Consider the following 143,848-nt stretch of genomic DNA (forward strand, 5'->3'; position numbering starts at 1 on the left):
CGGGCCTGCTCGCTCTTCTCGAAAACATAGATCGCAACATAGAAAATGCGCTCTGTTTTGATTTGGCGCAAATAACGAGAAAAGCTGCACACCATAAAAGAAATGGCGGACATGACCAAGACCCGCCACATGGGTCTAGTGGTTATGGTGCTCGACTGCTGACTAGTGATGCAGAACTATCGTTAAATTGACTATCAATAGCATCGATAGTTTTTTTAACTATCGATAGTGTAAATAAACAATCGATAGTTCTGCTATGGACAAACTATCGATAGTGCAATTGGTAATACCATCGTTAATTTTACTAGTGATATTGCTGCCACGCGTGTTTATTGCTTTGTCTTGACGTGTTCAGGTTTCACCCACAAAGACTGTTAGCAACGTTTGACGCAAACCGCGCCGTAATTTTTGAGAAGCTTCACGATTGTTTGAGATCATTATGTTAAGATTACGCGCCGGACGCGAATAGTCAAGTTTGTTCGAGAGCTTGCGCGAGCATTAGCGATAACGCTGGAAGGTTTGATCACTGATGTAGAAAAGACGACGCGTTCCACCGATGATCAGATTACTCGACGGACGACGACTGTTCTCGCCGCTATCAGTGCGCAGCGTGCACCGCTTGTACTTTGAATTTTGATTTTCTGGGCACAAGTGCGCCCAAATAAAGAGCTGAGTGTTTCCCAGACTTGTTGCAGCATTCTTCACCGTCACAACCACTTGTAATAATAATAATAATAATAATATCTGGGGTTTGGCGTCCCAAAACCACGATATGATTATGAGAGACGCCGTAGTGGAGGGCTCCGGAAATTTCGACCACCTGGGGTTCTTTAACGTGCACCTAAATCTAAGTACACGGGCCTCGAACATTTTCGCCTCCATCGAAAATGCAGCCGCCGAGGCCGAGATTCGATCCCGCGACCTTCGGGTCAGCAGTCAAGTGCCACGACCACTAGACCACCGTGGCGGGGCCACAACCACTTGTCAATACTGTCCATACTGGAGTGAATAATGATGCTGTTGCTAGCCGGCCATATTGCCAAAATATTGGGATAACCTACTATCAGCTTCGCTTATTTTATGAGCAATTTTTGGCGAGAAAAATAAATTATTTCCGCAGAGAAAACGGCGGGATATATCCATCAATAAATTGGTATCCGAAAGCAACCACTTACAACTTACTATTAACAAACATAGTTCTTGATATTTTTTTTTATTTTGAAATCATAAAAAGCAATAAATTTTCAAGCCGCGATGTCCTACCACATGTAACGGCTTCCTTTCCGCTACAGCTGAACAGTTTCACTTTATGATCATGTGTCATTAAAGCACGCTGGTGAAGAACACAAACATGTCAACTTTCTTGCCCTTCGGCCTGCTTCTCCGGCTCCACTGTGTGCCACGCGTGCGGGAACAAAGTTTATTCTGCAATTAGTTCGGGCTGTTGATTTTATACTATCGATAGTACCATCAATTGTTTTACTATCGATAGCGCTATCGATAGTATTTTTTACCATCGATAGTTCTATAGTGACTCAGCTATCGATAGTATCGATAGTACCATCGATAGTTCTGCATCACTACTGCTGACCCGAAGGCCGTAGAATCGAATCCCGGCCGCGGTGGCCGCGTTTCGATGGAGGCGAAATGCTAGAGGCCCGTGTACTTAGATTCAGATGCAAGTTACAGAACACCAGATGGCCAAAATTTACGGAGCCCTCCACTACGGCGACCCTCATAATCATATCGTGGTTTTGGGACGTAAAACCCGAACAATTATTATATTATTGGTGTGTGTACGTGTATAGGATGTGTGCTGCTGTGATTCTGCGCTTGCGCTCGGCTTCTTGGGCGAGAAGTGCTGAGTCTTGCCAGAGTATTCTCGTCTTGCCTAGCTTGGCACATGCGCTCCGCAATTTCTCTGAACGAAAATTATCCAGCGCATAATGAATAAGCGCTCTTGTTGATGCCTTCATCTCTGTGTCCTCGTTCTTTGCGCTTTTTTCATTTCACCAGCTCGCCCAACAATCCATTCTTCTAAGTTATCCAACACATACGTGGCATGGTGGTCTTCCTCCTATACTTCTAGTGCTGCTGCGGCCATTTTGTTCATGCAAAGGGGGGGGGGGGGTGATGTAAAGAAACGCGAACAGCGCGGTGCTCTGTTTTCATCGAGCTCTGAAGTCCGTGACAATAAAAAAGATGCTAGAGTGGTCCTTGATTGTATCATGGACGATTCTAGTGGATTTTTCTTACCATACAGGCTAGAACTTCTTGAAGAGAAATGCGAAGCAGCAGAGCGCGTAGATACCGCAGTGTTCGGGTTTCTTTCCATCGCGACAGTACGTGTTGTGGTAACAATGACGTTTACGTATGCGCATGTTAATGAAGGCAACTTGATATATACAGTCACGTAGTCTTGTGTTTCACGTTCCACATTCACGTTCCACGTGCAGTCGTCTCTGTCGCTGTCTTGTACGTTTTCATTGTGTTTTCCCTTGCACGTGTCTGGTCCCAGATTTCTTTTGTCACTTATCGGTCCCCACTTGTAAACAGGCTCCTATTCCCGAGTGCTTAAGAACTGCTAATCGCTAAAGCAGCTTAGTTTCTTTGTTTTTCTTATATATTCGTCGCTTTTCTGTCGACAGTCCTGCAAACGAAGATCGCCTCACTTGTTAATCATTAAGCTGTTCTTGTGAAACAGGACAAGACAAACGAAAAAAAAAAAAGAACACACACTCACGGAGGCGGCTATTTTACCGTCCCAGCTGAACAAACAGGTCTAAAATAGTAAGTCAGTGGACACCGTTTTTCTGCCCCACAAAATCTTGAGCACAGATGGACCCGCCACGGTGGTGTTGTGGTCATGGTGCTCGACTGCTGACCTGCAGGTCGCGGGATCGAATCCCGGCCGCGGCGGCCGCATTTTCGATGGAGGCGAAAGTGATTTAGGCCCGTGTACGTTAGGTGCACGTTCAAGAACACCAGATGGTCAAAATTTCCAGAGCCCTCCACTACGGCGTCTCTCATAATAAAATCGTGGTTTCCGGACGTTAAACCCAACAGTTATTAATTATCCTCAGCACACGTGCGCGTTCGTTAACAAGACTTAATAGGGAGTCATGTCATTGTAGGCGCTTTTGGATTGTTTTCACGTGCGGCACGTGTTCAACCAAACTTCGTACGGCGTTATCTGTTGATTACGCTCGTGTATTCTCGGCGTTACATGGGTGAGTAATAGTCTCCAAAGCAATTTCACCCTATTCGATTGGTGTGACACTGCGTGGGCGGCTAAATTTACCGCTAAGCAGATTACATAGCGCAGAAAAGAACACCGAAGAATAAGACGATAGGACGAGCGCTAACTTTCAACAAAACTTTATTGCAGATTGTGTGCATATATAAGTACAATATATGAAACTGCAAAAAAAAAAAGAAGGAAAAGGACAGGCTGCAGAAAAGAGAAAGAGTAGTGTCACGCGTGAAGTGCGCCAATTAACAATTCAAGTTCCTTCTTTGATAATGTTATTGATGGTTTTGGGACGTTAAACCCAAAATATTAAAATTAATGTTATTGACAGCATGCTCACACATTCATCACCTGCGCGCACTATTTCAAGCGCTTCGTTTATCTCCCTGGTTAAACTGTTCCCAAGGTGATACAAGACAGTGGTCTGTTGGAAAAGCGGATGACAACGTGGAAACACGCCACAACGCCACATTTTTTTTAAGATGGGCTATTAGTTGTCCGTCTACTGCCACATTGCGAAATTCGTTGTTGTGCTCTTGCAGCCATACATTCAAACACCAGTCTGTCTGCCCTGTGGTGTTTACCACACGAAAGTGGTATCTGGTACACTATACCCGTTCTGCAAGAAACGTAAGCTGAGGGGTGCCCAACTGAATGCTCGGGTCTCCGCGTTTTAGAGGGGCTAAATTTATACCGCTGCGTCTTTTGCCTACCTCTCGTTACCGCAGTCGTTATTCACAAAAATACCAACAGGCTTTCCTCTATCTCGCAAGGCTGTACTTGCGCCCGGTGCTCACGCCTAGTTGAATTTCAGAACAGTAGTTGGTGGGCTCCTCGGTGACGATGTGGTGTCTCGTTGGACTCTGTTGCACGTTCATCACCTGCGCCTCTTTACACTGCCCTGCATTCTGCAACCGGTTTCACTCGTCTTCTGGCCGCACTAAAGAACAAAAAGCTGAATATAGTCTGGCAAAAAAATGAAGCCGTTTCCAGCAAGGCAATAGTACACCTTCCTTGCAAAGAGTGTTGCAAGGAGAGTGAGATCGACTACCAACTCAACCCACTTCCATCGTGTTCAAGCAAAGGAAGCTTATATTGGGTTGTTTCAAAATGTAATGTCACTTGGACTCCACCAGCAACGTTTGTAGACATGTTATTTGTAGTAGTATATCTCTAGTATATTGTCATTATTGCTTAATATATTGTCAAGTGTAGCATGCAAGCAGGGCTTAAAGTCAGGGGGGGGGGCGGTTCCCCCTCCATTTTTTAAGGAGAGGCCCGGCCCCCCCTCGGCAGTCCGATGGTGGCACTGCGGCACCCAGTTGACAAGTGCTGGAGTTGAATTTTCTGGCAGTAGTGCTTTGTGCGGGGAAATTATACTCTGCAATTTTCTGAATAATGATTTAATCACGAATGTTTTGTTGACGGGGTGTCAGCAAAACAGAAGCAAACAGGTATCGTTGTACTGCTGAATGCAATTCACTGAGACACTGAACACCACGGGCAACGCCTCCTAAAACCACGGGTCACCACTCTGTTCGACAGAGCGTCTTGGCACAGCATACTGTTTCACGAGGCACCTGAGTGTGAAGCTACCTGCTCGTGAATCAGTAATGGTTCACCTTGGTCTATTTAGTTTGCCACTCAATTTTCATTCTTTTAGTTGTGCATCACAAGTCTGTAATAGCAAAAACGCATGTATTTTGCCTACTTTATTAGGCAAGTGGTAGTGAAAATAAAAGATAGCATTGTCGTGCGTGAGGCTCTGAATCCAGTGAGTCAACTAATGTTGCTTATTTTGAGCTCACATATCTTAAGGCCTTTACATCCCGAGTTATCTTTGAAAAATCGTTTTCAAAATAATTTCATTTAATGCTTGATTGGATTGACACGTCGAATAAATGCCCGAAATACATTCGGAATAATATATGTTTCTGTATAGCATTCATAGGCATTTCTTCAGTTGGCTTCACTGCATTGTGATCATCGCAAACACCTCTCTTAACGCTTAATCTATAGCATATACATATACAGTGAAATCTCGTTGATACAATTTTGCATATTACGTTTTTCAGCCTAATACATTGTTTTTATTCCCGGCCAACATCCCTTGGAAATAATGCATTTTCATGCGTTAATTACATCCCGGTCGCCGCGGCTGCATATTCGATGGAGGCGAGAATGCTAGATGCCTAGGTACTTAGATTTAGGTGCACGTTAAAGAACACCAGGTGGACTAAATTTCTGGAGCCCTTCACTACGGGGTCTCTCATAATCATATCGTGGTTTTGGGACGTTAAACCCCAGATATTATTATTATTATTATTATTATTATTATTATTATTATTATTATTATTATTATTATTATTATTATTATTATTATTATTATTATTATTATGCGTTAATTACGATCACATTTTTGCCCAAAATTGGATAATACGACCGCGAAAGTGGATCTTGACCGATATATATAGAAATCCTGCGTTTTTCTTCGGTATGCCAGCTCACACCGCGTTCCAACAACCCACGATCTGCTCGTCAGAGCCGCTAAGGCCACAGCAGCATCGGTTTTGCGGCGAAAAGATCGCTGCGAGGCGATCTTTTCTGCGGTATATATATATATATATATATATATAATATATATATATATATATATATATATATATATATATATATATATATATATATATATATATATATATATACTCGCACTCTCACGGAGATGAGATGCTCTCCATGTATGTCTCATCTGACCACCATGACTGGGACCTGGCGCTACCTCACGTGACCTTCGCTTACAATTCATCGCGTCATGATACCGCCGGTTACTCACCTTTTTATATGCTCTATGGCCGTGATCCGACGTTACCACTGGACACCCTACTTCCGGCTACTACATCTCCGCCGAGCGAATACGCACGGGATGCTATCGCTCGTGCCGACCACGCGCGTCAGATAGCCCGCTCTAGGCTGTCGGCTTCACAAGCAGCCCAGAAGACTCTCTACGACAGCAGGCATGTCGACGTTCGTTTCTCGCCTGGTTCCCTGGTTCTCCTGTGGTGCCCGATTCGTCGTGTTGGCCTGTCCGAGAAGTTGTTATCCCGCTACATGGGTCCGTACCGTATCGTCCGCCAGGTAACGGACGTCACCTACGAGATCGTTCCCGTTTCCGAGACTAGCCCGCCTGCAAACACGCCCAGTGACGTAGTGCACGTCAGTTGGCTAAAACAATACCGCCCTCCTTCTGAAGAACATGGTTAAAGCTCACCGAGACGGCGCTTTTACCGCCGGGGGTAATGCTACGTAGCTAACCCATCAAGAGCCAGACATTCTGCGTACAGAAGACGACAAAGAGGACTGGCCTGGCTGCCTGCTGTGGGTGCTGTCCTCCATCTTGCTCGATGCTGTGCACATCAGTGTAAATACACTTGTAAATAGTCACGCCTCGTGTCATTTTCCGTAACAATATACATATATATATATATATATATATATATATATATATATATATATATATATATATATATATATATATATATATATATATATATATATAATGTGTGTGTGTGTGTGTGTGTGTGTGCGTGCGTGCGTGCGTGCGTGCGTGCGTGCGTGCGTGTGTATTGCCGCTTTATGAGGGCCCCCCCTCCAAAGAAGGGAGACTTTAAGCCCTGCATGCAAGAGACAAAGAAAATCATTCCTCCATTGTTTCTATAGGCGTAACCCGCCGTGGTGGTCTAGTGGTTATGGCGCCTGACTGCTCACCCGAAGGTGAGCTGTCGCGGGATCGAATCCTGGTCGCGGCGGCCGCATTTCGACGAAGGCAAAATGGTAGAGGCCCTTGTACTTAGATTTAAGTGCACGTAAGAATAACCGTATAATGTTTACCACGGTATGGAAAACATCGTCGACGAAGGCAAAGCGTTAGATGGAATGACGAAATTAAGAAGTTCGCAAGGATAAAATGGAATCAGCTGGCACAGGATAGGGGAAACTGGAAAACATGTCCTGCATTGTCCTGCATTGGACCAAAGCAGGCTGATAATTATTATGAAAGAACCCCAGGTGGTTGCAATTTCCGGAGCCCTCCACTACGTCGTCCCTCAAAATGATATCGTCCTTTTGGGACTAAAACCTCGCGAGTTATTATTAGTTTCTAAACTTAAGAAAGCGCCATGCACTCATCTCTCGTAATGCTAACTTTGCGTCGGCCTTATCTCTTTGAATTCCAGAAGACCAGGGACGTGTACCAGACCCGTGGGAACTCCGGAAGATGGTGTAGTCGGCAAATTCTGTTCAGGCAAGCGGCGTGATGCCCAGGGGAAATAATAGCTTTAGCATAGCCTTAAGCGCTTGTTGTTAAGCGAATACGTATAGTGTGCGCGGTCGACAAAGCGCCATCGGTGATGCAGCTTCTCAGGAACTTTTCGCATGATACTGAAGTGAAAGCGGGCCCGCGGTACAGTATCTGTTTATCATGAACAGTATCTTCGACCGGCTTCGTCGTCTCGTTATGCAGATGAAAGCAGGGTCTTTGAACGGAAGGTTATGGTAATAAGAGATTAGGAAACGTCTCAACCATAGCTGATGCTGTGGAGAGTCGTTCTTTAACGTGAGCGCAGAACACTTCACGAGCGTCCTTTTTTCTTCTTTTTTTTTTTTGTTTTGGTGAAACACAAAGGAAACTTTTCTTGGTGTATGTGCTACGTCAGCAAGCTTGTGCAACGCTCTCAGCATAAAGTGGAGGGCAGCGAAATGAGGGAAGCTTTAGGCTCGAGATCCCACGCCCCTCAGTCAGAAAATGATACTTAACCTACAAAAACAGTTCCAAACCGCGTTTCAGCCTTCAGTGCTTGTTACCGGCTGTCTTTTGCTTGCGCTTTAAACGCAGATGTGCTCCAGTTCAATAACCGGTTGAACGCGGCGCTGATGCGCGAGCTACGTGGATCGCTTCGATCGAAAGGGCACTTACGACGTCGACGCTTTTGATCCTGAAAGATAATTGGCGGCGTTAAATGCAAATGAACTTATAAAGGTTCAGTCTTTCTTTCATCTTGTTGGGAAGTTTAGGAAGATGAGAACGCTGCGACACGCTGCTTTCCGCTTGGGATCTCGTGTTCCTGTTTTATTGAGGTTTTATCCAAACTGAACTCCCTTCGACCTCGCCTGAGTTGAACACAGTATTGACCGCGCAATCTAAATCGACTGAGAAGAAAAGGAAGAAGACGTAGTTCGCCTTCGATTTCAGCCACAGTTAAAAGGTGGACAAGAACAAGATTGGTCTTAGGCGAAGGCGTAAGGGACTTTTTAATCATTTCAATTTCCTTTGTTGTCATCATCCTCGCCTTTCTCTCTTTGTTCCACTTTTCCCTTAGCCCTATGCGTGGCTTGGGCATGGTGTAGTTCAAGACGACCTCTCAGCTTCTTTATATATAATTTAATTTATTAATGCGAAAGCCTAATATGCCTCACTAAACACGAAATTTGAACGCCGGCGTCGGCGTCTCGCGTCCTGCGGCGTCGGGGACGAGTGGTGCAAAAAGTAGTCATGACGTGATGACGTCACCATATGACGTCATCATGACGTCGAATATCGCAAAAAATTTGTGTCGTCATCATGACGTCACAAACTCTGGCGTGATTTCATGTGACGTAACGCCACATAATGCCATTGTAGCGCCCTCCTTTGGGCGGCGAACAAAACCGGAGAGCGCGCGACCTTCAAGAGAATAAAAACGGCGTTTCGCAGTAGCACGTGAAGCCACGGCTCGTGTTCCTGCTGGCGGCGATTCTGGCTCAGCCGTCTCGTTCCTTCGTTCCTATGGTATAAGCCTACACCGTCATCACATGACATCGTAGCTTGGTCAAACGTGGGCTGATAGCGGATCCAGTGCACAACCAGGTGAGGTGTCTCCGATGCTGGAAGCAATGTGAAACCACGCTATAGGTGCACAAACGTGGCTTGCTCGCGCTGCCAGGAACTGGACGAATTGACACAGAAAAAGACACATACAGGGTGAAGCGCTTATTCAAACCAACTAACCTCCATAGCAGCTTTACTTAGGTGCACAAAGCTTTCGGAGGGTGGCGGTGTAGGATAAATACATCTAGGGAGCCTACATCACCGGCCGTTCATGTAGGCTCCCTAATACACCGACTGAGAAGAAAAACATGGCGGCTTTCGCCTTCGAGTCGTCTTAGGTGAATGCACAAGGGACCCTGGTATTTTTTTTCTCATCAAATAAGTTATGCCTCTCTCATAATCATATCGTGGTCTCAGGAGGTTAAACCCCAACAATTATTATCAAATAAATTTGTCTTTCTTTATTCGCAGTTATAACAGCAAAACTATCTTCTGTTACTCCGAATCCAATGTCTGAGTTGTCTACGATCTTTTTCTTTCCTGGCGCCGTTTCTCCACATGTTATATTTATCAAAGTTTATACTCTCGTTGGCGCACGCAACCCATGGCTCCTCCTTACGTTCTGCAAATGCCCTTGGTCTTGCTTCTCGAACCACACGTGCCGCAAATCGTGGGAGGAGGCTTCAAAAGTGCCTGCTGATGCAACAAAAACAGCGCCCCGACGCTTCAGGCGGTCACGTTATGGTAGGCGGCTGGTCGTTGCAACCAAAGGTTACTGCAATGTTTATTTTTTTACTGTGGTACTCGTATTCAAAATTTCTGAAGGGCTTTTCGTACGTGAGCCAACGCCTCTTCTTTTTATGCATCTCAGCATTGCGTACACTGGCAACCCAAATGTATATACACTCGTGGCCATTGAAGCTTTCGAAGTATACACTTCCTCAGAGCCTGTCGCAATACGTCCCAATGTTTACTTTGCATTTACACTTGGCGCTTTCGCGAAACCTGCTACACCTATATCCCGAAGGGGACTATCTACACTTAACCAAAGCGCTTTGTCTTCGTCTGCCGCCTCACAGGAATATCTGGCCGTATGCACGCTACTAGGCTCAGAAAAAAAAAAAAAAAGCATAGAAACGCGTCTGAGCCGTCAAGCATTGCACAACTGTTAGCCACCTCGCGCATGGATTCCTTCCGTAATCTTTTTCTCTCTCGCTTTTTCCTTGCATCTGACGCCAGGATTTGATGTCTTTCTTGAATGCAAGAAGCGGGAAACCGAAGAAAAATAAGCTTTTCGTTTTCTCACGCTTCTTTGCAAATTCCTGCATACACCCACGCTGCCGTTTTATTCTGACTTGCACGACGCACACGCGTGGTTCTTTATATCGACCGAGTGAAGTAAATCCTTTCGCAAATCACGTGTGATGGCACAATGCGCATTAAAAAAATAAAAAATAAAGGCTTGCGCTATAATCGCGCTCGCTCGCAGTTATGTTTTGTTCAATCACAAAATATTACAAACGTGAGCCCACGGCATACTTTCCAATCATAGAGCGAACTCACAGCAACACCTATATTGTCACGTGGTCGTGACGCTGGAGAAGGCGGCAAGAAGACTGGGAAATACGAAACTCCTTATTTGAGCGAACTTGTGCCCGTAAAATGAAAGCTCACAGTACAAGGGATACACGCTGTGCACTGAAAGCGGCGAGAACAGTCGTCGGCCGTCGAGTAATCTGATCTGCGGTTAGGCGCGTCGCCATTTATACATGCGGCATCGAACATTCGAGTCTTATCGCCGGGTTCGCGACCCAGACGCGTTCTGCAGGACCCAATAAAGTTATTTTCCTTCCTTCCTTCCTTATTTATCGCTGGTGGCCGCACTAGTTCCAGAATAAACTCAATAAACTCAACTGTTAGCGTGTAGGCACTCGAGCCTATCAGACGATTCTAAAATAATCTGGAAGGTTCCCAGACATTCAGGCGCAGTTTGCGAAAGGCAGTGGTTATACGTGTAACGGTCCGGTTACATAAAAATACAAAAAGGAGCGCGCGCGGCAATATGCCTAATGCCCCCCCCCCCCCCCCCCAACACATTAGCTCGCCTAAATTTAAGGACCCTTCCGTTGCCTTCCGCACCCTAGACACTACATGACGTATACATCCGCAGAGCGTTGCGACTATGCGGATGTATACGTCATGTATCAGATCAGGTGTCAGATCAGGCGGCCTGCCGGAAACTGCCAGATCTCGGAGGCCACGACGCTTTAATATTGCCGCGCCAGGAGAGGAAGATATGTTGCTTTGACCTATAGCCGTACACCGGATGCAGTCGCAACATCGGACAAGCTTCTCTGCCCAGCACTCTTAGAAAAAAATATAGTAAACGCATGCATTTACTAGTTTCGAGCGTATTTTACTACCTTAGCGGCATCCCTTTACTATAGGCAGCAGCTAGCAGAGCTAGCAAATTTTGCCGTTACTGACGAGGGAGCCTTTCTTAGTGCCTTTAACTAGGTCACTACTAAGATAGCTATGTTGCCAGATGCTTCGTAGGTGCCGTAGTATGCCGTAATTGTGATACAATGAAACCTCGGTGATACGATCACAGCTGATACGAATTTCGGGGTGATACGAATTTTTCGTTCGTCCCGGCCAAGGCCCATTGGCCCGCATTGTAATGGAGTACGGTTGTTGCGAACCGATTTTCACCCAGCGACGCTTGATACGAACATACGCTACCGCCCAGGTTCGAAGAGGTGCTGTCCGCGCTGTCGCGAAAGACGCGCCAAGCACGTGCGAGAGCGGGAACGCAAGCGTGGGCATTCGCGCTGCACCGCCAAATCGTCAGATTCACGGTGTAAGATAAACATTTTTCTTACGCTCAGAATAAACCTTCAGAGACGCTTCACGGCCTCCGAGATTGTGTGCGCGAATCTTTGAGGCTCTTATGTGCCTCCGTGTGCCTTCGCGTTTAGATTACAGAGGACATTAGCACCGTGCTTTTTTTCTAACGCGTCGACGCGGGCTGCTGTCGTTGTACTGTGTTTACACGTGCCTGCCTCGTGCATCAGACATCCTATGAAAGGTGGACGAGGACCGAAAGAAGGCGAGGATGGTCTTGGCGAAGGAGTCAGGCCTCACAACGTCAACATGCGTGACTGTCGAGGTCGCACTTGTGCGGGCACGGCCGTAAATCTCCCAAAAAACATCCCCAACACCTCCACGATAACAAAATCATAACACAGGACCGTGGTTCTGTAATATTGTGGCCTTGATAGATCGCGTCAAAGTGCTTTGTTTGTTACTTTCGCTGCAGTACTCCGGTGTCATGCGAAAGAGCATACTAACCTTTGAAAGGGGCTACTGCTGTCGCGGGTCACAACGCACCTGGTTCATTAAATAAATACGCGCGTACGGGCCGTATATTTATGAGTGCTGGTATGATTGCCGACATCTAAAAACTTAAATGATAATCATTCAGGGTTCTTCCTGACGTTGCTGCGGCCCTGAAAAACAATAAATGAAAATGTACGCCAGCTTTCTTTTGTCGCATGCTAACTTTCCATGCTTTCTGGTGATACGAATTTCGGATGATACGTATATTTTTGGTGGTCCCGTGAGATTCGTATCACCGAGGTTTCACTGTAGTCTTATGCAAAATTTAGACAAAACTTCAATTTTTTAGATTATGAAGGAATAACAATTTCGTGCTACGTGATGACATACATATGCGCAAACAGTGGGATACAACATACTGGCTAAAAATCATCGATTATTTCTCTAAATTATATGACTGCTAACCGGTACAGTGTGTGATATGTCAAAGTAGGCACATGAATAGCCGTTAAGCTGCTGTAAGAATAAATATCATGTAAGTAAAAGTCTTTATATTCTGTGTGTGCTTGAATGTATGTTCTCGTTTGTGGTACGTTCATGCCTCTAGGTACGTTGCCGTGAAGTGTAGTTACCATGGTGATTACTTGAAGTAATTAACAGTTATTAATTTGTGTAAAAGAATAATGCCGTGTCATTTCGTTTTTGTTTTTCTTTTGTTTTTTGTTTTTCATTTTGCCTTATATATGCTTTTGCAGTAGAATCAACTTGATATGGCAATGTACACGCGCACATAAACAAAATAAGTGTAAACCTCTAGTTGGGTCATTGTATTCCACTAGAATTGATACGGTTACTACGTTGCTATAGTGCGGTTACTAACAATTTAGTAACGGACTGACTATTCGAGTTAGTACTATCCACTTACTAACCGGGTAGCGAATTTCACTAGCCTGCATTTTACTACCTTCACTTACTAAGAGGTTAGTGCTTTCTGTGACAAGTAAACGGTTAGTATTTATTTAGTGAATATGTCGAGAGTGGGAACAAGTCTTCAAACGCTAACCCGTCGTGGTGGTCTAGTGGTTATGGCGCTCGACTGCTGACCCCGGCCGCGGCGGCCGCGTTTCGATAGAAGCACAAAGAGGTCCGTGTACTTATATTTAGGCGCACGTTAAGAACCTCAGGTGGTCGAATTTCCGGAGTCCTCCACTAGTGTCTCTCATAATGATATCGTGGTTTTGGGATGAAAAACCCCAGCAATTATTATTATTAAGTCTTCAAACGCTACGTTCAACATACATGGACGTTTAACATAGTCTCGTTACCTGCCGCTTGGTAGAACGCACGGTGAATGTTGCTTAATCTTGCCGCGAAGACGCGTCAGGCAACGTAAAGGAGTTTTGTGCAGAAAGGCCGAGCTTGATGACGGAATATGAAAGTGTTGCACCAAACTAGATCTGATGAAGTGGAAGACAAAGGCTGGTTTCAGGCGACGGGCATCCCGACGACAGCCTTGATGAGCGGAAAAGACGGGCCTCCGCATGTTCCTGCGTAGTCGTCGCACTCTGGATCCCAGAAGGCGACGCAGTCGGTCTTGGCCTCTCTGCAGAGCGAAGCGGCGAACTCGTTTGCATTGGACGGCTCCAGGAAGGAGACAGTGTCACCGAGGGCGGTCACCCCGACGGTCGCCTGTCCGCGGCTGCGTTCCGAAAACAACGCGTCACTAGACTGTGTGCTTAAATTCGGGAGCCATGAGTAACGTTTAGTTTCAGTACAACCACTGTATCGCTCTTGCCTATAGGCATGCCGTAGCACGCTATAGAATATACCTTTATTGGTTCCTTAATTACCAAATTTAAATGAAGCTGAGGCTTGTTGAGCAAACACATCTACCAGAAAGTGCCTCGCTATAGCTATGGCAAGCATGCGACGCATTTTTTTTTACTAAATTAGACAGCTGTCATTGCGATAGCAATTATACGGACACTTCATCGGCGTCGCCACGTGGTCATTCATATAAAGAAAGTTCATCACGAACGAGCGGTCCGTATGCCTTATATTATTGAACATGAGATGATGGCGCCGGGTTGTCAAGACCTAAATTTTGGAGTGCTTCAAGGCAATTGCTTCAGTTCGTACCGCTTTGGCACGGCTGAGATAGCTAGGTTACGCAAGCGCTGTTCGTTCATGTACGTGTTGGCGTGAGCCTCAACAGAGTATCAGTTGTAAGTCCAGCGCTTGTCCTGTCTGGCTGTTCTTCTTCATTGCCTTCGTTTTCAAATCACTAGTTTCCTCTGTCATTCTTTTATTTTAGTTATACTTTCCGCTGCAGGAATATTTTTATAAAGTACCATGTAACAATTCGCCCAACAAGCCACCCTTATGAAGCCATACTAAAATAGGAGAGCGCGCGTCTCTTTCTCAACATCGGGCGTGTATGCACGTGACTGTCCACGCATCCGAGCACATATGTAACCCTTGCGTTGATTTGGAACAGTCTGCTGCTATAGTGGCAAAGTGAGCTTTCAGGCTTCGTGCCTTTCGGTGCGTCTTCGAGGTCACGTGATATCATTTTTGAAGAAGCAGCCCAGTTGAAATAGTGAAGTAAGTGGCAGCACGAAACGTCCGCTTTTGAACAAGCTCACTGTCCTGCCGGCGGTCCTTATCACGCCTTCCATCATTGACGCAACAAGTGCTCACGCTCGTTAAGTGAGGCCTGTTTAGTTTTGCCTGTGCGCGCGTAGCACCATGCCTTTGAGTAACAACATGTTTGTTGTTATTTACATGACCTAAAGGACTGCGAAGCTCACTTTGGGCAATCGTTTTGATACTTTTCTATCGCTATCAATAGTGTGCCTTTCGGGCGAAACTAACTTTTGGAGTGTAATGGCGACTATAGATACATACCTGTTAGAATCAGTTGCTTTTTTTTTATTATTATTAAAGCTGTGCCCCTTCGTCGTGATGGTGGAAAACAAGGTCAAATAAATTAATCAGAAAGTTAGCGCCAATAAACGCCTTTCTCTCGCGTGATGGTGTTCAGTCAACTGACTTCGTCCGGTGAAATTACAAGATGCGAGAAAGCGAGTGCACTGGGTACCACGACAGGCGGGTTTCCTCAAGAATGTTATTCCGTACGTCTAAGATGGCTTAATTACCACTATAGAGAGACGGGAAAAGGAGCGGGATAGAAAAGGTAGAGAGGTTATACCGAATAACAGAGCTCCCGTTAAGTGTCTAAAACGAGAATGGTGCAGATATTAGAGGGAGATAAGCATGACAGCACCAGTGTGCAATTTACGGTTTTATTTGAGATTTTAGTTTGAGGTCCACTTCTCGATTAGGCCATTCGAAATACGTGGAGAAGCTCATGTGCGGATGTTGCGTATCGTGTTTTTGATTATTTGCATATTGTTTTACACCCTTTCCATCGCACACACCGCCTTCTGTTGACATTGTTTTCCAAGTCAAACATGCGTGTGCCTTAATGGGCTTTCGCGCAAGTGCTCTTCGCGTCCAGGAGAATTGGTTATTTCTTTAGTTTTGATTTTACCTTGTCAGGGGGAACCATATATATAAAGCTTCATGCATAGCGATTTTTATGTCTGTAACTTCCCAGTTTATGAAAATAGAGCCTTTTTTGCGTTTGCGTACGTATGAGTGTGCATGTCTCTGCATTTTTTGTGGATTCAATTGCTAAAAATTTGTCACGTGGCGCGAATTGCCACGTTTATTCACCTGTAAACGTCGGTGATGTTCATGTTGCACGTGCTGCCGTAGGGAATATCGATCGCCGTCTCGGACCCGTTTACAGCCACAGCGGCCACACGAAACGCATGACAGACCCGGTCACCGTAGTTTTTGCTGAGGCGCCCCACAGCCGCGTGCCGTGAGAGTGTCTCGGTGCTATGGTATCCGCCTTGCTTCGGGTCCGGCGCAGACCACGACTGTGGCGCCACCAGCAGCGCACGGTCACCCAGAATGTCGAGGAGGCTGAAAGAGGTTTAGTTTGGTTTTGTTCGTGTGGTTAACGTCCCAAAGCGACTCATACTATGAGATACGCCGTAGTGAAGGGCCACGGGTAATTTCCACAACCTGGAGTTCCTTTAACATGCACTGAGATCGCAAATTACACGGGCCTCCATCGAAATGAGACAGCCGAGGCTGGCGGGGATCGAACCCGCGTCTTTCGGACCAGCAGCCGAGCACCGTTACCACTATAAGCCACCGCGGCAGCTGAGTCCGAAAGCGCCGCGGGAAATGCGTGATAAGCGGTGTCGGTAACTTCTCTCACAGTGACCGCTCTACGTTGCGGAAATCGTAGCTTGCGTCTGGAGCAGGTCATTAAATACCAATGCGAGTACTTTATGTCTGCAACTTTGGCAAACTAAGGGCTATACGTGGTGCTGCAAATGCAGCATACCCGTGAGGCAGCAAGCTGAATATTGCACTCAGTGCATTCTGGCAAAAGTCATCCACTTTGCACTGTTTACTCCTATATCTAATGTACATCTCCTGAGAGGCATTCGTCTGCGGCATTATTTTGATTCTCTGTATTTCTCTTTCTCTCTTTCTCTTTTATTTATTTATTTATTTATTTATTTATTTATTTATTTATTTATTTATTTATTTATTTATTTATTTATTTGCGAACGGCAGACATCTGGAAGGACTTACACTCTAACATGCTACACGAACATAATTACTTTAATTAACATAATTACGATAAGACGATTATCTGTATTAATACAATCAGTTGTGACTAATAAACACGTATAAAAAAAGTTATATGGCAAATAGCTGCTCCTGATGTCGAGACCTAATTATTGCAGAGAATATAACGCTGTGAGAATGTCTATTTCGTTCCGAGAAGTATTGTGGCTGATTCACAAAAGGCAAAGTAAAAAAGAGACATCAAAAATGCTGCCTAAAAACAGAAAACAAAAAGACAGGCTAGCACAGCAGCATTGTGCCCCAACGCCGAATCTTGCTGAAAAAAAAGAAAAAGTGCTTAGCTTCAAAGTATTGCAGTGATGACCGCTTATAGTGCTTATAGTCCCTCATAATCATATCGTGGTTTTGGGACGTTAAACGCCAAGTTATATTATAGCGCCTATAACGTAAGTGCTCGTTTTCTGCGCCCGCTATCCTGTAAAGGGTGCACCTCCGCACACGTTTCTATATTGAGGTGAAGCAGCTCTTACCTTACAAACGGCGCTTTGAGTTTTCTTTGCGCATAGTCAGAGCCGTTTAAAGTGATCCAGATGATCTGCTTAGCTTATGAAGTTGCCGAATGCGTCATGAGAAGCGGTAAATCTTTCCTTCGTGGCGTCCGTTCAATGTTTCATGGTTTTACTCAGGATTGCATTCAGTTCCTCAGCCACAACTTATCGCGTTTGTGTGCAAAGTGAGATAGCATTCACTTACAGCTGCCTGCGCTACGACAATCGCTAATATAAACAGCTTTCCTTCGACACTCTTATATTAGCCACGAGAATAAGAAACCCCCGGAACTGACGTACTGAAAACACTTCGCATAACAAGCACCAAGTGATGACGCCTATTAGCCATAGAATGAGCGTATCTGAAAACGTTCTCGACAGCTCACTGATTCGGCGAAACGCGTCAGGAGTCCCGGCAAAAGTAACTTGTGAAAACAACGTCAAATATACCTTAATAACCATCTGCAGGTCAAAAAAAAGCGTTCGTCGCCCATACGCGCTTTCAGGCGATAGCTTCTATCGTTTCAACTAAGCTCCTTTAGAGAGCAAATGAAGAATAAAGAAGGCAGAATTGCAGTGGGCATCCGCAGTCGCAAAATATTGCTTGCTTCTTGGGCATTCGGAAACAAAAAGGTGGTTAGACGCCCGACTACATCTTCCTAACAGGAATGCGCTGCACTCGCAAACCATGTCGTTCTCTCTTTGCAATATCGAGTGTGAAACGGTCTAAGGTGCTGCATAATGAAGTTTACGTTGAGCTTTCGAGGGCCTCTTCTGTAAAGCTTACCACGGGCGCATCCAAGGTAAATTGCATTTCGAGATTAAATTCACGTTTGAAATATTGAAGACCATTCAGAACAATCGCGCCGAACGACACGCTTGTAAACACGAAAAGGTTGCCGCTACGGCACACATTTTTACTGATGGCAGCTTAGCATGAAACGCGGCTTCATATACATGTGCTATATATTTCACTTGCAAAATAGAACAGCACGAAGGACGAGACGGAAGACACAAAAACCACAGCACTCGTCTTGTGGTTTTTGTGTCTTCTGTCCCGTCCTTCGTGCTGTTCTATTTTGCAAATGTCGCACCAACTTGCCCAGACAACGTCTCTGCTATATATTTCACGCTAACACGCAACTTGAATTTAAATTAAGACGAGAGCAGCTTAGCTGGCGATGCCGACATCGAGGATTTATAAAAGGCCGTAGCCGCAACCGTAACGAAAGAAACTGCCGCCCCTTTAAATATTTATCAGAGTTCTTAAAACAGTAGTGCTGACTACCAGTTCTCTTTTTTAAGCGGCTTGCTTCGTAAGATTTGTGAGAAGCGGGAAGCTTTAGATTACCGAAACGTATACGTGTTACATCGCAGTGTTATCGATGTAACCGGTATGGCCATATGAATAGCACAGCGCTGCTTGAGTAAACATTGTCGATTTGTGTTAAACAAAAAATCTTATAGGAGAAGCCTTTTTCTGTTTGTCCACGCTTCTCGCCACAAAATGAAAGGTCTGAAATGCTTTCCTAAGCATTACGTTGTTAACAATAGCCTCTCCTCAGCGGACAAGCGCAACGTAGTCGCTCAGTGAACGAAAGGGAATTTTTTTCGCTGCGCTCGTTTCTTGCTTATATACAACCGATTGAATCCAACATATAATTAGGCCTAGGAAAGCATAAGCAAGGAAAGCATAGAGAACATCAATTGTTGTCTTAACTGAAGTGTATATAGTAATTAAAACGGAACTTGATATAAATTCCACGGTGGCCGCATACCACAATTCGAACGATTAATTTGCGGATTCTGCTGGATTAATGTGGTTGTACTCGCTCAATGTAATAGGAGTTCCGAGTCTGTGGCTGAGCAAGTCACAGGTTGGCATGTATTGGGACGCAGCTTTCGACCGTCCAAGATTTGATTCTGAAAGCCCGCCATGTTCGCTCAGTGGCATAGGTTTAGCGCCACATAGCTTGAGGATGTGAGTTCGACCCCTGGCGACGGCGGATGCATACCGATGGGGCCGAAATGCAAAACCACTCAAGATTTAGGTGCATGTTAAAGAACATCAGGTGATTATATTAATTCCGGAGTCCTCCACTACGCCCTGCCACGGTGGTCTAGTGGTTATGGCGCTCGGCTGCTGGCCCGAAGGTCGCAGGATCGAATCCCGGCCGCGGCGGCTATATCTTCGATGGAGGCGAAAATGTTTGAGACCCGTGTACTTAGATTTAGGTGCACGTTAAAGAACCCCAGGTGGTCGAAATTTCCGGAGCCCACCAATACGGCGTCTCTCATAATCATATCGTGGTTTTGGGACGTTAAACCCCAGGTATTATTATTAGTCCTCCACTACGGTGTGTCTCATAATCACATCGGGGTTTTTGCACGTAATAGCCCAGAATTAGTTTTTTTTTTTAATTTTGTTCTGAACGAAGTATGGCCTTGTGTATGTGGTCACAATAACCCACCAAGCGTATACACATCTCATTCTTGTGAGGTAACTCATAGATACATAGGATCACATGCGCAATTTTTATTTAACGTTCTTCCTTTAAGGGACACTATAGAGAAAAACGATTTTTCTTGGATTAGTAAATTACAATTTCACAATACTGAAAGCGCCACTGTTACCACGAGAAGACGCCTGGTAAGCGAGCAAATGCACAAAAGGAAAATGCATGTGTGGCGTCACCACCTTCGAAGTTCCCGCACCAGCTCGCCGTGAAGTCATAGGTTTTGACGGCGTCCGCTAGGGCCTACGTAATCGCCTGTTGCTAAAGAGTACTTGCGGTGTGCTCCAAGGGACACAAAGTCGTAACGTAGCAAGTTCCAGGAAATCTCATTGAACCAATGTGACCAAGATATCCAAAAAGACCTCGAAATTCCTGACGCCACACTGACGTTTATGGGCTGAAGTTACGGCGCGAAATTCAAACAAGCAACTTTGACCTTCACTTGTTATCTTAATAGCTGACCTATGATGGAGAAATTAATTACAATAGAGTTCTGAAAGAAACATTTATCTGTCTAAACTGTGTTATTTATTCACTTTAGTGTCCCTTTAAAGTATAGTGTTGCGTATACCTCGTAATGCACTCGTTTGCGTGCAGAAATGTGAAAATGTGCACTTTTACGGAATGTTGCATTGCTGATACCATGCATCAAAGTAACGTTTGTAACTAATGGTTGCAAGCATTCAGAAAGAAGCGAAGCACTGCGCCAGTGACCTGGGGAAGTCGAACGCCGCGGCCACGTCGCTGTCGCCATCGACGACCAAACCCAAACGCAGCGAGTGAGGCTTGAGCTGGACCCGAAGGACGTCGGCGAGTCGCGTGATGGCCGCCTTGTACCGCGCCCGCGGTCTCTTCCAGTGCAGATACACGCGAGAGAAAAGCGACGACGACGACGAGGACTTGGTCCCGCTTTCGTCCAGGTTCCGACTGACGAGTGCCAACCGCTCTACCAGTCGCTGCACGCTATCTGTGTCGAGCAGCAGCGCTAGGAAGTATGGGTCTTCCACTGAGGAGCCTGCGAGCGGGTAGTCGACAATGTTCAATGCGTTTGCGTTATGAGGAGCAAAGCGGACAAGGTATGCGCGTTTGTGTAAAGCCGACCAATCGCTTGTGGTTGTCCTATCACATACGTTTACTAGCATAACACCACCACTATCGGGTACCGCACTCAAGGCGCGTTCACACTGAGACATTCGGCGGCCAGAGCGCGCGGAATCCGCTTCGGCGGCAGCGAGATCCGCCGGAAAAGCCCATTCCGCGTCGATCGGTCCTGGACCGATTTTTGCGGCAGCTGCCGCCGGATTCCTTCACCGCGAACCAATCGGAAAGCGAGTCGAACATTCGAAAAATGGCGGCGCGCTTGTGATATCGCAGTCGTCGAAGCCCGCAGCAACAGCGAAGTCTTTCCTAATGATCCTGTAGCTCTCGACAACTGCCAAGTGTTGTCGCGATTAGCATCTTTGCAATACATCATCTCGATCTCGCAAAACGGGTAGCATTACCTCGGCTCGGCCAAGCTTCTCGCGTCTTGCAAATCAGGACGAACCAACCACAAGTGCTTGCGTCGTTTCTTTTGTTCGGCGAATGCATGTTTATCCTCGTCAGACATCGCCAGAAAGTTGCTTTGCAGCAGGCCCAGCAGTTCGACGACCCTGCTCCTGTTTATGCGCTTCGCCATAACGAAACGCGTTCACAACGCCGAGCGCGTCGATGCCAGCGTTCCTTCGCGCGAAGGGACGATGACAACTAGACGCCCTAGTTTCGGCGGTGCGGTTGCTAAGCGGTGTGAACAATGTGGAATTTCGGCGGCGCGCGAATTCCGGTCGCTGTGGCCGGCGGATTCCCAATCGACTTAGACGAAGAAGCAGAAGAAAGGGAAGAAGAACATGTTCGCCTTCGTGTGGTTATGTGAATGCGTAAGGGACCATGGGATTTTGTTTGTTTGTTCGTTTGTTTCGTTCGTGCGTTCGTTCGTTCGTTCGTTCGTTTGTTTGTTTGTTTGTTTGTTTGTTTGTTTGTTTGTTTGTTTGCTTGCTTGCTTGCTTGCTTGCTTGCTTGCTTGCTTGTTTGTTTGTTTGTTTGTTTGTTTGTTTGTTTGTTTGTTTGTTTGTTTGTTTGTTTGTTTGTTCGTTCGTTCGTTCGTTCGTTCGTTCGTTCGTTCGTTCGTTCGTTCGCTCGCTCGCTCGCTCGCTCGCTCGTTCGTTCGTTCGTTCGTTCGTTCGTTCGTTCGTTCGTTCGTTCGTTCGTTCGTTCGTTCGTTCGTTCGTTTGTTCGTTTGTTTGTTTGTTTGTTTGTTTGTTTGTTTGTTTGTTTGTTTGTTTGTTTGTTTGTTTGTTTGTTTGTTCGTTTGTTCGTTCGTTTGTTTGTTCGTTCGTTCGTTCGTTCGTTCGTTCGTTTGTTTGTTTGTTGTTTGTTTGTTTGTTTGTTTGTTTGTTTGTTTGTTTGTTTGTTTGTTTGTTTGTTTGTTTGTTTGTTTGTTTGTTTGTTTGTTTGTTTGTTTGTCGTGGGAAGTGTTTTCGGCTAGTTTTCCTGCCGTGATGTAGGCGTGCAGTACGCTCATTTGGACGTTCGAAGAGAAGTTTCTCCATAAACCACGGTGAAGCGTGCACTTACCGCCGACAATGACGGAGACGGAAAATGGCGTCCCTCCCATGGCGGTGCCGAGCTGCGACAAAGTGTCGAGAACAGCTTGGTCTCCCTGTGATGGCACTACGCTGAGACAGCAGTACGCCACGTAGTGGCAGTACGCGTACGGGAAGCTCCGTACGTTCAGGCCCGCCTGCCCTACGCGCTCTCGATACACGCATACGAACCTGCACAGAGATCATGACGAGTACATACCCGGTTTGCTGTTGGCGAACAAGGCTAGTGCGCTACTCTTCATGTACGGGTGCTGTCGTATCGCACGTATTGCAACTTGACTGGGAATTCCTCGTACGAGCGCAGCTATTCAGTGTGGATATAAGCCGAATGGCAAGCTGTCAAAGTTCGCAGTATAGGCCGTATATAGCAGGGGAGATAATTGTAAAATATGGAGATACAGATTTTGATTAAGGAAGAAAAAACAACAACAACGAGATATAGGCGTAATGCTAGACTGCGCTAAGTACAGTCTAAAAACTTGACCATATCATATACTCGCGAGGTCGCGTTCGTCGTGTTCGCTAGGCGATGCCAAGCGACGCCAGGCGAGGATAAAGACCTACCTGGCCGTTAACGCCACTATTCTAATGGCCTTGTGAAAGAATAGTGTATTCGCTGCCTAGTAGGCTCCTTTCGCTCTAAATGTATCCCGTGTGGTCTTAAGGCCTGACCACACGTACGCGTTGCAGAGAGAGGGCGGGCAGCTGCACGAAGCTCCGCGCCCTCTATTTCCATGGAGAGAAGGCGCGCATATGGAGAGGGCAAACCACGCGCTGGCACGCTGCAACGCGCGCGTGTGGTCAGGCCTTTAATTTCTTTGATTCGCAATCGTCAAAATGAAGTAACTGTGACTGCTGGGAAATATAGCCCGCTTCGTCACGTTCAGCAGCTGCATAAGATCGTGGCCGCTTAGCCACAGCAGCGCTTGGCTGTTGAACAGCTGTCACCTCGTACTGGCCGGTACGACGGGCGGATCGGGCACCCTGTACTTTTCAGCGGCCTGGCGACGTTCAAGCGCCTCTTCACTCGGCGGCGTCGAGTGCTGCGTTGCTGTCTCCGCTTCCGCTGCCGCCGCCTGTTGCCTGTGAACGGCTGCTACGAGCAGTGCCACGGCGAGTAGGCAGAAGGTTCCCACTGCTAGCGTGTTGCAGAGCACGACGACGCGCGTGGACTGCAGGAGCTCCGTAGGAGAAGGACAGGTCACCGCGGCAGACCTCGACGGCTTATTGATAAACTTGGAGCTTGCACCGTGGCTGGAACCGGCCTCGTCATCGCTGGACGACATGTTATTGTCGTCAGACGCCATCGTCCATTGTGGTTGACTGGTTATTCGTTGCGCTGACAGCGATTCTCTTAAGACCAAGTGAAATGGCACGAGCTATTGCGTGATTGATGATGAAGATGATCCGTTTCTTGATGGCGTTCACCCACTAAGGGGGATGGGCCAAAAAAGGGGCGGCAGGATGCTTGCGATAAAGATCTATCAAGCTGGAGAAGCTGGGAATTTAAATTTTAAATTAATATAAAATGTAGAAGAAATGAAAATGCTAAAAGAGCAAGCGATCAGGCTATCGGATGGAATTTATGAAAGAGATATTAACAAGCGTGGTGGTAATGACCCGGATATGAAGCTATGTAATTAATCGGTTTAGGCAAAAACGCCGAGGACGCTTCAGCTTCACCTTCAAGGGTGGAACGCGACAGCGCGTTCACATCGTCTTCTCAAGGTTGCCACGCTTTGCTTCGTGGACACCTCAACCGCGCCACGAGGAACGTCTGTGCGCGTAACATTGGCTGTTTTACTCTCCTAGAATGCCTACTCCTGCGTAGTGCCCACTGCGCAATTCACAGGGTGTGACGTCTGGTGTGATTCTACCAGGCCCGTAGCGGGGGGGGGGGGGGGGGGGGGATTGTGCCTAGGGGCCCGGGCCCCCCTCCCCGCCCCCCGAAATTTTGGTGAAGTAGGTGTTTTTACCAAAAATAAATAATAAAACTATGTGTTTTTCTCAAAAAGTCAAGGTTTTCTGCAAGTGCCCCCCCCCCCCCCCGAAAAAAATTCCTGGCTACGGGCCTGGATTCTACGCTCCAGCCACGCAGTGTTGCATTTTCTAACGAGACTTGTCGCATTGTAATTGACGCCATTATAGGGTTCTTTTTCCGAAAAAGCTCTAAGTACTCGCGTGGCTCTGTGATAGAACCCCGGTAAGACTCTGCACAGCCTCAGTTGTGTCACTGTCCTCAGAAAAGGGTCATCTGTATCACGGAGGAAAAGAAAACGATTGACGAGTTGACGTGTGTACATGTGAGCTAAACCAAGCCACCCATCTCGTACTTTCTTGAAAATATTCGTGCAACTTGATTTTTCCCAGACAGGGCTCCAAATGAAGACCGCAGATTGTCCGTGTATTTTTTGCACGTTTATTCTACTGCAATGTAACACTTGCATTACGTACCATAGCTTGCTTACTAGAAACAAGTCGCACGTTGTGGCCCGCGCGAATACTGACTTACCCCAACCCTTCCATTTCTCTGTCTTATCTCGTAACACCCCTGTTTCTTTTTTTCCAGTATGACTCACTGTCGCTGTAGTTCTTCAGCGGTATTCCTAAATACTTTGCTGGCATTTCTCGCCACCTAACGTTCATAAAATACCTTGGTGTGACGTCCCATTCCCCATGCCAGAAACCAAGACATTTATCCCAATTTACGGCGCTACCGCTTACTTGACAGAAACTTTTCACGGCATTGACGACATGCATTATGCTGTCACAACTGGTACAGAACACTGCGATGTCATCAGCGTAAGCAAGAAGCTAACCTCGGCCTTATGTAAATTAAATCTGCGTATCGAGGTGTTCTTAATTACGCTTAAACAGAATGCCAGCTGATGGTGTATCATTGTACTGTTCCCTGATTTACGATTAGTGTGTGAAAATACTGTGAGGCAATAAAGAAAAAAAAATGACTCTGTGGCAGAACATCTGACTGAAACGCAGAAGGCCTGGGTTCGAACCCATGATTTTTATTATTTGCATCAATCGCTATTTGTCGCTAACAACCACCGACATTGACGCCGAAATTTCTGCAAAATGAGCTCTGACTTCCGGGATGTTTTCTTCGCCGTCTTCGTCGCCTAGGTGTGCAGCATTTTCTGTATTAACATGACCTAGATATAGGTGTTTCTTTTTATGAAAATAAACATAGGGAGGTAGGCTACATTAGAGCCGGCTATCCCATCAACATGACAGTAGTATTGAAGATAAACACCAAAACAAGGAAAACTAGAATGAATAAAATAATAAGAAAAGGGATCTAGGTGGTGTTGGTTGTACCTCCCTCTCTCTCCGTCACTATTTGCAAATCCAAATACTCGACATTGCCAGTTGCGCACGACCAAGCATAAAATAAGCCAAAATGCAATGGCTTTACCCCTGTCAAAGTGGACAAAAAAAAAAAAGAAAGATCTGTTACGTTACGTAGAACATGCTGTGTCGGTCAGTGGACCAGTCTTTTACGCCTAAACGGCTTTCATTCGCTCTCGAATATCACTCAAGCATGACATGCGACAATGGGCATTGCTTGATGCAATGTACCTATATTGAAACTATGTGTTGTGACTAAATCTTAAATAGAATTGATCACATTTTGTGATGTAATATAGGCACCATCTGAGAGCGGCCATTCAAGCATGCGCAAGAGTGCTTCGTTAGTTCTGTCATCGCTACAGTCAACGTGTTGTGTTACTAGAGTGCTTAGTTGGGCCGGTTGGTACATGTTAATAGAAAACGACAAACAGCGCGAACCACAGGACAGCAGAACAGAGACGGACCAAGCGCTGACTTACAATCAAAGCTTTATTCCGTACAAGGGAGCATATATACGCACATGGATCATGAAAAGATGAGGGGGAGAGGACAACAGTGACAAAGATATCTGTTAACAATTCTATGTAGTGAAGTGAAAAATAAAAACGCCATCATCAACGTGAAAGGTACGCAAGTTCCTTGGTGAGGAGCGCTATCGAAGGCACACTCACGCACATATAAACTTCATAACCTTTTTTGTCGACACAATAGGCTTCATATATTTCACGTGCTCGTTGGTCACCATAACGCCTTAGTATTTTGAGCAACTATGACACGAAAACCACATATGGAGCTGTGCGCGGCTAGGTGGCTGCCAGCAGAACCCTTCATTAAATTGCAGTGTTCTCTAAGGCTGTCATTTACACACCCGCGAGTTTGGCCGATGTAGCAACGACCGCATGAGAGGGAGATTTCATAGACTTCACTTTGGCAGCGTTCAACAAACTTTTTTGCGTGTTTCTTATCACACGTACGAGGCCCTGTGTTTTCTCTGTTCACCTTATTGCACATACCAGAGAACTTATTTTTCGCTGAAAAAACAACACTATAATGCTTGCTTTTTGTGCTACCATTTTTATACAATGTGACACCCTGTGCAAATACGGAATGACCGCTGTTCTTGAAGGTGAAATCTTCTCTTGACGATCTTTCCGTTTTTTTTGGCTGTTTTAAGTGTTCTAAAAGACCTTCGTCTATTGAAGAGGCTACCCGAACAATTTAATGTCTTCAATGGCTCGAAAATGCTTTTTTCCATCGAGGTTTTGATAAAGTGCACCTCATAATGTGCAATACAACGACAAATACCTCTAAATTAATTAATTAATTAATTAAATAGTTAATTAATTAATAATTAATCTTATTTAGCAAACGATACAGGAAATGGTCCTCGTGAGAAAAGCTACAATGCAGCGAATACCTGGAACACTGTTCGTTCACTATGCTAAAAATGTTTTATTTGCTCTGGAACTACTTGATTCAGACTCAAAAATTACTCTCTGCACACGCATAGTCAGAAACGACTCAAAAATTGGTTGCTATGGCACGTTGACATAAACGTGCTGCCATAAGAGTCATACGCCGCATATTTTAGCTTTTCAAATTTAGCGCGCGTTATGATGGCTTCGTAAAGCGCTACACAAGGTCGCATCACGGCCAATCCAATCCAAACCATCGTGCGAAAATGGCCGGTGCTCGGGCTGCTGCAAAATTTGGTAGCCACCTGAAAGAGCTACGATTGCACCTCTGTCAGAAATCTGCTGAAAGTGCTGGTGTTAGGTAAAACTTTGTTTTTCTGCCTACCTCGCTTTATAGCCGTTCGTTGCAACATCATTAGCGAAAGCGTAGATTGCATTGAAGTGTGCTGCCGTGTTTTCTACTGATCGTCGTATTCCCGTTTGCCGTTATCGCTTTGATCGGCATTTAGTTAAAGAAGAAAAAGCTATGTCCGAGAAGTTAGGTAACTTTGATACGTGCGTGTCCTGTAAATGTCTCGCACACGGAGACATAATATTGCCAGCTGTCAAGGACAGGCACAAGGTTGATCAGGGAGCGTTAGTTTCCCTACATGTTAATTATAATCCACCTCCGCATACCTTTTCCTGTCGATTTTACGGTTAAGCATTGCTGCTTTTTTGTCTGTTCAGGGAGTTTGTAATGAAGCACTACCGCAGCGTAAAGAACAGCAACCCAACCCTGCCAATCCTCATACGTGAATGCAGCGGCGTGCAACCGAAAATTTACGCCCGATACGGTAAGCCGGGATATATTCTTACTCTACAGCATTGTGCTTAAGATATTCGCATTGTGGTCTCGCTTTACTTTATTCAGATGGAACTGCCCCTGCACCATCCAATTGGTTCGTCAGGTTTCGGTTACGCGAGTTCGCCGTTCAATATTCATTTTTGTGTGTGGGTGTTATTTCTTGAGTTGTTACAGTTTTGTGACTCTGTATAAAATAGTATTTTGTAGGATAAAGGTGCAGCACACCCGACACAGGACATGAGGAAACACGGAACAGACATACACTTTGCACTAACCTTCAATGACTGATTAATTGCAGGATCACAGCATACATATAGCCTTCACTCGACTATATTACAGCCTGTGCCCAAAGCATCCTGATAACATCCATGACGTATGTTGGGACTCATGTGATCAGTGACCACGTGATGCCAAAAAATTGCAACTCTTTTTCAGTTAATGATGTGACTGGTTTGCTAATAAGACCTCTGTCACTGCAAAGACAACAGTAGGTGCACTTCTTGCAGTGAACTGCAAGAAAATTATCAAGCTGCTCTTTCTTAAAGGGACTGACAACTAATGTTTATGGTACCTGTTTTCTTTATTGCAACGGAAAGCTTACTGCTTGGAGTGTCTAATCACGGAATGGCAATACGGAAAATGCAGTGAAACATTAAAATTGGAATTTTTCGATCTCCAGCAACTATAAAGTTCTACACACAACACATGCTGCAAACAGTGTGAGGTGAGCGCTACACTGCTTCATGTTTATGCACTGTGGTTTGCTGCACACATGTACACTCTGCGCACATGCCCCCACTGCGACTCGACATGTTCCACTAGTTGCCACAAAAGCAGCGCCACTTCTCAGCGTCAAGCCCTCTTACCTCATAAGCAGCACAGGATAGAGTGGGCAAGAATATAATGCACGTACTCTAATTTTGAGAATTGTAGTGCGCATAAAGGCAGACTGCGTACAGCAAATGGAACGAATCATAGTGCAGCATCAAGGTTTTCTGCCCAGGCTGTGTGACATACTGGTTTTTTGCGACTTTTAAAAATGCAATTTAAAAATATAACCCAGCTCATATTGTGAAAACGATGCTTGAATTTGTCACTATAATTAATGGTAATTTCATTTCCACCAGGACCTAATCACACGCCCTGGCCAATTGTCGGTCCCTTTAAAATTTTGATGTTCGTGTAGTCTGTCAAATGCTACATGGGGCTAACTGCCCCATCTTTGGAATCCTGCAAACGACACCAGTCAAGCACTCACTAAACTTACTGCAGTGTTTCTTTTCACACATCAATTCTTTGTGTTCTGGTCTGGTCTTACTGCAAAGGCCATTTGATTTGTTAGGGGCTGATAATTGTTGATAAAAGTGTAGATGAAGCGACCAGGCTCATCACTGAAGTTCATCACATAGCCATCTATGATGATGCCTGTGTCAGCAAACCATCCATATCATTAACTGAAAAGGAGCTGCAATTTTTCATCATCACGTGATTGTTTATCACATGAGCCCAGACACATTTTGTGAATGTTACCAGGACGCTTTGAGCATGTGTTGTATTATTGCCAAGTGAAGGCTACATGTATGCTGTGATCCTGAAATAAAAAATTTGCTCTTGAAAGTTAGTGCCACGTGTGTGTCCGTTTCGTATTTCCTTGTCTCGGGTGCGCTACACCTTCATTCTATATAATGCTATACTAACAAGCCCAACGTGCAACTGGCATGTAGTAAATGAATTTTTTATGAACATTTAGTTTATTCTAATAAGTTGCTGAGTCATTAGCATATGATACTATCTTATGTGTGTTCTGCTTTCAGAATTTGGAAAAGAGAGCCACGCTTCACTCTCTGGGCTCTCAGCCGATCAAGTCATGACTACGATAGAGCAGATGGCACAGAAGACTGCATAAGTGGGTCACCAGTTGGTTCTTGTAGATTGTGTTGTAATGCCATAAACATTAGCATCAGACACACTGCCTATTACAACTGCTTTATTCATTGAAAATAAAAATGTATAGAATGCCAGGAGCACAGTTTTGGTGGTTCTGTGGGATAACACTGTGAGCAGTTTTTCACAGGATACTTGCTGCACGTCGGCTAGCTTGCGACCACGATTTGCACGTAGCTTCATCTGTTGACAGAATTAGCAGTGTGTTGCTTCTCGACCACTTGTTAGTTTCAGTGTGGCAAGCAAAGCTAGCGACAGCACTCGTACGTGAGCAAACGAAATTGCGTACCACAACAATTGCCACTTGAGCAAATTTCTTTACACAAATGTTCCACAAAACGTTTCATCATTTACCACAGTTACTTTTTATTTGGTTACTTCACCTTGCAATTGACTATCCCCAAATCACAGGGCACACCACAACACTGGAAGCAGCTGTTAAAAAAAAAAAGCTCTCCCCTGGCACTAGAAACCTTTAGAACTTTAACATCACCACAAAACCATAGCAAAACAGAATGCAACATTCTTGACACAATTGATCGGTGTACATACTATGATGACTCAGCCATGGCATTTTGAAGGTTTAATAACTGACCATGAAAACAAAGAAAAAGACATGTACACACTAATAAATTCTAGAGAACCATAAACCTCATTGCCAACCATGCGGGAAATGAAATGTACTCAAAGGCATTGTGAAATATGCAGATTACACAATGTTCTTGAAGTACAAAAGTGCAAAAAAAAAAAAAAATAACGATGGTCACACACTAGAAACACTGTGCTTTATGCAGAAGTAAATGCTTGTATTTCAGTTTCAAAACAACTTTTACTAAACCCAGATGGATAATAAAGCCCTTGGCAACGAAAATTAGTTTGGAACCCCACACTAAAACATGTGCACTGTTGCTTTCAGACACTAAATGATGACAATATACAAACCTTTCATTCTGCACTCTCTATGCTAGACAAAAAGCCTTCAGGCTGCCTAGCAGCAAAGCCAACTACAGTATATGTGCAGGGTTTGCAAAGATTTACAATGAATATGCCATTTCGCAGCTGACATTACAATGCTAATGTACAGACCTGCATTTACCAAGCGAAATAAGCACATGTACAGGAGACCTCTTTGCCCATGTTTCACTGTTTTGCATTGTAGTAAGAACCGGGTTACTAGGTACAATAGCACTTCTTCGCATACAGGTTAGTGCGATTTGGAAAACATAATTGTGGGCCACTAAAATGACGGATGCAAGGGAGAAACGCACAGAGCACAAGTGTGTGTGGTTTCTATGAGCACTGGAAGCGTGTTTTTCTTCATGCCATATTTATCACCTATCTGATTTCTGCTGGGACACTTATCTAAACATTCTGAAGAATCTCATTTTTTACTTTGACAGACACCGGCATGTAGTTACCACACAATATGCTTGAGTGGACAAAGCGGACTACTGAACATGGGTGGCGAATGACATGAAAAACACGGGAACAAATGGCTTTGTGGGTGGAGGGAGCATTGGCCAAGAAAAGGTAAAGCAGCCTTATGCCTAATGGGAAGCAGCAACTTTGCTTGCAGACCATCTTGTGTTTTCTAGCCTTCAGTAATTGCTGCGCACACAAGGGGATGCCAATGCAACTACATTTCACCAAATCAGAATGCTTCTGCATTCAAATTCAACAAGCTTTTCTTAATTAGCAATGCATAGTTGCTTGCTAGATCTTTCCAGTAAATTTGTATGAAGCAAGTCCTTTTAACCGACATTAAATGAATAGAAGTTGACTGTACCAAGCTTAATTCTTACCCTGAATGCATGAAACATTACATGAAATGCTTTAGTGCTTGACAAGTCTTCAACTTTTCTAACTACAAACCCTGCTAGAGACCCTGAAGTCTTGAATTAAGAAGAGGTGCTTAGTGGCTGCTTCAAATGAATCACACTTTGCCCGTACCTATTTTGCAATATACTTTTAACACCAGTCATTATTATACACATTAAGCCATTGCCATGAAAGGAATAGCTCACCAAAGTTATCCACTTCATACATTTCTTGATGCTTTTATGAATGGCGTCGTCAGAGCACATAGTTAAAAGTACACTCCCAGCAAATTTACTCTGTGCTCATCCGCCCAAAAATTCACACATATACACACACTTTGCCTCATTCATAACATATTGTGAACTATAAGCAAATGTCAGTACACCAGAGAGATGCTAGTAAATTCATATAGTAGATGTTTTTTAACTTTATTTTACTTTTTTTTTCAGAAGTCTACTATCATTCTAGCGTTTATTCAGCAGCATAAGACCCTTTATAGTTTCGCAGCCTAACCGTAACATGGATGATATCACCATAATACACTGAAGAAATAAAACAGTCACTTGCCTTATTCAAAACAAGATAAACATATACCGACGTTTCGGGGCTGCTACAGGTCCCTTGTTCACCTACATACAGATTTCGTAGTGTTTTTCATATTAAAGTTTGGCAATGTTGCTGGACTGAGTGTTTTCCATTGCAATGTTGTTACTCATTGTTACTAAACAGTTAACTAGGCCCATGCAACTGCTACCAAAATCTATTAGATATCTTTGGTAGTTGCTGCAGGAACTTAAATGGGTACTGACACAAAAATTTTGGCCTCGTGTTTTTTTGCTGCAGTGTGTTGCTGCGGGCCTGTTAGTCTTAACACGGCACATCGTTTGCTGCAGCACGTGACAGATAATTAATTACAGGCTCTTCATAACCGACCAGTGTGAGTTTCAGTTTCCAAAATGACAAGCCTCCGGGTGCAACTATCACCACCTAACGGGTGCAGCACTCGAGCACGTCAGCACACAGAACTGTGATGCACTTCCATGCAGTTCGCGAGCGACCACCGAGAAGTAGGCTGCTGGAGCGACCGCGGCAAAAAAACATGGCGGCTATGACGTCATCATGACTTATTGCAGCGTGGTCACGTGAAGGAAGTTGGGGGTCCCCGAGGGTCCCCTTTGAGGGTGTCAGTAGCGCGAGGATGTCGAACACTCACACAAACTTCAAAATTCATTTAAAATAACTTCCAATCTACATTCGCTGTTGGTATTTTGCAGATGATATACACATGTTCACCGGAATCGATCCCGCAGGCTATCTCGGCCGCGAAATATTGTGTCAGTACCCCTTTAATGAGGCAGTGTTAGCTACCTTTCTTTATTATCTTTCTTTTTTCATTCTTTCTGAAACGCAAGGCGCGGTTTGACAGATTGACCTACACTTTAAAAAAAATGTTGCATCTCTTGGGGCGTCTTTTTATACCACAACCATAATCACCACACCACGTGTCCAGTACCTTCAGGTCACAAATAGTGTGAAATAGCATCCTTCACAGCAAACTGGCAAGCGCGCAGTTTTTAAGAAAAGCAAAAAGAGTCCTCAATGGATACAAACTGTTTTTAGAGCGTACTAGGAAACTACAATTCCAAAGGTGTGTTCTACCAGCCTAGGCTATCTTCTTTTATCATTAAAGTACTCTTAAAGAAAGAACAGCTCACGAAATCAACATATAGTGTGTTGATTTCAACTCTACTATAGAGTTGTAGTCGTCATATGCACAGAATCGTGAAGGCCGTGGATAGTTGTTTTTCAGAAACGCAAACCCTTGTGACATTTATTTCTTTGTGCCTTGCCATTTCACAGAAAATGTTATCTCGACTTGTCTCGTCCTTTCTCTCGTAACAAAATGTATCGGAGATGGTTGGCTCTGGCATGCACCTAAATGTACCTGACAACTCTCAAAGTAATCACACAAGAGTTTACAACCAGTTGCATACGAGAACGGAAATCTGGGCGAGTTTGTCTCGTGTTTATGTTGCTTTCTTGTGTCCCCATAATTTCTGCGCTACCTGCTCTATGATGAACCAGTTGCAGCTTTCACGTCTTGTTCTCAAAAAAATCATGAATACAAAAGCGCACCCGCAAGACATGCCTACAAAATAGATGAATGAGTAAGAGTACACACAACCATTAGTAATACCATATCTCTGCATTCATTCCTAGCATTGTGCACAGATTTCTTTTATTGTGCACAATGCTATGTCCCTGGGGTTGCACTAAAACAAGCTGTACAGCCTAGAAAGTGACATGCAGACCTTTCAACTCTTAAAACTAACATACTCATCTGTTACTTTGAATAATACCAAAATCTGTACTATGTTGCTTCTAATCCGCTTCCAGCAAGATAAGGCAAAGTACAAGAGTAAAAAGATTTTACTTGAAGCAAAGTTACTCCACTTGCACGCATTACATGATTTTTGCTGAACCATGTGCAACATTCAATGAAAAGCCCCCAATGTGGAGAAAATCATAAGAGAAAAATGCACTCTAAATAATGTTGCCATTCTCCTATGTACTTCTGTGGGCATGTTCTCGTGCCTACTGCTAACCTCCAACTCTACGCTACGGTTATAGTAGTCAGTTCTTCGCATATTTTTTATAACTTAGCTTGTCAAGAAAGCAAAAATCTATGCATGCACTCATGTAGGTGGTACATAATACTGACGTTATGTTTGATAAAATGACATACGAATCAATATGACCACAGACTTGTGACGTGCCGCTATGCTCTTCCTTTTATGAAAAAAAAAAAGAAGAAATTGTGCAGACACAAAAATGAAGTGTGCTGAATTGCGTCAAAATATACTGCAGCACAGTGAACTTGTAGATTCAAGCTACAATATATGTCTGCAACGAAGAATAATTCAACGTTGACGGCAGTTACCGAAGTTCCAAATGAGTGCCTCTTTCATGGAACAAAGTTTGCCTGAAGATGCACCTTCTTTTTTTGATACCACGCACACTCAGATTTCTTGTAAATGCTCCACACACGTGCAATTACTGTCTTCACGTTGCAATTCTCACGAGGCAAAAATTACTGCCTGCGTGACGTATATATGTCTGCCTCTAGAGCAGACCTCAAATCGGATGCAAAGCAACTCTTTATACAAGCCGACACTGAGACAAGCAGGCGGAAGTTCCAACTTCAACGTCACCGGCGTAACGCCCTTCTGTACATGGAAGCCAGGGCACAAGCGGCAGAGCTAACCAACTGTGCGTCAGAAATGCCACCAAGCACGGCTCTCCACTCCGACTGTGGCACAACGAGACGAGGGCTCGCCACTTCCCCAACAGTGACCGCTAGGCCACACCAACGAAGCGGGTAGTCTGCTGGTGTCCTGTCCTGTATCTCCGCAATGAACTCTGCTGGTACAGGCGTTGGTTGGCCGAATGTATGCAGGAACACCCCGCTGGAGTCATCCTTTAGTACGAGGCAGTGCATGTCAAACCAGCTGCAAATGAAGCAAAAGGCAGATACATAAGCCTCAATGTACTTCACTTGAGCAATGGAATGCAACAGGGAAGTTTTAAGCTTTTACACACAAGAGCAATTATTCAAGAGTGCGATGTCATACTGCTAGGCATCTGTTCACTAGAGGTAGCACCAACTGGGCACATGAGGCAAAACTACAGCAATATAACATGAACTGGTATTTCTAGAAAAGAAACTGTGCATGTTAGTTTGGCCTAAACAGTGCAGCCAGATATGGTGCAGATATAATTGCAGCCACATATGGTGTCAATAGGTTGTACAAGTGCTCAGGCTACGAAATGAGTCACCAATTCAGCTACAGTATAGTAAAACCAAAGCTCCAGCTTTCGCATTCACAATTTTCAAGATTCATGAGATCAAGCTGCGAATGTATGGTAACATTCAAGAACTGAAACTGGCACTCATTGTAGGTAAAGTTTGATCATTCAATTTATTTTACGTTTGTGTTTTAGTGTGAGCACTGTGCATCTGGAAGCTGGAACCACTTGGGAGATAGAGCAAAAGTGTGTGAAGAGACCTAGCATGTGTTTTGTTCTGTGGCCCTCCGTGATTCATTCATCATTCCAAACAGAAAAAAGTAGAGCTGTGTGAATAGCAAAATTTTGGGTGCGAAGCGAATTCTAATAATAAAGATTGAGTGCGAATCGAATCGAATAATTTTCGAATATTTCTCAAACATTTTTCGAATACTTCGAAGTGAAATTACAGAAAAAGTTGCAGAGAATCTCTAAGTATGTTTCCATAAGATAGCAACATGAAAGTATTTCTTTTTGCTAGGCTGATAAAGCGCTGGCGGGGTGGTGTTTCATAGTTGTCTTATCAAGAATGAGGCAATGTAGAGGCCGAATCGTATTTATGTACATGATTTAGTGCAACCAAAGTGTTGCCGACAACACTTTACACGTGATAGGCAAAGATGCCATTTTCTCAGCCTCTCCTCCTCTTTCAACTTCTGTGGAAGCCCAACTGATGTGGCGGACAAGGGTGTGCTCTCTTCAAGTCCGGAGTTCCAAATCTGCCTCGTAGACGTTGATGTATTAGAACTTCTGAAATTTTGGATGCTAAAAAGCTTCGGCGTCCGATTTTTCGGACTTCCTGCCCAAATTTCAGGTCCAAAATAGCATTAATTGAGCCCCCACCTCTGCCACATCTTTCATCTCCATGTTGGAACCAGCGTTTTCTTGAGTTAATACATTTGCGACCGTAGCGGAGCTTGAAAAGCAGCTTTGCCGCAATACGGGGGTGTGATGAGGTGAAGCGTATTGAAAATCTAGGGACCACTTCCAATCAGACGTTGACTGTCTCTAGGCCAAGTTCGACCGTAACGGAGCTTGGAAGGCAGCTTTGCCGCAATACGGGGGTGTGATGAGGTGAAGCATACTGAAAATTGGCGACCACTTCCAATCGGACGTTGACTGTCTTTTGGCCAAGTTCGACCGTAACGGTGCTTGAAAGGTAGCTTTGCCGCAATACGGGGGTGTGATGAGGTGAGGAATATTGAAAAATCAAGGGACCACTTTCAATCGGACGTTGTGTCTTGGCTAAGTTCGACCGTAACGGAGCTGGAAAGGCAGCTTTGCCGCAATACGAGAATGTAATGAGGTGATGCATATTGAAAATCTGAAGGGGTCAATAGTGAAATTCCAGTGCGAATTGAGTCGAATAGCAAACACTATTAGAAAAATATTAGAAATTTCGAATATTCGCACACCCCTAGAAAAAAGTAAAGGTAAGGATTGTGTGCCTACGTACACTCTTCATTATACTTGCAGTATATGTATGCAAGTAAGTTACTTCACATGTGAGTAAGTGCTGTAGCCAATGAAGTGCGCTGTTGTCACAGCAGATAATGATATCAGTATGCTACACATACCTATCTGGTGTAAGTTCTACAATGAAGCTCTCAACAGCCAAGATTGGTAGGGCGGCGGGCACACGGCCTCTCATCTGGAGTGATGTGATCTTGTCTTCGGCTGCTTTCAGGCCAGCCGCAAATCCAACAGGCTGGGGTGCCATGTTGGATGGGGGCATGGTAACACCTGTAACTGTAGCCCTTCCAAAAACCTTTTGGAATGCCTCGCGGACAGGGCCAATGATGCGGAGGTCATCGTGGGAGGCAACAAGAATGTCAATGTCACCACCAGAATCTGTTGTCAAAGGAAAAATGTTGAAGACGAAACACAGTAAAGCAACATGGATGAACTCCAGAAGAAACTTAGTTACAGCACTAACATGCAATAGAAGACTTGGCACGCTTCCCTTAATAAAGTAAGAAACTGAAGCAATGCATTCCCACTTTGTTCAATTTTTTTTTGTACATCAGCTTTGATAGCTTGTTCTCGATACCCGTATTGCAAACACAGTCAAAATTTTCCCATTTTGCACAGCACAGCAGCTCTTTATATGTCCCTCACACATTACATGTAGAGAGTCAAATTACAGTGACATTTCACAACACTTTTTGTTGCCATGACGAGAATTTTGTTTTCATGTGTCAGCAACATCTCTCACCTTAACAGTTGGCAACCATAATATAATAATAATTGTTGGGGTTTAACATCCCAAAACCACAATATGATTATGAGAGACGCTGTAGTGGAGGGCTCTGGAAATTTTGACCGCCAGAGGTTCTTTAACGTGCACCTAAATCTAAGTACACCGGCCTCAAACATTTTTGCCTCCATCGAAAACGCGGCCGCGGCGGCCGGGATTCGATCCCGCAACCTGCAGGTCAGCAGTCCAGCACTATAACCACTAGACCACCGTGGCGGGTCAGCTGGCAACCAGTGCCCATATAAACATGCCACTATAGGACTCTGCAAGACATATTGGAAGGGCAAAAGGTGCACTTTACAGAGTTTGGGAAAAAATGTAGAAACAAACTACAATTGTACATCTGAGATCTCTGAAACGGCACTGAATTTCCTGTCAAGGTTAACAAGCATGTAACCCCCTTTCTTAGCTATCGATGATGCCCGCAGGAAATGCCTATAAGACAGGGGTCTTAAACTAACCTCAGCTAGCGGGCCACAGTTAAGAAATTCAGTCCCAGAAAGGCTGGGACAGTAACGACAGTAGGGGGGGGGGGGGGAGATGGTGAACAAAATGTCACCTAACGTTGCCATTTGAAAGAACGCCTTTCCCATATTCCATATGTGGGTCATTTCTAGAGGGAATTTGACGTCAGGTTTCGAAATACATATCGATACTGATTTCTATAATGACTAAAATCTGGATGCCAATTCTGAAATATAGAGTTTTCGTTCCACAGTGATGCTTCAACTCACAGTGACCGCATGAGGCGCCTCACAAAAAAAAAATGCTTGAGACCAGACCTGCCTCTACAGTTTAACCGAACAAAGTGCTATTAATTGCAATGGCGAGAAAATAAGGCGAGTACTATTTAGCAAAATCACAAAACTTTATTCCGTGTGAAGCCGTGGGCCGCATGTTTGAAGCCCCTGCTATAAGAGATAATAAGATGTTAAATACTGCCACTCACAGATGAATTCTTTCATTCCTGGGTCTAATGTGGTGATCACCGAGTCAACCGAGTTCTGAAATGAATAAAAGTTTTAAGTTTATGATCACGGGTGCTTATTCTTGACACTAATGTTCCCATAATAAAGTTCTAGAAGTTACATGCATTCAACATTATAAAAAGCAATGAGGACAGCGCCCGTCCTCGTTCTTTGCCCTCTGTATGTTTCCTTAAGCACTGTGTATTAAAATCAATTCTTACCAATGAGCTTGCCTCAACACCCTCTTAAATCATAACATCAACAGGTTGGTTTTTTAGGTATTACAGTAGACTCCGCAAACGGAACTCTCTTAAAGGGGCCCTGCAACACTTTTCCAAGTAATCCTGAAATGATCTCTCTATCGGAGTTTATTGCCTTACTAATCGACTGCTGCAAAAAATTTTGGAGTCTTCAAGTACGAGTGGAGTTGCAGGGATGTGTCACACGCTCTAAGACCTTTCCCTCTCCTTTCGTACCAGCAAGCACACTGAAAGCTAGATGGGGGAGGGGGGAATGAAAGGGAGCGCTTTCTTTTCTTGTTTTATTTGAACACATGCTCGGCCAACATATAAGCGTTGCACGCACCTCACTCGCCGCGTCGCGGCACGCCGTGGCGGCCGCAGTAACTGTGCAGCTCACTATGTTCAAATCAGTCGATGGCCGTGTCTTTTGGGTATGTGACACAGTTTATTTGGGTATGTGGCATCATTTGTCAAGAGAAGAGCAAGCGATTTCTAGCCGACATTTAACTTTAATTGTAAGTTCCCTGCTGCGTGCTGCACTATGATGTTTGGCCCACGTGCTCACAGAAGCCTCGACTACTAACTGGCAGCATTTTCTGACCATGTTCAAAAAGTGTTGCAGGGCCCCTTTAATTGAGTGAAATTGCTGCTTAAATGGAATAACTGCCTCTAATATGATTGGTTTCAATCCTGCACCCCTGTTCATCTCTCGGTAAATGTTACTCTTGTTAAATGAAACCCACTTTCCTGGTCCGTTCAGTTTCGTTTAATGAGATAATACTATGTTATAGAACTATGACATATTCGCCTGTAATTGTGACCAAGAATATTATGTCTTAATAAAAATCATTATTGTTACCGCTCTTAGCTTCACCGTTTAAACTCCTTTCATAAAGCAATGAACATTCACGGTTGTAGTGGTCATGCTTTGCTTCTTTGCAATGCGTTTCCATATTACTGTAATCCCAAGTATATAAATCATACAGTTAAACCTTCATATAACAAAGTCAGTAAAATCACCAATTTACATTGTTATATCGAACCGCTGTTAAATTGAAATTTGACTTGTGTAAGTTGCAGTCTCTAAAGAATTATTTTTACGCAAAAAGTTTCACAAGAATGTTCGAATAATATGGCAGTATGAAGGAAACTAAATTCAACAACGTTAAAAAACGATCGGTTTTGTTGAACCTGAGTTTCAGTGACCACAATTTGATACTGCACCGGCGAATTCCTCTTCACAGCACTCATATGTTACACAAAAAGCCGAAAGAAATGCGAGTCCAACGCACTGTGGTAATAGTATGAGCTAAGCGAAGCTATCGCACCTATTCTGCTGCTGTGAATTGTCATCAAAACCTTGGGTGTGGTACAGTGATGCTACGTTGATGGTATCAGGTTCAACAAATTGGACCACTTGCTCTCTTCTCTGGTAAACGCACAACATCAGGAACCATTGCACGCCAAAGAAGCAAAAGCTGATACCAGTAGAACCCCGCTGTTACGTTCCTCACTGCTGCGTTTTCCCGGCTGTTACGTCGTTTTCCGCCGGTCCCGGCATAGCTCCCATAGGATACAATGTATTGGGAACCCCGCTGTTACGTCGTAACTGTCGGTAAGACTTTGGTCTGGGCGAGTTGGTTCATAGCAATGGGAAGGCACAGCGCAACTGAGACAATGGACAAGAACACACAACTACATACGCCCGTTTGTGTTGTGTGTTCTTGTCCATTGTCTCAGTTGCGCTGTGCCTTCCCATTGTAACTGTCGGACCGTTCCCGTATGATACGTCGCGAAGTGCGCCCGGAGCCGACCGAGTGACTACCAAAGAGAGCGGCCATGGTGCATTTTCACGCAGCTTGGCCTCGTTTGACCGTAACATTAGCCGCATGAGAGGCGCAAGCAACAGGATCTTTCAATTGATGCAAACAAAAGCATGGCCTTCGAGATTCAAATTGCGAAGATGGCGTCTATGACGTAACTGCTCACGAAAGCAAGGCCTTCGAGATTGGCATTTACTATTGACAAAAGCATAGCCTCTGAGATTTGCATTGCACAAACATGGTGTGTATGACGTAATTGCTTGCGAAAGCAAGGCCTTCGAGATTGGCATTCACTTCTGCCATCGCGTTGGCGTAGACCACGGAGTAAGATAAGAGAGGAGCGCCGACTCCGCCGCCGCTCCACGCATTCACTCGGGACAAACCGTGCAACGCGGAACGCGGCGGTCTAACTCATTCCTTTGCTCTCCCCCTCCGCTCCTCTTCGCGCTTTCGCACATGCTTTCTCCTCTCCCGGCGCTGATCACAACGCGTAGCGCCATCTGTCGAGGCGCATAGAAATCATTCAACACCTGCGCTCATGAGCGCATGCGCCAATTGGAGGAGGACGGCGGCGGCGGCGGCGGCGGCGGCAGGGAACGGCGTGCGCGGAGCGTGTCGTCTGCTAGAAACCCGTTCGCTCGGCATTCTCAATATGACAAAAAAACAAAAAGAAAAAAAAACGCGCATATATGCGTACTGATACAAAAATATGAAATAAAAACATCGTTCCGCTTTTTATACACATATGCGAAACATTGTAACATATCTTCAGTGAAAGCAGACGAAAAATTATGCTGAACAAAAACGGCAGAGCAGAAGTACACTTGTTTTCCACGTCTGGACGTCTCGCGGTAACGTTGGTTGGACGTTTTCGTGTCACGGTGTCTTTGTACTTGTGTGTGAAGAGATGGAGCAACTGGACAGGAGGAAATGAAGTGTTTTGTTCCTGGCTGCAAGTCTGGTTACGGCAAAGGGCGAGAGAAGATTCCGCTCTTCGCGGCCCCATCTAATCCGCAGCTACTGGATCAGTGGCGTCAAAAAGTTCCTGTAAGTAAGCGACCCCTTAAATCCAAGGACAAAATATGTGCTCGACACTTCGAGAAGCACCTCATTTTTGATAGGTACTTCAGCGAACACAAAGGAAATGTCCTACTAGACGTAAAGAAAGTGCCTCGACTTCGAAAGGGAGCTATTCCTTCAATTTTTGAGGGAATCACGGCTAAAGTCAATGATGCTGACTATCAGGAGGAACCAGCCGACACCGGTGCCGAAGGGCGAGAGGACATCGCTTTGCCTACAACCGCATACAGCGCGGGCGCCTTTCTTTGTCCAGATAATGAAAATTCTCGGCGTTGCCTTCGAGAGGACTCCGTCGGTTGGTCGCCTGACAGGGATCTGCTAAGCAAAGGGAGCAGTTTGAGTGCGCCTACCAAGGAAGAATGTGCCCCAGAAAGCGGCGCTAGCAGCTCCACTGCTATGAGCGACAACAAGGACTCTCTGTGCCCAGATCGACGCTCACTTTTGCAAGAGCTCATTCAACACCCAGAAAGAGTCAAGCTTCCCGCTTCATGGGGCTACCACAAGGTACGAAAAATTTCAATACCGAAGAGTTGTCGGGCGCTGCTAATCAAAATAAATAAATAAATAAATAAATAAATAAATAAATAAATAAATAAATAAATAAATGAACACGCGAACTATGCCCTACTAGCCCCCCCTTTCGCCCTCTGATTCTGTTCATAATTTAATCAACAGTTGTGTGCAGTACCCAACGCGATAACTACGTATCCACCGCTGCATGCACGGGGAGATATTATCGTGTTAGCTCGCAGTTTGATGTAAGACAACGAATGAGATTATGTCGGCTGGCACTTCACAGAGAACGATAATGTCATGAATAATTTTCCTAAGCCGAGCGGTTTTCTCTTTAATTAAGGCTAATCTTGCATATAGTTGGTAGCCTAGCTGAGGGCAACAAAGTTGCAGGTATTTCCGAAAAACATGTAGAAGACGCGAATATCTGGTAGGATCACTAATACGTTCGGTTGATAACACTGCTGCGAGAAACTGCCGAAACAAATTTAAGCTTATCTGCTGCGCACGCTACGGAGACAAATACCGTTATTTATTCGTGTAATTACTGCTTGTGTGCTTATTTATTCGTGTGCTTACTGGTCATTGAAAAATAATTATCTGCTGCTTCTTGTCTCTTTCATTGTAGGTGGAAGTGTTTCATGGAGCCCGCATTGTGTACAGCACAATCGCAGTCGTAAGCGAAGGCAAGATTCCTGCTGTAACGAAGTGCATCTATGTCTCGGAAGGCTCTCATGAGGAACCATTTCAGGCAGTCATACTAAATTGCACCTTGAATAACGTTATCGACCTTGGCGGAGAACCGAATACCATGGAAGACTTTGAGCGAATGGTAGATACTCTACACAAGACAAAGATATGCAAGGGTGGTCCCTCAAAAGAAAAGTATCCAGGTGTGAAGCCTCAGTGTGCCTACATCGACTGTTTAGGTGTGTGGAGGCACAAAAAGTGCGCCGTGTACAATACTGACCAGTGTACGGAGTGCAAAAGGCTTGCGGGCACGTTGCGTTGCCACGCGATGCGCCAACGAAACAGAATGGACGCTTCCGGGACGGCAGCAGTGCAGCCTACGATAAGGAATCCCAAGTTTGATGTCTTGCGCCGACGGCAAAGGCTGCTGTACAAGAAAGTCTGGTCATCTCGCCGACGGCTGAGAGAGCTAAAAAATGAACTAAAAGTGTATCAAGAACGAATGAGCAATATAGGCGAGGAAGAACTCGAGTCACTTCTACAGCGACTTCCTGAAGGTCAACGCATTGTCGTCGAGGAGTGCATAAAACTGGACACGTGCATTTCGTCAAAAGGCCGCCGCTATTCGGACACGTTTTTGACGATGTGTCTATTACTGCACATTAGAAGTCCCGCTGCATACGAGTTTCTAAGGCGCAACGACCTGATGCCTCTTCCCGCCGTGTCTACTGTGAGAAAATACATATCGCTCGTAAGACCGGATTGTGGATTCGACAGAAAGTTTTTTGAAGCCTTCAAGAAGAAATTGTTGAACAAGAAGGACCGTCAAAGACATGGAATACTTGTATTTGATGAAATGCAGGTGAGCTCATCCTCAACTTCGCCTGCCTGCAAAGAACGAGATGGGTGTCAAGCCTGTAGTTTGTCACAGCTGTAGAAATCTGAGACATAATACCGCCAATGAAAGCACTCGAGAACGTACTTGTAGTTTTTAATTGAAGGGTAGAAATGATAAGCTAATGGGAATGGAACGTGGAGAAAATAGGAACTTTCCGTGGACGGCCGAACGATATAGCGAGGCTAATGTATTTTGTGCGCTTTTTTTTAAAGGGAGATTTGTGTTGGGGGGGGGGGGGGGCGGAAGTGGGCTTCCATCGAAATGCGGCCGTCGCGGAGCGGGTATCGAACCTGCTATCTTGATATCAGCAACGCAATGACCCAGCGTTTAGGCCGTGTTCATAGGCGTGCGCAGGGGGGGGCAAAGGGGGCGAGAAGGGGGGGCGCAAAGTCAGCCCTATACATTGTAGGGGGGGCGATAGGGGGGGCGCAAAGGCAGCCGCATACATTGACATAATAGGGAGGGCGGGCGCTGCGACGAACCTTCGCCCCCCCTGAAGGGCAACCCTGCGCACGCTTATGGCCGTGTTGATAGTACAGAATGCGGCTCATAGCGCAAGCTAAGACACGGACAAAGACAGACGTGACGACGTGACACACGCAAGTCTTATGTATGTGTCACGCCGGTCACGCCGATTTTCGTCCCTCTTGTGCTGTAAGCAACGCAGTGCCATAAACCGTGGTCGTAAAAACTAAGCTAAACTGGCAGTTGGAAGGCAAGGATGGAGAGCAGGCGGTTAGCTGATCCGCATCTACGCAAATACGCACACTCACTGAAATACAAAGCGTCATGGTTTCGTTATTAATCCAACAGAAAGCCTATCAGTTATGCTTCACGCGACGACATTTATCTACTTTACGCCCCACAACAAACCACGCGATGTGTTCTATTCCTTCCAGGTGCGGCAAGGCAGAGATGTAAACGCGAGGACGTTCTCCTACCTTGGTCAAGTGCAACACGACGACACCAGTGAACCTCCACTGGCCGACCATGCTTTGGTGTTCATGTTTGTGCCGTTTGCAGACAGTTACACACAGCCTGTCGGTCTTTTTGCGTCTAGAGGGCCAACCAAGGGTACGTGCTCATCGTGGCTGGTACAGCAGAAAATATCACGAGACCTCTTGAACGACTATAGCGAGGCCAAGAATTAGCTGGGAACATTTTGCAGAAGAAAGGAACAACAGTGCTTTAAAATAGGAAACAGCATGCTACAGGACGGGCCAGAGTAGGGACTAGTTGGTTGTGCATATTTGACACTTGACAGCGCGTCGCAAGTGTCAACTACAGGATGGGATAGGGGGGGGCAAAGGGGGCTGAAATTGGGGTATCAAAACCTCAACCTCAACTTTCAGCACAGGCTGAAATTGGGGTATCAAAACCCCAACCCGTAGGCCCAAAGCTTCTTATGAAGTATTTCCTACGCTTCGAGACCGATAGATTCTATTTTGACATGCCAGAGCAAACGAGTCATTTTTTCTAACAGTAGCTGCACCAAACTTGCCAAGCTTGGCAGCACACGTATATGACCGAAAAACGTGAGCCTCTTCATTACCCAGAAAATACGTACCGCAAAGTACTGCGGAAGCGCCCAGTTTCGCAGAAGCGCCCAGTAATAACATAACCGAATTTTCAGAATTCTGGAAGTAATATGTTAAGCACCCACCCATCCGAACTGAAATCATCGGCCGAAATATTTGGTGCCATTGCGAACGTTACGGGACAGCTAGGAGCAATGACGGGAACGTTCGATAACCTGTGGGGGAAAGGGAAAGATCGATGGGGTGGAAATGATGTCTAATGTCAATGAACAATCCTTGAATGAAAATTCAGAGGTAGCAGGTTTTTCTTGGTAAAGTGTGCAGGCCGACTTACAGCCCATGGTCTGTTGAAGTAGCGCGAATATCAGCGACGAATGCTTTGACCTCCTATTTTTTACCGACTCAGAAGAGTCGTTCGCTAGGTCCAGTGACGATGCATTAGGCGTTAGAGTACCCGATCATTTACACTTTCAAAATAAACATGCTCCCTTTGATTCCATGGCTGCCGTGTAGCACTTCCTTGAAGCATTTCGATGGCCGCCACCTTGTTTTCTTTTTGATGCCTCGACCAGACAAGCGCTCATATCTATTCATTAACGCAATTTTCAGCGAAAGTAGGAAGGGCGCTTCCACGGTACATTACTGTAGGCAAGAAAAAGAGATGTGGACGCGAAACTTTATTTTAAGAAGGTTCCAATATTGTAAAAAAAAAACACTGCGACAATAATTTCATTTTCAAAAGATAAAAATAGGTGATCACAAACGGTGGTGATTACAAGTGGGTGATCAGTTGCAAGCGTGGCAAAAGAAGCCTCAATAAATAGGAATTTCTGTTGCAAGTTGTTCAGATATTTTTGGATGATTCCCCAAGACTAATAGCATAATTTCTTTTCACACTGCTTTCAACCTAAAAATAATCGCAAAATTTTTAAGTACTTATCGATTACGCTGCTGCACGCTGCGCGATCTGCTCGCCGCCGACTTTTGTTTAAGGTTGTTTAAGGTATACTAAAATGGAGTAACATTGACCGTGGTGCGATGTTTCCTTCTCCATTCATTTTCAGCCGACATGGTTGGTTGGCTCTTATGTTTTCTCTGTGCTAATCACACGCACGCGGCATTAAGGTTTGGTCGCTTACATGCATTTAGCCGAGCACTAAATAGAAAATCCTTGTGTCCCGTGCATTGTGGGTACGTTAAAGAAACGCAGGTGGTCGAAACTAGTCTGCAGTACCCTACTGGGCGTGCCTCATAATCATAGTGGTTCTGGCTCGTGAAACCCTGAGATATATATTTTTTTGTTTTTGTACTTTCAGGTATTGAGCTTGCAAGGCTGCTGCTGGAAGCCATCACTCTGCTGGAACAGGCTGGTGCAGCAGTTGACGGCGTCGTCTGTGATGGCGCGAGCACGAATCGCTCGCTTTGGCACTACCTCGGTGTCTCTGGCAAGATGGACAATCCCAAATGCTCCTTTCAGCACCCTCTTGAAGAAGAAAGAAGCATCTTTGTTTTTTCCGATGCTCCCCATTTGCTAAAATGCATTCGCAATAGGCTGTTTAAAAAAAAGAGTCTTGAAAGCAGGGGGCGAGCTCATACGATGGAACGATTACGTTGCCCTTTACAGCTTCGACAACAAAGGCCCAGGATTACTAAAAGTTTGCCCCAAGATCACATGGTCACACGTAAACCCAAGCCAGACAGAAAAAATGAGGGTCAAATATGCTGCACAAGTTTTCAGCAACTCTGTTGCGGACGGCTTGAGATACTTGCAGGAAAAAGAAGTGCAAGGATTTCAGCAGTGTGATGGCACCATCCGCTTCACAAAACTGGCAAATGACATGTTTGATGTCTTAAACAGAAAGCTTCCTTACGAGGGTGTTCGCTTGGGGAGTCAAGATTTTGCTGTATTGGAAGGAGTTTTACATTTTTTGGACTCGTGGGAAAAAGAAGTTGCCGACGGAAAAATATCCAAAGATATGTTTCTCACAAAAAGCACGAGCGAGGGTCTCAGAGTAACTCTACACTCAACAATTGGCCTGTGCAGGTATTTATTATCTGAATGCGGCTTTTCCTATGTTTTGACAAACAAATTTAATCAGGACCCGTTAGAACGATTTTTTGGAACCATTCGCCAAGCGGGAGTGCAAAATGATCATCCAACGATGCCAACATTCCTTCAGTTATATCGCCTCCTGTCTGTCCAAAAGTTAATAAAACCCCCAAAATACGGCAACTGCGAAATCACCGAAGGTGAAGAGAAGCCCTGCTTAACTGTGGAAGACATCAAATCGATTTTCGCCTCCAGTGAAACGTCAGAGGCCAAGATCGGTAATCTGACAGCTAAACTGGACGGACTAATCAAAACAGACCTGTGGGAATGTGAGGACATTTTTCCACAGGCAGAGGACGATCCCGCCATAATCGACTGCATAATATACTTTGTCGCTGGATATGTGGCCCGAAAATTTCGCCAAAAGTCTGACTGTGAGACGTGCAGGGACGCACTTGGTTCAACTTTGCAGCCCATTAAAGAAGACATTTCCAGTCTGACTGCCACCAAAACACGCGGCCGATTAATATATCCAAACATGCATCTGTACAGACTGTTGCACGCGGCCGAGAGCTACTTTTCATGTAATGCAAAGTCGACTAATGTCTACGAGGCAACGATTGACCATGTGCTGGGAACACACAGTCTCAGCTTCCCTTGTGAAGCTCACAAGGAAGAGATTATAGCAGGAATTCTGCAATACTATGTTCTCATGAGAATGAGGCAATTTTGCTCGCAAGAGAGCCGAGCGGCGCGGAAAGCGTCGAGAGAAAAAAAGAAGCAAGCGAATCATCTTCGCACTTGATGAACGCTAAGGAAAGAAGTGACAAAGGCCACCTCTTCATTAAAAGCTTCTTTTCGCTCTAATTACATTCCAGTCCCATTTTCTGGTTTTTCTTTCCCTGTTAGTTTATGTACTAACAAGCCATGTTTGTCAGTGCACTTAAAATTTTTCCTATGTTACTTTAAGTAACACGTTCTTGCCATGTTACCTTATGTACTAAGTTTATGTATGTTAATGTTACCTTATGTAGTAAGTTTATGTATATTATGTTTGTGTGCGTTGTAGTATCATTTTATACTTCTGTGTGGTGCACGTTAAACATGTCAGGCAATGGGCCTGTTTCGAATAAATAAAATAAAACAATACAAAGGGTTATTTCTTCTCATAATGTCAATCCACAAACTGCAAAAGCTATGCGCTCTACAGAAAAGAATTGGTAGCAGGCGTGCAGCATGCGCGGAGCAGACGACAACACGGATAGGCATGCAGACCCGCGAACGCGGTCAAGCACGCTTCCGCGCCGTTGCTATGGCAACGACAGGCGGAGTCCCCGCCCGTGGCTCTGCTCGAGGACGGCGTCTCTCCTACGCCGCTTTTCTCCATTCGTAGCGCCATCTGGCAAACACGCCGCGAAGCCTCAAGCGGCGTTGCAAAATGTGTCCCTTCCAGACGAGCGGAGTCGGCGCTCCTGTCTATCTTACTCCGTGGCGTAGACTCATCATCATCGTTATTTGTCGGAGAACGGGAGGAGTTCGAGCTGGTTGGAGCTCGCATGGTCGTGCGTGCGGTTCGCGGTCGGACTCGCCGCGCCGGTCGTGATTGCGTGTGCTTAGTTCTTTCATGCCTACAGCTGTTGGTGTTAAAAAAATCACATACGTTGATTACATTTCTGTGGATAAGGCCGTCCTAAGCTCCGCGTTTCTATCCATCGACTAGATCGCGGCTGAGTTCGCCAATTTTCGTGCTGCTCGTAAGAATTGAAATAAAATTCTGTACCACTAAATATTTTGCCGTTTTTCCTGTTTTTCGGCTCTTACGTTTCCCGTCTCTTACGTTTATTTCCTACGGTCCCTTCAAAAACGTATCAGCGGGGTTCTACTGTATCTAAAATCCCATGAAAACAAAGCAACAACCTGAATTACAGCCCCTCCTTTTATGGCGGCCACATTTCCTGCTTCGCAAGTCGAGCAAGACCCGTTACAGCATCACGAATTTTGTTTGCCACTATGCTCAACTAAAGTCTCGTATGTTGGCTTTATTCACATAATTACTTTTACAGAGCTGACAGCGGTGCAGCTGGAAATAGCAAGCAGTTTCAGAAAATATTGGTCTGCTGCTTAAAATTTTCTGCAGCAGTGCCCTTATCGAAAAAAAAAAGAAAAAAAAGAACTTTAATTTGGTTTTGCTCGTAATTTATTTTATTCTTGTTCGATTATTTTTGTTTCACTGGGAATTTATTTTATTCATTCAAGTTGGATTTCTCAGCATTTCAGGTTCAATTTATAAGCATCTATAACCAACCAAAGAAAGCATACACAGGTGAAAGCTCATACAAATTAAATACTAAACAACCCACCTTAGCTTTCTCTGCGACCTTATTCAGGAAATCATTGCCCTTAAACCAACCCCACATGCCACTATTGCCAGATGGTGACTGTGGAAGGTTCTGGTCGTAGTCCGTAGGTAGGGAGACTGAAAAGGACTGATCTCCTGAACCACTGCACAAATAAAAAGAGCAACGATTTTTTTGCGTATCATTCTACATCCAATTTCTCTTAAAAACTTACACAGGAATGCCAATAATGCAGAGCTTTTTTTTTAAATTATGTCATCCCTTTCATCTTCTCATCCAAGTCTTGTTTACACATGTACACTCCACACATTGACTAGGTAACTAGTCAAAACACACTAGCAAATCATGTAACACAATAACACAATGACAGAGATCGCGAAGCATGTCGGCAGTACCTCAACACTTTTGATTAATTGTGAAGAAGCCTATATAGTAATTTAAACCATGCCATGTGCTCAATCATTTCTATTCCCCAACTTCACAATCACTATTCTGGTTTGAAATGACCTCCTATCAAGAGCTTCACCAGACTGCCATTTCTTGGCAGACATCAAAGAAGCCAGCATGGCTTAAGCATTCACTGCAGCTGTACAGTTATAGAATAACCCGTCCAACAACCGATACATGGGGTCATAGCAACAGGTCTTTCCATGCAAACTTCTCCACTATTTGTTATACAGGGCAGCTGTAATCTCTACACATTTCGTTGCAGCAATGGGTGAAGTTGCTTTGAAATGAAACTATGTGCATTGATCAGTATACTTTCATTTCAACTATATGTAGTTTGTGTGACATCAATGTAATTTTGTCATGTGCATGTAGGTCAGTTTAAATCACTTTTAATGACCACACCTGTAGCAACATGATATGGTAGTCTTAAGTAATTGCACATTGGGGAAATCTAGCTAAATAATGAATTCGAGTCAACGCTATGAAGAGAGCAAGGACAGGCCTCTGTATGAAGAGAGGGCGCTCGAGGAAGTGGGAACTTTGTGCTGTGCTTTTGAATTCTATGCGCTGCACATGAATACAAAATTTCGCTGAGCTGTTCATAGCAAAGCTTGCTGTTCACACAATGTGTTTTTTCACCAAACCCGAGGGGTGGTTCCGGACGCCCTTAAGTCTCAACTCTGTCTGATCAGAAAAAAAAACACCACCACAGCTGTTATCATCATGGCAAACAAGCACTTACGGGTATGCAGGGTAGGAATGGCTAGGTTGGCTTGTGTAATACCTGAAACAAGACGCAGGCATGCTAGCGGACAAGAAACAAGCACGGCATCAGTGCACATGCTATGCAGTTAGCCAGCCACAAGGTAGAGAGACGTGGTAAGAAACATAATACGGTAAAAGCTCATTAATTAGAACTCAGTTAATTTAAACTTACAGTTAATTCGAACTGACGCTCTGGTCCAGGCACAGCCCTGTGTATTTCTATGCGGGAAAACTCCCGATAATTCGAACACATTGGTATCCACAATGGTTAATTCGAACTGTGAGCCCCCTGACTTTCATTGCTCCTCACAGAAGTCGGCCCAGAATGATCACAATGTTTTGCAAAACCAAACCAAACCAAACCAAATTTACTAGAGATGCAAAAACAACAAAACAGCAGCCTTTCTTCACAGATGAGAATTTGGACGCTGCACAGGAGCTCTTGGGCAAGCTGCAAACGATGCTCATGGAGTCGCGACAGAAGAAGCACAAGCAAATTCAAATTACCAATTGCTTTTAATTTTGATTGCGTTAACTCAGCTACGTAAATAAACATGTTTTGGAGCATAATTAGTGCCATATATTTTGACATTAAGGCTCACTTCTCACATGTATGCATGTCGCTGCTTGTTTCTGGCGTATCACTGTCTGATCAATGAATCCTGCTTGCTGTTAGAGCTCCATGAACTTAATTTACGAAATCACCTGCCACAAACATGTAGTATCACCTAATTCGTGACAACGAGTCCAGGGGTGGCTTCTTTGGGTTCTGCCCGTGCAACGTGGCGCGATATCCTATCATTCTAGCCCTCACCCACTAATTCGAACTCCGCTTAATTCAAGCAATTTTATAGTCCCCTTCAAGTTTGAATTAACGAGCTTTTACTGTATTTACTTACACCAAAGCATGCAATTTTGACAAAAAATGTATGAAATGTTCCGATTTCACAAACCAAAAACATCCATTTCATAAAGGCATGCATTGTTAATTAATGAAAATAGGTTAAAAAGCGAGAAAAATTTTTCATATGCACTGTCTGATTATAAAGTCATGCAATTGTCACATTAGTTTAATACATAGTCAACTGAAGCAAAGGATAGCTGCCAAGAACATACATTGCAGAGCTGCTCAAAAAAGAAAAAACACGGACGAAGAAAGGCAAGTGCACAGAACGGGCACAGAACGAAGAAACAAAAGTACACAGGACGGGCGCAATTTTGCACCTGTGCTGTGCACTTGCCTTTCTTCCTTCATTTTTCTTTTTTTATGCAGCCCTGCTATATGTGTTCAAGAATGCACCCACTAGCCCAAACAAGAGCTTTAGCTGTGAAGAATTATGCATCCATGCAACATCAGACAACACAAGATGCAAGGGAAAATGAATTACTCCACTAGTTAGAGAGAATGATACAACTTAAAAAAATTTGGAAGTAGGCTAAATCAGCCCAAATTGCTGTGAGCAGTATCAAAACTCTTGTAAATGACCACATTTCATAATCGTCACAGAAGTTTTTAAAGTGAACTATACAGAGCACGAAAAAAAAAAAAAAAGACAGCAAGCTAAAAGGGAAGATGAAGTACTTTATAAAAAAATGACTTCGGAGTGTGTGATGACAGTTTGATCCCTGCTGAATTAAAAAACCGATGTGAGAGTTCTAAAAAATGAACGCAAACAGCATTTTTTGGCAAAAAAACAGCAGCCGCAGCCGCAGGGCTTTTTGAGATGCTGGGCGAACGCAGTGACGTCATCTTTGGTATGCCGCGTCATCTGCAACAGCAGCACTGTTGAAGCGTGGCCTCCGCAATTAGCTCTGGCAACGGCACCCAGCCGGAGCGAGTCATGGGGGCCATGGTTGAAGATACGAGAGATGCTAGTTATGACAGATGTTGTAATCCAGCTGCAGAACTTTCAGCTTCTCTGTACTTGCTTAAGTCCCCGGTACATAAACAGCGCTCAGGCCGTTCGGATCAGTGAGCGGCAGGAACCTTCCTTGGCAGTATAGCACAGCTCTGCCAAAGGAGCCAAAGATGACGTCTGTTTCCGTGTCCACGCTTTTGGCGCGCTCACATGGGCAGAGCAAGACAATCTTTTCTTTTGTGCATTGCGAAGTTCCTGCTGCAACTACCGCGAAAAAATTTATGACATCATTGACAACAATGTCGGTCCTTATTAACCACAAAGTTTTACCTAATTTTAAAACCACTTCAGCTTCCCTTTAAGCGACTCCTTTGGCTCTGAACTCATTTAATGTGACAGCATCATTTTCCGTCTACCTTATCGGCATTATTATTTGTTTTGCTTTTTGTTTTCCCAGGAGTATATAGTATGTGCCACAAAGGTCAGTATAGTCAAATGCCTTTATAGCGAAGTGCTTGGGACCTTCAATATACTTCGTCACATATGTGGCTTCGTTGTAAAGGTCACACACCTTAACGCTCACAGCGTAGCCACGATGTAACGAATTCCAAGTTACACAGCTCATATTTTTATACAAGCATTCGCTGAGGAGGTATTCGACTGTATCATGACAGTGTGTGCAGACAAAGCATAGCCAGCACTTACACTCAGAGCATGTCAAAGCAGGTAGGAAGACCGAACAGAGCCAAACAAACTTTAGCTTACTGTTGTGGTGGCAGTGGTGGTGGTTGTGATTGGTGCTGTGCTCCCACTGGTGGTGGCTGATAGACAGACTGCATGGGTGGTGGAAACTGAGATGCATAAGATCCAGCCACTGGGGCTGTCACTGCTGCTGTTGCACCCTGTTGTGGATGCATGCCAGCTGAGGAATAGGCACTTGACACCTGGGTGTGCTGGAACGGTGATGGCCGCAGAGGTGCCTGACTCTGGGTCAACGTCTGAGGGGGCATTGCCGGTTGGAAAGACGTCGGCACCGTCGTCACCACTGGTGGGCTCGACGGGGCTGCTTTCTGCTGTGTCTTCTCTGCGCTTCCCGCTGTCTGCTGTGTCTTCTCCACACTTCCTGCTGCATTGTCATCTGGATGGCACGACAGTGAAAAAAGTGCATGCCCACTTCAGTTGCTGTGTGTTGCATACAACATGACATAAAAACTCTGATTAGTCTTCCACTTCAAATGTTTTTTTCATTTGTACAAATCACGGGAGAAAAAGGGCGTTGGCGGATAGACAAACATATGGGTAGTAGCTGTTAATCCGGCCTATATGTATTTTGTTGCAGGTTGTCCTTTCATTGATCTTGTTCATTGTAATGATGTAGAACAAGCAAATTTGACGTAAAAACATGAAGTGCTTGAAGAATTGATGAATTAGTAGTTTTGTTCATGCACTTGAACTATTATTCAAGTGTGGCTATACAGTCTTATAGTTCTACGGTTTTCTTGATGATGAACATGCAATAAAATAAATTAGGACCAAGTTTTCTACCAAGCGAGGTTAACTGCAAGTAGAAGGGGCTACATTCCAGCACCCATCATACTGTGGGGCAAACTTCAGGCGTATTCGAATGAAAATAGTGCACTGTTTTTCACCAAGCAGTGAAACCTTTTTCTTTTTCAGACAGAGCACATCATGCCCTCTACTAGCTGCTATAAATAATAATTACTTCCTCAGCTCTACTAGCAGCTCTACCACTAAGGTAAAATGGGCATGTTTATTATCCGTCTGTTTCTACGTGTGCCCCTGTATTTCATAGCACTACTTAGGATCCTAGCAACTTTTTTTTTTCTTTTGTACCCTTCTGTGCTGTTTGTTCTTGTTCTTCTAATGTGCATAGAAACACAAATATATTAGGCATATAATGCCTCCTCCTCCTATGTTTTACTTTACAATTATTCATATTTAAAGCCTTTCAGAGCTTCCAACACTGTTCAAATGTTGTGCTCCAGCGGTAGTGAGAGTTAAACAGCCACTGCAACCAGCGTGCGAAAAACAATGTTTTTGACCGGAACGAAAACGTAACCAAAACTTTATCTATTATTTCGTTCCGGAATGAAACTGAAATTTTTAAAATGGTTTTTCGGTTTATGAGAAAGCTTAAAAATCCAGCACAAGTGAGGTCATGCAACGTGAGCAATTATGCATATCTCAGGGTACGCTATTAGCGTGCACCTCAGGGAGGAATTCGAAAGCAAAGATATGTTGAAATTGTTCGAAAAACGAGAACAGTGGCAACCATAGATGTTTATTTAGCGCAAGTGGACTTTTGTGCGCCTGTCACGCAGGCCAGCATGGAGAGGGCATCGTCTGTGCTGAAGTTTGTTACAGCGAAAGCTGTTATGAGATCACAGCAGCCGATTTTGGTGCCATAGTTGTCAGCCATCACCGACAAGTATGGTTTTGAATACTATGACTTTGAAGGGTATACTGGTTTGTGCTAGGTGGTAGGAATTCGTGGTACAGTTACTTCCGCTCCTCTGAAGAACGTGTTTTACCCCTGTCCCACTTTCTTAAGAGAAGTCCAAGTAACCATATCACAAATCCAATGTTTTTATGATTTGCTAAAACTGCTAAACTGCTAAAACGTTATGAACCATTATGGAAAATTTTTTTTTGTTCCGGAATGGAACGGAACTTTTTGCGGTGGAACGGAACTAAAACCGAAACTAAAAACATTTCGTTCCGACATCCTGACTGCAGCACACCCATTGTGGAGGTAAAGCTGTTCTGTTTAGTTTGATGCATCTATTTAGTCAACCAACACAGTCTAATAGGACATGTTAACTAGCGAAAAAGACGTGGACGAGAAGAAGGAATACAGGACAACGCTAGATTCCTTCTTCTCGTCCACGTCTTTTTCGCTAGTTAACATGTCCTATTATTCACGTTACCAACTAGCCCAACTTTCCGCCTTAAATGCAACACAGTCTCCAGCACTTCACAGCATGCAATGCCTCGCCTTGTTGGGGCACTAGTCTGTGGCGCATAACTGCAGAATTTTAACACATTACCACCTCAAGACAGCAGACCGGCACAACCTCGTGTGATGCTTTTTCTTTCTTTTTTTCAGAATAATGTATTACAGTTTTTTCTTTAGTTGTGAAATATAACGTTGTGGCAACAGCACTAATTAAATATGTTGAAATTTAGCGCACACATGTTAAGCTATCTAGGAGTACACCCAGTCATGTGCACATCATAAAATGACATTATATTTTTGCTTGTGATGTCAGCTCCAGTTTAGCACCAGATCGAGTAAAAGTTATTCAACATAAGCTGATAACCTAATTTTTCACTATCAATATTGCCTACATGTGATCCATTTGGACTTCGTGAATGCACACAGGTTCTACGTTCCTTTAAACATATGCTTTCTTACGTCGTGAACATATGCTCCGACTTGATAGTAGCGAGTATCAACCACTGCCTTACCTGTTTGTATCTCCAGCAAGCAAGCATGAAAGTAAACTAGCACCAATACAGCCACATTCAATACTTGATCCCACCTATTTAAATTTCGCACGCGACGAATGTCTTCCGTACGAAGAGGTTCGTACGCTTCTTTCCTTTCTCTTTTTTTCCCGCTTTAGTATTTAGATCAGATAGGGAATGGGGGCAATAGACCTCGCATTCCTTTCGCAAGGCGTTGTACACATATGTCATGCCTCTGATATGTGCAGAAAAGCCAGGTGCCACTCTTCAACGTGTCTCTAAATACACAAGAGAAAACGAAAGCAGAAAATGGCCAAGGGCGCTGAAAACCCGCGGCCATACCTGGCTTCGGCTCAGTGCTGTCAGAGTGCACTGAAGCGTCTTTGACGGCGACGAATTCGAACGTCGAATCCCCGTTAGCATCGTCTGCCGCTTCTTCCATCATGGTGACTGCAAATATAAAGGGGCGATTTCAATGTCCGCTTTCCAGCAGCTGCGGAAACCAACGCGGCCCACTTTGATGTTGGCAGCGCGCTTTCGGAACGGCGACTAGCGCATGGTCAAGCAAACCTTGAAGTTGGAAACAGAGAGGCGAAGTTGTGGTCTGAGATTACTCATTAGTCTTACAACGTACTCGCGACACTCGCGATACATAAATGCGAAAGCACAGATGTCGCCAACGTAAATAAGTGCGCAGGCGATCACCGACGGCAGTGCACGCTCGATTGCCGTCGAAGATAGCTACCTCCGATCACCGACGAGAGCGCGTTGCGTTAAAAGAGTACTTACTAGGGCTGATATTTTCAGCTCAGATCGCTCTGAAAGCTCGATCCGAAGGTAACTTGTTTTCGCAGCTGAAAAACGCACGAAGTTTACGGACGTCGAAAACGAAATCAGCAGCCACGTCTAAACCAGTGTTGTTACCTGCCCAACCCCTTTTGGGTCAGGTACAGGTAATATTTGTAGCAACAAATTAATATTTCATCCACTTGGCAACGGTTACTTAATTTATCTGATATTACAACTACTGTCGTTCTTTAAATGCATATTGTTTTATATATTCATCGCATTATGAAACCGTAGATGCCGCAAAAGCTGTTAAAAAGTAAAGTATTGCCACCTCCAGCAATTTTTATACATACATTCATCTCCGTGAGAGGACACCTCGCGCGTTATGTGTCTCGCCGGCAAGTTTTCTATCTTTCTTCCCTTCCTCTATGGTCGGTACAATTCCTTTAAAACAAAGAGTATATGAGTCAGCTATGGAAATAATTTAGTTCGGGACATCATGCATACAACTTCATTACTAGAAACAGCGTGAAGAAACGACGAGATACTGGGATACACGGAGAAATTCTGAGATACAAAGAACATACCGGACCAAGCGCACCATCCTTCGACCACAGCGGCCGTTGCGCGATCGGCGTGATGCTCGCGGCGAGCGCCTTCTCCATCGACCACAGCCGTAAGGTAAGTAGCGGCGGCGCACTATTCTTATTTTACGGCATAGTTGATGTTGATGTTCCTCAGAAATGGCCGCTTCAGCCTGCGGAAGCATGATTCGCTCTGGCAGTGTCGTTTCTCGCAAGTTATGCCCCGTCTACGCTACCCAAGTGCGAACTTCAGTTTACGACAAAAATCATGTAGAGCCGTTCGTTGACAAGAAGAAACTGAAGGAACTGGAGGCATCGGGGGAGGTGGAAGACTACAGGTTCGTGCCTGTCAAGGCTGCGCCGAGCCATGTGTCGACCTCTCTATTTTACGACGCTACTCTGGACAAGTTCATAAATATGTTGATGCGCAAAGGTGAAAAGGCACTCGCGAGGGAGAACATTGAACTTGGACTGTTCAACGTGAAGCGCATCCAACTTACCAAGTACAACCGCGCCACTGATGACGAAACGAAAAGAAAGGTCGAATGCAACCCTCTGACTATCCTGCACAAGGCCCTAGAAAACTGCCGCCCAGTATTGGAACTGAGCCCGATCAAGCGTGGTGGCATCACCTATCAGGTACCTGTGCCCATGACAGAAAACCGGGCTCGTTTTCTTTCGATGAAGTGGATGATCGATGCTGTTAACGACAAAGACCCGAAAGTGGCGTTCTCCGATCAGCTCGCCAAAGAGTTGCTGGATGCGTACAACAACCAGGGACGGGTCGTCAAGAAGAAGCACGAGCTACACAAGCAGTGTGAAGCAAACAAGGCTTATGCCCATTATAGATGGTCGTAGACCTAAATGAAACCTTCAGTGTGCGCGCGTAGTTGTACAGAAAATAAATAAATTTCGGTATCCCGCCGTTGCACTTTACTTTCGCACGGTCGCTCGCTCGTCCAGAGTGAGGCCATAGTAGCCATAGCGACCGTCGCGAAATACTGGCGTCTACAAATAAGCAAAAAAAAAAAAATTGCGCAGTTTCTTCCAATGATTTACGCATCCAAGCCAACCGCGTGCCACGCAAATCTGCAGTGAAAATGAATCAGCTAAATGGTGGCCTAGAAAAGGGTCATGGACAACAAATCATTCGCGCTCTGCTGCTTTTCCTCCATCGTCCACGACTGCTGACAACGTGTCGCCGATTTGGCGCTCGGCAGCGAGCGCGTCATGATAAGCTCGACCCCGTTTCTTAACATCCGCTTATTGAGCGCTTTTCGACTTTGTGCCTTGTGCCCTCGGTTCTTTACGCGTAGTGCGCAAGAACCAGCGACAAAGGGCCCAGTGCGCATGTATACTCAGTCGCCGCCGGCCCTGCAGCGGTTGGAGCAAGGGAGCTGTGGACTGCTGTGGAGCGCTCTCCTCTCCCAGTATCCGCCGCCACACCAGCCACACCGCCACTTGTTGAGCAGCCGGCAAGCGCAACACATTACTGATCCGCTTCGTGCGTCGCACGGACAGCGAGCACGGACACGCAGTCTTCGTCGCTGAAGCGCGTACAAACGGTCACGCAATGCTCAAGCTCGTCGCCACCAAATTGCCCGGCGCGCACACGAAATGGGCGAGCATTATTCCACGTCCCCGCCGAACCGAGTTCCGCCGATCGTGGATGAGCGCTGCGAGCAAGGAGGATTTCGACCTCATCCGCTGTCAGTCAACGGTGTTGCCGGTAAGTGTATACAAAACACGTGCGGCCAACCCCCGTGTTTTTTTTTTTATCCAGTCAATGAGTTCACTGTTTTACGTCGCTCTACAATTTCCAGAGTAAGGAACATGTCCTGTCGGAGTTTAGAAGAGCCTCCTTGAAGCTACTCGGGGCATATTCGAGAGCGCTCATGGTGCAATAGAAGGTCTAATATTTGCTGAAAAACCCGAATAGTTCGGAGGAAGAAAGCGTTCAACTCGCCGCCGGCCTTGGCGATGTGTGAGACCGGATTGTTGGTTTCATTATTACGTCGGTTGCGGAAAAGTGACAATTATCTCCGACGCCAGTGGCTCCGCTTTTTCCTCTACTGACGTTTGTCCTTTCTTGCTTTGCTAGTGATGCAAGCACTTGCCTCGTTCGTCTCGTAGAAGTGTATAGTTCTGAAGGGAGGCGTGTACGGGAGGGAGTGCGCATGTGTTTCATTCATTCCTATGCTAGAGATGAGGTGGCTTTTCGAAGAGTTAGCGAATACGTTATATTGAAAAAAAAAAAAATTGTCACATCTTTATTTTTAACTATTTGACACAATCTATCTGGGAACCGCCACCTTCTATTTATTCCTCCTCCATTCACATAGTGGTCCTGCAAAAAGGTTTTGTTAACATTGTTTTCAGCATGTGTCAGGCTCAACAATTTGTTGAACAATTTGTGGATGGCTGGGAGGAGTGATGTGCATAGCAGATATATACCTAAAATAGCACGCTGCACAGCAAATTATACTAAATTAGCAGCAGAGCTTATTGTAGCACATAGTACAAATATCAACTTCCCTGCAAGTCTTTCTCTTCCATGGTCTGCGATGCAAGCTTCTTTTGTGTATTCAGCCTTGCTACAATGAAGTAATGCATATTTGTTATCATTTTTAATCACTGGAATCTCTCATTTTTATCTGAAATCTCGCTTCTTTTTCCTGCTCTTTTTTGCATAGTATTTGCAAAAAATTTCGCTTCATTGACTTTGGACTCTCTTAATGCATAATCCAGTTGGCATCATTGCACTATGCTTCTTTCTTTTCCCTTTTCTGTTTTCCATGCGTGTGCATCAGAGGCAGTGCCAGGGTAGGGTAGAGGTTCAGGGGTATTGGCTGCCACCTCTCCCTTTTGAAATACTTACCTGCTTTTCCTTGAAGTGCCAGAGTGTTTGCCCCTCTGAATGACACCTGTTATTGTAGCTGCCTTTCCGTGAGAAAAATTGTGGCATTGCTCCTGATGTGGGTGTGCGAAATAATTGAAACGAGGTATATAGAGCATGTATGTTCCTGGAATACACGTGCATGTCACTATGTAGCTCTGACAGCAGCAAGTCCATTCTTTAGTGCTGTGGGTTCCACCCACAGCACAGCATTTTCCGCGAAGCCTGTCAGTTCGCTGTCAGAAAAAAATGCACGCATGACAAAGCCCCTAACGCGTAATTTTCCAGCTGGTCTTATGATCTGTTGTTGTTCTGTGTGGCCTCAGGTCTCCAATGCATGTAGACTGTCTATTAGGTATACAGACTTGTGTTTAGTCTACTAGCATGCTCACCTGTGACAGTTGGGTAAAAAGCATGACTGGTCTACATGATGGTCAAACATTGTGGTGACAAAACACAGTTAGAGCAACAGATCATGTTGTTCTGCCACTCTTGGTGACTGCGGTCGTTGTTTACCTATCGCATAGTTGTGCATTATGCACTAGCCAGCCCAAATGCTACCACCCAGATAATACTAATGTGTATAAGAATCTTGAATTCAGTATTGAAGTTTTACTTTGTGTGTGTGAAAGCTCGATTCCTATGAGACGTTGATTTGAAGCCTTCCTTCAACTCTTCTATTGTTTTCGTTGTCATAAATATTTAAAATGGGATAAAAAGGATCACAATACAACGAACAGTTTCAGTTATTTCATTGCCATTTTGTGAACACGGTGTGGGCAAATAATCATCCTACTTTGTTTTCCATAATTTTGATGGAGGTGAACGGATAAAAGCTGCTCCTGAGGAGCCAGCTTGACTGAGGCAAATAAAAAGTGTGCTTCAATGTGTGCCCCATACTCTCCTGTGTGTTGTGCCTCTTAGGGCAGTGCTGGTTCTTACTTTTTAATGCTAGCTATCACTTGCTGAATGGTACAAGTTCTTTAAATGAGCAGAAAAAAACAATGCTGACTAACAACCAAATGTTTATTCTTCCTGGCAGTAATACATACCTTTCCTGCCAAACAAAAAAAGACAGAACAAAAGCACGTGTGAGAACGACGTTCATTCAGTTATTCCAAAGGAAGTATCACTGCTATGCAAGGGATTTCTTCCCCACTCTTCACTCCACGTGCTACTGTAATGTCTTTCTTGTTGGGCGGAAAGACTACAGATCACTGCCTGGTAGAATAAATGCTTAATTTTTATGTAGTCGACTGTGTTTCCTGTTACTTGTTCACATACTGTACATTTCGCTCTTTCTGATGCTCTAGTCATGAATAAAAGGGCCTAAATAAAAACTCCTCAAGGTCTCCAGACGAAAAAGGTTTCATTTCCAGCTGGATTATTGAACCAGAAATCTTTCCAGCTGGAAAGACTTGCGGTTCGATAATTTGGCTCGAAGTGGATAGATATCTAGCTGGAACTTCATTAGTTACCGTCTGGAATACGGTCATATTCCAGCTCGATGTTAATCTACTTCGAGCTGAATTATAGTGGTATATAGCTTAATTATTGAATCAGAAATCTTTCCAGCTGGACAGGTTGAATAATCCAGCTGTAAATGGAACTTTTTTCATCTGGGTCTTGATTGCAAAAGGTGTTGTATTCATTCATGTTGGTCTGATGATCTCACCTGCTTATATATTTGCTTTTTTTTTAAAGGGTCCTGAAAGGATAAGAGTTGGCAATGTTTGCAACGTGCCAGAAACAGCGGTGACAACTGTGTATGAAGCCCTTTTAAGTGGACAACGCATGAACAGTATGTAATCTGCTGTTGTTTTTGAGCCACATGTAATTATTGGTTTGTTGTGGTTATGACAAAATTTGGCAAATGTCTATAATACCTCTGCGGCTCTACTTATGTTAACAATATGCATGCTAGCAGTATCTCTAAATTGATTCACTTGCTTTAAAACCTAAGAATATTATTCAGTTACGTAATACCTTTTATTCAAAAACGTAAGACTTCACTTTTCTTGCTAGAGGCTGAAATGAACAGACGTAATGTTGCTAAAGCGGGTTGAAGGACATATATTATATTCAGATAAAAAGTGGAATGAATCTGCGTGAAAAAAGTAAGGGAGCACAGCATGAAAGCATGTCATGTAATAATTGAATCTGCATAAAGCTGGCTGGCATGTGGATGGCCAGCGAACGTCGAGCTCTTGCGTCACTCTTTAGTCCATGCAATTTCCATTAATACCTGCTCTCTACTGCCTTATGCAGATGTTTGTGCATAAAAGAGACAAGCATTGCACTACACTCAAACCTCATTATAACAGTTGCATCTGCCACGAAAATAACTTCGTTATATCCGAAAATTCGTTATAAACCTTCATTTGTAACACTGTCTATGACAAGACTATTCTTCATTTACTTCATTATAACCGATAAGTTGTTATATCACTGTTTGTTATATTGAGGCTTGAGTGTATTGTTAATTAAAATACCTACCATAGTGGCTCAGTAAGTTATCTATGGTGTTTCACTACCAAGCTTCAGGCAACTGATTTGGTCTCGGCTGCTACGACCGTGTCAGGATGGGTGCATAGTGCAGAAGTGTTTCTGTGGCATTTCTTGGGTGCATGTTAAGGAACCTGCAGGTTGGAAAAATTTACCTGGAGTGCTTCACTATGCCAGTGCTAGAACATCACTGTATGGCTTGAAAACCAGAGCATCAAATACCAGTTTAGCAGTTCCTCAAAATGCCCATTGTGTTATACACATTTGCAGATTCTTTCAAACCTCGTTATCAGTGTTCCTTTTTTTTGTTGTTGTTGGCGACCACTTTTGAAGCAAAATGTTGCGACTCGGCTTATGCCGACGGCTCGCACACAACCTTTGCGCTTTACATGTCTACCCACTGGAAACATAAAAAGCCTGTTGTAAAAGAGTGCACCACTTCATTTATATGCACCAGTGCTCTTATCTAAAAATTAATGTACTGCAACCTAAAAAATATATCCACATTCACACTTAAGACAATGCATCTAGAACTTTAGGTGCCTCATGCTTTTGAGAACTCGGCATGATTTTGTGCAGCATGTAGGTAATTGTTACTGTAGGCATAAAAGCTATTCAGTGAATTCAACGGTAGTGTCACAAAGAACAGTACTTCAATGTGCCTTTTTTTTCTGCCTGCATAAGAAAACATTAGAAAGTGCTCAATGGTGTACCAAAGATAGTTGTCCCTTCACTTGCATAAGAATAATTTTTTGTTTCTTACCATAAGCCACCGCAAACATTTTGTGTACACACATATGTACAGAAGAATGCATGTTGGTGCAATCAAAAGGAAGCTAAGAGTTCTTAAAGCTCCTCAATTAAACCTTTGTCCGGTATGATAGACATAGCCACAAAGCTGTTTTACCTGGTACTTATCTATACAACCTGTGTAAACATACCACCGATACATTTGCATCCATTTGGCAAATTAAATTGTATACATTTTGTTCTGCATGGGCAGCACAAACAATGTGACAGAACAAGTGTGTACAGCATGTCTACATATGTATATTGAGGGCCAGTGGACCATATATGTGCCAGATTTCCTTGAGTACAATAGCTGAAGCATAAAGCTTGGTCAGCCCTCCGATTTCCTATGACACATGGTTTTTCACTTTTTAATGCGTAACTGTGGGCCGCACATGTTCATGCAGTTGGCACCAATATTGTGGGTACTCATTTCAGATGTGCAGCTTAGTTTTCACACACATGCGTTCCATTCGCTTTTTATTTTCCTTCGATCAGTCTTATGAAGACCTTTTTTTTTTCAAGTACAACTTTATCTAATGTTAGGCACCATAACTTTTTCCTAATATGAAATGTACAAATATACTAATATAAAATACTAATATACAAATAAGCTAACATGAAATGTAAACTATACAGTGCAATGCAACTGTTTATTTCAGAGTTCCCTTAAAGGCACTCTTGCAAGGGTGTTGCATAAAGTGAAAGGATAGTGAACTAAGCACACTGATTGCTAACACAGGGAAATAATGGCCTATTAGCCAGACTGAGTATTTAGAAAATTAATTCTAAAATATAAATTACACTATCAACATACGCAGTTGTTTACTAGGCGTACCTATACTGCCTGCACATATTACGAGAGTAGCAAGAGCTTGTGTCATATAATGCTGTCTTTACTCCATTTGTGCTACTGTCATCTAGTTGCAAAAAAAAATGCTGTATGTTTCATTGCAGGTCTACCTTACAGTGCACATATGTCCGAATATTCTACAAAAATTTGTCTTTTGATAATTGGAACCTTATTTGAATACCACCTTTAATGACAATTAGATCAGAAGTGATCCATAATGGCTACCACAAGTGCACATTAGCTACATTTCACATGATATACTGTCTATTGGCACTCTCCATGGGCTCGTACAAATTGGAGGGAAGCAGCGCGAAAGATGAAAGACCAGGCAGAGAAGGACACATACAACAGCGCTGTTGTATGTGTCCTTCTCTGCCTGGTCTTTCATCTTTCACGCTGTTTCCCTCCAGTGTCATACCAACTCGCCCAAGCAACCACTTTAGCTTGTACAAATCATGGGACTGCAGCTGCTACAGTATTGTCTACCCAACATATTAAAAAATCCATAGAGATGACAAATTATTTGTAGTGTTGCAAAATTTTGTTTTAAATATCTTTGAATGGTTGCTTTTTATGTAAATGTGGCATATCGAATGTTCTTTGATCAATAGTTATGACTCACAATGTAAAATCGTGCGACTTTTTTAAACTGTTTATCATCTGCCCGTTGCTGCCTTTGTATCAAGGGTGTTATGGGTCAAGCCAGGCTGCAAGCGTGCAGGTTTTCCCCACTATACTCACCAGGAAAAGTAGGCTGTCATGTACAGATGTGGTAAAACTAAACAAAATTGAAAACCTCTGAAACAAATTCACTAATCATGACTCAAAACACTTGTGGCAAGGAGAAACCAATACAGATGTCTCTTCTTTAGTGTCTCGGACTAGTCTACTGATTCGGTGAAAAAGTTAGCGGAATAAAACATATTCATTAAATTCATACATCTGCTATTTTTCCGTTTCTTTTTCTTAACAAATTAGAAGTTGAAAGGTCAAAAATCACTCTGCGATCTCAAAAGCACTTCCCTGACAATTGTTTGCAGAAGTTGAGAGAGCAAGATTGCTGAGCCACCCACTTAAGAAAGGCAATTGGATTGCGCAGTTTGTGATCAGTAAACAACCTGTGGCTGATGTGCATGTGTTCGGCATCACGAGGGTTATTCATTTTCTACCGCAATTTATCTCTGACGTAATGCGGTTCCATGAACTTCAAATGGGAGGCTTTACTTGTGTGCACAGCATATCTGTGCAGCCTTGGCAGTGATTTATCCCATATCCGGTTGCATCCTGAGTCTTATCTACAACTGCACAAAACACTCCAACCTCACTGCTGCTTTCGGTGCTCAGTTTCACAATTGCTCTATCTTGAGCCTACTTGCATCCGGTTACATCCGGATGCCCCTTTACCCAAAAGAAAAAAGTAATTTATCTGCAATGTTTTTAGACAATTTGTTGCCAAGGGCTCATGTATATCCAATGTCAGACCTTGGTACTCTCCAAGTTCAAACGGACTGCTTTAATACAGTTCTTTTGCTTGCTTAGTTATTTATTTCTATGAATACAATCATCCCTCACTACTGGCCACGTAGATGAAAAGGGCAAGGGTGTAAGGTCAGAATTGTGAGCCAATTAACTCATGCGTAAGCACAGAAGTACTCTGGAAGGATGTTTCGTGGATGTTTAGGTGAAGTCAACAGGGATGTTGTAAGCATAACACAGCTATGATTGATTCTGCTCACTGTGCTGCAATGTGTGCATCAGCAATGGAAGAAAACAACTGCTCAGCCACTGCATTGCTGTTGGGCTCATGGTTCACAAACAGTCAACAAAAGAGCTCTTTAATAGTGTCTTGAAAGAACAATTGTCTTTTAAGCCTTTCTTATTGCTTGTTGTCGTTTTTTCTAATTTCTTCAATATTGCTATAGAGAGCAAAAGCAAGTCTAGTGATGCAGATGTAACATTTACAATATGCTGTGCCTTTTAGATGCAGTCATGGTGCGCTATTTTATTTGTAATTTAAGATTAATTTTGCTCTGCGCGTTCATGACTGGATTGCATGTCTGTGTAAAAAAAAAACTGTCGATGGTCGATTTCCTTTTTACCTAGGACAACTGAGAAAATCTGTGTCTGCAGTGTAATCGGCGTATTGCAAAAGACTGACGGAAGATGGGAGTGGTAACAGCGAGCGATTACCTGTTGTTGACCTAGTTGACAAATAGTCGCTTATTGCTCATTTTCATCTTACTGATTTTGAGCTTCTGAGCTGGCAATCCCTGCTGTGGTGCTAGTTGATGCATAGCTACGAAACATACTTTAGCCACAAAACATCACACAGACCAAAGAATGCCCAGAAAAACGCCATTGTTCTTGTTTTCATTCCATGAACTAGGCAAATATGAGAGCATGACTTGGCAAAATTCCCACAAGCAGTACTCGCAGTGTGATGGCTTCAACTGGCAGAAGTTTAGGAGAGGATTGAAGAGATGAAAAATTCTTGAATGTGGGGTGGTGCTGGAGCCAGCGTTTCAACAAGCGGACTTGTCTTCTGCAAGGCTGTTGCAGTCTTGAAGAAGACAAGTCCGATTGTCGAAACACTGGCTCCTGCGACACCTTGTGTTCAAGAGTTTGACTCGTAGTTAAGATTGTTGCCTTCAGCATGTTTCTACCTTTACAGAATGCCCTTGCAAACCTTTAACCTTTAAAGCAGACTCCTCCAAAGTGAAACACTTCTGAAGATGCTCCAAATGTGGTAAACAAACGTGCCTTTACATGGCAGAAAAGCCTGTGTGTGAATAGCTAAGTCCAACAAACTTGACTGCACTAAGCACCAACATCCTTTCAGGTGTACATGTATAATTCAGAAAAATGACTCTTGATATGTGAGCTATCTATTCACATGTCCTAGCATATGCTGCCATCAGGCAAACTTCCAGCTGTTTAGTCTCCAATGCTAGTCTATTTTACAATTTGCATTGTTGCTTTTGGCTGTCAATGCACCAATATGAGTGAGCTGTCATTGCTCACCTAGGATTGTTGTTTGCTCCATTGCAGTCCTTGTGAATATAGTAACAACATTTAGTTCAGATTAAAGAGCTTGAATCAGCATGAAATGCACGACACCGCACATAGCATGTTATCTTTAAGTGACGACAACATTTTATAAATCTTTTATACAAAGTGCACTAAAAAACAAGCACTGTGACACACATCTAAAAGGAATAGCCATTTAATTTCAATAAATAGAGCTTTTGATTTTAGTTTTGCAGGATACCATTATTATGTCATTAAAATGGTCAACAAGACTGTAGAGGAAGAGAACAAAGAAAAAAAAGATGACTGAAAGCGCACAGCTGTAGTTAGGTCAATGTACAGGACGAATTATAGGACAGGGTGAAAGAAAAGAACTTGGCCAAGAAAACAGCTGATAGTGTCAATGCACCGCAGTAAAAAAATACTTGTGTGCTACCCATGTGACGATGTATCAATGAAAAAGAAGAAACTGTGTACTATAGTGTGACTGCAAAAACAAAACTGGGCACAGCTGGGACTTGTTTCATGTCGTAAAGCAGCAGTGCAAACCACTGGGAATGTTATTGCACAGCTGGAAGGGAGAAAAAATGCAGCTGCGGACGAACTGATATTCTGCGTGGCCCTATGAGGACTCGGAGACAGTAACAGCAACAAAGCCTAATTGCGAAAAAGGATGTCACTAGAATTTTCGGGCAAGAGTTTATTGTTGTACTAGTTCATTTCATGTGGGGACACCACAAAAAATAATAATAATAAGTTAGCCTGTTCTTGTGAATTATGCCTCTGCAATAGCAGAACCTTGAAGAAAAAAAGCCTTGACAAGTATGGAAAAAATAACACAGAAATGGGAGATGTGACACCACAGCTGCCACGAATTTTCCACACTTAACTCACCACGACCACAACGTAAATTTTGATGGCACGCATTCGGGTCTAGTTAATTGTTTGCTGATGAAGAAGGGCTGCTTTGCATTTTATAGAAAGACAACTGCCCAACTTAGCAAGTTTCAAGACCTTCTCTTGCCTGAATGGAAGGAAAGGTGTCGAAATCGGGGAAGTTGCATTGACGTGCAAGGTTTAAAATTCTGGCTGGGAAATCTCAGAAATGAAAAATCAAAGTGTAGCTTTCATTTTATCTAAAAAAATCAAGTTTTGAAAAGAAATCTGAATTTGGGAAGAACGTTTTGCCACTTTAAATTGATGCACTATTTTTCTTAAGTGTCCTTAAACAGGGTAGGTCTTTTCCATGGTTTCCCATGTAAACATGTCCTGTGTTGCTTACACACTAGATCCCTGCTTTCTTCTTAATGTCGCCACTCCTGTGCCACCCATAACAACCTTTTTATTTCTTACCTCGGCGCCTATGCTGCTTCCCTTAGCAAATCATAGTTCCCTGTTCTCTATGTTAAGTCTCATTGGCATTCTTAATCCATTTGAGAGGAGGATGGCACCATCCTCCTCTCAAAATTTTTTCAAGCCTGTCATTTAATCTCTTGCTGCACAATTCTTGACATAGCTTCACGTTTGTTATTCTCCCTGCTGTCATGAGTGAGTCATTCATGTTGAGCTGCTGAGCACAATGTCGCAGCTTTGATACCCAGCCAGCGCAGTCGCTCCAAAGGGATTAAAATGCAAAAAACTCCAGCGTAATGTGCTTTGGGTACTGGTTAAATACAAGGTCAAAATTATTCTCTTGCTTACCATCATGTTTCTCATAGCCCATGCTATAATTTCGACATGTTAGACATTACAATTTATTTTGTATTAAGCTTTCCACATTGATGGAATTTGCTGATTGTATGATGTGCTTTCAGTGAAAAGCCAGTTTTTAAAATACACTTTGACTGGGGTTAGGAATATTTCAGCAAAACCTATCTCACAATTATTGTCCATAGTAATGTGGTTTGCAGGTAAGGCAATGTAGCCACTCACTATGTAATAACGGCCTGGGAAATGCAAAAGTTATGTTTTTCCACTAGTGCCATGCTACATGACATGCTGTTTGACAGCTCAGGCTATTAGAACTTAGAACAAGCATATGGAAGTTCTTGGACAACTTTTATTGCCTTCTAGAAGAGCAATTGCTTCACATTTATCTGCCCACCCTTCTCTTGATTCATTGTTTTCATAATCTTATCTAAAGGCTTTATACAAGCCCGAAGTAATATTTTCTGGTGAGAAAGGAATTGTCAAATGCTTGCAATTTCCATGATAAAACTAGTTTAATTTAAAGCACATAATAAGGGATGGAGCCATCGACACTTGTACTAGTATTTGATTTTTCTTTTTTTCTGATGAGTGCTTTTGTCTTCATAAGAATGACTTGGTATATAATGCCAAAAAATGTCCTCTGTATATCTTATCTTCTGGGTCAACATTGTGAGATGTGTGGGTCAATATTGCAAGACGTGCACAAAGCACTTCTCACTATCGTGTCTCAAGTCAACAGTTTGATATAGTGCACTATGGTGCACACGATTTGTATTATTCTCTCATTCTTTTTGATAAAACTCCCCATTGTTAACAGTGCAACCTTGCATAATAAATGAACTGAGCATATGGACTTTGTATTCACGGCATTGACATTATCACTTTTCTAGAAAACAAGAAGGCCTGTGGCTACTGGAGCAAAGACCTGAAAGAGCTTCACTGGATAAGCTATGATGAGGTTTGTAACAGAATACGTTTATAACTGGTGTAGAAGCTTTCTGCGAAAAGGACCATTTGAATACTTGCTCTGACATGACACTTCATTTTATACTAGCACCGTTGATCATTTAAGCCATGCCACGGTAGAAAAGATTACGGTAACATGTTAACACCCTACTTGACTGCGTATTAAGCACTTACTATGGCCATTACTGTACACTAGGGATCCTAAAACTGTTTCGATAATTTTGTACAAACCCAGAGAGCCAGTGGCGTAGGTCCTTCAGATCATTAGCAGGCCAGTTTGAGCACTCTGCATAATTTATTATAAGGTCTTAAATGCATGCATCCCTACAGATTTCAGAGGTACTACAGATCTGAGGTACCCTCATGCTGAGTTTCAACTGGCCCTTGCCCTAGCAATGTTACTAGGGTGAACAATGTCTCCGAGGCAAACAGTCCGATTGGCTCCCCCATTGACATCAGAGGCAAATATAGAATCGCAATTTACTACTAAACCCCAGAACCTCCAATGGACAGCGAGCATCAGCTGCTTTAGTTACGTGCTGCATGTCGACATTAGCTGTGCAACCAGTGTTGCTCTAGAGGTTTCTTTCCTCTAACACCATGAATTGCCCTTGCTGTGTTATGAACTGTGAAGCTAGAGATTGGCAATACGTCGAGCTGCAACATACTGTGCTTGTGCAAAGGCAACCAATGTGTGCGGTGGAGTGGCTGCAGTGCAACTGCACAGTGAGCACTGGAAGAGAGAATTTAAGCATTCTAGACCTGCCAGCAGCTGGGTTTCTCGGAAGAACCTGGTGGTGCAGAGTTTAAACAGACACGCACATACATGGAGCATGCATGGCTTCTGCACCTTTTCATGTGTCAACAGATGATCGCAGGAGGCAGAACTGAGCATGTACTGCTCTAACATGAGGAGAAAAACCACTGCTGAGTAGGAGAGTAACATTTAATAGCCCGCAGCTTCCTTAATACAGAGTGCTTCACTTAAATTATGGTGGAAATGATTTGATTATGTTGTAGCCTAAGTGCTTACATAATTCTTAAAAAAGCGTTTCAGGGACCACGTAATGCAATTTTCATAAATGTGTTTTTCTGTTCACAATATGTATATTACATCTATAGTATACCGTATATACTCATGGAAGGGCCGCCTCTATGTAAGGGCCGCACCCTCAACTTGGGAGCCGATTTGCTCGGTCCGCACCCTCAACTTGAGCACCCTCAACTTGCTCGGTCCAGGATCAAAATTCAAGATGGCGACTGGAGAGCCGCTAAAAATAAAAAATGCCCATCCATGTTTCTGATGAAATGCTTTAGTTATTTACTGGTTTCATTCCCCCTTGTCACTGTCAAACCATTGAAGAAGCGACCGGTTTGACCAATATAGGACCGGCCACATGACAACAGAATTTCATAAACATTACATACGCATTCAGTTTACTCATTCTTGTGGTTCTTTTTACACAAGCAATGCTTGTCTTGCAAAAAAGGTGGCCGCAGGGGAGGAGGGGTAGGGGGGGGGGGGCGCTTGCTTGGTCACTGGCGCCTATTTCAGATCTCCCGAAAGAGGGAGTGGGGGGCTTGCTCGGCATTTTACAGTAGGCCTGACTCGTGTAAGAGCCGCACTCCTTCGAAATTGCGGGAAATAAGTGCGGCCTTTACATGAGTGTTCTGCAAGTAGCTGTTGTTTGATAGATTAAAAGCTTCTGTGGCAGGTCAGGCCTCACAAAACAAGCTGCACACTCCTTTGAATTCCCAATCAAGTTATACAAAGCATGTCACTGTGGTGTGCGTCCCCCCCATATAGGTAACAGACCAACAGTCATGTTCTGGACCTTGTGCATAAGTATGCTGCATATGCGTTAGAGGTCACTTTGTCTCCTGTGGGGTAACACTGCCATTGTTATCGATGTCATATTTTCCTTTGTTTTCTTCAATGTCACAGCAGAAATGGCTGTTTCATAAATGTCTAGGAAGATGACAGCTGTGTGTGTGTGTGTGTGTGTGTGTGTGTGTGTGTGTGTGTGTGTGTGTGTGTGTGTGTGCGTGCGTGCGTGCGTGCGTGTGTGTGTGTTAGACACTAACATCGAGGGACCACTGATTTCATATTTTCGTCTGCGTTTTTAATTCATTTAATTCAATCTAAGACGTTCAGACCATGAACACTGCACAAGAATAACTTACGTCAATTTGATGTGGGTACAAACAATGGAAACTTCTCACTTACCTTGCCAATAAAGGCTTGCTTCACTTAATTTTATGCAGCATAGGTACAGGAAGCAGAGGGTATGGAGCACCATCACCCCTGGCTAGAAAACAGAGAAACCTTTTGTGTCTAAGAAGGTATTGCAGGAGTGTAGGAAGGCATAAAAAAAAATGTCACTGCATTTTCATTACATTAACAAGTTCTTATTGTTGAAATAGGGGTCTCTGTAGCTGCTTGTTCATATTTGGTATGTACATGTTCTCCGTACTTGGCAGTTGCACTTGCCAAAAAATTTTGTCAAGCTTTGATGTGTTAATATAAGGGAACCTGTAGTTCCTTTGGGAGCGAATAGCAGAAAGACTGTATGATCGCTTCAGCTGCGATTTTTGCTGTGATCAAGCCATCGCATTACATAATGCAAACGTTGAAAGGCTTTCTAAAAGGAAATAGAACTCTAAATCTATTGTCCTTGCATTTGGTGTTCACTCTAAATCATTTTCTTTAATACCTCTGACATTTGCTTTCATCTGCTGAGTGCAGCTCCTGGAAAAATGCCAAATGTTCGGGTCTGGACTGCTGGCCCTCGGGCAAGTACCTCGTGAGAGCACCGTCATGATCAACTGTAAGACTGGCCTTGAGGTGAGTACACGACGTGTTGGCATGCGTGCGTGTGTGTGCGCGTGCATGCACGTGTGTGTGCATTCATAATCCTGGAAAAGCATGTGTAGTGTCACTTCAGATGGTGACTGCTGAGGGACAAGCATTTGTTTACCATTCAGTGGAAGTAATTGCCCACGCTTTATCAAGGACAGGTTTTTTTTATGTTGTTCCTTGAACTGATATTGTGGTGTTAGTGTAGCAGATTTGAGCCTTACTATTATTTGGTGTCATTTGCCATTATAGTGGCCCGGCAGCTGTGACATTGTATACCTGAGCACGAGGTCACATAAATTCTTGGCAGCAGCAGCCACATGCTAACAGTGGCAGAATGAAAATATTTTAATGAATGGTACTTTAAGGTTAATGTGTTAATGTTAATTACGTAAAATTGGTAAATGTTAAAGTGCCAGTGATAATTACATAAAATTAAAGGGTCTCTTCAGCACTTTTCGTATGAAAAGAAATGTTTCCTATCTGTGCACAATGCTCATGTAAACACATGAGCCGAATATTATTGCACTTCATGCAGCAGTGAATTGAGTTTTCTGTCAAAAAGAGTAGAAAAAGATATCTTGGTCTCTCCTTCACAATTTAGGCTGTGACTACCTAGAAAGCGGGAGCTAGCAGGCTCAACAAGTAGTGACTGATTTCATGATTGTGAAAACATTCTCAATATGTAATAATATTATTGCTAATTCCAAGCTGAACAAATATTTCATTTTTGCTCTTTCAGCTGCAATTGATGGGTGGCTGCTTAATGCATTGCTTTCTCCTGCAATCACGTGAGGCAGCACCTGGAATGCTACATGCGGACTCTTTCAAACACTATGTGCCTCACAGTCACTTGTCACACTGAGTCTGCTACAACAGTACTCTCCAGTGTGTATTGTTGTCCCATCAAGCTGCTCTACTCGCCATCATCAGTCATATTTTACACGAACAGATTTATCCTAGCTTTTTTTCATCACACTGTAATCGAATGAAAAAATTTGTTATTGCCTTTCACCGCACTTACTTTGAAACATTATTAACTTTGTTTATATTTGCTTTGTTTACCGTTTTACCTACCATGCTTAAACCTGTTTGCAGCATTGAATAAAGAAAAGATCTTGTAGTTAAGTATTTATGGGGCTTGTATTTGTGCAGTACGTCATCTCAAACTACTCCCTGAACCACTACTCCATGGTTTCATGTCCTGTCACAGCCAACGCCGATCTTGAGGCCACATCATTTGTTCTCCAACAAGGTTCGTTGCTGTACAGATAACCAAGCTCATAAGATGCTCATCCTACCATGGAATATAAATTTTCTCAAGATTTAGACATCGCTTATGGTGGTCTCCCTTGTTCACCTTGTTAAATGCTGATCGAAAACTGCAGGAACCTGCATATTGTTAGGAAATGTATCTCATAACTTCATTTCGACTACCGTAAAATGCCGAGCAAGCGCCCCCCCTTCGGTGAAAGATAATCCGACCAGATTTGGAGGGGGGGCGCTTGCTCGGTCCCGGACCGAAATTCAAGATGGCGGCGGAGAGCCGCTAAAAATTTTTAAAAAAATGCCCATCCATGTTTCTAATGAAATGCTTTATTTATTTATTGTTTTTATTCCCCCTCGTCACTGTCAAACCATTGAAGCAGCGGCCGGTTTAACCAATATACAACTGGCCACATGACAACGGAATTTCACAAACAACGTTAGATACGCATTCAGTGTACTCATTCTTGTGGTTCTTTTTACACAAGCGATGCTCATCTTGAAACAAAATGTGGCCGAAGGGGGGAAGAGTGGGAGGGGGGGGGGCGCTTGCTCGGTCACTGGCGCCTATTTCAGATCTCCCGAGAAAGGGAGGGGGGGTGCTTGCTCGGGTGGGGGCGCTTGCTCGGCATTTTACAGTATGCCGGCTCTGATATGGTTGAAACCCAAAATCTTTGAACAAATCTGTGGTATGACATCACCTTACAAAACTTAGGCATTATTGCAAAAGAGCAAAAACAACGAAGTTTGGTTCAAAAAATGAAAGGGATTATGTAGCTTACATTCCATAACAGCCAGTAAACTTCAGACCTAACAATTCACTTGGTAAACTGAGCAATGCTTGGCAGTTCATACTGGCATTCACGGAAGGTGGAAAACATAAAGGTGATTATGTGTCCTCGCAGCTGCCTGCAATTTTGCATATAGTGGTGTTTCTAATTTGTGTGGGAATGCTTACATTTCAACTCTCAGTTCAGGGTTCCACCTTAATTTATAAATTTAAGAGCTACTGATAGTAGCCCTGCTAATGCTTTCAAGGCTATATTTGCCTGGTTTAAAGCTGAACCTTAAAGGGGCCCTGCAACACTTTTCCAAGTAACCATTGAATGGCTTTACTAAAGCAGTTAATTGCCTCACGAATCAACCGCTGCAAAAATTTTTAGAATCCGTCAAGTACGAGCAGAGTTAGAGATTTGTTGTACGCTGTAATTGCTTTCTCTTCTCTCATCCCAACGAGCGTGCTGGAAGCTAAGCAGGGAGAGATGGCAGGGGCACAAGAAGTTTCATCACGCACTCGTCATGACCTTAAGCATGTTTTCTTTCTCTTTTTCTTTGAATGCGCAGCTTACTTTCAGTATGATTGCAAGTGCTCATGCGGGGCACATGCCGGCCTCCTGTGGCAGCCGCGGTAACTATGAAGCATGCGATGCTCAAATCAGCCAGTGGCCGTGAATTTCATTATATGGGTGGTCATTTGGGTATATGGTATCATTTGTCGAGAGAAGAGGGAACGGTTTCTAGCTGAATTTGAGAATGGAATTGCTAATTCCAGGCTGTGTGCTGCGCTATCATGTTTGGCTCACGTGTTAACAAGAGCCTCGACTACCGATCGGCAGCGTTTTCTGACCATGTTGAGTAACTGTTGCAGGCCATTTTTAAGTCCTAGGCACATTCGGGAGGTGCATAATTGATTTCAGCGAGAAGAAATATACCAGTAATGCTGTCACAGGGGATACTTTCAATCGTGATCAAGCCTGATCTTGATCAAATTTTTCTATGGAATTGGTTCATTAGCACAAGCTGCAGAAGAGAGCTAATCACAATTTAGAAATTCAATTCAGATTGCACCTGATCTAATTGAAAACACCACATGCGACCACAGTATCGCTCCCCACCTATGCTATCCTGCAGATTTAACCAAGGAATTGTCACATTATGTTGTGGGTATGAAACTTCTGTACTGCGCCTAAGTTTAAGCTTAAATTTTCTAAGCTTCTGTACTGAGTATGCGGTGTCATGTGAAATGAGTTGAAACTTCTAAGATATATTTTAATGTTTTATCTCCTTGACCACAGAATCCTTCATCTTGCTGTCTGCTTTCATCATGCACTAGTGTTAATTTAATTCACTGTACAAGCTACTTAACATGTTTCAGTGGCGCCTTGAGCCATGAGCAATGGTTAGTTCATATAGTTCACTACTATTGCTAAGTGGAACGTTATATTTTAGTACATATTATCTCAGAACACTTCATGTTATGCTTTTTTTCTTCTTCTTTCTTGCTGATTATTTTTACTGTATTGACCATTTATTTTTGTCGTGAAGTTTACAGCACGTTTGCTTTTTTTCTTTTTGTTATGATCATTACTTGCAGTGGAGAGCTCCGTATTTATATGCGACTCTGTGGACAAAGTACAATACTTCATCAGCAAAAAAAAGGAATTTCCAGCTCTAAAAACTATTGTATGTGCTGACGACATTTCGCGGGACATTACCGCTGCATGTCGCAGCAAGGGAGTGGAGCTGGTGCTGTGGAGTGATTGTCTGGTAAGAAGACATTATAGATTATCATCCATAAGAAATGTTGTGTATAAGAAGACATTATAGATTATCATCTATAAGAAATGTTGTGTATCAGGGGCGTAGCCAAGGGCGGGTTTGAGGGGGTTCAACTCCCCCCCCCCCCCCCCCCCCCCAAGAAAATTTTTAATTTCGCTTGTGTACATATACACGCAAACATACAAACGCACGTGCGAACATACATAAAGTATCGTTGAACCCCCCCCCCCCCCCCCCCCAAAAAAAAAAAAATTTCTGGCTACACTGCTGTTGTGTATCATGTCATAAGAATTTAAGATGCGTCATTTCATCTCGTGCATCTGTTTACTGGCAAGCTTGTCACACTGGCACACAGTTACATTCAACCCATAGCCATGTGTTCTAGATGCACAGTCGCACTCAGTATGACTTGCAACACGGGAGCGCGTGGCCTCACGAGTTTAATCATTGCGCAAGGCTTCAGCTTGCTTCATTTCTATAACTTAATGTTATTTTCTTATTTGGGGACATCCCCCAGTGAGAGAACAGCGTTTAGTTGTTAAAATAAGGGCTAGTAGAAGGAATGCGAAATCTTTAAACTCAAGAGGTCATGCGCTCCTGTGTTGCAAGTCATATTGAGCGCGACTGTACGTATCTACATAATCACAAGGTGTATGTAATCCGTTATGGTGAAAACAAACAATAGCAAGAGCTCCCCCCCCCCCTTTTTTTTTAAACAGGGAGCTTGCTGTCCGCAACTTACTATATCACTTCATGATTGTTTGCTTTAAAATGTTCGATATTTCTAGTTTGTTACTGCTTTTGTTCCAAACTGATTACAGTTACCTTTTGTTATATTGAGTAGTACCCCATCCACTTTAAGCACGATCATTGGCTAGTCAAGGCATTGGATGACCGCATTACAAAATTGAGCAAGTGTTGTACATATTTCACTGTACCTTGTGCTCATCTATGTTGAGTATTAAGTTTTTGAGATGTTTACTGGCTGTCAAATGCTTTGATGTACTGTTATTATGTTGCATATGAAAAATAATTTCTGGACATGCCATTGTTCCTCGTGAGATGTTTTACTTATAATTGTTTCATTTTGCTTGCAGAAACTTGGTTCAAAATCTGTCCAGGACCCCATTGTAAGAATTTCTTTATGCATGGTTTCAAAAACGTAGATTGTTGCATGTGTACCACTTGGCACTGAAAAAAACACATCTATGGTAAGCTGCGGGAATTAAGGACCTTCAAACATAAATTCTAGCATTTAACAAACATTAACTGTAACTGAACCTGAAGCAGCTTTTTTTTTTCTGTTCTATGTTGACATGTTGTACAGAGTTGTGTTAAAGCTTCTCTGCCCCAACTGAATTAATCTGGGCTTCTGCATTCAAGTCCAAATGCAGATGTGTTCAGCAAGTTGGTTACCTTGAGTTTCTGCACACTTGTGTTTAGTATGATGATGACCATTGAAGAGAAGCCACAGAACAAATTCCACTACTTTGTGCTTAAAAGGCAGTCCACTCATTCAAATTTCAACCTACTACATAATGCTGTGTCTAGCTTATATCAAACTTCTAGTGAAAAGGACATCAGGTAGCCTTCCAGACTTGGTACCTACAGATATTTAATGCAGCACTCTAGAGGTTGTGAAAGCGAATATTCTATGGCTATATCCCCATCATCCCTGAATGTAGACACATGTAACGCTAGTCCCCATAGTAAATAAACTTGTTCAGGCTGTGACTTCGCATCATTATGAAGGGTGAAAGGCTATTGTGTAAATGGGGTCTTCTACATAATATATTTTTAAAACATTACATAGTTACGGTTTCTTTTGACAGAAATATTTCAGATGTTCTTACAAATTTCATTAGTATGTGTTATAATTTTATTTCTATCTTTCAACCAGCCACCAACGCAAGACATGCTTTATGGACTTCTCTATACAAGTGGAACAACAGGTAACAGTTTATGTTTAATAATTATTTTCCACATTTTAGTAGCTGTAATAGAACAAGCATCAGTGGTCATTGTTGTCCTGTCCTTTTGCAGACTGCAGCGGCATAAAATATTTGATGTACTCTCACACTTTGTTTTAATTAGCAGCTATATCACTGTGTTTTAATTTTTATGCTCATCTATAGTAGGGTTCAGCATTTTAGTTTAAACAGAAGGGAAAAAGATGTGTGGCTCTCTTTAAATAAAACAAAAGTGCTCACTTTTTTTGTTATATGTGCTTGCTTTGCTTACGGCTGCCACTGCTGTGAATGAACTGGGCAAGTTCATTGATAGCAGTGCAAGGTCATTGCTACCTCATATTTTTTTTTGCATTATTCGGTAAACATACCCACATAATACTACATGTAAAATATCATTAGTATTCATTACACCTATATTCAAGTACCAAATGGATTCATTCCTAATTTCCACATTGTCACGTCACTGTATGACATTACCCTTCAAGGTAGCCACAGTGGCCGCATTGTTGTGGGGACTGGACATGCACATTGGAGAATCCCAGGTGGCGAAAATTAATACAGCATCCCCTACTATAACGTGCCTCATGATTATATTGTGGCTTTGGCAGGTAAAATTCCAGAGTTTTTGGTACCCTTGCCAGACTAATTCTCAGAACTTTGAATGTAACAGTGAACAACATGATGTGCAGGTATATAGCTTGGTTCAGTACTGTTAAAATTATAAACCAGTTATTTGTGCAAACACACACACAGTAAAAAAAAAAAGAAATGGGAAGTTCAACAGAAACATTGTTCACTGAGAAGAGCCAGCAAATGCTAATCTGAAAAAGTATATATATTCACTGCAGAGAAAAAAAGTGATTTTGAGGTAAAAATAACCTTATAAAACTACACCACATCTTTCGGTAAGTAAAAACTAAACATGCTAAAGCCTTTCATTTCATTTAGCACCAGTCAATATTAACAAACATTCTGCTTGGATCAAGATCAAAGTACAAAATCTTCAAAAGTTGTGAATTATTAGAGCCATTGTTGCACTGCCACCCTGAAATATGTCTTCTCTTCGACAACCTCTATTTCATGGTTAGAGGATCTTGATTTAATTGTGTTGAAACAAAGCTTAATAAGCTAAATAACACATTGGGGTGCAAATCTTGGTGCAAGTTCGTGATAGACAGTTTAATAACAGTGCAATAAGCACAGACAAGGTAGATGGGAAAGACAGACGAAGTACTGGCTTTCAAGTTTCATTTGTTGTAGAAGTGGAAGAAAACGTAAGGAAAATCGTGTTACATGAAAAAAAATTATATATATATATATATATATATATATATATATATATATATATATATATATATATATATATATATATATATATATGAGAATGTACATCAATGTCAGTCATGTGAGTAGGCTCATGAGAACTGAAGATTGTAAGGTTAAGTGCATTACAGAACCTGGTGGACTAAAAATGTAACTTGTCAGAAATATTTCAGTTCCTGCCCTGTGTGCTGCCTGACCTGGTATCTAGATCCTAATTTTTAGGTAGTTTATATTTTGAGTATATATATATATAATCATTTGAGTATATATATATATAATCACAACTTCCTCATATTTTCTTGCATTTCTGTGATCAACATCAGTTGAAAGTCTACTCTTCGTGTACCGCCTTTCTAGTCTCCCATCTGATTTTTGTGTTGCATGTGAAAATTCTGATCCTGGGAATGTCAAATTTACGAAAACTGCGTGTTGTCTCCTGTCTTGCTTCCATGTCCTGTTTTCTTTCTTGTTTCATGGAAAGCCTAGCTTGCTAATCTTGCTGTCATTTGACATTGTGTTTTAATCTGTTTCTTTCTTTTTTTAGGAATGCCCAAGGGAGTGCCTGTCACACACAAGAGACTCGTGAAGACAGCCAATTCCATCAACCATCTGGCAGGGGTGAGGGTCACGCCATGATGCCTTTATTTGTCAAAGATATTGTTGTCAGCCTGTAAGTTACAGTATAGGTCAAGGGAAAGGTATACCCCTTTCCTCCCTTTTCGTTTTTTTTTTTCTTTTTAGCCAACATCGGATGCAAATGGTGCAAAACATAGCTGCACTAGTTCCCCCTACTGTACTGCTCTTTACTACTATTTATAAATAGCAAGTACTTTGCTTTAACTATTAAGTGGAAATAGCACTTTTGGGGGACATTCTGGGGAAATCTGTCACTTTTTTTCATTCATCTATTTTGATTAAACTTGCTGAGTTTATGTATATTTGTGTGCAGATTTCAAATATGAAGTTATTGTTCAGCACAATGTGCAGTTTTTAAAATGGCAAACATTTCATGTGTTTTTTTAGAACAAGAGTTTACCTAAACAAATAGTTACACGGTAAATCAGCATATCACAATAATCTGGTATGAGAACTGTATGCAAGAAAACAAGAATGCTTGTTCTGAATCCAATTGAACAAAAGTTGTGGTGTGTTAAACATTCGCGAGTGAGCCTATACCTAGCTGGAATTTCGGTCACTAATGTTCAACGTACCCTAACTTCTCTTCAATTGAATTTAGAACATCAGTTTCCTTCATGTGTCGCTTCTACATCTGTCCGAGCGACACGCTGCCATATAATTTCGTGAATGAATGAAGAGGCACACAATTGAACGTTGCTTGCATGTTCCCTGCTTTCATTAGGGCAACTGTGCATACTTTAGCATATACGTGCTCCTCTTTTTTTAACAGCCAATGAGGGCAGAGCCAGGCCATGTCTGTTTCTGCTACCTGCCGACAGGCCACATTTATGAGCACATCTATGAGGTAAGGTCAAAACGCACTCTCGCATGCTTTTGCTGAATAAAAAATGAGAGAAGTACCAATTTACTAAAGGGTACTTAACTTGATTGTATCAATGAAGACAGCGGTGACCCTAACCTAAATTTGTTAAGCATTTGCAGTACATGGCATGAGAAGCCATTTTATTGCAAATAAGTTTAAAGGGGTCATGAAGCACCCCTTGGGCTGATTGAAAAAACACATCCTGCGGAAAGCTGACACGGCTATGAACTGCTCTGCCAAATATTACGGTCGTGCGCGCCGCGTAATGGCCACAAGCGGAGCGCGAAGTTGCCGTTTCCCCAGGCACCCTCTTTTCAAACAGAGGCCGGTTCTCACTCTCGTCGGTGGGCGGGGCGTCTGTCCGCTGTACGTCGCAAGAGACATAGCATGCTTATTGGCCGATAGCCGACGTAAATCGAGAGCGGCGTTCGGATCAGATGCGCTTCTTGCCGCGGGGTGCCGCCACTTGCCGGCACCGCACTCCTCAGTACACGGTAGCCGCACTCGCACAAGCGAATCACAGCGGGAGAGCGATCGCGTTTCATGACGCGCGCTGGCGTAACTTGTTTCCCCCATGCCATCCCTCCCTGTCTAGCTTCCAGTGCGCTCGTCGGCACGAGAAAAGAGAGAAAGCGCTGGGAGCGTGCGCCAAACCCCCGTAACTCCGCTGATTCTTGACGGATTCGAGAAATTTTTGCGGCAATCGATTCGGGAGGCAGTACACTCCGATACTGAGGCCATTAGATCATTACTTGGAAAAGTGGTTCATGACCCCTTTAAAATCACTGTATTTTACACATCTGAATAGGCAAGTAGAAAGGATATTTCAAGTTTTTTCACAACATATCTGAAACCTTCTGTAATAAAATAGGAATATGACAGATAATTTACGGTGCTTCAAACTAAAGTTAGAAATCGCAACTTTGCATAGAGTGGTCCAACAATATCTAAAGATTTTATACATTGTTTATGGAATATATTGCAGTTTATACAGCAGGCTCCAAAGTGCCCTAATTCTAGCATTAGCATGCTACAGCTTTGATCTTCGACATAAGGTATGCAAAGTTCAGTGAGGACTTCAATGGCTGCCTTGAAACTTGTACAATACTTACGTACTGAAATGCGACAAATTTTTTTTAGTATAACGACTGCTATTAGCAATTGCTTGCGACAGCTGCGTCATGTCACTGCAAATCTGGCCACTAAAGGTAATCGTGGCTCTGATGTAAGTGTTAGTCAATACTACGCTGATATTACACAAACTGTGGATGCTGGGAACGAAAGCACATGCATTACTTAGCCCTAAATTTTCTCATCTCAATTCACGAGTACTTTACTTGCCCGGATTTCACTGAAGGGACTGAGACCAATTATCAAACATGTGTTTTATACAGTTAAAAACTTACCAGCGAGTCCCCATTTGTACTGTGGTAATGCGCAAAACACTGGAAAATTTTTCATCAAAGCAGTTCAACCTTCAGAGAGAATAGTCGTATGCTGGGAACATGTTAGAAAGAGTGGTAGATAAATATGGTATATGCTGCCATTGGTACACAGCCCAGCGTCTACATTTTGCCTCGTGATGAACATCAAATAAAGTGAAAATGCCGATGTGCGATGTGATATAAAATCTGCTATTTTAGACAAGTACTATGTACCAAATAAGATCTGGCTTTTTACTGTAGTCTTAGTGCATCCATGTTGTACTAATGCTTGTCCACAAGCTTGTGCAGCATACCATTTTTTTTTACTCTTTTTACTCATTTCTTATTGCAGTAGACAATTTGCAAAAATCTGCAAGACTGCTTTCCTGCAGGGTTTTTCACAACCAAGTACTCTCATTCACAGACTGCTCTTCTCACTCGTGCTTTTGCCACTCCCAGTTCCAGCAAAAGAGCATCCACCGAACGACAGGTTCCTCATTCACTAAGCGTAGGCAGAGTGGCAACAGTGTGGCGTGACAATCCCACACTAACTCTTGAAATGTATTTATGGTATTTGCATACCTTCAATAGAATTAGGAGTGACAAAAGTACAAGTGAGAAAAGCAGTCTGTGACCGAAAGTGCTTAGTTGAAAATAACCTTGCAGGAAAGCAGTCTTGCAGATTTTTGTAAATTGTCCATCATTGCTTGAATTGAAGCAGCAGGCATTCTTGACTCTGTCAATATGATTCATGCATATTCAATTCCACTAACATCTCGTGACACATTCTCGACAGCTGTCAGTTCCGTTACAACTCGAGCCCCTATATACTTAGAGATTGCACGGCGTAAATAAGTGTGGTCAGGTAGCCACACATAGAAGGTAACAGAGAAGGTAGCAGTGTTTCTACTAGTGAAAGCATCAAATACATATGGCTAACAGACGTTTTGCATCATAACCACTTTAAGTTGACGATTCCCGTCTTTGACTTCCAGGTGACAACACTGATGCGTGGTGCAACCCTGGGTTTCTACCGAGGAAATGTGCAGCTTCTCTTGGATGATATGAAAGCACTGAAACCTCACAACCTTCCCATGGTGCCTCGTCTTCTCAATCGCATCTATTACAAGGTACGTACACAATGTCTGGCCCTTCACTACCAAAATTGAAAGAAACACTGTGATTATATACGATTTCTGCTAGTCAATTTAGAGCAGCTGGCTGAACCTTCAAGTGAGCACTCCAATTTTTCTGATAAAAATAAGTTAGCAAAGAAAAATTTGTCAAATCTCACCACAGGCACTGTCTGAGGTTGACACATGTCATGGGTTCCAAGAACGGCATTTAAGTCCGAAATAGTTTTCCATGAATCAGTGGTTCTTGTGGGCATCAAAGCATCAGAGTAATTGAAGTGCTGCTAGTGCTGTCTTCCACAGATCTTGTTAAGGGGAGATGCTACTCGAAGACACTTTTTCTTTAATATTCACCCTAGAGCAATGAAACTTGAGCTGCTTATAGAACTTTTTATGCTGATTTCAAATATATAATTAGGTAGTTTTCTTGCAAGTTGCATACTTTTAGTTCTGCAACATGACAAAGTGAAAAACTTAAGCCTTTTGCCCCCCCTCTTTTCAGACCTAAACTTCAATAATTTTTTACAATTGATAGTTCATAATGTTTCAAATAAAGTGTGGAATGCAAATAACTAATTAGGAAGTCCATACAAAATATGTACTAGACGTGAAAAATTTTAACGTGGGAAGTTCATTCTCCTACCCTAGTAAAAGTTTACATAACCTTTTTTTATTATATAATAAGAATATTGAAACTTAAACAAGATAATTGCATTTCTCGTACATTGGAAAAAATCTGGGAAAAATTTCATGCAGATCTGAGCACCAGAAGTACCCGAAAAAGGAGGGGCACATTGACAAAAATGGCAAAATTTGTGTTTTGAGAAAAAAGAGTTTTAAAGTCAAAATTGCATGTTTATTTATCAAAGATGTCATTGAATGCGACGAAATTTGTACACAAGAAAGAACAATCCTTCTTGTAGTGGCCACTGCCCAGCACCATAGGTTTGGCCCTCACGCCTCTTTAGAGCTGACTCCTCGACAAGAGATTTTTTCTTCAGCGCACACAGACGAGCCCTTGCTTCTCCTGTTAGTTTTTGAGACATTTTTTTCTGGCGTGTGCTGTCCCGTGATGAGCCAAGAGCAACCAGATCATGAGGCGGGAGCACGCCAAGCTTTTCCAGAACACGTTCAAAACTGGAGTGCCCTTGATTAAACCAACATGTTCAGTGCTGTCATATCAGCAATCAATGAAGACTCGTCGCTTTGTGATTTTTCTTCGTCTTCGAAGAGTCCGATCTTGCTCTGGGAGGCACTCGCATATTCGAATGCCGCGGCAAACTCGTCAGACGCATCGGCGTCACTGCCACTACGACTTGCGGCAGCAGACGATCTTTTCATGGTTTGTGTGTTCGGCTTTGATTTGCGCCGGCGTCCTCGAAAGTTGTGCGCCGCGTGAAACTTCACAGGCCGGTGACCGCGCTTCCTACGGCTTTCTTCATCCATAACTGATAGGCACTCGAGAAAAGTGTTGTTCAGCTGCGCTGCTCGACAAGACACGGATCCTGCAAGTAGGCTTCACAGCACACACAGGCGCGCACCGGCCAATGGCGGCTCCCGATCTGTACCACGTGATTTAAAGCCAGTCGCGGCGCTCGAAAAAGGCGGCAAAAGCGTGCTTCTCTTTATTATTTCTTGTGCTGCAGCAGCGCGGGAAAACGTCGTTATTTGAAGAGTGAGGCTCGGCTCTTCGCCTCATGCGGTCGGCAATGGCCAGCGGCGGCGCATTATCAGCGGCAAGGTTCTCGAAGATGACACACTTTCCGCCTTTTGACAGCCACCTTGTGCTCTTTAGACGCAATTTTAAAGCATTTCCAGTTGAGTCTCGACATTGATATTTTTTTTTCAGAACAGTAGAGGTACTAATCTTAACAAAACAGGTGAAAACAAAAAATCAATAATTTTTTAGAAAACTCGCGTTTTTCGACCCGCATCTCCCCTTAAGCTCGGATAAGCCTGCATAAGCAGTAAATTTAGCTGGTATGAAAAACTGCGGATCCCACGCACCCTGTCCGATTCCACCGTACTAATTTTTCCTGAATGTGTAGTGGCATGGCGACGGTGCTCTACCTCTGCTTCCATAAATGACTCCATGGGGCGCAACTTTTTTGTAAGGTTGTTCCCAAGTTCTCCAGGGAACTATCAAAAAGGTTACTTCGCTATGTGGCTGTTTCAGTTCCACAAAAACACTACTTGTCTTTGGGCTTTATGCTCTTGGCTAATCCATAGTCATCACTGTTTTTTAATGGTGAGAACGAGTGCACACTAACCTGTTTCATTTGTGCGCGCTTGCTTTTCCCAATCATCAGAACCCACCCTGCTCTTCTGACCTACTGTTCATTCTTTACAGGTTCACTCTGAAATTCACAAGAGTGCCATCAAGACAGCAGTGTTCAACTATGCTGTGAACCGGAAACGCAAGCTGCTTAAGAAGTGAGTGGTGCAAACGTTTTTGCCCTTTAAATGACACTACAGTGTTACAACACTATACTAACACAATGTCACACAACGTTGCTATGTGCTGTTTACTGTGCGCAATTACAGAATATCATTGATAGCGAGGTTCTATTCACTAGAAAAATTAAGCTTTTTATGTATAATAAAACAAACATCAAATGCACTCGTCGTAAATCTCAGCATAAATTCTATGAAACCTTTCTGGAAACAACGGTGGTCAAACAAGGGGTCTTGTTGAAGCAAACATTTCGAACAGTGGACTTTAGTTAGGAACTTGCCGTAATCCTTGAGGCATTCGTATGTAACATAAGTAATCTTGACCAAGTACTCTATGCACTGTTTGTTCGCTCAAAATACCCAAGTCACTCTGAAAACCAGAACTTCATGACTATGACTTAAGATGAGTAAATTGAAATAAATAGCTAAAATTGAATTTTCTCTCTTCAATCACACTTGCTATATCTGCGCTGTATCTGCGCTGTATCTGCGCTCAGAGGCCCTTTGCTGTTCATGATAGAAGACTGCTTAATGTGTGTTTCATGTTGTATTCATTCAGGGGCATCGTGACAACTGACACAGTCTGGGACAAGTACGTTTTCAAGAAGATACGTGAAGAGCTTGGTGGAAACTTTCAATATGGCTTGACAACCTCTGCACCAGCCAAGGCAGAAGTGCTGGAGTTCTTCAGATGTGTTTTTGGATGTCATGTAAGCATTTGTGTTGTTGTATGTATTTTCCTTGCAGCCACTCCTCCATGAATTTGACACACAAGAGCAAGTAAGCCGCAAAATGCAAGCACAGCATTTTTCCTGCTTTGTGCAAGCTGCTTATTGCTCACTGTACTAGGTAAATAAATGGTTGTACTCTAGAGCTAGCATGTTAGGTGATCTTGGGTAGAATAACGGTTTGCACTCTAGCTGGTATGTTATGTGTCCAATACTGTACTATTTTAATTCTCCAATGAAAGCCATCATTTCGTACATTACTATTCAGTGTACACTAAAGCACAGACTTTATTTGGTTATTACACAACGTGATAGAAAATTAGGAACAGTTTTAGACAGTGTACAGTATGGCGATGTTGCTCTGCTGCAAAGCTATGTCTGGTTGCAAGAATAAGCACACTGTTCAAGAATGCATAATAAGAAGTGCCGAAAGCTGATTTTCAACTATTTTACCTGCTTGCAACATGATGTGCAGTCTTTCACATCAACGTAATTTGCTCCTGCATTTTTATGAGGTGCAATAAAACAGGAAGCAACTGTAGACTCCACTCCCTCGGCTCCAGACAAACGATTAATATTGCTACACATTGATTAATATCCACTACACATCATTCATTCTCACTTGACTTTCTCTTTTTCATCCTAGCTTGTTGAGGTTTATGGCAGCACTGAAGCCAGTGTGATTTCAAGCACCTTACCTTATGACTTTGTGGGAGGAGGTGAGTGACCATGGTCATTTTTCATTATGCTAACGTACTATAAATGTGTTCTTTGTTCACCTTATTGCTCCTCACTATTCAATATATTACTTTGCCTGAAAGTGTTCACTGCTGTGATATTGCTTTCTACATATTTCTCTTTTATGAAGTTTCTTAGCAGAATATTTCATATGACATTAAACATATTTAACAGACGTACACTAGCTGCTGCCTGTGATAAAATGTGCTCTCCAGGCTTTAAGCAAGAGTCAGGTTTGCTCTACTTTTTCATGCAGGAAAAGCCATAAGCCTATAACGTGGGCAAATTTTTTATGCCATTTGCAATGCCTTATTTGGAATTTCAGTGTAAATGCGTGCCTTGAACGATATAGCTGTACCCATTTTCTCTCCCCTCAGACAATGTTGGCTGCCTTTTCCCTGAAGTTGAAATGAAGCTGGTTGACGTTCCAGAGATGAACTACTTGTCAAAAGATGACAAGGGAGAGGTTAGAGGCTTTTCTCTTTTTTTTTTTTCTCCTTTTCATTTCCAGTCTTCCGAAGGACATGTAGATGATGGCATGATTGCATAGCATGACTGCTGTGCTGTCACTGCTACATCAGTGGACAATTTACAAAAATGACACTGCATATGCACAAGCAAATATATTTTCTAATCAAATAAACTTGACCACAGATTAACAGCACAAACTATTCTTTTGTTTCTTCTTTTCTCTCGGTACATTGGAGTGTGTACTAAATAAAGGTTCCCCAGTCATCACATTTAGGGTAAGGGGTAACTGCTAGGCGTGGAATTCTTGCTGAAATGTGGAGTGGTGAATGCACTTGAAGGAAGGAAAGCCTAGTTAGATTTTTGCAAATCATCCATTATGGAACCACTGCTTATGCAACGTTGGCTGTAAATTTTCTATCGCCATCGCCAGGTTTATACTGCTACTGTTGTACATTCATTACTGATAGCAGCCTTTTTCTAAACTCTTTTTTTTTTACCTTCAAACAGTGCACCACAGGACTTACAAAAGGAAATATGGTATTCACCATCTCTTTTATTTCTTCTCTGTTATTTGCAGATCTGCATTCGCAGCCCTTTGACCTTCCAAGGTTACTTCAAAAATCCCAAGGAAACTGCAAATGCAGTGCTTGAAGGTGGCTGGGTGCTCACAGGAGACATTGGGATGTGGACATCGGTAAACCCCACTTCACTCATGTAATTTGCAGAAAGTGGCCACCATTGAAAGAGCTTTTCGTTGTTCTTCTTCTAACATTCAGGGGCAGGTCCAAATAGGAGTATTTGTTATAGGCAAAAAAATCCAACAGCCACAAGGGTTCGTAGCTAATATTACAGAAGGGTTGTAAACTGAGATTGTTGGTACATATGTGAGTGAATACAGAACAGAGTGGAAAACATTGGACTGTACCAGGCAACATGAGCACATTTGAACAAGCATTTTTATGAAAACATAAGCACGCTTTTTAATTTTTGTGCCATTTAATAATCGGCATATAGTGATATTAACAGTTTGGTTCCAGTGCGGGAATTTAAATTTCAATCCTGCTAACTTGCGCTTTTGTTGTAAGCGTCGGTCTTCGCTCATTGTTTGTCGCCACAACTTAGCGAGTGTGTCGTACCCTTAACCAGCGAGACAAATGGATCGCCTAGCTGCGTTCAATCACACCCATCAAGTATTGCAAGACAGGTATTTTGCGAGGATACTTTACATGTTACAACTTCTAGTGACAAGAAAGATCGGGAAAATAAACAGTCTGCAGTGCTTCGTGTCATCACTACAAATGTCTTAAAAAATTGCTTCAGAATCTGCATGTGTAGATCATGCAGCATCTGCAGACAAGAAGCTTCCCACTTGACTTGCACTGTTTCTGAATATTGTTTCTATGTACAGCATTTTTCTTCAATGCTTCTTCTTAAGCCTTTCTTTTTTTTTTTTTGCTTTTTAGACAGGAGCACTCAAGGTTATCGACAGAAAAAAGGACTTCTTCAAACTCTCTCAGGTTAGTAAACTACCAAAGTCCACAATACCGCAGACAGCAAAATTTATTTATAGTGAAACGTGCAGTTATATCGTGTAGGGAAAAAAAAGTACAAATGAGGAACTGTAGTTCCTCGTACACTTGTGCGCCGCCGTGCCATACCGCCGCCGCCTGATTTTGCTTGCGCCACCGCCGAAGTCCCGGGAGTGATCACACCGCCGCCATGCAATAATTGCAGCGCGCCGCCGTTAGTCTTTTCTTTTAAACCGAATGTGCAATCGGGACAAAGTACATCACTTCACTGGGGGAGCTCTTCTCGATGTGTCTATGTAATGGACTGTCCATTTCAGCCGACGCTGGTTGGCCGGAGCTCGGCGAGCAGCGCGCCCTCTGTTTCTGGTTTTCTTCTGCAACTTCATTTTGACGTCACGAAGCTTTCACAACTCAACACAAATGAGAGGGACGGACATTGAGAGTCAATAGACGCGACGTGCAAACACGGACACAAGACAGAAGTCAAGATACTGAACAGTAATTTCTCAAGTAGACCGCCACGCACACCTGATTGATAGGTACCGCCTCTTGTCTGGGAATGCACAGATAAGTATTTGTGTGTACCTTCCTTTCCGCTGCTGTATGATTTTCAGTTGTGAGCGGCACTTGTGGTTTCTTGACTACTCTCTTGTGCCCGTGTTTGCACGCCCTGTCTTTTTAAAAGGGCCCTAAAATGGCCTCTGAAAACACAAGAAAATGCATGTAGTTTACATGAAGTCGTGCAAAGCATGGCACAGCGAAGCACGGGCCCGTCGCCGCTTGTACTCCTCGTCGACCGGTTGGCTTCGAGACGCGCGTCTTGCTCCTCGGGAGTGCGCAGTTCCTTCGGACGCCACATGACTCTCTGGACACGATCGGGCACAGTTTGCTATGCATAGGGCTCCGTGTTTCCGGTATTTATTTTCCTTGAAAATCGGAAGGTGTTTATCGGAGTTTATATTTTTGGCGGAAATTCGACGTTAAACACGAAGCACTTTTTTTTTTCTAGAAGGTTTGAATGCACAGAAACATGCGCACAATCGAAATACTTGAACTCATAACACCTGTATTTGTGCATATAACAACCTTATGCTTAAGGGAGGACACTGCTCTTAAAAAGTTTTCTTTATTTCTTGATCGATTTTGATGAAACTTGGTGACTTTATGTATATTTGTATGCTGATTTCAAATATGCAATTACTTTTCTAGTATAATGTGTAGATTTTAAAATACAAAATATCTCATGTGCCTCTTGGGGAGCAAGTTTTTTTTAAAACTGAGTTAGTTACAAAGTAAATCAGCATATCACGATAATCTGCAATCGGAACTGTGTGCAGTGCAACAAAAATGGATGTTCTAAACCCATTAGAACAAAAGTTATGGTATGTTGAACGTTTGCAGGTTAGTCGCTTGAAGCTAGAATTTCACTCGTGAATGTTCAACATACCATAACTTTTGTTCTAATAGGTTTAGAACATTCATTTTTGTTGCACTGCACACAGTTCTGATTGCAGATTATTGAGATATGCTGATTTACTTTGTAACTAACTCAGTTTAGAAAAAAACTTGCTCCCCAAGAGGCACATGAAATATTTTGTATTTTAAAAACTACGCATCATACTAGAAAAATATCATATTTGAAATTAGCACACAACTATACATAAACTCTGGAAGTTTCATCAAAATCGATCAAGAAATAAAGAACTTTTTTTCAAGTGCCATGTCCCCCCTTAAAGGTTATTGTATGACACGCAAGCATACTTTGCGAGATTGCTGTCAGTGATTGAAGCACGCTCCTTTTGATTGACGACTCTCAGCTTTGAAAATTACCTTAGCGCTAGAAACAGGAAGTGCCAGAGACAGCGCACAGCGAGAAAGCACTGGCCACTGGACATTGTGAAGTCTCCAAAACTACAGTGGTTCAACGATGTTACATATATCATAGCACTGATAGTTCGCAAAATCAGTCAGGAGCTGGCTCATGTCGTCAGTTTCAAGAAGCTCTAATTGAAAAATAGGTGCATACGTTTCGAACGCCCAGGGCAGCTCATGCTTCACGTTTGTATTCACAATTTGAACACGGTACCAAAACGATTCTTTTGTGTACTGGAGTTGATCGCACAGGTTCCTCTCGGATGTCTGTCTCCACTTTTCGACGACAGCAGCGTAGTATCTGTGAAAGTTTGCAACAGCCGTTAAGCGGTCAGTCTCGTCAAGGAGGTCCAACAGACTTGACATCTGATGCGAAGACCTCGGTTGGATCACACCATTGACTGATGATTGCGTGCAAACGAACCCCCAGTGTGGGATAAACTTGATGTACCAGTTCCTTAATGATTGAGAGCACAGCACACGAATTGGTCTCTCTGCCTCAAGTTCCTCAATGATTGAGAGCACGGCACACGAATTGGTCTTCAGAAACCTCATCTTAACGAGCAAGTCGTATACACCTTCAGGCGATGAGACTCTTGCGCTTCTCACACTTCGTTCCCATGGCTTCGTCGCTTCTCAAGAAAGACAAAATGGCACGCCAATAGTCCCAAAATACCTTCTAGAGCTTCATAAGAAGAGAACCACCTCGATGGACATACGGTTTTTGGCGACTTGATGGACATGCCCATGGCCAAGCACACAAGACCAAACTTACGGCGCAGCTCCCGTGACGACTTCAACAGGGCAGGAAAGTGCACAACGAAATCGTGAACTACGTTAAACGAGCTCGTCCTAATTCTATCCTCTAGAGCGTTGTTGAGTAGGTGGCACGGATCTTTGAAGTGAAGCGCCTTGAATCTGGGGTTGGAGAGTTGCAAGTCCTTGTGAAGCTTCTGCATGTAAGAAGCTGAGTCGGAGCACAATAGCTACTTCACCTAATACAGCAACGCGCGATAAACTTTAAATTCGGTCAAACCAGAAGATGTATCAATGAGCTCTTAGAACTTGCCCTTTCGATAAAGAACGGAACCAGGTCATATTGGCCCTTGAAATTGGAGTTTATCGGATAAATCCGAATTGTCAAAAGTTTTACTGACGAATTTTTTAGGATTTTTTCGGTGGATAAAACCGAAAACACTGAGCCCTAGCGATGCACTATAGACCGGAAGTTGCGCGCGATGTCTCCATCGGTAGGCTTGGCTTAGCTAGTGCACATGCGCAGCTTGGTCAGGCGGTGCGGTATCTGGTCGCTAGACGACGCAATGCTTGCTTCCGCTTTTATTCTATCTTTTTTTCTCTGTCTACTTGTTTCTCTCTCTCGTTGATATTGTTGCGGTGAAAAGAACGAGGAAGCTGGCCCCAGATTAGAGGAAGACGACGTCTCTTACCGCCGCTTGAGCACCAGCTGTATTTATCGTAAAATACCAACTCTGCACTCGTGTGCCTGTTTTCTTCGTGCAACATTTGGTGGAGGTGCGGGGTACCAGTACGGAACTTCGCAGCGGACGTCATCTGCCTGCCGCCTCGATGGCACACCCACCGTCAACTTCGATGCCAGCCGTCTTCCTCACCCATCCGCGGGACCCTGGGCCGTTTTGTGGCACGGATAAGACTGATGTCGAGGAGTGGCTAACACTGTACGAGAGGGTGAGTGACAGCTACAGGTGGGACCCGACCCTCATGCTAGCGAACCTGATATTTTATCTTCAGGGAACTGCGCGGCAATGGTATGACACGCATGAAGCTGACCTAACGAGCTGGGACGTCTGTAAACAGAAAATGCGAGATCTGTTTGGCAGACCGGTCGGTCGTCAGCTGGCAGCAAAGAAAGAACTTGCGGGCCGCGCTCAGACGTCAACAGAATCGTATGTCGTCTACATACAAGATGTGCTGTCTCTCTGCCGCAAAGCTGACGACAGTATGACCGAGGCAGACAAGATCGGGCACATATTAAAAGGTATTGCCGACGATGCCTTTAACCTCCTAATGTGCAAAGATTGCTCCACGGTCGATGAAATCATCAAGGAGTGTCGGCGCTTCGAACAGGCAAAGGGCCGTCGAGTTGCTCAAGCGTACGACAGATTGCCGAATACCGCCGCGACCTCTTCCTGCGAAGACCCACCACGGCTCGTCCAATCGACAGCACCTGAAGACATCACGCGCCTTATTCGCCGTGAGCTCGAGGCCATGTCTCCGGCTCCAGTTCATTCGGACTTTAGGGACAACATGCCCTCCATCTCCCTCATACAAGCTGTTGTTCGGGAAGAAATCGCAAGTTTGGGCATGCCATCACTCTGCTCGGTCCGTCACACGAACACTTATCAGGTTTCCCCGGCCACTCGCAGCCAGCCGCAAAGTTTTGTTCCGCCCCGCCGCAATCCAGCCGAGTGGCGCACCGTGGACGATCGACCCATCTGCTTTAATTGTTCCCGTATTGGACACATTGCCCGTCACTGCCGCAGTCGCTTGTCGTCACCTCCACGGTGGTCGTCTCCTAGTCATTACCACCAGCCGCCGGACAGTCATACTTTCTCGCCCTACACGCCGACTCAGAGCATCAACGTCGACAATGTCCCGCCAAGGTCCAGCCGCTCCCCGTCTCCGCAAGGTCGTCGCTCGCGTTCACCTCTCATTCACCGCTCCTCGTCCCCATCCACAACCGGCCGCTTCACTTCGGGAAACTAGGCGGCGCAGCTCCCGGAGGTGACGCTGCAACTAAGACCCGGCCTTCAAATCCTCTACCGACCCTGCCTACATGCGGAAACTTACTGGACGTGGAAGTTGATGGTGTTCATGTCACATCTCTTGTCGATACAGGGGCGCAGCTTTCAGTTATGAGCGCTGCTCTCCGCCGAAGGCTAAGGAAAGTTCTGACACCCGCCGCTATGAGCACTGTACGAGTCGCCAATGGTGGCACTGCAGCTGTTCTAGGAATGTGTACAGCACGTGTTACCCTTGGTGGCCACTACGCCATTGTTTTATTTACTGTACTCGAACAATGCCCGCACGACCTCATTCTCGGCATAGACTTTCTTTCGAAGCACTCAGCCCTAATTGACTGCTCCGAAGGAGTTGTACAGCTGGATCTGCCTTTCTCTGCCGACGCCGCAACTTGTGCATCACCCCGTTTATGTTCTGCTGAGTTCGCTCGCCTGTCCCCACAAGTTGCTACAGCTGTTCTCCTGACGCCCTGTCCTCCCGTCCCAGATGGCGACTATGTTGTGTCGCCGCTCACCGACGTGGTTCTGGCGCGAAATATTGCCCTGCCAAGCACCATAATCCAAATAATCGAGAATCGGGCGTGCGTCCCAGTCGTCAATTTTGGATTTTCTACTCACGTGCTTCCACATGGCATCGCCATGGCGCATATCACCCCTTTGGGAGAATACGAGATCTCTTCTTTGGCCACTGAATCCCTCTCCACTACCAGCACACCTTTGCCGCCTATTACTTCGTCCTCGTCGACTGCGGACAGCATCTGTAAGATGATTGCCCCTGATCTTCCTGCAGAACAAACAAGAGCTCTTCGTCACATGCTGTCATCTTATCGGGATATATTTGACTTGAACGACCGCCCTCTCGGACAGACATCTATTGTCACCCATCGCATCAACACCGGTGACGCGAGCCCCATTCGTAGGAGACCATATCGCGTCTCCGCTGCGGAAAGGGCCATCATACAAAAAGAGGTCGACAAGATGATGGACAAGCACATCATTGAACCATCGAGTAGCCCGTGGGCATCCCCGGTGGTCTTAGTAAAGAAAAAGGACAACTCGTGGCGCTTCTGCGTCGACTACCGTCACCTCAACCGGATAACAAAAAAAAGATGTGTATCCACTGCCCCGCATAGATGACGCCCTTGACTGCCTTCATGGATCCAACTATTTTTCTTCAATTGATCTCCGTTCCGGCTATTGGCAGATTAGCGTTGATGAGATGGACAGGGAAAAAACCGCCTTCGTAACACCAGATGGTTTATACCAGTTCAAAGTCATGCCTTTTGGTTTATGCAATGCGCCGGCTACATTCGAGCGCATGATGGACTCTCTTTTGCGTGGCTTGAAGTGGTCAACGTGCCTGTGTTACCTCGACGACGTGATTGTCTTTTCGTCGACTTTTGAAAGCCACCTGCAGCGCCTCAGAACTATCCTCTCTGTGTTTCGCGCTGCTCGCCTTCAGCTCAATTCCTCTAAATGTCATTTCGGGCGCCGCGAAATCACCGTGCTCGGACATCTCGTAAACGCAGCAGGAATCCAACCTGATCCCGAGAAAGTTCGCGCTGTGCGAAATTTTCCTATTCCTTCTTCGACGAAAGATGTCCGCAGTTTTATGGGCTTATGCTCTTACTTCCGTCGCTTTGTAAAAAAGTTTGCCGACATCGCTCGTCCTCTGACCGACCTTCTCAAGAAGGATGCCTCTTTCTTCTGGGGACCACACCAAGAGCAAGCATTCTCTACCCTTATTGAGCGACTTACGAGTTCCCCGATTCTCTCGCACTTCGACCCTTCCGCGCCCACTGAAGTGCGCACTGATGCAAGTGGTCATGGCATCGGCGCTGTCCTCGCTCAGCATCAACAGGGCCACGACCGTGTCATCGCCTACGCGAGCCGCCTTCTCTCCACGCCCGAACGCAATTACTCGATAACTGAGCAAGAATGCCTTGCGCTCGTTTGGGCTGTCGCGAAATTTCGACCATACTTGTTTGGTCGTACCTTCCGCGTTGTAACTGATCACCACGCACTCTGTTGGCTCTCCTCTTTGAAGGACCCAACTGGACGACTTGCACGTTGGGCATTGCGTCTTCAAGAGTATGACTTCTCCATAGTGCACAAATCTGGACGCATGCATAACGACGCTGACTGCCTTTCTCGCAATCCCGTGGATCAACCGGACGACACCGATGCTGACGTGGACATCTGTACTCTGTCCCCATCCGACTTTCTCCACATCGGTGACGAGCAACGACAGGACCCTGTTCTTCGGAGCCTTATGGACCGCCTAAGCTACGCGCCTACCGACCCTTCTCTCAGGATGTTCGCCTTGCGTGATGGAATTTTATACCGCCGCAACATTCAGTCCCGTGGCCCTGAGCTGCTACTAGTCGTTCCCAAGCATCTGCGACTGGCCGTGCTCCAGGAACTCCACGACGCTCCTACTGCTGGACATATGGGCTTCACTCGGACTTACGATCGCGTGAGGCGCCGCTTCTTCTGGCCCGGTCTCTATCGCTATGTGCGTCGCTATGTTGCTTCTTGTGACCTGTGCCAGCGCCGGAAGACGCCTGCTTTGCCTCCCGCTGGTTTGCTTCAACCTATTGAAATCCCCACAGAGCCATTCTTCCGAGTGGGCCTCGACCTACTTGGCCCGTTCCCTATTTCTACCAAAGGCAACAAGTGGATTGCCGTCGCCACAGATTATGCAACAAGATATGCCATTGCGCGTGCGATACCGACCAGCTGCGCTACAGATGTTGCCGACTTCTTACTCTACGACGTCATCCTACACCACGGCGCCCCTCGCCAGTTACTCACGGACCGAGGCCGTTACTTTTTGTCGAAGGTCGTCGATGACCTGCTCCGTTCCTGTTCTACTGAACACAAGATCGCTACCGCGTATCATCCTCAAACGAATGGGCTCACCGAACGCCTGAACCGCACTCTAACTGACATGCTTGCCATGTACGTTTCCGATGATCATCGTGACTGGGACGCCGCTTTACCGTACATTACTTTTGCTTATAATTCGTCCCGTCACGACACCGCCGGATTTTCGCCATTCTACCTTTTGTATGGCCGCGACCCTGTCTTGCCCTTCGACACGTTGCTACCCTCTGACATACAATTCTCAGCGACTGATTACGCCCGCGATGCAATAACCTTGGCCGCCCATGCCCGAGAGGTCGCTCGTCATCGCCTCACAGCATCGCAAGTTTCTCAAAAGCGACGCTACGATCATCGGCACCGAGAACCACAATTTTCGCCTGGTTCCCTTGTCCTTCTCCGGACGCCATCTCGTCGTGTCGGCTTAGCGGAAAAACTCCTTTCTCGCTACTCTGGTCCGTACAAGATATTGCGCCAACTGTCTGACGTGACGTACGAGATCGCACCAGCCGACGTGTCTTTGCTACCTCAGGTCACAAGCGATGTTGTTCACGTCGCCAGACTCAAGCCTTATATACCCACATTAAGTGATGTGCCATGATTTGCACCGGGACGGAGCTAAACCCGCCGGGAGGGTGATGTTGCGGTGAAAAGAACGAGGAAGCTGGCCCCAGATTAGAGGAAGACGACGTCTCTTACCGCCGCTTGAGCACCAGCTGTATTTATCGTAAAATACCAACTCTGCACTCGTGTGCCTGTTTTCTTCGTGCAACAATATTCTCTCTCTCTTTTTTGTTCTGCATTTCTTTCGCTCTATTTTTCTCTGTCTCATTCTTTCTGTGCTACGCTTTACTATCTCTTCCCTCCTCCTCACCATCACATCTCTCCTCCTCATACTCACTTCCCTTTCCTCTCCGTCGCACGGAGGGCGCATGCAATAACATCAGCCCACGTACGAGGCCTGCCGTTGGTTGCTTCTCAACCAGAAAGGAAACGCCCCGCACGTCTTTGACTGGGCAAAGGAGCATGAGGGGACGCCGGGGGAGGGTGGGGGGCTGCATGGCTCGTATAGCAAGTGTGAGCATTCACTATTGGGGCACGGTCGGGAGCGCTGGCGCGTGCGGTATCCCGGCAGACATCAGCGAACGGCCCACATACCCTTCTATGCGCTGCGATGTCAGCGCTTCATGTTGTGACCACTGATACAACAAACTGCACGAAAGCAGTTTCTCTCCCGGGAGCGATCGTTTTCCAATACACCAGCGTTTTGTAAGGTTATGCGAGATCGGATAATTAGCTGCTAGCCATAGTTCGTATAACATTACAACATGTTGCTACGCATTCACAGCTTTGCTTTTTCGTTGAAACAGATTTTTTTCGAAATCCGAGGCACAAATTTTTCTCCCGACCAACTCTTAAATATATGCCCCCCCTCCTCCACATGCCACTGCCGATCCGATGAACACTGCACCATCCACGCGCCGCCGCCGGTGATTATGGGACCGGCGCACAGGTCTAGTTCCTCTGTCTGTTCATTTGCACTGTCTACCACATGGCTTTTTTTGCTTTCAGTTCAGCACACACAGATAAGCGTCATGTTACAGTGAAGCCATTCACATCATAGTGGATTATACCAGTTTCTTAAGACCCTGCAGTGTTGCTGCCAAACTGTTGTTCGGAGCAGTGATGTCACATGTTTAAGCCTGCTAAGTTTCATGATTTTCTAGCTAGAGATGTCATTTTTCCAAAAATTTTAATTTTTGGTAATTTTGACCATGCAGTACCATCCTATTTTCCCCTGAATTTTGATATGACTTAAGATTTGCAAATATTATTTTAGATTAAGAGCCGGTATAGTGGCCTAGTGGTTACTGTGCTTGGCTTCCGACCCTAAAGATGCCTGTTCGATCCCGGCCACGGTGTTCGCATTTTGATGGAGGCAAAATTCTAGAGGCCCATGTACTGTCAGACATTAGTGCACGTTAAAGAACCCCAGGTGGTTGAAATTATCCGGAGCCTTCCCCTGGTGACGTGTCTCATAGCCTGAGTCACTTTAGGATGTTAAACCCCATAAACCTATTTTAAGTTAACATTACTATCAAAGACAGAATCTTTATTAACACATGTTGCGCTCTCTAAAGCAAGGCTGCGTCTCACCAAGGGCACTTGTTGCAACAATACCAGCAGAACACTAGATCAATACCAAAAGAATCTGATTTTATGTTTTATTTACTGACAGTCGCCATTAGTGTACTAGTCCCAATGACTGTCACGTCACATTGACTGTCCATGACTGTCACATGCATCTGATGATGGGTTTGTCACACTGGCTACATTTCTGGTGTTACTCCTGTCAAGAATGAGCGCATTTATGATAACAGTGTCGATGAGCTGACCAAGTTCACTTGTTCATAGAGCGCGGTGCAACTTAGCCATTGGCACTTGACAGTAACCTGCTATTGTTTATGAAATTTGTTTTCCCTGCCTATCTTCTATACAAGTCTTAAGTAATCTGTATGAAGATACAAATCTAGTACTGTATTTTTGCTAAAAACAAGAAGTATTACTAAACTACATTTCTTGCTTTCTTCTTTTTTTTGCCAGGGAGAGTTCATTTCACCTGACCGGATTGAAAGTGTCTACAGCATGATGGACTATGTTGCAACAATATTTGTTACAGGATGCCCAACGCAGGTTCTAATACTTTTCTTCTTCCTTATCACATCATGCACCGATGATGTCCAGCACTATATAGTGAAAGGATAACCAGAAGCAAACTATTATTTTCCTAGACTGAGGCAATCTTGAAACACCAGTTTTGCAAGCTGAAAATTTGGTTTCTAGTAGAAGAAATCTAAGTGGTGAACAAAGAAGTGTGAGAGGGAGTTTCATCAGTAGCAGTCTCTTAATATTGTTTTTTGTTTTTCTATTTCGAATTTGCAGTCCTTTTGTGTTGCCATTGTTATTCCTCATGAGGAGCCTTTAAGGGACCTTGCTGCTTCCTGTGGTCTCAGCAAAAAGGCATCTTTGTCTGAAATATGTCAAAATCTGGTAAGTGAGCAGTATCTGCAAGCTTCTTTTGTGTGCTGCATCATAGGAATAAAAGGTTTGTTTCTGATTTATTGTCAAGAGTATTGTTAGAGAGGCTTCAAACTGTTTTTCATGGTTGGAACATATTGTCTGCATCCAAACTACAGACTGTACGCAAGACTTTGCTCAAGGAGATGCAGAAGCACGGCAAAGAAAGCGGCTTGAGCTCTCTTCATCAGGTAAGGATGTTTCATTGGTTAACTAAATTAATGTATGGTACCGGAGTGCTGATGATAACCTTACAATTTTGCATGCGCTCTACTAGCGTATAAATTTAGAATTAAGGAACAGTATCTGTTGCTTCAGCAAAAGTAGTACATTAGAGATAAACAAACCATGGTATGGTGCCTTAGCTGCTACAGCATTGGCTACGGCATTGGCATTAGGGGAATACAATGCTATTCAATTGAGTATTTATATTTTCTAATGTTCGCACACTCCTACTGATTAGCCTGTCATACATATTCGTTTCATACCATAGCAGACAGTGCTGCTCAGGACTTCTATCACTCTTTGCAATAACAAATTTTTTTTTTAAATAGTGCATCATGCATAAAAGAAAAGACATCAATGTAGCATTAAACGGGCCATGACACGGTTGCCCAACAATTTGCAGTTTTCACCGAAAAAATAGTAGAGGGTCCATTGTCCCTATACATATATGAAAAATGCCCTGTACAAGAGTATTTCAGTGCAAAATAAGCCCCAAAAGTAGCCGGCTATAAACTCCGCCCACCACCGGCGACTGCCATTTTGCGATGGCACGTGTGACATCGTGTGGTGCATGCAGCGGAGCCGTCGTCTTCTAACAAAGTTTCTGCCGCTGCAAATTGTTCGCTTTCAATGCCAAGCTGCAAAAAAGCTGAAATAGCTCGATTTCACGTGGAGCTGACCACGGAACAAAATCGTTCGCCAGAATGCAGACGCTCGTACAGCAAACAGCTTGTAACATCACGGCTTGCGAGTGCACCAGTGTTGCCCAACTCTCAGGCCGCTCGCATGTTTATAAAAATATTCAATTATAAATTAAGCGTTCGACCAAATGCGCTAAAACTTTGTCAGCTTGTTTGTGAACGCACAAGGATTAACACACAGAGCAGAGATTATGGCCGAAAATTGGGTGTCATGGCCCCTTTAAGTCTCGTACCTGTATGTCACAAGATACTATGGCATATTTACTGCATGGAATTCACTGCACATCTGAACTTTACCTGTATATTACTCCACCAGATGAATAAGGTTGCACGTTTCTGTGACCATGAGCACAGCGCACCATCCGTGTTTGACTAAAACAGTTTATTGCATATGGAAAAAATGGAAAAGAAATGGTATACGTGGGACTTTTTTTATCACAAATAATGCATTTGGGATTCCTGAAGACGCTCTCGAACTTTGCAAGTCGCATTTCTTGCCTAAAGTCAATATTTAGCTATTTAATTAAATAATCCTAATTAAAAAAATAATTCATTACCAAACAAAAAATTGTCTGTAATGCGCAAGGTGACGTCAGCAATTTGCAACTGATTTCACTCGCATGCCTCTAATATTGTATTTTTTAACCCTTGGCTAAAAATAGGTGGGACACCCAGCATATTCGATCATATTCATACCCAAAACATTCGCGATACTAAATTGGGCTTAATTCTTTCCTTACATTTTGTTCTAAATTGTTCAGTTCCATTGCTGGCTACAGATTTACTTAATTTACAGAAAACGTTTGATATCTCTTATTTTGACCGTGTATTCTGCAACTTTTCTAGGTTCACAATGTGCACCTGCATATAGAGAGTGACTTGCTGGCCTCTGGACTTGTGACAAACACACTCAAGCTCAAGCGGAATGTCGCACGACAGCAGTTTGCCAATGTCATCCAAGACCTGTACAGTGAAGGCCAGCTTCTTAGCACGTGACACCACACTGGCGTCAACCCCGCAAAATGTTCGGCGCATCAAAGATCATCAAACCATTCACTTTTCACTATGCTAGAACAGCATATTGGTAGACTGTCACTATGTACCACTGCTGTCATTGCTTTTGCTTTAAATTACACCAGACTGGCACCCAAACTGACACTATGACCAAATGTTAAAGCCAGTTTCAACGAGAGATTAGTGTTTCGAATGTAAAAGTTTGCTTTCATGTTTCAAACTCGGTGAATTACATGCACACGCAAAGATCTTTACATCTTGCTGTCCTTGAGGCTGTAAAGAGAAACACTTTGCCATTAACAAGGAACAAAGATCTCTGCATTTCACTGTGTAGACTGCTGACCCGGTGATGATTACATCATGTTGATAGGTATTACAGTCGTATTATTTGAAATGCTTCAGTGGCAGCTATTATCGCCGCTCTGTTTTAGCACGTACGAGCACTTATTCTTCCACCTGGTCATCTGTTGCGCTTGCAACGATGTTTTGTATCGGGATCATAGAAATCAAACACCTGTTCTATGTACGTGGGTTGCAGTTTTTTGGAAGGTCTTGTGGAGCATATATATAAATATATATTTTTCGAGTGGCTATGTACAACTTATATTTACTCAATTGTCTGTTACTTTACAAACAGACAAGACGCACTCCATTTGTTAGTTCGCATTATATATACACATTCTTTGCAATGTGAATACGGCGACACTAACTTCCTGACAGCTTTTTTTTTTTATGATCACACTGTATGCTTGTTGTATATTACTGTTGCGCATGTGTGCCTATAAGCTGAACCGTGATGTATTTTTTTAACAATTTTGTGCTGGTGCATAAAGAACAAACTCTCAACGTATTTTGTACTTCTACAAAATGGAGCTGTCTGACGCATTGTTTGCTCAATTGAGATTATAGTTATGAGGCATCGAGACATTGTTGAGAACCGCTGCTCTTATACAAATATTACATTGAAATGGGATTGCCAATAAAAATTCCACAGTATTGTCTAAGCCAAAATAGAGAGCCAGAACCCGAGGAATGCTCCATGCTTCAAAAGACAATCTTCATAGCATGCCTTCAATTTCCAAGTTCCACACCTAATTAGAAAAATTCAATTCTTTTGGCTCCCTTGTTTTCTGAGCTTTTATGGACACTTATATATAATGCATGCATATGTGCATTCTTTTCATGCATGGCACTTATTAACATGTAGTGCAATGTTTTTTCCGGGTCAGTGCATTGAATATCTTTTTTTCTTTCTTGCCAGTTTCAAAATTTAAAAGAAGAGACTGTGTGAAGAAACTGTCTGCCTGAATGTGATCATTGCATCTTAATTGAGCTCTACAATGGAGGATCCAATAGTAGACTATGTTCTCTGTCATGCCGAACTCTGCTCAAGAGGTGGAGCAGTTCAGTGACACAGTGATGTTATGCAGTGTAAATGACACGAGTGTTTCTTTCACCTCTTACACTGTAGGTGGTTAGCCACTGAACGGCAAGTCCGTACATTTTAGAAGTGGCATTGTTCAACGTTCACATGTTTGGGGTCTTTTAGAGCTTCTTATGTTTCCCGTTTATACATCAGGCGTATGCCATCTGCTTGGGTGGGCTAGTAATTCAATGTGATGAAACGGTGCAAGTCTTTCCCGGTGATAGACATACAGCTGCATGTTGCTTCGTTGTGCACCTCTAGCTGTTTTTACTGATGTCCTGTGATCTGTACATAACTCTTTTAACGCTGTTTGCAATAAAAAGTATTTCTCGAACAGACTGCACTCTATTTTGTATTAGGGAGTATTGTACTAATCATTGGCGATGTTTTTTTCATACCAACTTGAATCGCTGGGTATGTGCTGCTCTTCAATATAAAAAACTCCCTTTATAAATTCTCCAGAATAATATGCCTAGATAAGCACGAATTTTTGCGACAGTGCCACTACATGGTGAAAATTAAAATAATGATCAATCGAGGAGAGCAAGAGTATTTCTCGAACCGACTGCACTCTATTTTGTATTAGTATTGTATTACTGCTGGTACACATGCCTCATTCATGATGCATTCTTGGTGGTGGCTATAGACCAGAGTTATCATTTCAAGGGAGCAGCCATTTTTGGCCAAGGGCTGCTGGTCAGGTGGAATGAATGACCACAATAGTCTCCCTCCTGTACTTATTGCATGCTAGCCACCAGTCATCAGCTCCCCCGTCAGCTGCGGCACGACCAAGCCTACAGTCTCTGATTGTGCCAGCACGTGATAACTATGGTCAAGATTATGTATGTTTGCTCTAAACGTAAGTGGGAGTAAAAGAATCTTGTCTATATGATGCACTACTAGTAGTATATTGTTGAAATGCCAATCGCATTAAACAGTCATTAATTTTTATTTACTTGAATGCACTGTTAGCCTCACATTTGAGGCTGCTGCAGGAAAGGGGCAGCTTATATGTGAAAAGAAACACAGTTCAAGTAGGTGCAAATATAAATGAGTTGAACAAGGCAGTACATATTCACTCTACATGCATTATAGAAGTCCTAAAACAGCAGGACCAATTTGAATAACACATGCCACATTTGAAGGAGAAAACTGAATTTTGTCTACAGTTAGAAACATAACTGTGTGTAAGGTTTCAAAAAAGGGCTTACAAAAACTGGCAAGTTAAAAAAAATGTAAGATGAAGTTTAAAATCATTAGCTCTGTACCAAAAACAGATATCGTCGTTCAGTAATTGCATTTGTTAGATCATCTGCAGCAACAATATGTTCACTGCCTGTATTGAATGTTACATTGTTTAGAACTATTCTTCATGTCTTAATAGCTGAATGAAGGGTTCTAGGTGGCGCTAGTGTAACTTGCTTTTAAATGGCTTCCAGGTCTTCATGAAAAGTAAATCAGTTGGTAGTCTGCGCTATTTCCTATCATCTCCTTCTCGCTTACTGTGCGACGCTTTACTGTGCTAGAGAAGCCCATGCAACACGCTCTATAGACAGAGCTTGTCGAACACTGCTGGAGAACAGGGCATAGCTTTTACCTAAGCCAGGGGTCCCAAACATGCGGCCCTTGTACGCTTCGCTAGTGGTCCGTGGCGTCACAATGAAAAAAATGTGCGACTTTGCTAGATGGTATGCGCATTATTTATTAACCTTCTGCAACTAATAATGCTTAGTTCAGGTAGTCTATATAGACGGGACTAGTCTCAAGCATTCTTTTTTGTGAGGCTCCCCATGCGGTTACCATGTGTTGAAACACAACCGTGGAAAAAAGTCTCTATATTTCAGAATTGGCATCCAAATTTAAGTAATTTTAGATATCAGTATCGGTGTTTCTCGAATCATGACAGAAATCCCTTGGAGAAATTTTCAATATATGAGATATAAGAAATGCATTCTTTCAAATGGCAGAGTTAAGGTCACATTTTGTTGAACCCCCCGCCGCTTCAACCTTCTGCACTGTCCAGGCCCTTGCGGGACTAAATTTCGTGACTGCGGCCCTCTAGCTGAGGCAAGCTTGAGATCCCGACCTAACCAATGGGACGACACTGGCTCCTGAACGAAGTGGGGGGGGGGGGGGGGGTTGAAAACTTCTGGAATCGTGGTTCCTTCGCCGTGACGCATCGGCCTGCAACAACAACCACGGCGCTATACTGGACGTTCATAAGGACATGTGTGACTAGTGGACTGGCCGACCTCCTCTCAATTCTTTTTTCTTTTTGTCTGTTGACAGTGCATAATGAGGATGCCACCTGCTTTGGAGGCAAAACTTCTATATCATTTTGTCAACAATTGTTGTCTTAAGTCGGAGTAAACCTTTACAACCAGTTCCAAAGTGGTTTTAAAAAAGTGTTTCTTCAGTTCATGGCATTTCTGGCTCTGAGCCATTTCGCGCGCTGCTGCTTTCTAGCTGCCTGTCAAACACGATTACCTTGCAGCCTTGGACGAAGGAGACTATAAACTTGGCATCCTAATGCTCCACTGGCACACCAAGAACACAGCTATAAGCTCAAGTGACAAAAAGGATATATACGCAAAAAAAAAACTGGCGTGAACTTAGCTGTTCAGTTGTAACATGACTGTTTTACATTTTTGTACAAGTACGAGGGGCGTTCAATAAATATTTCCCCTGACCTACTTCCTGGGGACGGAGAGCAACGAAACTTTGCAGATTTATTACTCCTTCTGTACACAGGTGACACCACGGGACGCGCACTTCTCCCACCTTTTTATGCAACTGTAAACACCTCGCTTGTAGAAGTCGACAGGTTGTTGCAAAAGCCATGCTGTAACTTCAGAAATGAGAGTCTCATCATCTGGAAAATGCTTGCCCTTCAAATATGACTTCAATGTTCGAAAGGGTAGGAAGTCCGAGGGTGCGAGGTCGGGTGAATAAGGGGAATGCGGCAGAATTTCAAAGCCGCAGGAGCGTGCTTCCGTCTGGGCAACATGTTAGTTGCAAACTGGGACATTGTCTTGCAGAAGGCGGACACCTTTGATGAGCATGCCACGTCTCTTATTTTTGATGATCTCTCGCAATTTCCGCAGCAGTGAAGCATAGTATGCCCTAGTAATCGTGGCACCCTTTGCTAGGAAATACATTAAGACTACGCCGTGCTGGTCCCAAAAGACTGTGAGCATGACCTTGCCCGCCGAGGGCTGGGTGCGTGCCTTCTTTGGAGGCGGTGAGTCCAAGTGCTTCCATTGCATCGACTGGACTTTAGTCTCCGTATCATAGTGATGGACCCAGCATTCATCCTGTGTAAACAGTCTGTTGAAAAAGTCTTCCTGGTTTCCATGGAACATGGTCAAAAGAGCCTGGGAGCATTCTACTCATTCCTGCTTTTGGAAAGGTGTGAGCAGCCGGCGAACCCAGCGATCGGACACCTTATGCATATGAAAATGGTCCTGAATGATTTTTTCCATGGACCCCACTCTAATCTTGGCATGTTGGGTTAGTTCTCGAACGCTAATGCGGCGATTTTCCAAAATGGTGGCCTCCACTTGCTGGATGGTGTGCTCATCGACAGCGGAGTGAGGCCGCCCTGCAATCAGGGCCGCTTCCACTGAAATGAGACCGTATTTGAATTGACGATGCCAGTTCTTCACTACATCATATGATGGGGAATCCTCCCCATAAACCTCTTTTATCTCATCGAACGTCTTCCTTGGAGTGCGGCCTTTCAAGTACGGGAACTTGACGGCTGCTCTGTATTCAACTGCATCCATTATCACACCTCACAACACTTCAGCACCTCTAAATGAAAGACCATTGCTAGTTTAGAGTTGCACATTGGCACGTGACCTACAGTGGCTTATGTCATTACACATGCGCAGTTTCAGCATCCTGCAATAAATAGAAGTCAGTCAGGGGAAATCTTTATTGAACGCCCCTCGTAAACTTGAAGTTTCGTTAAAAGACCAACCTTCAACCTCTGTCTTCTGCAGAGAAGCTAATCCTCTTAGCAACCTCCTTTCCTAAACTGCGAGGGGAGCCCTATTGTGGAAAGTTGAAAGGTGGAGAGGATATGGTAAAGAAGAAAGTTCGAAAAAGTGGAAAGCGTTTAACGTCGGCCTTTAAAGAGTGCTGCTGTTTTATAATTATTTATAACAGAAGTAACTTTAACAGTATTTTTCATTACAGTTACTGTGTAAAAAAGCAAGTGTTACAGTTACTGAATAAAGTAACTAGTTACCGGTAACACGTTACTAGTTACTGCCCAAGACTGGTGGTGTGGCTGCTGGTGTGTAGCCATACGCAAGGGTGCGTGTTCGATTCCCAGCCACATGGCTACAGTTAGATGGGAACAAAATGCAAGATGAACCTAAGAATAAGAGAAAACTCCAAGCAAGATTTATTTTAAAATATCCAACGTTTCAAAGCCTGACTGGCTTCTTCTTCAGGGATGAGAAGGCTAGAGATGTATGTACAGAGCTTATAATACACCTTTTTGATGGACGGGCAAGGTGTGCCGCAACTTGTCGTAAGCCTTGGCAGTAGAGGGAGGGCAGTGTCCCCGTGATATGGCTGTTTCCCGGCGTCTGTCGTATATGCCAAGATTCCAAGAAGAGTCTCCATCGAGAGTTCCTTTCTTTTACTAGGACCACCACACTATCGAGACTAAACCAGTGATCAAACTGCTCACAGTGCTCTGCCACTGTGTTCCGTTCACTGTTTAATCGACAGAGATCATTCCTGTGCTGCTGAATTCTTCCCTGAAGTTTGTTACCCCAACCAGGCAAATATCTGCCGAATGTTTACCTTTTTACTTTTGATTCAAGATATTGATTCAAGATAAACCAATGTACTTGGATTTCAGTGCACATTTAAGAAGCCCAGATCGTGCAAATTTAAGCTTCAGCCCACTACAGTGTGCCTCATATCCTGGTTTTGGGATGTAAAGCCCCAGAACTTTTTTTCACTCGATCACAAGCAGAAAAGCCTGAACAGACTCGGTGCTGGATGCCAAGACACTATTTATTTACCCACTCACACGTAATCCAAAAGAAAAAGCCTTCAAGTAAGTGTCGTTGTACACCAGTCATACAGGGCAATTTTGATCACAACTGGCTATCCTTTACTGCCCATTCTTGCATTTACCCAACATTCCAAGAAATGGCAATTAAAACAGAAGGAAAGCATGTTTGAAGCCGCCTGTACACATTGTTGCATTTCCACAACATTGCTTCGAAAAGGGCAACAGCTTGTGTTGTCATCAGTGCTCATTTCTTGCAACTATTCTGAAATAATCCATAGCAGACGTTGCACGCGCCAGCGTGCAGTGATATAGGTAAGTTTTGCCAATTGTAAGTGCACTGCCTAATGCAATAAAACACGGGAAAATTTCTTAAGCTCTGCTACACATGCTCCTGATTGTGTAGACTCCAAAAAACATTGTCATCTCGTAATAGTTTGTTCCTGGCGATGGGACGTTGCTATGTTGCACAAATGCAACGTGTACATGGGGTTTGTTCTCCTCAGAAATGGAAATGGGCCCTAAAGGCTTCTATGGCAAAGTAATTCCTTCTGATAGTGAAGACAGCCACCTTCCAGGACTAACGAAGACCACGAGTGTAAATCCATTTCGATTGAGCACGTGTGCAGCATGTTTTTAGGTTGTATGTCCAATTTTTCTCACAGGAGTTGGTTTCTGCTTTCTTTCCTACCACACTACATGAGTGCACCAACTCACTGTGATGTGCAAACATTTGAGTTCGAATCGCACAGAGTATCTTTCCCTTTAAGCTTGTTCTTCACTTGCTCGTTGCAAATTTGCAACATACCTTTTTTCTGGTTGTACAAACTGTAAAGATCCACAAACTTATTTTCGATGGTAGTACAGCTATTGTTATGCTTCCATGCTACTCCAAGAATAATATTATGATGAAACACAAAATTATGCAGTAAAGGGCTAACTGCTGTGGGAGCTGGCCGAGATATCACAAAGCCAGTCCTGAGGCCGCGGGTGCAATTCTTGAAGCACAGTGGCCACATTTTGATGGTGTGGAATGAAAAAACACCAGTGCAGTTAGGTTTAGGTGCACATCAAAGAACCCAAGATGGTGAAAATTAATCCCCAATCCACTATGACACACCACGATTGTATTGTGGTTTTGGCATGTAAAACTGCAGGAACTTTGGGAGGGGGAGTAGGCCAAACTGCTTCACGACCGAAGTGAAACTTGGCTAGATATTAACCCTACAGCATTTTTGCAACTTTTTTTTTTTGCCTGGAAGCGTTTGTAGAACTTTTCTTTTAAATTCTACGGTACCTTCGTTCAAGGAAACCAGTTTTCAGCATATTCCAGTAAAATTTACAAAGCAGAAACTTCAAGACGGCATGACTGCCCATTCATAATTATTCCTCCACCATGTAGACCAACCTCAGCAACTACAGAAGTGCAAATATCTGGGGTTTTGCATGCCAAAACCACAATATGATATGAGGCATGCCCATCGTGGAGGACTCCGGAAATTTTGACCATCTGGTGTTACTTTAACATGCATTGATATCACACGGTACACAGGCCTCTAGTATTTCGCCTCCATCGGAAACGTGACCGCCACGGCCAGAATCAAGCCAGTGACTTTAGTGTCCGCAGCAGAGCACACTAACAACTGTACTACCTAGGAAGACGTGACGCAGTGACAAATCTCAGCTTCAACAGAGGACTTGGCACTTGCTCTTGCCTTGCAAAATTCAGCTATGAACTAAATTTTGTTCATTACAATTAAAACACATTCAGCACCTTTGTGTGGTTCATAAATTGGCTTGGAAAAAAAAACTAAGATCTAACACCCCTTACAAGGTTATTGGTACAAAAAGCCTCTGTATGGTGTGTGCACTCTTTGCTTTAACAATCATCACACAGGGTCACGAACAACAAAAACAATAGGAGGAATAAGTTTATTGGTCTACTTCAGAGGGATGAAGCGAGAAGAATGTGTAGCACCAATACCGGGCCTACCGTGCTTCACAGGCTTGTAGGTGATGCTGAACTCTCCAAGGTAGTGGCCAATCATTTCGGGCTGCAAAGGGAACAACATCAACCTTAGTGACACGCATGGAATGCAGATGTCTTCGGCATTCTGGCAATTTTATCAGATTTGTGTTAGGTCTCCTCAGGTTTTTGTCAGTAGACCATCGTGAGAACAAAATCATCACCGAAGAGCTCAAAGTGAAGAAACTACCTGTCTTTTGGCTATAATAGCTAGACACAGCAACACACGGCAAGCACCGCAATGTAAGGACACAGTTTCCCCAAGTCTTCCATTTCCAACAAACACCGTGGCAGCGTAAGTTTCAAAGCAGGGCACAGCTCTACTGTCTGGAGTAGTAATCTTTAGTTCTTCACCCATTCCATTCTGCTCGCTCGGCGCGTATTCCGCATTCCTAAAATCCACAATAACTTGCGCTACGCATCGATCAGAAAAAAAGCTATTTTTTTTTTTAAATCTCAACTCTGCTCTACACTAAATGCAGTCACAGTGACTTAAAGAGTGTGAAAATCATTAAAGCACAAGGGGATGTGAAATGCAACTCGCTCCTCAATAGTTAGTAGCATGATCTTTTATCGTCGCTGTCACTGTTGGTGCTTTCACAATCCTCCATATCTAGCCAAAAATCATCATCATCATGCTCATCATGGTAGCTTTCAGTACGAATGCCAAAAATGATCTAAAGTTCGTCCTCTAAGAGGCCTTGACCACTGCATGTCACCATGTTTACAAGGGAATATAGCTGTGCATTAAATAAAATACGCAGTTTCGGAACCAATTTGTGTTCAACAGGTTTAGAAAACGGTCATTTTATAGCTGCTGAAGAATGGCACTTCAATTACATAAGTCAATTACTGCAACATCACTTTTGAGGTATCGAGGCCAGCTTATGGCGTGTGCAAGGAAGGCATGTGCATAGCTCACTGGCAGCGCAGACTACAACAGGTTTGATACTTGGAAGCAATGTGGTCCCTTTTGCAATGGCACAGCATGCTAACTACAAAAGCTGTATTGCAGAAATTTCTGCATTCAATTTGCTGTAAAATGAAGTGACACGCAAACCTCCCACTGTGTTAATTGTTCATGATCACTTGACAACCAACCTCAACCGCGCACACGGAGTGTAATTTGCACTCTGACTGGATTACAGCGATACACATTAACCACTGCAATTTGGAGTGAGCCACCTTTTTCAATGTAGCAATCGTAAAGCTTTCACGCAATGAGAGCACGAAAGACACCACGGAAAGCGGCCGAACTTGCACACTGCCAAAGTCGACGCACCTTGATTTCAACCTGGTTGAAAGCCTTGCCGTTGTAGACACCAACGATGGAGCCGACCATTTCGGGCACGACAAGCATGTCACGCAAGTGAGTCTTGACGACTTCGGGCTTCTCCAGCGGACCGCACTCTTTCTTGGCGCGTCGAAGCTTCTTGATGAGGGCCAGAGGTTTGCGCTTCAGACCACGTGTGTAACGCCGCCGTGCACGGCAGTGCATCAGCTCCATCAACTGCGTGCTGAAAGCATAGCAACGAAACCTACTTCAGCGACTCATCCGGCACAGTGCATGGCATTGCGTCGACTCGCCAGCTACATGGTAAAAGGCAACGTTACGTGCGTCTAATGAATTCTGCTGACACTGCAATAATCGAAACGCCTTTAGAACTTCAATTCCAAAAGCCACCCGCAATACATTTCGTTTAGATTCACATTTCAACGCACACATCCGCCTAAACCAAGGCAAATGTGATAACACTGCGTATGCGTCTAGGCAATCAGCGTAAGTAGTTAGGCTTCTTGGTTCCATGCATATGCACGAACGCAGAGAAATGCGGCGTGTGAAGGCACTCGACTGACCTCGACATGTCAAGCAGTTGGTCCAGGTCGACACCGCGGTAGGTGTACTTGCGGAAAGTACGCTTCTTCTTGGCCAACTCCTGCTGGTTTTCCTGCGAATAAAGTAAACCATCACATCATCTTTAGTCCGCAATATCCAGTGATAGCCAGCAGCAAGAGCTCGTTCTCCGAAACGCGAATTTCCGTCAACAGCCCCATGACCGCTACAACACAATTAAATCTGTCAATAAGCGCCTAAAAACCAAAATAATAGAGATTCAAGATAAGCTGATGCCTCCACGTTGCCTCAGTAACAGCAATTATGCTTATAAACACATAAATTCGGTAGATTATTAACGATTTAAAACTTACATCCTCCATGGCGAAAGCCTGCTCGTTGAGCTGGATGGGAAAGGAAGGCCTAGCGCTGGCGGAAGCGGAACCAGAGGGATCGTGAGGCCCTCTACCGGATGATTTCCAACACCAAAAAAAATTCTTTTCAGTTCAATGCGTTGCTGGGCGACTTGGTGCATTTTCTGAAAATAAAAGCAGAGCGCAAAAAAGACGGGACACAAAAGACAAGAAGACGGGAGAGCGCCCGTCACGTCTTCTTGTCTTTTGTGTGCCGTCTTTCTTGCGCTCTGCTTTTATTTTCAAGCTATTTCTTTCGTATTGATGGTCCACTATTTGTGTGTTTGTACATGGGCGTCCGGGTGGGGGTGAGGGGGGGGGGCAGCCGCCCCCCCCCCCCTGGAATTTCGGATAAAATCTTTCTATGCAGTAGCAATAAGCTGCACACGTTGGTTAGCACACAAAATGTCCGCATATCCGTGTGAAACGGCCTTCAGGATTGCCAGCCAACTTTGCACGTTATTCTTCTTCTTCTGTGGTTATTAAGGAAAGGAAAAAGGCACCTAATTTCTGTCTGCCTATAGGCGACACGGCGCAGTGCCTTGTAGGGGTGGGGGTAAGGAGGGAATAAAAGAAAAGTAGGAAAATAGAGAGAAAAGTGATAGGAGCACATCCATCCAACGAAGAGAAAAGAGGACAGGTAAGATGGGGAAACGGTCACGGGCTTTCAGGGACGGGTCCGCGAAACACAGTTAGAGGCACGGTGCACAACATCGGCCAGCGAGAGGTACGAGGAGTAATCCAGGACATCGCGGTCGGCACATCCGTCTTGCTTGAAATCCAGCGAGCGAAATGCACGTTATTACATATTATTGACTAACCTTGCCGGTCAAGTCACGGTAGTGAACACCCTCTCCCTCCCCCCCCCCCCCCCCCCCCCCCCCCCATGAATGCACCCCCCTAGAAAAATTTCTGCGGACGCCCTTGGGTTTGTACGTTTTGTGTTGTGTGCGCGCTGAAAATTTTTAATTATGAATTCCTACCAATTCGCCACTTGTTGTCGCCCGTTCATTCCGGTGCCTGTAAATGCTTCCACAGATGTTTGAAAGTTTCTCCAAAACTCTCAGCGTCTAGTCACCAATCATCTTTGTTTTTCTTTCCCTCTCTCACGCCGTTTTCCATTCATAAGCACCACGCCCACAGCTCTCGTGCCTTCACACATCTGGCTTGGCATTTGCTTGACGCTTCGCTGTGCTATATTAGCGTCTTACAATCACCACACACACACACACACACACACACACACACACACATATATATATATATATATACATACACACACACACACGTGTGTTGAGGCTAAACCTCAACCGGATTCTTAGTGACCAATTCAACGGCATCTACTGTTCAACGCAACGATTACCGGCACCTACTCCACTGCGCAGGAAGCGATATGGACTACGCGATTAGAGCTGGCTCTTATTTAAAAATATTAGTACACGGTAGCTAGGACGCACAGCGGTAGTGTGCCCTTGGCACCAGCTTGCGCAATCGTTGGTCCCCTAACCTGCCATAACTCAGGCCGGCCAATAACAGCAAAGATCATTCTTTCGCTGGAATCGATTCAGATTTTCTTAAAACACACCGCAGCCTTGCTGGACGGTAATACAAACACGGGAGTGTCGCATAAATGGCACAAGCAACGTGCCCCTTTATAGCCTGCTCCTTCACAAATGCTCCCGTGTGCGATTATTTCTAAACTAGAGGGCCATATAATCGTGGGCAGGAAACGGAATGGGTTCCAAAAATGGCAGCGCGGCTGTGGACTAGGTGCGACAAAATTAAGTTTGGGGTCATTCCAAGTGAAACGTCCCAGCCCAAAATTCGACCACCAGCGATGCTATTGAAAAAAATTGAGCTAGAAGGTATTTATGTGAGAGTGATTTTGGTAGAGTATTTTCGTTCAGAAAAAATTATCTGGTCACGTGACGGCCTTTTGAAAATTCCGGCGAGGTGGAAAAGTTTGGTGGGAATATATTACGCGTGCTCACCCTTGAAACTGGGTACAATGGCACATTGTGTTTTAAACCATTCTATTGTCATTTTTCTTTCACGTGACGTCACAAGAAAAACCATGCATATATTAATTTTCCGGCTTAAATAGGCTTAGCAAAGAAGCAAGAAAACGTGCAAATTCAGACAATTTTCGTAAAACCGGCGGCAATGTTTCAGCCGCAAACATTTTATAGCTGTTTTACCAGTCAACGTAGTATCTGCTAAAAATATTTTTAACCTTTGTAAGCTAGCGTTTATTGAGATAAATGCTTGCAAAGTTGACAAAAAATGACTTTTTTGGGGGATTCACTCGTAAATTAAGCATTGAGGCCCTCGTGATAAAAATAAGTGAAAGGGTTCTTTATATGCTCCAACGTCTTCTCTTGTGATGTGGAAATTTTTATTCCTGTAAATTTTGTTTAAAGCGACAAAATAATTTTTGATGTCCACAACCAATGTCACTGGTAGGCGCTGGCAAACAGAACCGTTTTCCGTGATTTTAGGTAAATAATTGCGATTGATACTTGGTTAGTTCTGTAGCTCATATTATTTAAGACCTTGTTAGCTTATTTGCACTGGTTTTTGAGCATTGTCAGCCTTGTTTTAGGTATGTATATATTGACCATGAGGCATCAGACAGTAGATGGACGACAAGCCGAGCCCCTAAAGGGCTACATGCTTAAAATAGAAATAACGTTTTGAACTTTTGCTACCACGAGGAGGACCACAACCTATAAGCAGAGTGGAACTTCCTTGTCACTTCCCATGTCAAAAGCGCATGCGACGATGTTGGCGGCCCACTGAAACATCTGGCAGCAAGAGCAAGTCTACGAAGGCCATATGGTGGTCAGATTCCGCCACCACATGCTTTGTTTGGCTGGACCAAAAGTAATGTAAAGAGTGTTACAGTGATTTGGTTGCCACATTGCAAAATTCAAGAAACGAGAACCCAGCTCGCTCAGAGATTCGCCATGGTGATCTCTGTCAAAGGGACCCGACAACTGTACCATTTCGAACCGCCTACTCCTTCAACACTGTCCGCCGCGGTGGTGTAACAGTTACGGTATTCGGCTGATGACCCGAAGGTCGCGGGTTTGATCCCGGCCTCGGCGTTCGCGTTTCGATAGAGGCAAAATGCTAGAGGCCGTGTACTGTGGGATTTCAGTGCATGTTAAAGAACACCAGATGGTAGAAATTTCCGGAGCCCTCCACTATGGCGTGCCTCATAATCATGTCTTGGTTTTGGCACTTAAAACCCCAGATACTGTTATTACTTTTTCAGAACAACGTGTTGGGATTACATCATTCTGCAACACTCATGAACTTCAAGTGAGAAAGCCCGTATGTATGACAAGGTGGCCTACTTTGACATTAACGATTAAGGTGGGGAAAATGCGACCAGATGACGGCACATCGGAAAGCAATAGGCCTGAACAACAAGAAATGTACGTTTTCAAGCCATAATTTCCTTTTGCAAGTGTTGGCAAACCATGAAACGCTGTTCTCATGCTAGTGTGAAACACCCGAAAGCAAGAAATCATGTGATTCAGACATCCGTGTGGCATAAAATGAAGCAGAGTCAGCCAATAAATACCACTGCCAAACGCTAATGCCCATGCTGTGCTCGTCTGCCTGACTTCCCCCTAGTGCCAGTTATGAAGGCACGAAAGTAAGCTAATTCCGATATGCGTATACACTGATGCGAAATAACGCTGCCATAGTTTGCTTGAAACACTAACGGAGCCCTCATGCAATCCCAAAAAATCGCTGAGAAAAAGCACGCGTTCTGCAGAAAAGACAGACATCGGTAGTGCATTCCAGTGACATTGGTTGTGGGCGTCAAAAATTATTTTTTCGCTTTAAACAAAATTTACAGGAATAAAAATTTCCACATCACAAGAGAAGACGTTGGAGCATATAAAGAACCCTTTCACATATTTTTATCACGAGGGCCTCAATGCTTAATTTACGAGTGAATCTCCCCAAAGTCATTTTTTGTCAAATTTGCAAGCATTTATCTCAATAAACGCTAGCTTACAAAGGTTAAAAATATTTTTAGCAGATACTACGTTGACTGGTAAAACAGCTATAAAATTTTTGCGGCTGAAACATTGCCGCCGGTTTTACGAAAATTGTCTGAATTTGCACGTTTTCTTGCTTCTTTGCTAAGCCTATTTAAGCCGGAAAATTAATATATGCATGGTTTTTCTTGTGACGTCACGTGAAAGAAAAATGACAATAGAATGGTTTAAAACACAATGTGCCATTGTACCCAGTTTCAAGGGTGAGCACGCGTAATATATTCCCACCCAACTTTTCCATCTCGCCGGAATTTTCAAAAGGCCGTCACGTGACCAGATAATTTTTCTGAACGAAAATACTCTACTAAAATCACTCTCACATAAATACCTTCTAGCTCAATTTTTTTCAATAGCATCGCTGGTGGTCGAATTTTGGGCTGGGACGTTTCACTTGGAATGACCCTTTGCAGACAAATGGAATCTGCTCGCACATGACAAAGCTCGAGATCAGTGCGAGAGGCCTTCGTCCTAGGCTGCCGCGTGCTCTATTACTGGCACTATTAACTCTTCTTTAGGAGAAATCTAGGGACTTTACCCTCGACAGCAAGACAAAATATCTTTACAAGCATGCACAGTGGTTGCAGTGGTGTGTAGCGCTGGCCCATTTTGCAACGGCAAGTATTTGCCTGACACACACAAACATGACAAGTGTTTAATGCGAATCTTTTATTCTGAGTGAAGTGTTCTCTAAAGATCTGTGCACACCGAAAAATGTGGCGGGTTTTCTCCTTGTCCAACTGTCGTTCACACATCAACCGCAGTGCTTGCCGTAGTCATTAACCGCAGCTGGGGCATGACTGTAAAAAAAGGAATGAAAATGTTGAGCACCAGCAAGTTTCCTCTATGCTAAACTGAACACTAGAAAGGAGGTCAGAATAGATCAATCCTCATAACAAGTAGGACTGGGACGGTACAATGGTATGCTCTCATCACTACAAAAGTCAAAAATTAAAATGAATATTCACTCACCTCTAAAGCAGATGAGCTACAGCAGAACACCTAGAACAATGAAAATGCTATGAGCCACTGCAACATTTTTCACAAAACAAATTTGAACACAAGAAAGAAGGTCAGAATAGATCAATCCTCATAACAATTAGGACTGGGACGGTACAATGGTATGCTCTCATCAGCATGAACGTCAAAGATCCACACAAAGGCAACATTCACTTTGGAAGCGGCAGAGCAAAATAGCCAAAGTGGGGTGAAAAAGGACCAAGGCAAGAGGCACTAACCTTTTCCCACGAGAGAGCTGCCAAGACTGCATGGGCATTTCAGAAAAACCTGGAACAAAGAAAAACATTTAGCGATAGCAGTGGGTCTCTCAAATGCACAAGAAAACATACATCAGAGAGGGCAAGTATATTTCGCCAAGTGAAATTATGAAAGGACTTAATCATCATACACACACACAAAAACAGTAACTGGTGGCAATATAACAAACCTTTCAATGGGACAATGATGCTTTAGACTCGTCCACCAGTGCTGATGTTCACCCTTTGTTGTTTTAACGCTGCAAGGGCACACCTGGAACAGGGGAGAGTGTTTACTGATAGCAATGGACTTTCCAAATTCTTGAGAGAACTTGGGAATCAGAGAGGGCAAGTATATTTCACCAAGTAAAAGTGTGAAAGGACTTAATCATCATACATATACATAAAGAAACTCTGGTGGCAATATATCAACAAACCTTTCAATGGGACAATGATGCTTCACTCATCCACCAGTGCTCACGTTCACCCTTTGTTGTAACATTGCATGGGCATTTCAAGCAAACCTGGAACAAAGGTAAGTGTTCACTAACAGCAATGGATTTTCCAAATTCTCGGGAGAACTTGGGCATCAGAGAGGGCAAGTATATTTCACCAAGTAAAAGTATGAAAGGACTTAATCATCATATACACTAAAGCAACTCTAGTGGCAGCAAATCAACAAACCTCTCAGAGGGGTCAATGAGAAGCATCCACCAGTGCTCATGCGGACATTTTGTTATCTGAAAAAGCAAGTACAATTACCAAAACAGTCCAGAAAAGCTATGTTTTTATAAGTATGCAAGGTATCAGCAAATTCCGGTAATTATAATCAGTGCGCTCATACGAACGAGACAAAGAACTCATCACATGCAATAAACAACTACAAAAGATTGCAATACTTACTTTTTAAATGCAGAAGCACAGCTCATTGCACACTGAAATTAGAGCAACAAGAATCAAGAATCAGAACGAGGCCCATGAAATACAAATTTGATTAACTTAAACCAAATTCAGATATATTGAAGTGTCCGCAAATGATTTCAGACATATGCTTGTCACTGATCATCAGTGTCATTAAGTGACTGTCAAGTGCAATTACATTGCAGAACAGACTAACAGGTTTACAGCACTTAGAAGGCAAAACCATGCAACCATGCAAAAAGCTTTAAAAAGTTAAGACATTGTGGCATCACAAACAGCAGACCAGCAGCAGCTAGCAATTCAATGCAGTTGCATCATGCCTAATGGGCACTGCTACATTGTATGCATAGTAACATTGTAAGACATTGTGAACACTGATTGCAATTGACACCTTGTGAATGTTACTGTGCACGCACAAGCACATTTTTCACACAAACACCCATGACCACAGATTGGCAGACAAACTATCTAGTTTCTCCCTCTCTTTAGACCATATAGCTTTCAGTGAGGCATGATATCCTTGTAGTAATTTTTCAAAAGCCTTTGTGGTCCCCACATGCCTCCACTGGATAAGAGATGAATGCACTTGGAGCAAAGAAAACAGTCCGTCGACAAGAGTTCTCGTGGGAAAAATCTTGCATAAAAGCTAACTTTTTTATTATTTTAAAGTGTCAACTTTAAAGAGGCAAAGTAATGCAGTTAAATGATTTTACGGACCAAAACTACATAACTATCAGGCATGCCATAATGTGGGATTTTGGATGAGTTACGATCCCAAGTTGTTTTTTTTTGTAACGTGCACTTAAAGTTAAGTACGACATTCTTGCATATCAACTCCATCGAAATGTGGCTGCCATGGCCAGGAATCAAACACTCGTTTTCGAGCTGCTTGGCTACCATGAAGTGTATAAGAATCAAGTGCTTTATCAGATATCAGGGTTCATAGCAATGTTGAACAAAAAAATTCAAGGGTTTTTAACGACTTTCAAGAATTTTCAAGGACCCAAAACAACAAATTTGAGATCGTAGAAAAAGAGAACACCAGCTTTTACAGCATGAAGCGCATCTTTCATTGCACACAAGCCAAAGCAGGGACTTTTTCACAACTAATAGCAAACTAAAGGGGTTTTGATAGTTACATTCTTCACTCATGTTTTGTTCAATGCAGGTTTCAGTATTCTTCTGCTTAAAATGATTCACCTCACAATACGGGTGCATTGTGTGAGCTTGCACACACGCACACACACAAAATGTGCATCGCCAGCCTTAGTATTTTTTCAACTTAAATGAATATATATACACATAATTGCCTATAACAGAAAAACGCAAGAAACACAAACATGACAACACAGGCAGCACTTCCAACTCTGTCATTTTAAGGGGAGATGCGGGTCGAAAAACGCGAGTTTTCTGAAAAATTATCGATTTTTTGTTTTCACCTGTTTTGTTAAGATTAGTACCTCTACTGTTCTGAAAAAAAAAAAAATCAATGCCGAGACTCAACTGGAAACTCTTTAAAATTGCGTCTAAAGAGCACAAGGTGGCTGTCAAAAGGCCGAAAGTGTGTCGTCTTCGAGCACCTTGCCGCCGATAATGCGCCGCCGCTCGCCATTGTCGACCGCATGAGGCGAAGAGCCGAGCCTCACTGTTCAAATAACGACGGTTTCCCGCGCTGCTGCAGCGCAAGAAAAAAAGAGACGCACGCTTTTGCCGCCTTTTTCGAGCGCCGCGACTGGCTTTAAATCACGTGGTACGGATCGGGAGCCGCCATTGGCCGCTGCGCGCTTGTGTGTGCTGTGAAGCCTATTTGCAGGATCCGTGTCTCGTTGAGCAGCGCAGCTGAACAACGCTTTTCTCGAGTGCTTATCCGTTATGGATGAAGAAAGCCATAGGAAGTGCGGTCACCGGCCTGTGAAGTTTCACGTGGCGTACAAATTTCGAGGACGCCGGCGCAAATCAAAGCCGAACACTCAAACCACGAAAAGAGCGTCTGCTGCCGCAAGGCGTAGTGGCAGTGACGCCGATGCGTCCGACGAGTTTACCGCGGCATTCGAATATGTGAGTGCCTCCCAGAAAAAGATCGGACTCTTCGAAGACGAAAAAAACATCACAGGACGACGAGTCTTCGTTGATTGCTGATATGACAGCACTGAACATGTTGGTTTAATCGAGGGCACTCCAGTTTTGAACGTGTTCTGGAAGAGCTTGGCGTGCTCCCGCCTCATGATCTGGTTGCTCTTGGCACATCACGGGACAGCACACGCCAGAAAAAAATGTCTCAAAAACTAACAGGAGAAGCAAGGGCTCGTCGGCGTGCGCTGAAGAAAAAAATCTCTTGTCGAGGAGTCAGCTCGAAAGAGCTGTGAGGGCCAAACCTATGGTGCTGGCGCATTTTAATGGCAGTGGCCACTACAAGGAGGATTGCTCTTTATTGTGTACAAATTTAGTCGCATTCAGTGACATCTTTGATAAATAAACATGCAATTTTGACTTTCAAACTCGTTTTCCTCAAAACGCAAATTTTGCCATTTTTGTCAATGTGCCCCTCCTTTTTCGGGTACTTCTGGTGCTCAGATCTGCATGAAATTTTTCCCAAATTTTTTCCAAAGTAGGTTAAATGCAATTATCTTGTTTAAGTTTCAATATTCTTATTATATAATAAAAAAAAGTTATGTAAACTTTTACTAGGGTAGGAGAAATATGAACTTCCCACGTTAAAATTTTTCTCGTCTAGTACATATTTTGTATGGACTTCCTAATTAGTTACTTGCATTCCACACTTTATTTGAAACATTATGAACTATCAATTGTAAAAAATTATTGAAGTTTAGGTCTGAAAAGAGGGGGGGCAAAAGGCTTAAGTTTTTCACTTTGTCATGTTGCAGAACTAAAAGTATGCAACTTGCAAGAAAACTAATTATACATTTGAAATCAGCATAAAAAGTTCTATAAGCAGCTCAAGTTTCATTGCCCTAGGGTGAATATTAAAGAAAAAGTGTCTTCGAGTAGCATCTCCCCTTAAGGGCAATTATGTCACATAGCAAGTACCAACTAGCCATGAACACGTTCACCGGATGAGCATATATGCACACACACTCGCACATTTACAAAGGGGTCGGGCACCCTTCTCTCCCCACTGCCACGAAATAAACTCCTCGTTAACCCACTGATCAAAAGTAGGCTCATGTGAATATAACTTTCTAGGCTCAAAGTGCATGGCAATTAGTGCTGAATAATTTTGAAGTGAATTTGTATAGTAGCAGGATTTGAATATATGTGTAAAAATACTTCAATTTTTAAAATTTCTCATACTCAGGCAATATAAGATGCCCATAAAAAAAGTGACTGAAGTGCAGAAGTGTGACTTCGTGCTGGTACGGATTTCCCCTGACAAGGTGGTTTCAGGGCACAGCAGTTCCATGGTGCAATGGAACCATCTTTAGGCAGGTTACATGTGGTAGAATATGTCTGTTCGTTCTTTTTAAATATAACATACTTTCAAATTTTCAATTAATGAAATAGCGAATTCGACAACTGTAATATTTCCTCAATTATTTGCACAGAACTATCCAAAAAGCTACTGCTAAAACTTGGCTCAACAAAAGTGTATTGACAAAATTCAAGGACATTTAAGGACCTACAAAAATTTAAGGGTTTTTAAGGCCTTGAAAACGCTGTTTGAAAATTCCAGGGTTTTCAAGGGTTTCAAGGACCACTACGAACCCTGGATATGGACTGTGTGTTCAGCATTATTTCCTAATGCAGTTGCGTTTCGCAACTTGTGTAATCCTACCTTACAAGCGTGAATGGGTTGCCTGATTGAACCCATTCTAAGGAACGCGGAGGAGTTATTTAACCAAAACTCTAGACTAAGCTCAAGCGCTATTTGCGTGTAACTGCCATTATCGTAGTTTATAAACTCCTGCTAATGAATAAGTAACGCCCAATGATGCCGAAAGTGCAGTTGACAGCCACATAAAAAAAACGGTTACGTCAGTTCAACTTACCTCCTGATCAGAGCGTTCAGCCATTGGTTCAGCTAATGCCGGCGGAGTCAATCGGCGCTGCAACATATAACTCGCGGTTAGAAGTCACCGCGACAAGCAGTACAACGCACGAGCACACGTGCAGTCAGTCACGTTCATATCTTCATAGTATTCAGTGTGAGCTAGGTTTGTCATCACATGCATAAAATATTACAGCGAGCGCCGATACTTACTCATCTTCAACCGCCGTGCTGCCGGGTACACGAGTCTGCAAGAAAAACCACGCAAACACTATGTAAGACTTTGCCGTTGAGAACTGAAATAAATACGGCGATAATACTTTTATCAGTAAAACATATTCCTCACTGTTTTAGTAGGACAGGGATAACAAGCATCACGTGCGATAAGCAACGACTACAAAGAAAGGCGGCATACGTACACACGTGGTGTCACGATGTAGCCACGTTGAACAGCCACATGTCCACTGAAAAGTTCAAAGAACAGGTCGCAATTAGCATATTACGATGTAAGGCAGAATAGTTTACATGATAGCAGGATTCAGTAATAAAGCATTCCATCAAAAAAGTTAGGAACAGGTCTGTGTAGTATCATCAGTGACGAACAAAATTTTCCCTAAATGCAGCTGTAACATCCAACAAAAAAGGGAAAACTGTGAGTATTTAAGTAAACACAGAAATTAAGCAGACGTTTAATCCTTACCAATTCATACTTCAAGCGATGGAAACGGATTGAGCTCACGCAAAAACGCCACAGTACCGCACGCCCAACACGGCGCCAACCGCTCACTACGGAAGCAGCGTGAAAAGTGAGCCGATGCAAATCCAGCCAGAGAGAACGTCTGAATCCAGCCACCAGACCCAGCGGCGCGGCAGCTGGCAGCGAGGCTAGCGCTGGCGATGGCAGCGCCTCCTCCGTGCAAATTTGACGCTAGGAGGCCAAAGTTTACCAAAAAAAAAATTTTTTTTTTGTATAAAGTTTATTTCTCCTTCTTGTATTCAGTGGGTAAGTTAACGAAAAGGACGCTACGAAGAGTAGAAGACTCGCTGTAGTTTTTCGATAGATGACGCAAGTACGCAAATTGAAAAAGTGAGCGGCTTTCTGATGATGTGCTCGCCTCTTCCTTCTGCATTATTTTCTTCTGTCTTTTCCTTTCTTCATCTGATTTTTTTTCTGTGTCTTTTAGTGTCAATACGCTACAAATGCGTCATCCTGTTATAAAGGAAAGGCACCACGTCGTCATCATCTAGGGTGCCTCGATGCTTGAAGCAGCTTGATGCCATGTTGATGCACCACGCGTTCTGCGTGCGCGCGTCGAGGTATAAGACCGGCCTTTTACAATGTGCGAATAGAAAACAAAGCGCTTCGCACACTGTCTCCCAGCAATATATGCTGGACATTAAGCCCTACAGGTAGCAAGGATGTTTATTCCTCCGTCGCAATAAAAAGCGCTGGCCTTGCGAGAAGTTTTCTTGCTGCTTTCCAATCCGAAAGACGATCATGATGGGAAGATCGCAGCTAGACAAAGTCTAAGGAAGAATACAGGGCAGTCGTCGTTCTAGTTGCGATTTTGTAATCATGAACTCAGTACACCAGTGCACCCAAATGGCAGTTATTCCACGCTCCCTTATGTGATCCTTTCTTATCCTCAAACCACAACTAATTAGGGGCACATCTCTCCTCATTAGAAGAACCGGTGGCCATGGGACTCTAACCCAGTACAAATTGGGGGCGGACGCCCAAGATATGGCGGTCTTCGCTACGTCCTCGCAGTACAGCTCAGAATAAACCGCATTTTTTTCTTTCTCTCATAAACCTTACTCTTATGAAGAACCGATCAACCAACGTCCGCCTTCACGAGCCGTGCCAATTTTCCGCCTGTACGTTTACCTTTTCACGATGCACATGAAGTTTCGCTTCCAATAAAGTGAGCCGCCAAGGTATGCGACTATCCATCATTTCCATTCATTCGATGCGTTACTTTCCATATACGAAGGAAAGCTGCAACCAACAGCAATAAGTATGAACTGTCCTCCTCTGCAGCTTTCCGCTGCGCACACAGTTCGCCATCGCATGTGAGGAATGAAACTCCGCATACGTTTGGCGCACGGTTACTGCCCGTTAAGATGGGTCAGCGAGACGATGCGGTGGTTGGCGAAGCTTCGAGGCTTTACCATATCAATCAATCAATCAATCAATCAATCAATCAATCAATCAATCAATCAATCAATCAATCAATCAATCAATCAATCAATCAATCAATCAATCAATCAATCAATCAATCAATCATTTAACGTGCCCAGGAACAACCGTAAGGTCTTTGTGCTGGCGCACGCAAAAAAAACACTAAAAATAAACAATACAATACAGACAGTTTTCAGAAATAAAAAGAGCAAAAACACGAAGACAAAGAGAAATGAACACAGAAGGGGAGGAGTAAAATAAGACAACACGAGAAATATTGACGGGGAATAAAAAATTAGATTGCATATATACAACTATGTGGAAAGACTGAGAATGGAAGATTTTGTACATTGTGTCACACTATGTCAAAACAGTGCAAAGCTCGGATAAAAACAATGATTGTGGGCTATGAAAAACGTCAAGATCAAGAAAATTAACATTATAGAGACTTTGTATTCTGTGAACGGTAGAGTGTTGGAAGAAGCAGGCGGGTACGTGAAACGGTCTGTTCTCTCTGGTTAACTTACGCGGAATTCGAAAATTTACACAATTGAGAAGTACAGGGCAGGATATGATACCGTGGACTAGCTTGTAAAGAAATAAGAGATCAGAGCGATTTCGTCGGCAGTGAAGTGATGGCAGTGATAATAATTCAGCAGTATTTGAACGAGATCCAGAGTCATTTTTAGTAAAGCGATGGTTATATATGCTGAGGAATTTTTTCTGGACTCGTTCAGTGGTGTTACCGCTGGATTGAGCAATGCCATTCCATATCACGGACGCATACTCAAGTTGCGGAAGACATATTGCCGTGTACAATTTGTGTAGGGCCATGGGAGACCTGAATTCTCGAGATATTCTACAAACACATCCGAGAGAACGAAGGCCCCGCATAGCAGCACGCTTAACGTGAGAAGAAAAGTTTAACGCGCTGTCAACAACAACACCAAGATCACTGATTTCATAAACCTTGCATAACGGCACAGAATTGACAGAGTATTGAAATAACACGCTAGATGTTTTGCGAGTGATAGACATGAATTTTGTCTTCGAGGTATTCAGAGAAAGGTTATTACCATTGCACCATTCGGAAAAAGAGCGCAAGTCTGACTGCAGCAAGCGACAGTCGTTAACTGAATGAATTTCCTTAAAAATCTTGATGTCATCGGCATACAAGAGGAAAGAAGAATTACGAATGGCAAAAGAAACATCATTAACGTAAATTAAAAATAGGAGTGGGCCTAATACCGACCCTTGAGGGACCCCACTAGTCACTTTATACAAAGAAGAGGTTTGGCCATTTACGGCTACTTAACAATATCTATTGAGCAGATAGCTCTGCAGGAGATTCACAACTGACAAGTCAACATCAAAGTGCGCAAGTTTAACCATAATCAGTGTGTGGCTGACTACGTCAAAAGCCTTGCTCAGGTCACAGTAAATTACGTCAACCTGTCCTCTCTGAGAAATAGGAGTGGAGATCTGCGTCATGAAACTAGCAAGATTTGTGGTAGTTGAGCGGCCAGCGAGAAAACCATGTTGATTAGGAATCAATGAGTTTTTCACACTAAAAGACAATATGTTGTGAAGAGCCAGCTCGAAGATCTTTGATGTGGCACATAGTAGAGAAATCGGGCGATAATTAGAAACATCTGTTTTAGAGCCCGACTTAAATACTGGAAAAACACGAGCAGTTTTCCACATGCTAGGAAATGTGGAAGTGTCCAGGCAGTTATTAAATATCGTATAGTCAGTACTGGGACAAATATACTACCATAAGCTTTTAGTATGGCGGAGAGGATGCCATCTGACCCACATGATAAGGATGGTTTTAAGCGCTTAATGCATTCGCAGATAAGATTTTCATCCAGCGACAAAGCACTGGATGAGCTAACCGCCTTGGGCTGTTGTCTGATATCAGTGCTAGAGTCTGAGGCCTTATAAACGGATGAGAAATGCGTGGCAAAACAGTCAGCGACGGCATGCACTTGTACCCCATTTGAGTCCAGTAGTCTGAAGGACTCTCCGCTTTTGCTGGACCGTTTACGTACATACTTCCAAAACTCAGCCGGCCTGTCAGAGGCGCTTTTTTCTAAGAATTCAATATACGAACTATGATCCCGTTTATATAGGCGTTTAGAGAGAGTTCGAAAGAAGCTGAACTCTTCCTTCCACTCGCTGGATGGAGAACATTTAGATTTCCTGTGTGCGTGCTCTTTATGCTTCAGTGCACTGATAAGTTCTGATGAGAACCAGTGGGGATATTTACGTTGTTTAGGTATATATTGGGGAATAAAATTACGCATGCTGCTCAGTACAAGCTCCGTAAACCGATCAACCTGCTCATCAACATTTGGTTTTGTCAGTAACCTGTGACCACTCAACGGTGGACAAGTGATGATAGAGGCCCGTGTAATCACCTCGCTTGAAGGCAAATCTCGGAGATTTGTTTACGTAACTGCTGAAGCTCGTTGTTTCGGCTGATGCGGATAATGTTACGTTAAGTGGTGGGTGGAATTTGTCAGGACGTACAAGAGAGATGTCGGAGCGGGGAACTTCAAGGGGTTGATCGTTTGACACACACAGGTCTAAGACGTTGCCACTGGAATTGACGACTGAGTTATGTTGCAGTAGGGAATTAAACGCCAGAAAGTCCAAGAGCAGGCTGCACTTTTTCTCTATGAAATGATTGTAATGAGAAAAGGTAAGCGTGCTCCAGTCAATTCCAGGTGCATTGAAATCCCCAAGAACAATAATTCTGTGCCCACTATGAGAAGATACCACAAGTTCAATGGAAGACATGACATCATGAAACGAGGCAGGGGACATACTGGGCGGTAAATAGAAACATCCAATCAACAATTTTTCACTGCGCTCAAGGTTGGTTTCTAGCCAAATTGATTCTTCGATAGTTTCTAGGTCTTTCCGTCTAACGGATTTCAGTGAATTGTCAATGGCAATCAGCACGCCACCGCCTTTCTGTTTGGTTTCACTGAAATCTCGGTCACTGCGGAAGGAGGTGTAGGTCGGGGGAAAAAAGTCAGATGAGGGAATTTCCGTGCCTAGCCAGGTTTCAGAAATACCAATAATAGGAAAAGAAGACGAAAGAACATTAGAGAAAAACTCGCGTGTCTTGGTACGTAGACCACGAGCATTTTGGTAGAATATGTCTACGTTACACGGCACTTTCAATTCCAGTCACTTGCTCAGAGGGATGAAGCATGTCATCGCGCAGCTCCCCACGAAATGGCTTGAAGAGGCATCCGAGGGGCTACATCGAAGGGTCATTCAGCCGTTGTAATAATAATAATAATAATAATAATAATAATAATAATAATAATAATAATAATAATAATAATAATAATAATAATAATAATAATAATAATAATAATAATAATAATAATAATAATAATAATAATAATAATATTATTATTATTATTATTATTATTATTATTATTATTATTATTATTATTATTATTATTATTATTATTATTATTATTATTATTATTATTATTATTATTAACTTTTTCGGATGATAATGAAGGTCTGAGAATGAATGGAAAGGAATATATATGAATGGAATATATATATATATATATTCCATTCATTATGTATAGGCGCTTTTTTATATTCATAGAGCTGATCGGATGACTTGCTTTTCAAAACTGTTTGTTTTAAATCAAGGAAGAATCTGCACAAACAGATTGTGCAGGCTGGACCTCCCTATACCGCGACAACATAGCATGTGTTTAATAACATTTTGGAAATATTACCGTGAAGTTTAAAAAGTACACCCAAATTTAACCTCATCATCTGAGCATTCCATCAGGAAACTTCCCAGTCTTAGTTTGGCGTTGCAGATACGATGAGTATGAAGAACCTGCTATGACTCTAGTACCTTAAATTCTCACTTATTAAACAAGACATGTGGCTGACAAAGCAAGGTACTTCGCAGAAGTCTTCAGGATAAACCGAGTGCCAATTTCTTTATTGTTAGAGCCCTCTAATGTAAAGTCTTTCTTAAAAAGAAGACCAAGTTCACTCGATTTAAGCAAACCACATTGAGCTGGTTGTGTATAGTTATAAGGTTATAATTGACTACGAATTTATGCACTAGGTTTCGTTCCTTGCCCTCCTACTTTTCTCAGCTTAATTGAGTGGGGGGTGGACGGAAAAACGGTGAAGTGGCCCTATACTCCTCCCCTCCGGTTCATCCAAGTAAATAGCCTACGTAAACTGTGTAAGCTCAAATTTTTCTTGAAAAAATGTGGGCGATTATAACGTTAAACTACCCCGCATTGTTTTCTAACAGGTCGTTAGCTGTTAATGATTGGTCGAAATTTTCTGCGTCATGCTCACAGCACCTGCTCGTAAAACGACGTAACATGACGCGTAAGTGATCCACCGCGAAATTACCACGTACGCATGACTGCATAAAAACATAATAATAATGAACTATTTTCAATACGGCGTATTGTTTGTCATTGTTCTTCGCTATTCGTCAAAAAATTTCAATGTGCCATAAAATCGCCTCCAATTGTTACGCGACGTCACAAGTCTGCGAAAACTCGCGGCGTTAAAATGAAGTGTGCACAACAAGCAGCACATTACTGTGCTGAACAATAACTCGTTTTTTTTTTTTTCGGAATAGCCAGACAGTGTCTCTTTCTGGACATAATTTAAGAAGGCTGCCTGTCAATCACATTGGCAGCGGCTGCTTATAGCAGCGGGCGAGATGGGTTAACATGTGTATAATAGATATACTCATGATGGTTCGCAAACGGAACACGGACCGAAAAGAAGAAAAAACGACCGTGTTCCGTTTGCGCTAACCATCATGAGCATTTTCCAACTCGCCCAATTCGCTACCCTCCTACGTATAATAGATACTTTCAGTTGTAGTATAACGATGTCAGGGGCGTAGCCAAGGGGGGGGGGGGGTTCAAACCCCCCCGAAATTTTTCAGTTTTGCTTGCGTATATATGCACGCACACATACAAACGCACGCACGAAAATACATAAAGTATGGTTGAACCCCCCCCCCCCCCCGAAAAAAATTTCTGGCTACGCCCCTGAACGATGTTGAGCTGTTTTTGCGCGTGTACAACTCTCTGTCATCTCATCGTTGCTGACAAAGAGGTAGAGAGAGAAATAAACGTTATTAGAAACAGACACAATCCTTTGCAGGTAGGCAGCCTTCTTAGTCCAGAAAACCGTGGACGCTGACCATCTCCCTGGTGAGGTAGTAACGGGGCAAACTTGAAAGCTGGGCTTCTCAATGTGCTCGAGTCCACTGCCTTGTTACAAGCCGCCACGATCGCTGCAGGCTACCACATGAACATGATATGCCAAGTGAAGCAGGCTAATCGGAGACTAAAGTGGGAATCGCAAACCGGACGCGCGTCTGGTTAATCTTCCTGCCTTTCCTTCCTCTTTCTCCTCCTCCTATTTTAGCTGTCCTGACTAGACACAACTAAAATACTGGACACTTCTGCACACTCATCAACTCACAGCAGCTTGAATATGGAGCAGTGGCGATGCTGTTAGTTTTCAAAGAAACTGAATTTCCTGAAAAAAGGAGAGCGTTTGATCAGGCTATAAAACGTTTACTGGTTACCGCCCATATTTGCGCCGTGTTTCAGACCAGACAGGACAAAATAAAATCATGACAGATTACTGTAATATTATAGAGCCCCTGCTGAGCGATAGCCTCCTCTGCAATGCTCGAGCGCAAGACGCACAAGCGTGGAATAGGCAGCCCGCACCGCAAGTAGCCTACAGTGCGTGGGCATGACACACGAAGGACAGTCGTCACAGCAGAATCGGACAATTTTTATTACAAAATTACGTTATTGCTGCGTTCAACTAAATCTTTGCCTGACTCGTAGGTTCTCAGTCTGCAGCTGACAATAACCACTGTCAAAAGTGGCGGGCTCCGCCCCCCCCCCCTCCCGTTCAACATTTCTCATTGGGAGGACTAGCGTCCCCTTGCCTCCCCCCCCCCCCTGTTAGATACGCCTATGTATACTGACATGTAACTGTGAACATGTGGTTGTACGGCGCAGCGCATTTTTGGTCAGGAATGTTTATTGGAATGGATAACACGCTGATCATGTCCCTTCTTGGAAGGCTCTCCTTCGTACTGCATGGCTCGTGTCGGAGACGACTACCGTATGATCGATGTTGCAGACCTCCATTAGTGCGCTTCCCTGGTAGCATCAAGAGGAATGTGAAATTGGGGCACAGAGGCAAGCGTCAGTGTTCGCCTCTGGGGTGTACATGGAGTCGACAGCTAGCTCCCGTCCCTATTGTGTGCACAGAGGCGATGGCGCTCCATCTCACCGCTGCGCATAGTTCGGCCGAAGGGCAAATAAAAAGAGAGAAAATAAATGGGAATTAAATGTAGGCAACGGGCAGAGGGGACTCCGTAGGCGCGTGCACGTTTCCAGCGAGGCCCTGTGTACCCAGCGGCCAGGTGAATCGGCTCGAGCGAGGGACAAACACCAGCGAAAGCGAGCCGCGAAACGCGCGCACAGATAGTAGCCCCGCCGTGCTGCCGCGTCACGGTGACCCGTCGCCGACAGTGGACTCGCGGACACCGCCGGAGACACACACTCGCCGAGAAGGACCACCATGAGAGCACCATTGCTGACTTGCGCGGCCATCATAGGTACGCATGCCTCCCCCCGAAGTCAACGCGATCACGAAATATGTTGTTACTAAAATAAGGGACACTAAAGGCAAACAACAATTTATGCTCAAGTGAGAGGTTAATGATCTTGAGCAAGTTTTTTCAGGGCGAAACATACGAGGACGAAAGACCGAGAAACAACTAGATGAGCACTGTCTGTGTCATTGTTTCTCAGTCTTTCGTCCTCGTATGTTTCGCGCTGAAAAACTTCTCAAGATCATGAACCAACTAACTGGCACTAGAGTCCTGAAAGGTTGATGCTTGGGAACGTCTATACAGTCATTATTATGTGTAGAAGCATTTTATTATTGAGAAATTAAGATAAATGTAGGATTTGATCTGCGCCACCAGTGGGACATTCTAGCGCTAACCACGTACTGTAGGCGCTCAGTATAGTTAAGCACTGCACTCAAGCTGCCTGGCACCATGGTGATCACCATGCATGTGTACAGGAACGCCAGACATGAACTTATATATCTGATAATTCGAACTTGTCTAGTAGTACACGGGAGTGAAGTATTCGTCCTCATTAGTATCAGTTAGCAGAAATGCAGCTTGACAGATGTATTTAGGGGAATGAGCTACTCAGCACTTATACTAGAGTCGCACATAAGACGCGCGTTGTGGATATTTTTGCATTCTTAAAAGTACACGGAACCGAACATCTCCTGGAAGGTGCACATGAAGTATACACGCATAATAGTACCGCATCGTGATATTGTTTCTGCCTCTATGACCTCGTGCACTTGTGCCTATCTTTCCGCTGACAAAACCTTTTGAACCGCTTTTTACACAAGGTACAATTCTGATAGCAAAAACAGTGATAAGTCTTGCATGTGAAGTTATAGAAGCAAGGGCAATATCCTGGCTTATTTTTGGATGGGCGAGTACCCCATTTTTTTTAGTGTAAGCCAAATAGCCCAATTAGTAATTACTGTTCTATTCAATTTACCACTTTCATCTCTAGAATAAAAAGTTAATAATATGAAGTGGGCATGTGAATGTTAAATAGGGATAAGCTTCAATGTAAACTCGGATCAATAAATAAGCCTTTGTTGGTATAGTTAGCATTCGTCTTTACGACTGTATGCTTCTGCGTAATGATTTGTCGTGATGTCGAACCATCTAAGCTCATAATGCAATAACTCCGAAGGTACATACATATGGGTAGTAGTAAAAGGCCTAAGCAAGATGCAAATAAGCTTTGTTAAAATATACGGTTTCCTTACGTGCATGCAGCCTGCTGCTGCTGGCCGGCCGGTGCCCAGGACGACACAACGGACGCGCCGGAAGTTGCCACTGACCAGCCACCCCCTGTCACGACTCCACCTCCACCGCCGCCGCCACCAGGCATCAATCCGAACCACTCTTATTACCCGCCCAGTTATAAACCTCACTTTGGTGGCTATAACCCCAACGGATACTGGAACAGCTACCCCAGCCAGGGCTACTATCCTCACTCCTGGTCGTATCGTCCTCCCGCCTATCACCCGCCCCCTACCACGTATGAGTGGTGGAGACAGTTCAACAGGAGGCCTTCGTTCGAGCACGGTGGCTTGAACGGTGGTGGGGGAGGCTATGGCTACTGGCCCTCAGCTGGTTCCGGCTACATGCAACCGTACTACGGCAGCAGTTGGTGGCAGCCGTACTACGTGGCCGTAGGCTACTATAGGCGAAGTAGCTCCCCGCCTCAAACGGGTACTAGCTACCCCAGCTATGGCGGACACTACGGCGGTTACGGCTACGGCGCTGGTTACCCTTACGTTAGCGGCTATGACAAGTTTGGCTACCCATACTACAGGAGTGGCTATTACGGAGGGGGACTATACGGCGGGCACAACGGTTACGGTGGAGGCAACACTCGCTCTTATGGCTGTTATACAAGCGGCTGCGGAAGTTACGCACCCTCTTATCCGTACCAAGGGGGTTATCCGTATAATGGCGGTTACCCGTACACAGGGGGTAGCTACGGCAGTTACCCGTACAAAGGGGGCAGCTATGGCAGTTATCCGTACTACAACAGTTATGCAACCTACCCTTACCACAGTAGTGGTTATGGAGGGCAACCGTACTACGGAGGTGGACATTATAATTACGGCTATGGCCATGGCACGTACTACCCAAGTGGTGGTGGCCAAACAGGTTACCCCTCTTACCCTACCGGCTACTACAGCCCTCACAGCTATGGATACGGCTATGGGTATGGATATCCACACTATAATCAAGGTAGCAGTTACAGTAATGGTTACGGAGGCTATTCTACTGGAAAGTACTCTGGCGGTGGCTCGTACCCGTATGATTATTACGGGGCTTATTATAACCGGTACTACCCAGACTATCATCGTCATTATTACTATCCAGGAATGACTCGGGGTTGGTATGATTGTACTTACTATCCAACAGCGGTCAATAAGGGCTACGCTGTCTCAGGATCCGAAGGCGTAAAACAAAAGGTTGACCGTACGAAGCAGAACACAGAAAAAATAAAGAGGACATTTACGCGACGATCTATCCGTGAGTTGCTGAAAAGCGCCGAATACACAGGCTCAGAGACCAGGAGGGCCAACGATCGTGGCCCTATGCTAGACCTTTCAAACGACGGTCTTGTCGGTGGTATCGCACTTCTATCTCAAGACGCCGCAACGAAAAAGGACACTACCACCAGCATGTTTAAGGCTACAGACAATGCGAGGTCATTTGCCAAGGCAGGAGAACCCAACGAGGGTGACCAGCGGATCACGCCGGAAATGGTAGAAAGCTTTGAGAGGAGGCTGACGGCCATGAACCGCATGTTCGAGGAGTTGTTGACGCCTAAGGACATGCAGGACGACGGTGATTACTTCATGAGACGTGTGCGGGCGTACCGCAGACTGCTGGGCCAGGTGCAGCAGCGTGGCATGGGAATCGGTACGTCGCCAAACGACCTCGATTCGCAAGGCATGTTGCGACGGTTAAGAATGCTCGAGAACGAACTGGACGATCGCCGGAGGAGAGCTCTGCGAACTCTTTACCACGCCTTGATTGATGCGGACCTGACGGTGTCAGACAAGCTCAAAGTACTCGCAACTGTGTATAACTTCGCCAAAGGAGACATGAGCGACGAAAGCGACGAGGGCGCCGAATCTATGGACAGAAGCGTGATCTCGTCAGAGGCTGAAGCTGTTAAGACCCCTGAGAACGGCAACTCGATGACAGATGCAGATGCGAAGAAGTTTTATGACAAACTCGAGAAATTCTTGGAACTTACACGGACGGCGGAACCGTCAACGTCTGACGAAGGAGGCGAAAGAAAGTTCGAAACTACGTCTGGGGCTTCGAAGTCCTTGTCCAACAGCCTGGAATCTTCAAGTTCGGAGTCGTCGAGTTCAGAGTCTGACAGCTCTGGTGACCGGACAAAGTTTGAAATCAAAGGGTCGGTCAGCTTGGCGCTTGATGTAGAAGGAAAGACCGACTTTGGCACAGACACCATTGGTAACCTGATGAAGACAATGCTGTCATAAAAGCTGATTTCCCGTGAATACACAATACCGTATTCAAATAAAGCTCGTTCGCTTCCTATGTCGTTATTTCTTTGCAACTATGTGTCCCCGTTGCGTGTAAGAAAAAAGAAACAAGAAACGTTTAGTACCAACCTTGCTGTCTGTAGAGACCTTTTAAGAACGGTAATTCTTCCTGAAATGGCCAACGAATCGAATTGTGGTATGCGTGCACTGAAAAACTGGAAATATCCTATAATTGGCATGACACACAAAATTTCGAGGAAAAAAAAAACATCGCAGAAAAATGCGCGCTAGAATGCAGCGTACAGGTTCTGAAACGACTTTATATATAGAGTTGTACGTACGAACCATGTGACATAGAGACGTCACCGGGAATGTTGGACCCACGTATAGCACACTCGGTCATTCAGTACATCATGCGGGACTGCGCAGGTTACAAATATTACCCGGACAGAGTGTTTTCTTGTAACGGAAAATTACTAGGGCTGTATACATTACAGACTCGCGCATCTGGCGCATTCACGATGTGAAATGGGCTAAACGTATATTTTAAGCTTATTTTAAGCCGACTCGAGAAAACTCGAGGTTCTCCTGCCCTTTGTTGCTTGGCGCCCCTCGCACTCGATTTTTCGAGCATGCGCTCTCCTTCCTGTGTTTTCTGAACATAAACACACTGACATATCCCCTAGGCATATGCAGCTTAGCTGTAAAGAATCACAGTTTCGCCGCAAAGCCGAAGCAATGAATGCGATAGCAACAAATTGTAATGTTATCCGAAGTAAGGCTAGCAGCTCTTCCAGACGGCGATGTCGCGTAACTTTACGAAACGCTGGTGTAAGGGAATGCTGCGGCTCTAGGAAGCAAAGCGGTTTTCGTACTGTCTGTCGTCTCAACGCGAAGTAAGCGGTGGGAGCACAGCGCGTGTACGTAAAAGGGTATACGAGCCGTATGTCCGTCGAGGTGGTGCTCGCGACCACGCTCTTTTGATCAAATTGCTGCTCGAACGATGACAATCATTCAGTACTAGTTACAAAGAGACATCGCGAAGACCCATTTCGCCGGCTTTGCCTGGCAATAATTATCCTTTCTCTAGGGGTCTCGCTTCTGGACTTCAGCCATAGGCGTGCACAGGTTTTTCCATTAGGGGGGAGGGGGGCAAAGTTTCGTCGCAGCGAATCCACACCCCCCCCCCCCTCTTATTGGTCGAGACCGAAGAAAACAAGCTTCGCAATGGATGCAACAGTGAAAATCAAGCGATGACGTATTTCTGACAGTGGCCTGCATGGCTTTCGTCACTGGCTTTCCCACCCTTAGGTTGGAAGTAAACAGTTCTTGGATTGCAACGTCAGGGGCTTTCGGTCGCCGTTATCGTCAAAAACCTTCATGGTGTGGCGACACACTGCTCACAAACCGGCGCAGCCTCCGCCTCGTCACTAGCTAGCCCGGCGTATGTCGCGTGACACGGCTGCATGCTGCACCACGCCTCCAATAAGAGACAGCGCCACCGCAGCGTCACCGGAGGCTTAAGCCACCGACGGTGGCTATAAACCCAAGCTGCCATGCTCGGAAAGATTCATTCCTTCGCTAACCGTTCGAGCGCAGCGTCGGTATGCTCGCCCCGCTGCTGCCCGCTAATAAACAGCCGTTATGCTTTATGTTGGAATGCGTTCTTCCATCGACACGGCATCCCACAATGACCATAACCCAGCACTTTAAATAATGACGCGACAGGTCCGACTGACAGAAGGTGTGGGACAGATCGACTTGGCGCCCCCCTTCGATAAAAAAAAAAGGGGGGGGGGCGACCTTCCTTTGTGCCCACGCCTATGGGGATGTGATCCTAACTGCTACCAGCCTGTGCAATTACATTTGCAACAGAAACTGGTGCGCTGATTTTTATGTTGCATTGTACTTTCGTTTCTTTGAATTTCCACTGAACTGGTTCTCAGTTCATTCAACTTTGTCGTACCGCATGGTTTCCCTCCCCTTCACCTCCTTTTGTATCATTCTATACCGCCCGCTTCTCTGCCAACTCCTCGTTGTGGACATGGTCCATATTCTCGAGATCGTCGTCATCATTAGCAGCAGGAGCAGCAATGCACGTTCCCAGCTCGAGAAGAGAAGGAACGTACGCTTCGCGAGGCCAGGGCGTATACGCCGCTAAGCCTATAGGAGCCATGCCAGCGCTGCAGCTTGTGGACAGCTACTACGCCTGGTTCATAGCGGCCATGTGCTTCTGGATCCAGGTGTGGGCTGCCATCATCTTTCGCAGCTCGGGCATCCTCCTGGTTGGCCTGGTGTCCAACTTCCGCATCTCTCGCGAGGAGGCCGCGTGGCCCTTCGAGATCTGCACTACCGTCAACTCGGCGCAAGGTTCGTACTACGCCAAACACTTAGCATAGTGTCACTTGGCCGCATGCTAGAAGCTCTGTGTATTGCGCTTGCTGGTGATTACGGTTAATTGCGGCAATTGATTGCATCTTTTTCACGGTACCTCTTTATCTCTTCAATATGCCCTTACGTAAATAACTGTGCATAGGCGTGCGCAAGGGGGGGGGGGGGCAGGGGGGGCTGCCGTCCCCCTAGTCACCTAAGAGGGGGAGGGCGCAAAATCTGCCCTATACATTGACCCCCCTAGTCACCTAACAGGGGGGGGGGGGCGCAAAATCTGCCCCATACGTTGACCCCCCTAGTCACCTAAGAGGGGAGGGGCGCAAAATCTACCTCGTACATTCATTTAGTAGGGGGGGGGGGGCGCTGCGATGAACCATCGCCCCCCCCCCCTGATGGGGAACCCTGCGCACGCCTATGACTGCCATAAAGGAACGTAAGGCGTGCAAACACGCATACAAGAGAAACAGGGGCGTAGGCAGTATTTTTTTTTCAAGCACCTCTCTGAAGTGTCTCTCATATGTGGTCGAGTATCATTTTGTGCTCTGTATGCCACGGCAAAAAAAAATTCGGGGGGGGGGGGGGTCTCACGGACCCGGTGTGCCACCCCCTGGCTACACCACTGAAGAGAAAACAATGTAACACAAAAACTTGTACCCTTGTTGTCTTGTGTACGTGTAGCTCAGCTTTGTCATTCTAAGGGCATAATTGTCTTAAATTTTCTGTTGCTGCGCTGTCACGGGGGCATTCGCCTCGTCGAGCCACTAAATTTAGTAGCATTATGTGAATGCTCCTTCATTTCGTGTAAAGGGGAATAAAAAAGCAGAGGTCGAAATTACGGAATTTTGTGTCCAAAGACACCATATACCGCTGAGGACCGCTGAGCAACCGAACGCTGCTTTTTGTCCTGCAGGCTTCTTGGTCGGCGTTTTGGTCAGGTACTGGGACACCCGAACGCTGAACACAGGAGCCACGTTTCTGGCTGCAATAAGCGCCATTGCTTGCTTCGTTTGGGATACGCCTACAGCCTACACTGCATTTATCGGCTTAGGCTTCGGTGAGTTTATCTTATTCAATGCTTCTTTTTGGGCGAGTTGCTTCATCACGGAGGAACGAAGTGCCACCGCGAAAAGACATCCGCAAGAGAAACGACCCGCACACCCCACGGGCGTGTCGTTTCGCTTGTGGGTGTCTGTCTGCGCTGGTACTTCCTGCCTCAAAAGTTTGTCTTATAAAGCGAAAATGTGCAGGGCCTTGTTACTTCTACCTCTTTGGGACTTTACCTACAGCACTTCATCAATTTCTCAATCATGACCACATTTCTCAATTTGGCGCATGGCTATTTTCGTAAACTTCATGAAAATTATATATTTGCTTTCAAGCCGTTGAATCAACGTCAACTGAAAGCTAGCTGTAGCAGCCTGCTTCCATAACTCGCGCAGTGCCCCTTGCTAACCTAACCACACAAATATATGTTACTGGAGCCACGCATGTCGATCGACAAAATAGTCATCCTCGAATGCTCCCTATGTGCCTTCGTATTACGGAAGAAGATATCTGCCTTTGCTGTTTAGGACAAGAAGAATCGGGCACTCCTCTCAGAAAGCTGTAAAAACGACGCATTCACGCACGAGCCAGCCGATATTCCCGTGGTATCAGAGCAATTGCAAGCGCGGTTTTCTGAAGGCGTATGACGAGAGTTGCACAAATCCTTGTTGCTGTAGTCATTACTGCCTGCGATAGTGTACTCCGCAAAAGCGCATGGATTATCACATTGTGTGAATTCGTACATAGCACTGCCATTTATTCCGGCCGCGCTCAGGTGCTGGGTCGGGTCTCATGGTGCCCACAAACGTGGTGGTTCTGCATCGCTACTTCGACGAGTATCGGACCTCGGCGAGCGGCGTGAGCTTCGCCGGAGCGGCGCTCAGCAGCATCCTGCTTCCGCCACTCATCGGCAGGCTGTTGGACAAGTACGGCCTGCAGGGCACCATGCTCATCGTGGGCGCGCTCGTGCTGAACGCCATGGCCGGCTCCATCGCAGTCCGCTCGACGCCCAGCTTCCCGAGGCCTCCGCACCACCCCCTGATCAGCACCACGCTCACTAGCGCGAGATGCAGTAGCTGCGAAGACTCTGAGAACAAGAACCCTGTCAGCGACATCTTCTCCACCGACCTCCTGCTGTGGGAGAGTGGCATCGTCGTTTCTGCACTGCCGCCGCGTTCGTCTGAACCCCAACGGCGAAGACGTCGTGGGGTGAGAGGCCACATCTGGAATGTGTGAAGCTAGTGTTGGCGAACCGCCCGCGGCCTGCTGGGCAGCGTTGTTGAAGGGGCCTATGTGCGTTGGAAGAATAACTGTCTTGGAGGGGTACAAACCCGTGTATAGGGGGGGGGGGGGGGGGGCACTGGTGTGGCTTGGGTGGGGGCATAGGCATGCACAGGGTTCTCTATTAGAAGGGGCCAAGTTTCACCGCAGTGGCCCCATTCCCCCCCACCCCCACCCTGTTCGTAGAATCCAAAAGAAAACAGGCTCCACAATGTATGCAAAAATGAAAATGAAGCGATAACGTACTTCTCATACAACGGCCTGCCCTGCCATCGGTGCCCGGCTTTCCTGGTCAAAGGTAGGAAGTGAGCAGTTCTTTGAGTGCATCAGGGTTCTTCGGTCTTCATTATCGCCAAAAAAAAAACAAAAAAAAAAACATGCGCGATCATAACCGTGCACATTAAAAAAAATTCGAACGTACGACTGAGTAAAGGTATGTGGTAGAATTTGCGCCCTCTTAGATGATTAGGGGGTGCAAATTACGCTAACGCACTGGTGATCACGCCGAAAGTTAGTTGACGCGTTGAAAAAAAAAAAAAAACAGAAGTGCTCAAGGTCATGACGTGCGCTGACGTAGCTTCTTGCCCCTTTTTCATCCCACGAAACCGCCCACAAGACCTCGAATGCGTGTTAATTTACGCATACAGGTGAGATTCTCCTTTGGCATCTGTCATTCAACTGTGTACACTTTCAACGTAATGGAACAAGAGCTAGACACAAACAGTGGAGTGATGCAGGATGGGATCGTGCAGATGTTCAGCTTCTTCCGGTGCCCGATGTTCGTGCCGCTGATGGCGACTGGTGTGGTGTACGGCTACGTGTTCGGCACCTACATGATAACAATTGTGGACCACGCGGAGGGCGCGGCGCATGCCAGTAACGAGGACGGTGCCATACTGATCTCGGTCATGGCCATGGGCGACTTCTTAAGCCGAATCGGCACCGGCTACATCACCGACCGCCACTACATCACCCGCGAGTGGATGCTTATCATCAACTTCACCGTACAGGTATATAAGGCTGCGCGGCAACTGTTGTAGCTATAGAACGTTTGTAAATAGTGGGAGGAGGAAGGACCCATCAAAATAGGAACATGGCGACTATATCGCTCAAAAGTGGAGGCAACGGTCATGTCTGGGAAAGAGTGGGGCCTAGTGGTGACCTGAAGGTCGCGGGCTTGAATCCCCGCTGCGGAGGCCGCATTTCGATGGAGGCAAAATGCTATACGCCTGTGTACATAGATTTAGGTTCACGGTAAAGAACCCCAGATGGTCGAAATTTCCGGAACCCTCCACCACGATGTTCCTCATAATTATATCGCATTTCGATGGAGGCAAAATGCTATACGCCTGTGTACATAGATTTAGGTTCACGGTAAAGAACCCCAGACGGTCGAAATTTCCGGAACCCTCCACCACGATGTTCCTCATAATTATATCGTGGTCTTTCTGTTTGTCTGTCTGTCACACGATTCAACCATCCGGCCAAAGTTTAAGCACTTGCCGAACGCCCAGCCATCTTGAACTGGTAGCTGCGTTCATACTTGTGAATATTTTCGATCTAAAAGCAAATATTACGCATATCTGAGGAGCAACATGAATACGTAAGTATTATGCAGTGTGTTCCTTTACTAGAAAATACATAGACACATAATTATAAAGACCCTAGCGTTTCTTAGGCTGCGCTGAAAATGCGACGCTATGCACGAAAAAGCTCGGCAGAAGACTGTCGTCTTTCGACGACAAAGTACTCAGTTACGCAGCCAATTTTTTTGTTTCAGGCTTACGTTTGCTTACGAGTGTCACATTGTGCAGTTTCGCTAACACATGCCAAAACGGCCTCGAAACAAGAATGTTACGCGCAGACGTCTTGAGGAGCCAGTGCGAGAATGGATGGCGCCTAAAGTCAATTTTACCTAATTTTACCTTGCGTCCTCCTTCAGCTGGTTGGTTCTGTGGAACCGCAGGGCGTATGCTTTTTGCTGCTAGCTAACCTCGCCACAGTGGCGAATATGGCGGCGGTGGCGCTGGTGTTCGGCCTGAACAACGGCGGCACGATAGCGTCCATGCCCGTGCTGCTGGCCGACCACCTGGGCGA

At 44.1% G+C, this 143,848-nt stretch overlaps 7 protein-coding genes and 1 long non-coding RNA gene across 10 annotated transcripts in view; 5 read left to right on the plus strand and 3 right to left on the minus strand.

The window, feature by feature from the left end:
* The first annotated feature begins 27,852 nt into the window (after positions 1-27,852).
* LOC119388103 (NADH dehydrogenase [ubiquinone] 1 alpha subcomplex subunit 2) lies at positions 27,853-30,425 on the plus strand. The gene is made up of 3 exons (XM_037655735.2): positions 27,853-27,974; positions 28,343-28,449; positions 30,275-30,425. Exons 1-3 carry the CDS (start codon positions 27,880-27,882, stop codon positions 30,364-30,366), a joined length of 294 nt encoding a protein of 97 aa, XP_037511663.1. The 5' UTR covers positions 27,853-27,879; the 3' UTR covers positions 30,367-30,425.
* A 4,937-nt stretch (positions 30,426-35,362) lies between these two features.
* LOC119388101 (protein PRRC1) lies at positions 35,363-57,987 on the minus strand. Of its 2 annotated transcripts, XM_037655732.2 has the most exons (8): positions 57,837-57,987; positions 57,390-57,497; positions 54,324-54,696; positions 51,677-51,718; positions 50,488-50,629; positions 39,275-39,329; positions 37,646-37,919; positions 35,363-35,731 (listed from the first exon to the last, which is right to left on the minus strand). In XM_037655732.2, exons 2-8 carry the CDS (start codon positions 57,490-57,492, stop codon positions 35,431-35,433), a joined length of 1,290 nt encoding a protein of 429 aa, XP_037511660.1. In that variant the 5' UTR covers positions 57,493-57,497; positions 57,837-57,987; the 3' UTR covers positions 35,363-35,430. The 2 variants fall into 2 exon arrangements, with proteins under 2 accessions (XP_037511660.1, XP_037511662.1); XM_037655734.2 differs by lacking the exon at positions 51,677-51,718.
* A 555-nt stretch (positions 57,988-58,542) lies between these two features.
* LOC119388105 (28S ribosomal protein S7, mitochondrial) lies at positions 58,543-59,342 on the plus strand. The gene has a single exon (XM_037655737.2). It carries the CDS (start codon positions 58,580-58,582, stop codon positions 59,276-59,278), a length of 699 nt encoding a protein of 232 aa, XP_037511665.1. The 5' UTR covers positions 58,543-58,579; the 3' UTR covers positions 59,279-59,342.
* A 336-nt stretch (positions 59,343-59,678) lies between these two features.
* On the plus strand, positions 59,679-105,432 carry LOC119388104 (long-chain-fatty-acid--CoA ligase 5). The gene is made up of 21 exons (XM_037655736.2): positions 59,679-60,149; positions 63,021-63,117; positions 71,091-71,158; positions 73,913-74,011; positions 75,179-75,278; positions 77,664-77,836; positions 78,946-78,978; positions 79,749-79,800; positions 81,686-81,759; positions 82,550-82,624; positions 85,062-85,196; positions 87,550-87,632; positions 88,213-88,363; positions 89,028-89,100; positions 89,497-89,585; positions 90,168-90,284; positions 91,054-91,107; positions 101,259-101,348; positions 101,598-101,705; positions 101,852-101,923; positions 103,505-105,432. The coding sequence occupies exons 1-21, from the start codon at positions 59,994-59,996 to the stop codon at positions 103,652-103,654; spliced, it is 2,049 nt and encodes a 682-aa protein (XP_037511664.1). The 5' UTR covers positions 59,679-59,993; the 3' UTR covers positions 103,655-105,432.
* Positions 105,433-112,043: 6,611 nt separating this feature from the next.
* LOC119388106 (40S ribosomal protein S15) lies at positions 112,044-114,487 on the minus strand. The gene is made up of 4 exons (XM_037655738.2): positions 114,365-114,487; positions 114,014-114,105; positions 113,439-113,673; positions 112,044-112,184 (listed from the first exon to the last, which is right to left on the minus strand). The coding sequence occupies exons 1-4, from the start codon at positions 114,371-114,373 to the stop codon at positions 112,071-112,073; spliced, it is 450 nt and encodes a 149-aa protein (XP_037511666.1). The 5' UTR covers positions 114,374-114,487; the 3' UTR covers positions 112,044-112,070.
* Positions 114,488-119,130: 4,643 nt separating this feature from the next.
* On the minus strand, positions 119,131-125,500 carry LOC119388107 (uncharacterized). 2 transcript variants are annotated; one of them, XR_005182619.2, is made up of 11 exons: positions 125,360-125,468; positions 125,079-125,123; positions 124,873-124,907; positions 124,661-124,717; positions 120,636-120,667; positions 120,417-120,472; positions 120,170-120,256; positions 119,924-120,006; positions 119,715-119,763; positions 119,449-119,478; positions 119,131-119,276 (listed from the first exon to the last, which is right to left on the minus strand). It is a non-coding gene; the product is annotated as an uncharacterized LOC119388107 (long non-coding RNA). The 2 variants fall into 2 exon arrangements; XR_007415502.1 differs by having other exon boundaries at positions 119,924-120,256; positions 125,360-125,500.
* Positions 125,501-133,320: 7,820 nt separating this feature from the next.
* LOC119388109 (uncharacterized) lies at positions 133,321-137,067 on the plus strand. The gene is made up of 2 exons (XM_037655739.2): positions 133,321-133,511; positions 134,772-137,067. The coding sequence occupies exons 1-2, from the start codon at positions 133,475-133,477 to the stop codon at positions 137,030-137,032; spliced, it is 2,298 nt and encodes a 765-aa protein (XP_037511667.1). The 5' UTR covers positions 133,321-133,474; the 3' UTR covers positions 137,033-137,067.
* Positions 137,068-139,206: 2,139 nt separating this feature from the next.
* The window catches only part of LOC119386256 (monocarboxylate transporter 2), a 6,186-nt gene continuing 1,544 nt past the window's right edge, over positions 139,207-143,848 (plus strand). The window contains exons 1-5 of the mRNA XM_037653584.2: positions 139,207-139,405; positions 140,337-140,480; positions 141,246-141,679; positions 142,504-142,761; positions 143,694-143,848. The exon at positions 143,694-143,848 is cut by the window's right edge and continues 77 nt beyond it. Coding sequence (XP_037509512.1) covers positions 139,210-139,405; positions 140,337-140,480; positions 141,246-141,679; positions 142,504-142,761; positions 143,694-143,848 — 1,187 coding nt within the window. The 5' untranslated portion in view covers positions 139,207-139,209. The remainder of the gene's footprint in view (positions 139,406-140,336; positions 140,481-141,245; positions 141,680-142,503; positions 142,762-143,693) is intronic.

The sequence above is a fragment of the Rhipicephalus sanguineus genome, chromosome 3, assembly GCF_013339695.2.
Source record: "Rhipicephalus sanguineus isolate Rsan-2018 chromosome 3, BIME_Rsan_1.4, whole genome shotgun sequence".
Taxonomy (NCBI): Eukaryota; Metazoa; Arthropoda; class Arachnida; order Ixodida; family Ixodidae; genus Rhipicephalus; species Rhipicephalus sanguineus.

Bases quoted from the DNA above. Each gene is read 5' to 3' on its own strand.
- LOC119388103 (XM_037655735.2), top strand. From the start codon at position 27,880: ATGGCCGGTGCTCGGGCTGCTGCAAAATTTGGTAGCCACCTGAAAGAG. The intron at 27,975-28,342 runs GTAAAACTTTGT...TTGTCTGTTCAG, and splicing joins GCTGAAAGTGCTGGTGTTAG to GGAGTTTGTAATGAAGCACT. The intron at 28,450-30,274 runs GTAAGCCGGGAT...TTCTGCTTTCAG, and splicing joins GAAAATTTACGCCCGATACG to AATTTGGAAAAGAGAGCCAC.
- LOC119388101 (XM_037655732.2), bottom strand. From the start codon at position 57,492: ATGATGGAAGAAGCGGCAGACGATGCTAACGGGGATTCGACGTTCGAA. The intron at 50,630-51,676 runs GTAAGTGCTTGT...TTATTTGTGCAG, and splicing joins CATTCCTACCCTGCATACCC to TGGTTCAGGAGATCAGTCCT. The intron at 35,732-37,645 runs GTATGTGTAGCA...CTTCATTTGCAG, and splicing joins GTAGAACTTACACCAGATAG to CTGGTTTGACATGCACTGCC.
- LOC119388105 (XM_037655737.2), top strand. From the start codon at position 58,580: ATGGCCGCTTCAGCCTGCGGAAGCATGATTCGCTCTGGCAGTGTCGTT.
- LOC119388104 (XM_037655736.2), top strand. From the start codon at position 59,994: ATGCTCAAGCTCGTCGCCACCAAATTGCCCGGCGCGCACACGAAATGG. The intron at 82,625-85,061 runs GTAAGGTCAAAA...TTTGACTTCCAG, and splicing joins TTTATGAGCACATCTATGAG to GTGACAACACTGATGCGTGG. The intron at 90,285-91,053 runs GTAAACCCCACT...TTTGCTTTTTAG, and splicing joins ACATTGGGATGTGGACATCG to ACAGGAGCACTCAAGGTTAT.
- LOC119388106 (XM_037655738.2), bottom strand. The intron at 113,674-114,013 runs GTCAGTCGAGTG...CTATGCTTTCAG, and splicing joins CAACTGCTTGACATGTCGAG to CACGCAGTTGATGGAGCTGA. The intron at 112,185-113,438 runs GTGCGTCGACTT...TTCCCTTTGCAG, and splicing joins TCAACCAGGTTGAAATCAAG to CCCGAAATGATTGGCCACTA.
- LOC119388109 (XM_037655739.2), top strand. From the start codon at position 133,475: ATGAGAGCACCATTGCTGACTTGCGCGGCCATCATAG. The intron at 133,512-134,771 runs GTACGCATGCCT...ACGTGCATGCAG, and splicing joins GACTTGCGCGGCCATCATAG to CCTGCTGCTGCTGGCCGGCC.